The sequence below is a fragment of the Mauremys mutica genome, chromosome 1 (genome assembly GCF_020497125.1).
Source record: "Mauremys mutica isolate MM-2020 ecotype Southern chromosome 1, ASM2049712v1, whole genome shotgun sequence".
Lineage (NCBI taxonomy): Eukaryota > Metazoa > Chordata > Testudines > Geoemydidae > Mauremys > Mauremys mutica.
The window spans coordinates 83,982,215-84,097,762 of NC_059072.1; the positions used below are offsets into that span (position 1 = coordinate 83,982,215).

General features: G+C 45.0%; 1 protein-coding gene across 2 annotated transcripts; it reads right to left on the reverse strand.

Moving 5' to 3' along the window:
* Nucleotides 1-226: 226 nt before the first annotated feature.
* On the reverse strand, nucleotides 227-95,593 carry NTN4 (netrin 4). Of its 2 annotated transcripts, XM_045019669.1 has the most exons (11): nucleotides 95,105-95,593; nucleotides 89,159-89,688; nucleotides 54,529-54,807; nucleotides 31,562-31,688; nucleotides 25,538-25,726; nucleotides 16,399-16,612; nucleotides 13,873-13,985; nucleotides 11,009-11,077; nucleotides 8,088-8,258; nucleotides 2,130-2,280; nucleotides 227-1,138 (listed from the first exon to the last, which is right to left on the reverse strand). In XM_045019669.1, exons 1-10 carry the CDS (start codon nucleotides 95,226-95,228, stop codon nucleotides 2,144-2,146), a joined length of 1,953 nt encoding a protein of 650 aa, XP_044875604.1. In that variant the 5' UTR covers nucleotides 95,229-95,593; the 3' UTR covers nucleotides 227-1,138; nucleotides 2,130-2,143. The 2 variants fall into 2 exon arrangements, with proteins under 2 accessions (XP_044875604.1, XP_044875557.1); XM_045019622.1 differs by having other exon boundaries at nucleotides 227-2,280.
* Nucleotides 95,594-115,548: the final 19,955 nt, after the last annotated feature.

Genomic DNA, 115,548 nt, shown 5'->3' on the forward strand with positions numbered 1-115,548 from the left:
GTGCAGAGGGCCTACCTTTGAGACCCCTCAAAATAGGACAAAAACGTGAGTTACCTAGTACTTAGGCCTTGTGCTGATTCTTTGCACAAGGGCTGAATTTCATCAAAGAGAATAAAATTCTGCTGTACAATGGCTTTCTTTTTTCCTTGCATTGTGGGTGTCAGAACAATATTACTAGAGATGTAAATGGGAGTGAGCAAAGAGGCTGCTGAAATCATATCATATTTATTACATACATGAGATATAAAAACAAATTACCAAAATAGTATAATTTTTGTGAGCCAACACGACCCTGAAAGAGAAATACATTTGTGAAGCAGATTGGCAGACTTGTGATTTTTATGGCATTGCAGTGCCTCCTATTTTTCCCCCTCATGCTCATGAACAGAATACACTCTATGTACTGAAGTTTAAAGATGGGTTACAGAAAAGGTATAATCTAGTGTTGGGAATGGCAATAACAGATATGTCCCATAAATTGGTGGCAAACTGGAAAATGGCCATATATACTGTAAATAAAAACACAGGGGAAAACAAATTTAATGTTCAGTTTTAAATACTAACATCAAAAATAAAATAAGCTCTAGGTCCGCCATGAATTACGGGGATGTGATATGTGAAACAGAGTCCTTTTCACTTAACAAGTCCATCTCTTTGTCCGCAGGCAGAGTTCTTAGCCTCTGGCAATTGCATTCTTGCTTCTTAGTCTCTTGTTCTCTATGTTGTTTGTGAAGTCTCATTATAGTCAATACCCATCGGGTTCAAAATCCGGTCTGAAATTGGGACTTCAGTGCAAGTACATTATCTTTCAGATTGCATCCTTGGATTCTCTGAGAGGTCAGTGCCAAGACCAAAGAGGACTATTCCCTTTATATCATTAATGTCCACATTTAGGGGTCTTCTGGAGTGCTTCTGTTTCAATAGGTTGTTTGTAGGCCAATTTCACCCCCTTTTCTCTCCAACAAAATTAAACTTGCCACACCATGAAGCAGCAGGTAGTAAAGTGCTTTATACAATGAAATATTTACATTTGGATAGGATCAGTTTTAACACTTTGTGGACAAAACTTCACATACGCTGCACCTCTTTAGTAAAACAACATTGCTGATAAAGGGCTGGATTTGGCTCTTAGTTATGCCTGTGTAAAAACAGAGTCATTCCATTGACTTCAACAGGTTCACACTGGTGTAAGTGAAAAGACAATTTGGCCCTAACTTAAATCCTTTAAAAGCATGCAGTGCACAACTGTTTTTGATGATGGCACATCCTAATCAGACCTTGTGCTATTACAGAGTAATTGCAAATGACGTGTTGCCAACAGAGCTCTCTCACTGATACAAACAGTATTGCCAGTTCTATAGAAAACTGTTATAAGTAGTGGGCCAAAGTCTGATTTTAGGGTCTGGCTATACTGCAATCATGGGATGTGACCGCAGTTTGAGCTGATGTACCCAAGCTGGCTTTAATCTCGCTAGCTCAGGTACTGGAGCAGTGACACCACAGCAGTGCAGGCTTTAGTGTCGTTAGCCCTACAAATCCAGGGTTGCAGACAGGTTTGTACAGCCTGTGCTGAAGCATGAGCTGCTGCAGCTTCACTGCTCCAGGATCCAAGCTATGGGGATTAAAGCTAGTTTTGTACTTTGGCCTGAGCCCCAATCACTCCTAATCACTGCAGTCAAGACATACACTCAGCCATTGTACAGCAGTGTAAATACAGGGAACTCCCTCAACTTCACTGAAGTTAGTCAGGATTTACACTGGCGTAACTGGAAGCAATTTTTTTGTCCATCCTCTTTAGTTTATGGGCATGATTTTCCTCTCATTTATGCCAATTTTATAGTAGTGTAACTTCACTGACTTCTGTGGAGTTACTTCAGAATTACACTTAGGTATGTGAGATGAGAATCAGACCCTACATTTTTTTAATGTAACATTGGCTCATATGAGCACCCTTCCAAAGAAGATCCAGGAGAGTACATGAACATTGACCAGGAAGGGTTAAACTAGACAGAGTCTATGAATTGGAACACCACGCTACACATTGGGAACTATTTTCTTACATTCCAGTTTTCATTTCAGAGGTCTTCTGTCTGTGAAGTTTGCATTTTGTGCATAAAGAAATGTCCTACCTGTTCGTGCACTTCTAGTTGCAGTCTCTTTTTAAAATCTCCAAGACTTTTCTTCCAAGAGCTGATTTCCACTGGTGGACAAAACTTTTCATATTGACTATCAGTCTCCCAGTCCGTACTTCCTCATGCCCTGCTACAAGGTATTCCAAGCCTGTAAATCATCAAAGCAGTCAGGGTTTGTATGGCAGAATGCTTTAAAAGGTATCTACACTGAAAGTTAATATAAGTAGATATTCTGAAGAAAAAAACCCTACATTTGTGTAGGAATACTGTCTATATAGAGAGATGCATCAAAGTCAGCCCTGTGGCCCAACTGACAGTGAGATCTGCATGAGATGTTGTTGTCAAGCTCTGAATCTGGTGGTGACTCACACTATATAGACAAGTAGCATGTGGGAAGAGCAGTGGAGATAGAGGAGGAGAGGGTGCTGGGTAAAAGGTGCTCATTTTCATACCCTCTGTTTACAGACTTAACAGAAGTTGCTGGGTTAAATTTACTCCTGCGCAGCCAGCATAAGGTTTATGCATCACTCAAACCCCACTTAAATCCTCAGATTAGGGCACATGTGGGACATAAATGATCCACAGGCCTCACAGACTCATAGACTTTAAGGTCAGAAGGGACTATTATGATCATCTAGTCTGACCTCCTGCACAATGCAGGTTGACCTTCTTCTGCACAGGGGCAGATTTCATTCCTGTTGAGCCCCAGTTGTCCATGCAAAGTTGGCACGGCGTGTGTATAACTTGTCTATGTGTGTGTGTGTGTGTGTGTGTGTGTGTGTATACATGTCATAAGGGTGGCACTAAAGGGGAAGATCATGTAAATATTTCCACAACATTATTTTTAGCTCTAGGGTTAAAAGTGAATTAAGGCTCATAATGTAAACAGATTAGAATAATGTAACCTAGCAAAGCAGTTGTTCTCACCGATACTGAATTTATCTAATGAGTTTTAGCTATTTAAAAATACAGGATCTGCTGCAGATCAGTAAGGCAATTTTCATATATATTCCTATCCTGTCATGGAAATCTACAGCTGCAGGTTAAATGCCTGTAGGAACACAATTAGCTATGAGACACTCCAATGAGGCAATGGGGCTATTAGAAGAACTGGAATGAGCACCTGGAGGGTGCCTGAGGGCTTGCATTCAAACCAAAACGTGCTTCATTAAATTCTGCCTCACCCAGGCATTTCAGAGATATGTTAGCAGCGTCCTTCAAAAATCTTGCCTGAATTCTAGATGCTTCCACAATCCAGTGAAAAGCATCTAGTGAAAAGCAGTGACACAGTGAAAAGCAGTGACACAGAATCCTGGTACATGGCTCCATCACATGATTTTGATGCCACAGGCCTGATTCTCAACTCACCGGATTTTACACAGGTGTAACTCTGTTCACTGCAGTGGAATTGCTTAATTTATACCAGATTACTGGCACTGGCACTGATTCAAGAAGGTGCTTGAGCACGTGCCTGACTTTAAACACGGGAGCAGTCCCATCGAAGTCAGTGCGATGACTCACATGCTTCAAGTTAGGCACATGCTTTCTGAGTACCTTGTTGAGTCAGGGCCAGTGGGGGGCAGAATGAGGCCCTAGATGTTTCATATAAGGCTGCAAGTTATGTGAAGAAACACTGGGCCAGATCCTGAGGGCACACAGGAATCTGAAAGCTGTCCTAGATGGGCAGCTGAGGATCCCCCTGGAGTCAGGGGATGGTGATGATTATTATTATTTATATTATGATAGCACCCTCAGGCCCCAGCCAAGCTCAGGACCTCATTGTGCTAGCGGCTGTACAAACACAGAGTAATGGACAGCCACAGCTACTGTAAATATGGCATAGTGGCCTCTGCACTAGACTCTTCTGGCTCCCCGAGCATGGTAGGGTGTGGGTGCTCTAACTTGTCCCAGCCAGCCTCATGATCTGGACAAGAGAAAGCTGGCTTAGAGCCATCTTTGCCACCTATAACTCCCTACGCACAGCTGAGGATTTAGCCCAATGTAGGCAGTATTTTGTTTAACAGGGGAAGGCTATTTTAAAAGTATCAACTCCACAAGTAAAGGGGATACAGATATTTATATAATTTGATACAATTTACTATCTGTTACATCTGAGTTTTTGGGCACACACAGTCCTCTTTCTGTAAGGGAAACACAGGATACATATTACAGTTTGGCTATTTGCAGAGCACTCACTATGGCTCTATCAACATTTCTGTTCAAAACATCAGTTTTCAAAGGATCATAAAATCTCCCTACAGGAGGCAGCTTGGCATGAATGAAGCTCTGAGTATGGGAGCAAGTTTTTTTTTAATTAACAGTTGATGTTGTAGACTTGCTTTTTTAAAAAAGCTGCTGAGCTGTCTTTATGGAAGTGCAAAAATAAAACGAAAAAGCTTCCTTAGATGTCTCATTCTGTTCTTCAAGGTTGTGAATTTCATCTCAAATACCTTGCTTTCAGTTGTGAGGAACTCTCTGTTCTTTTCCTATGTTTGGCAGAGCTGCGATTAGGAAGTGGAGTCTGTTTCCTTGAAGGTGATTGAGACACTTAAATCTTTTGTGTTTACTGTCTTCTTAGTTCACTTTTGTGTGTGTGTTGGCAATATTCCTTGTAGGAACTCAGCGAGCTTATCATCTGAGCAACAGGGTGGTGCGATTTGATGAGTGTTTTTAGATTTTCTGGCTGAAAACTCTAAGATCCAAGCTGTTGCTCTGTATTGCTGGGACAGAATGAAAACATGATATTTTTACACTATTTTGTTCTTTGATCTCTTTCATGTTTTAGGAGATGTTGTTATCTGAGAAGTTATGTGTGAGGAAATAATTTCATGTCGGCTTTGACTTTTTGTCCCACTGTTCATGGTTTTTATTGATCTGAAGGTTATAGTTCCTATGCTAAGAGAAGAGTAAATGGGTCATTTAACTTACAAATACATTACTGCCAACTGGCCAAAAAATAATTAATTAAATCGGGTTTCTTTTTTACTTGCCTTCTAGTTTTTGGGTGTGAACAGTGCACTTGGTTCATGTTTTCAAGCTTTTCTTTATGACCATGAGGGCTAGAAACTTACTATTTTTAAATGAAAGCTGAGATTCTTTTGCAATCACAGGACTCCAGGAGCTGGGGCATTAAGAAAAACATCAGCTATCACAAGACTACAAATAAAAGCTATCACTTGATCCAGTGATGAGCTCCATGGAAGAAGATCCTGGTGCCTGCAGCAGAGCTCTGTGTTGGTACAGGGTCTTCTCATGCTATCTCATTGAAGAATCAGGGCCTTAGACCCTTTTTCTGCTCAGGGAATATTTGTGAGTATATCATTATTTCCTTAAATTTATTTATTACTTGAACTCATTCAATTAATTTTAAAAAGTATTTTTACGGTATGGATGGATTGCAAACAATTCGTCTAATATTGGATGGTCTGTCATTGTTTTACTCCAGATTTACACTTGCATAAAACTGGAGTAGGACAGTGGTGGATCAGGGCCACAAAACTGAAAGCTATGTTGCTTGTGATTGCCCACATAAGTCATAGAATTGGCTCTGTTCCCTGATTGGAAGTACATACAAATACGTGTGCGTGCAAAATTAAAGCGCAGTTTCCATTTTGCTTTTCACAAACATTTCTGATAGGAAAATTCTCAAATGCTCCCATAAAGTTGAACACAAAAGGGGCACAAGCATAGCTGAAGTGAATGTGCTATCAGAGGTGACAGAGGTATATTTCTAACGGTTCTCCCTGACAGACCACATCCCCAGCGTGAGCAGATGTTTCTCAGCATGCAGAAATTTCTCTTCTTTCAGCATGCAGAAATTTAACTGCTATTAAGCTTCATCTACTGAAAACTAACACAGGTAAGAGCAATTTGTACATTTACATAAATTTACAATTGATGTGTACCGAATGTATGTTTTTGAATATTTGCCCCAAAAACCGCATCTCCGACTCTTCTTAGCTGTCTGACTTATATTAATTCACTCTGTGGTTGGCCTTTAACTTGGTGAAATACGGAGCTAGAGCTTCTGCTGGTGTGAATTAGTAGAGTTTCACTGAAGTCAATACATTTTCACTGTTACACACCAGCTGAGTATCTGAACTATAATATTCTTTGTTCTTCAACCTTAATGGAGTTTCTTCAGCTTTATGTCAGTACAGCTGAGATCAGAATCTGGCCTTTCCTGTTTGCCTTTGCTTTGCATATGGAAACATTAAGAACCTGTATCTATCACATTAAAATGTTTATGGATTTTTGCGATGATCCAAGGTCTTATGTGCTTAAATAATAAACTTAAGCATAGGGATGCTGATTCACCTTAACCCCCTGTATCACGGGAAGTATATTAGAAAGAATTCCTAAGTACATCTGTCTTACCTTCTGTATGTTAGATTCAAAGCCAAACACTGAGCAATATTTCTAACGACGACAAAAGATTGCAAAAATCTCCACAATGTCCCATTACAGACAGTTGACAAGAAGGTGTGAGTAATAGTAGGGACTGGACAGTCTCTACGCAAAAGAATAAATGAACACAAATCTTACACCAGGAATCATAACATTCAAAAACCAGTAGGAGAACACTTCAGTCTCTCTGGTCACTCAATAACAGATCTAAAAGTCGCAATTCTTCAAGAAAAAAACTTCAAAAACAGACTCCAACGTGAAGCTGCAGAACTGGAATTAATTTGCAAACTGGATACCATCAGATTAGGCCTGAATAAAGACTGGGAGTGGTTGGGTCATTACAAAACCTAAACTTAATTTTCCCATTACTAATTTCTCCCTACTGTTACTCACACCTTCTTGTCAGCTGTCTGTAATGGGCCACTCTCTTACCACTTCAAAAGTTATTTTTCCTCCCTTGGTATCCTGCTGTTAATTGATTTATCTCGTTAGACTGACCTAACACTTGGTAAAGCAACCCCCATCCTTTCATGTATTTATACCTGCTCCTGTATTTTTCACTTCATGCATCTGAGGAAGTGGGCTCTAGCCCATGAAAGCTTATGCCCAAATAAATCTGTTAGTCTCTAAGGTGCCATAAGGACTCCTCGTTGTTTTTGCTGATACAGACTAACACGGGCCCCACTCTAAATAGAAAATTTTCCCCTTAAATTAATTATTATCTGATCGCTTGTCTTGAATAGTAAAAAAGATTGTTTAGGTGGATTTTAGTTTCTCTCTACTGAAAAATTCTGCCTCTGAATTTCTTGGTTCCTGCAATGATCACAGAGGCAGCATGCATTGTTTTATCAGCATTGATTACACTTCATTTGAAACCTAAACACTTGTTCACTGAAAGAAGATGAGCAAAGATGATGAATCTAAAGCTTCCCACCCACACCCAAAGAAAGAGCTTCTTCTGTGTCATTTTAGTCTAAATTAATTGGTCCTGCTTTGAGCAGGGGGTTGGACTAGATGACCTTCTGAGGTCCCTTCCAACCCTGATAGTCTATGATTCTATGAATTCAACACTACTTTTGAAGACGGCATTCTAAGTGTGTGCTCCTTTGAGAGAAGGTTATAACTGCAGAACAGTAGTTTGACCAGATCTAGAACTGAAAACTTGAACATGTTATTATGGATCTAAAGCTAAATTAGATTTGAAAAGAACTCTATCTTGTAGAAACCTGGCTCTACATGCAGTTGCTTTCAGCAGTGAGAGCAGTGAGTGACTGGTGGATTAGCTATGTAAAGCTGTACTACTGTAATTCTGCTTTACAAATGGCAGTTTCACTATTCACAACACGTGAAGCGAATAAGGATTTTCTATACCAAATAAAAGTATTCCACTGAGACTCCTCTTGGAGTTTAAATGATGGAGTAAAATCCAGTGTCTTAGTGCAGGACTATAAATTAAATGCGCTGGCAGATGGGGTGGAGGAACGAGGAAGAAATCAGTATATACTTGATGGGAGCGTACTTTTCACAGAGTCCAAGCCAAATACCTACCAGGATTAAGAATTGGACAAGTGCAGCCTCTGTTAGTCCAGGATTCCGGGTAGAGAGTTCGCTTTCCTCGCAGAATCTTAAACTTTGTTGATTTCAACACTTTCTTGATCTTCACGTTTACTTCTGCATGGGAGCCTTTGTCGTGAGCTGATAAAATCTTTGCTTTCACCACTGGGAAGGCACAATTTCAAAAGCAGCAATAGATAAAATGGTCACACCTATCCTTCTTTCTAATGCAGCGTTGAGTAACACAGTTAAGGTGAATATACATTGCAGAATTAGCCTGAGAGTTTCCATTTTTAGGCTGAGCCAGTATGGGTACATCTACACTGCAGTCGCAGGGTGTGATTGCAGCTCAGACCTAAACTAGCTTTAATCTAGCTAGTGAAGCTGCAGCAGCATGGGTGTCAGCTGGGGCTGTACAAGCCCACTCAGATCCCTCTGCAGTTCTCGCACGGCTAGCTCTCATCAAAGCGAGTGTTGCCTTAATTTCCCTGCTCCGGGACTTGAGCTTGCTAGATTAAAGCTAGCTCGGGTATGTGCACTTGAGCGGCAATCACACCCTGCGACTGTAGCATAGACATATCCTGCGAGTCTTGCTGTCAGACTAGTGACATGCAGAAATCAATACTTCGCAGTTGCTGGAGAGAACGCTGAGTTAGTTTTATTTGAACAGTAACTGTGCCAGATGCTCACCCATCCAAAGACCACGGGGTAAGGAGATGCTGAGTGGCCTGACTTTCAAAATGCTAAGCACCCCCCCTGCTTCCATGGAGGTCAGTGGGAACTGCTGCTTTTTCAGCTTCAATATACTTTTAGGAACCAAACTGTAGGCTCCTGCTATTACAAACCTTGGTCAAGGCACACGAAATAGAATGACAAGCACCTGAAGAGCACCATCCACCCCTCCCTGCCCCAATCCTGCTCATCTCTAGCTGCTGATACTCCTGCACATGCCCAAGTAACTAAACTAAAACATGAGGGCCACTGCCCATCGGCGTTTGGGCTTGCTGATGCCCAGAGTCGCCCCCACATTCTTCTCACAGCAGATCTTTTCTCAGCGTTCATTGGGATGGGTGTGTGCCAGCTGTATGATGCAGAGCAGTGTTTCCATACCTGTGGACCGGTTTCGCTTTCTTCACTTGGTGTTGTGAACAAAACCTGCTCTCTGCTGGCTCTGGAGGCGTCATTCCCAGCATGGGTAGACATACCCACACTACCTCTGATTGAGCTAGCGCACTAAAAATAGCAGTGTAGCCATGGTAGTGTAGGTGGTGGGTTGGGCTGGCTGCCTGAGTACATACCTAGGGTCTCAGTCGGGATGGCACTTGGGCAGCTCACCCATCCTGTGCCCATGCGGCCATGGCTACACCTACATTGCTATTTTCAATTAACTAGATTGATCAAAGCCAGCTCATCTACATCTACCCAGGCTGAAAATTACCCCTACAGCTGCAGTGTGGACATAGAGTCCTGCTGCCATGCTACGCAGGCTGCTGCAGAAATGACCTCTAGGAGAGCCGTGATGGTATTTAACAGCTTCTTCTGATGTTGCTTTATTTAGAGTCCATATTAAAAAGTATAAGAAGACTCCTCTTCTACACTGCAGCCCCTCACTTCACGCACATGATGAACCCTACAATTCAGCTGTGGTCTCTGTAATTTAGCTGACACCCTGCAACACTGAGTAATGAAAGGGTGGGAGGCCTGAGTGCACTTCAGATAAGATTTATGAAGTTGTTTTTTTGCTTTTATTTCTTATCTTTTGCTAGATTAAACACTGTCACTATCGCAGTCAGGAAGCAAAGCAAAGCAGAGACGGATTTTTTTCTAATACCGCTAAGCCAGGGCCATATTTCAATGACATGCGGCCCCTTGAACTTCTCTTTGTGGGTCACTGCGCAGTCTGTAATGGCATGGATTATCTCTCAATGCATTTTAAACTCTAGCACGAGACAGAGCAGGTGCAAAAAAGTTTGAAAGCTCACGAAACGAAGAGGGTGTTATACAAAGAATTCCTTCCCCTGCACAGTATAAAGGAGACAGTTCACTGGCATACAGCTGCACGGCTCACCATAGGCAAAGTTTTCCCCCTACTCCTTTAAGTCTCAATATGCAAAGTCTCTAACATCACCCCATTCCAGCTGGTGAGCTCTTGTTGACAGGGTGCCAGTCCTTAGGAGTGAACTCTTTAGGGCTGGCAGAAGAGTCTTCTCAGTGAATGGTCTGTGCCCAGGGAAATCACTCGCTCTTGTGAGTTATCAGAGCTCAGTGCTGGTGGCCTCTAGGCAATGGTGCAGGGTGGACCTCTTGGACAAGGTCTTCCTTTTAGTATTGGTCCTCCAGCCAAGGGGATTTTCTAGTGGTTAGTGGGTGGAGAATAGAGCAGGACACTTGATTATGCTTGGCCATTATGCGTAGTGTATATATAGGGGTGTGTGTGTTCATAATTATATATTTTGCACATTGCCTAAATACTGTGACAACTTGCATCAAATAAAGGGCCTGTCCTGCATTTCTTGTGCACCCTGTCCTCCCACTGAAAATCAAGGGTGTCTTGGGGATGAAAGACATGCAGGGTAGAGTTCCAAATTTGTAAATAAATAAGTAATTTTCTTTATAATTGCTCCTTGAAAATTATCTTGGGTATAATCAGAACACAGGCAAACTGGGTGTCTGCCAAGTGATGTGCTAGTGAGTGTTCATGGGAATCCACCTCTGATACTTGGCGTTTCCTGTAAGTTGCAATAAGAGATGTAAACTGTATTACCTCCTTTCTTCAGCTTTTGCTGTTTTAATCCATTTTTATGGGGTAAGCACCAGCTCTGCTGTTCTTACACTCTTACACAGACTCCTCAAACTGCCCTTTATGTGCTAACAATAACCCAACCCAACAAGAATGTGTCCATCTTGTAACTCACCATATGTGTATTTCATTCCACAGAAGACCTTGGGATTCCCTAAAACTTGTTCTTTGCATTCACATTTACCTGTGGAAACAAACCAAACCAAAAGTGTCTCATGGATGGTACTCAAAAGATTGAAACGTGCAACAAAGGGTGGGGATGGACTGGATCAGGGGGTAACTAATGGGATATAGAGCCTTTCACTCCAGTACTGCTCGTTTAGATCAGCCCGAGTGGGTAGAGACAGGGTCTGGGGTGAAATCCTTGCCCCACTGAAGTTAGGGAGAGTTCTGCTATTAACTTTGCTGTGGCCTGGATTTCATTCCTTGTCCTTCTCTCACACTAGCCTTACATAGTGTAACTCCACTGACCTCCCTTGAATAACTTTGTTTCACAGTTGAATAAGTGAGAGGAGAATCAGGCCAGCAAAGTCATTACCCAATGACTGCCTATTCAGTGATTTGTGTGAGAGGATTTTGAGGGCTCCATCACTTCCCAGCAGACATGAGGCACATCTTAAAAGAACAACTCCCTACCACCATTTGTAACCTTGCACAGGGAACGAGAACGCAGGGGGCTGCAAGCATTGGTAACCAAGAGCCAGACCCAGGCAGACTGTATGGGCAAACGGTTACTTGTATTTTCATTAGCACAACTCTGCCCATAACGAGGTTTGAAAACACCACAGGACACCAGGTGAGACATAACTGAGCATCTGTTTCCCTAGTGCAGGGATCGCAACCTTTGGCACGCGGCATATCAGGGAAATCCACTGGCAGGCCGGGACGGTTTGTTACCTGCAGCGTCCGCAGGTTCGGCCGATCGCAGCTCCCACTGGCTGTGATTCGCCGTTCCAGGCCAACAGGGGCTGTGGGAAGTGGCGGCCAGCACATCCCTTGACTCGCGCCGCTTCCCGCAGCCCCCATTGACCTGGAACGGCAAACCGCGGCGAGTGGGAGCCACGATTGGCCAAACCCGTGGACACTGCAGGTAAACAAACTGTCCTGGCCCACCAGTGGATTTCCCTGACGGGCCGTGTGCCAAAGGTTGCTGATCCCTGCCCTAGTGCATGCCCATCTCTCCAGTTTTGAAAAGCACTCATGTAACTGAAGCACAAGCTCGTCTTTCAGAACATACAAGCTGCCTTTAATTAGATGTCAAGTTTATTTATTTTAAAATTGGAATCTTCCAACTTTTAGCTTTTAATAATATAAACTCTCCAACCTCCCACTGGCCCTGACTCTGTGCCACACAAGGATTCCCCTATGCCAAAGGAATGCTCAGTTGGGGAGATCCACCAGCTGTCCACCCCAGTCGTGCCGTAGGAGTGGTGCAAAGGGGCCTGAGCCTAAGGACTTCCCAATACAGCTCGCGATGTTCTGTAGTATGCCCCTCTGCACTACAGTCTTATAGAGCAGCCATTTGTTTGCCAGGGTTTTCATTTTAAGCCCCTGAGCCAGCAATGCACTTAAGCAGGAGCTTAATTTTATGCCTGTGTGTAGTTCCAACTACACTTAGATCACATGCCCAAAGTCAAGCACAGTGCTTAATTATTTTGCTTGGTCAAGGCCCAATCCCCTATCTTCAAAAGGTCAGCTGAAAATTGGATTTCAGGAGGTCAGCTAGAAAATTGGGCTCCAGGTTCACAAGATCTTAGCCCAAGAGGAAGTAGTTTTTGCACAAAATCTGATGGGAGAGGGGAACAAAAAACCCCTTTCTATTTTGAATTACAGTACTAAAATAAGAAATGAGTCTTTTCTGATTCTGTCTTTGCATTTGTACCAGTCAAAATTTGCTTAAAAGGAAATGTTGCAGATGGTTATTCTGTATTTTGCCGATTAATTGCTATTGTGCTCTTGAAATAAAAAAAAATATTTAAAAGTCTCATGGAAGGACACTAGGGTTTTTTCTCCCCACTTAATGTGTAGTCAGAATTTTTATCATGCAATTTAGTGCACATGCAGAAAGTGGCACTTGCACTGACTTGATCAGATGGAATGACTTTAGGAAGCAGGTGTACTGTCAATCTGCAAAACACAAAGGCCCTAGTTGTGGAAACCTTCTGCTGGTGAATGCTCACTCACACGAGTAGTTGCACTGAAGTCATTAAGACTAGTTGTGAGTACACGCTCACCAACAGATGCAATCAGGCCACACTGCCTACTAATAATCATATGGTCTAGCAAAGTTACACAATACCTTTTAGGAGGACAAGTGGAAAATAACTTCTCCAGTTGAAATCATAGCTGGACTATGAGATAGTCTATAACCATGTCATCAACCACAACAGCTTCCAAACTTGATATGATAGTCTGAGAAAATTATGGTGTCATCACTCTTGTTTTAGAAACTCCCTAATTACATATCTAATTCATCTGGGCAACACCACACTCTTTAAATAACATTATCATCAATTTACCCAACAGAATATAACAGCTCTGGGCAAATATCACATAAAGGAGCTTATTAAAAACAAAGTAAAAGAAAAGAGCATTTAAAAGTATTCTGATGTAAATGCGCAAAAGCTCAAGAATACAGAGCTCAGGATGAAAACCCAGGCAGATACTCAAGCTATCAACCCCTACACACTGGGATCAGATTTTAAGATGGGACTGTCTGCCTAGACTTTAGATATCCTTGTGTATGTGGCTCGAAGTCAGTCTTTCAATGTTGCTTAGGCTCTTTTTTTTTTGGTAGCTGAAAGTACTGAACGTTGGACATTACATTCCTCGCTACCACCATTGCTAAGGCATTAATCCAAAGCAACGCTCTGCTGCATTTTCACAAATCACTTTAAAAGACCCTTTTCTTGTTCATTAGGAACAATCTCTTAGTAACAGAAGGGGAGATGAGAAATATGTTTGAATCAGCTATCTCACCTGAATGCCGGAGAGCAGAGAATCCTTGTTCATCCTCCCATCCCCAAGCTGGCTCACTCTTGTTAAACACAGAGCGGAAATCAGGAATTTCGTGATGCCAGACTATGTCCCCACTGTTGTAATAAAGGAAAACTGTGAGATGTTTCTTATGGAATCAGTAGAAAATACCACAAATTCAAGAAAATTATCACACTTACAATCAATAGTCCATTTTTCAGAAATTTACCATGAAGTTTCTCCAGATTTACTGGTATTGTAAAACACATAAAACTGAATAGTTTTAGACAGTGAACAGCTTGATCATTGTAAACTCCCAGATTTGTGTTATGGATCCATGTTTGGTATAAAATATATTTGGGGAATTTGTATGTGATATACAATCTCAAAGAATATACAATGTCCATAGAAGGATCTGTTTGTGCAGCTCAGAGACTCACAGACTTTAAGGTAAGAAGGAACCATCATGATCATCCAGTCTGACCTCCTGCACATCGCAGGCCACAGAACTTCAGCCACCCACTCTTGTATCCCATAAAATTTGGCTGAGTTACTGAAGTCCTCAAATCATGATTTAAAGACTTCAAGTATCAGAGACTCCACCGTTTACACTACTTTAAAGATGCAAGTGACCTGTGCACAGGAAGGTAAAAAAACCCAGAGTCTCTGCCAATCTGACCCATGGGAAAATTCCTTCTTGACCCCAAATATGGTGATTATTTAGACTCTGAGCATGTGGGCAAGACCCACCAGGAAGACACCAGCCAGCCTGGCCTAGAGATGGTAATTGGTAACCTAGGCCTCCTGAGATGGTTAGATTTAAAATATGTTCTTCTCTAGCATCCAATAAGTTAGGGCTTGACGTTGGTCCATTTAAGTCAATGAGACATTTGTGATTAACTTCAATGGTAACAGAACTGAGCCCTTCAATCTTTCTTCAAATGTATGGAAACCCCCACTTCCCCCAAAATTGTAAGAACTTGAAAATACCAGCACAAATACCCAGATGTCAGGACGGGGAGGCTATATGTCATGACTAAGGCTACAATTTAGTCACGGAGGTCGTGGAAGTCACAGAATCTGTGACTTCCAGCAACCTCTGTGACTTCAGTGCTGGGGAGCCACAGGGTTACCCGCTGGCCACTGGCAGTGGGTGTCAGGGTACCCCGCAGCTCCAGGCCACCGCAGGTAGTGGGGGGACCCTGCAGCCCCCAGCTGCTGTGGGTGGTGGGGAAACCCCAAGCTCCCAGCCGTTGTGGGCCAAGAAACCCCTGGGGATGGCAGGGGAACCCATGAGCTTCTGGGTGGCAGGGGCGGCTGGGGAACCCTTGAGCTCTCCAGCGGCGGTGGCTGGGGAACCGCCGAGCTCCCAGCAGCGTGGGTTGTGAGGGAACCCCCAAGCTCCCGGCTGCTGCAGCCCCTGGAGCTGTGGGTGGTGGGGGTACCCCACAGTCCCCAGCTGCTGCAGGTGGCTCCTAGCCTCTGTGCAGATGCCTCCCCTTCAGGGAGGTATGGGGATCCAGAGATCCCCATTTTGTCATGGATATTTTTAGTAAAAGTCAGGGACAGGTCACAGCTTCCATGAATTTTTCTTTTTTGCCTGTGACCCGTCCCTGACTTTTACTAAAAATATCTGTGAAAAAATCTTAGCCTTAGTCATGACCCATGATACTATAATAAAATGGGCCATTCTCCTGGCATATTATTATTAATAACTTAAACGTGTTACTAACTCACGATCCTGCTTCCGTATCATATCAAAGTGTGACTGGCTGAACTCTGAGGCCCTACAATATAATAAAGATAAATATGGTAGGGCCAGTACATCCCCTGTGCATATGCACATCAGGGTGGACGGATTTCCTCCTGGGCTCCAAGGACACTCACTTTGATGGCCAGCCATGGGCTCTGTGCTCCACATGGGCACAGGAAGAGCGGACACTGGAGGGACACCAGTGAGTCGAGGATTGGCTGAGTTTTACAGCACCACCCATGTTCAGACCTGCTCTACTAACTCTCTCTGGCTCCCCTCTGGGACTGCTACCCAGACAATGGCAGCACAGCTCCAGCTACTGCCCTGCTGTCACAAGGAGATAGTTGGGCCAGCAGAGAAACACAGCGGGGCAGCATCCATACAGATAGCTCCTGCTTCCATGTATCTAGATGGCTCCTTCCCTGTGGATCCTCTAGATCTGAAGGCTTGGAAGGTACTGTCCCCTGCTAACCCTGCAGACAGCAAAAGCCCTCCCATCAAAAGCCATGAAATCTTTGGCAGGAAACTGTTCCAGGTAATCACATGGAGCTTTTAGTCTTCTCTGACTCTCTCCAATAGGTTTCTCCATAGGAGGAAGGCAATCTGGCCCAGTATCCATTTATAAACTGTGTGTATCATCAGGTTTTTGTTAGTACCAATCCAAACAATAAGGTCTATCTAAAATAATCAACACTTATTGAACATATCTGGGATATGAAGGTCCATGATCTAATTGCATTTGTGAGTCTAGAGAAATAGCATGTTTGTCCACTCACCTGCTGATGCAGTCACCAGTGAGTGGGTCACAGCTTCCGGCACAGTCACACGGTCTGCAGCCATACTCTCCGAAGCCCCAGTATCCCACCATACACTGGTCACACTGAGGACCTGCCACTCCAGGTTTGCAGGGGCAGTCACCGTTGCTGGGGTCACAGAAGGTATTAGTGCTGAAAGGAAGCATGGCTGATCCAACTGGGTGGCAGGAACATACTGCAGTACAAAGCAGGTACATCATGTAAGTGTATTGCTGATGGAAAACTAGCAATACTAGATATGAATGCAGAGCAAACAGATTGGTTCACCCAACGCATGGCTGAACTGGATGTGCTTATTATTTTACACTACTGGGGAGTGAGCAGTAGTAGGTTGACATAGTTACCAGAGGAAATATGTTTGCTACATTACTGAAAGTTTACCCAGAGTTGCTGGACTGGCACAGCACAGACAATTTCCAGTCATTACATGAAATGTGACCCGACAATAAAGTAAAACTTTTGCTTGACATACTGTGAGACACATGCCAAACCTCTAGCGGTTCTAATAATAATGATGTTGTTTCTGGACTTTATTCTCCTTACTTGTATGAACTTGACCTGAGGAATTCCCTCTAAAAATGACAAGACTAACTTTTGTTGTATTATAATTAGTTAAGCTAGCTTTGTTTCGTGTCATGTTTTGCCAAAAGTGAAAAGTACTACGTCAGTCAGCTTATAACTCCAGAGCTCCAGTTCAGCCAGGCACTTAAGCACATGCCTAACTTTAAAGTTTGCACCAAAGTACTTTGTTGAATCAGGACTTGGATCATTATTGTATATTCTACAAAAAAGAATACTAACACAACTGCTTTCTGAAGTAACAATTCATGATTCTCTTGCTCCAAGAAGGTTTGAAAAAGTCATTTTAATTTAAATGAGTGATGGGTAAATTTTAGTTCTTTTCTGGCATTTAAAACTATTTTGAAATGCTGAATAAAAAATGAGGGCACTGATAATGAAGGATCGGGTTGTATACAAATGCCATCCGGCTCTTGTACAGACCCTTAAACATGGATTTTTCTGAGTTTGTGTAAGGTTTGGGGCCCGAAAACTGAAAAGACTCATTATTATTGAACACAGAAGGGGTCCTCTTCACTCTTCTTACATTTTCCTCTTCCCTGCTTAACACATTGTAGCAGCTCTCCATTTGCGTGGTGTGGCTCTTTCTGAAGACCATCAGAGTAGATCAATATGGCAGCCACAGGCATTATTAGAGAGCAAGGTGACGTTGTTTTTCTTCTTGGGGAAAGAGAGGGGGCAGGTGGGACAAGGGGAGAGAGAGACAAATCCCACTTTCCAAAATGAAAAAAATTGGAGGAAACTCTACATGGGAAGGGTTTGGAATTTTTCTCCCCTTTAACATGTTTTTCCACCTGTAATCTAGGCCTCATTTTGCTGTCTATGCCATCCAACATACAGAGGGTTGAAAAAGTTTTAAATAGGGTTGGTTTTTTTTGGTGCACATTCAAATACCAAAAAATTTAGAGTGAAAAACCAAAATAATTTGATCTGGAAACACCTGGCTTGAGTGCCTCAAGGGTTAGGGTTAGGGTTAGGGTTAGGGTTAGGGTTATTGTTATGCATGTATCTTTGATTCTGACCTGATGACGTTTTTGTGGTTTCCAGAAATTCCAGGGTTTGACGTACCCGAACTGCAGTTTTAACATATTAAGTCAGCCTTTAATATTGGCAGTCAATTTATAGTACTGACTGTGGTTCCAGAATCTTTGCAAAAAACTCTCCCAAAAACCCAACAACGCCAAAACAAATAAAATAACCCCCCTCCGCCCCTTTTCCCCCAAACAAATATAATTATAGAAAATAAGAAGATTAAAAATCCTGTCCACAAACTGCATAACTAGCTGCAGGCAATAGACTCCAGTACCTTTAATAGCATAGTTTTCAGCAGTGCTCACTGAGGCTCACATACCTTTCTGCTGAAGGCTGTCAGGTATTTTATACTTGACACATGCATCCGAACATGCTATTTTCTTACTCGATGCAGTGGATATTTATGGAATTTCTCAACCCCCTGAGGGGGAAATAAAGTACCCTACACTTTTCTAGTCTCATGCACTCAGTGGGCTAAATTTACCAGTGACATACATGGATTCAACTCTGCTGAAGTCAATGGAATTGTACAGCCTTAGGCCGGGGATGAATCTGGTCCAGTATGTTACATTTTAGCCAACATTTCCTCCATTTTTTCCTAAGAGCTGCAGTTTGGAGTCTCAGTTCCCACAGCTTAATAGGTTCTGCAATACCATGGCCAGTAGCTAAAATTACTCCTATGAAAGCTGTTAGCAAAGATCCAGTCTGAGCGTAAGAGGGAACTGGACTGAATCAGAGAGGTGCATTTAGTTGATTTTATTTTTAACTTCCATATTACAGTCAGTAAGTGTCAAATTTTCAAAGACCCCTCATCCTCACATTTGTTCATCTACATTTTTGTGCATTTATATTTTGAGATTTGGAAATAGCTCCTGGCAATTTGCCCCTAAAATCAGCATTCACAAGTATCCTTGACACGGCAGCTCAGAAGTATAGCTGGACTACAGAATCATTTTTCCATCTGAGGGAGGGTTCTCTTAAAAGTCTCTTTTGGACATGTCAGAGTTGCCTTTGGACGTTAGGAAACTGCCAAGCAAATTATAAAAGAGGCCTTGCAAACTCTCAACCTCCCCTGCCCCCCAAAGGAAATATTTTCATTTCCTAGAGGCTAAGGGCCAGCAAGATTATTCCAGCAAATTCACACTATTCTTTGCTAATCTTAACTAGGATGATCAGATCAGTGCTACTATAACCACAGAATAAAAGGTACACCTCTACCCCGATATAACGCGACCCGATATAACATGAATTCGGATATAACGCGGTAAAGCAGCACTCCATGGGGGCAGGGCTGTGCACTTGGGCGGATCAAAGCAAGTTCAATATAACGTGGTAAGATTTTTTGGCTCCTGAGGACAGCGTTATATCGGGATAGAGGTGTAGTTACATACTTATGGGACTAAATTTAGAGCTGGATGTAACTCCCACAGAACCCTTAGGGTCAAATTTAGTGGAGAAAGCAAACTGTTGTGCAAAAACTACACATTGGATGTAATATGGTCAGAAAATGACGTAAGCAGAAAACAGTGTAAAGTCCACTGATCTGTACCAGTGCAAAACAGCTACAAGACCTATCTGAAAGGCCCCCTGAGAATTCCCCATGCATAGGGAATTCACTGGTGACGTAAGCAATCCCCTTGCTAGTGCCCCCAGCATAAAGGGCACGGCTGGAGTATCAGTACACCTTGGTGATTCCCAACTGGAAAGGCTGTTCTCTGTTATGCTTGGCACCCATCTCAGGGTCCTACAATCTTTCCTCCTGAGTTGCACCAGATGCACAAAAACTGGGCCCCAGGATCTGGCCCAGTAGTTGCACAAAATGAGTGTAAGTTACAGGACCAAGAAGAAGAAGTTGAGTTATCAGGAAAAGCAACAGGAAGGTGTGTGATAAAATGGACATGGCTACTTACTTGCTTTCTTCCTTACCTTCCAAGATACACCAACTTCTGACTCCTCAGCATGTCTGTAATATTTGTTTCACACCTGCTGGATCTGACCTGTGGTCCTGCTATGGCCCCCTTCTGCCACTTTGGTAGTGGAAAGGAGCTATAACATTGGCTTAGCCTGGGGATTCGCTACACCATCTCCTGTCCTGGGGCCCAGCCTACAGGGTGTGACTGCGGGAAAGAGGACGTGGCTTTACTGTCCCATCATTCTGATGCTCCCCTGACTGCTTGTCGGCATACCAATGTCAGTTAGGGGCAGTGATTTTTATGGTATTTTTATACTGGCAAAATCCATAATGTACATGTATTTATATGGCAAAACGGTGCTTTTACTGGCACAGCTTATGTTTGGGAAACTGGTACAAGTTACTCTAGCTAAAGCCGCCCTTTGCCGGAAAAGGGTGTGTTTACACTATGAGGGTTTCCCAGGACAGCTAGACTGGCCAACTTTTCTAGTGTAGGCTGAGTCCCAGAATGTTCTCTTGGACCGGAGCAGATGGTGCAATTTAGAGTAGCTTTGAGGCTGTTCTATGTAGCACCAAGAGTCTAATCAGCTTCCAGCTGGTTTCAATACTGGGGGGAGCATAAAGGCTGATGCTGAGTTAATGTGGATAGTTTTGAAAATATGGTAACTGTGTGTAATGTATATGTGACTGGAGCCTAAGGGCAGGTCTACACTAAGGGCGGGGGTCGAATTAGGGTACGCAAATTCAGCTACGTGAATAGCGTAGCTGAATTCGAAGTACCTTAATTCGAACAACTCACCCGTCCAGACGCGGCGGGGTCGAACTCCGCGGCTCCCCTGTCGACTCCGCCAACTCCTTTTGCCAAGGTGGAGTACCGGAGTCGACCGCGGCGCTTCCGGAGTTCGAACTATCGCGTCCAGATCAGACGCGATAGTTCGAACTCCGAAAAGTCGAACTCTCCGCGTCGAACCGGCAGGTAAGTGTAGACGTACCCTAAGAAAGGCACATACTGTGAAACGCCATAAGAAATAAAGTGCACCCCACAACAATACAGAGCCAAACAAACAGCTAAATACCCAGACAAAACAAGGACATCATGAAAAGTGGAAGGTAAATGTCCAAACATGTGTAGGATCAGGGCACAGCAGGAAATTAATTCTGAAGCATTGATGACTTGGAGCTTGGCAGCTACAGCTATTACTGTCTGCGGCCTGATGATCTACTCCTCTCAGAGCTGCTTTTGGACTCTGTTTTCTCCAACCAACTATCCTATCCCTAAATACAGGGTCTGTTGGAGAAGCCCCCTGAAGAAGCTGGGGAAAACAATAAAGCAGCAGAGGCCACTGGAGCAGTGAAAATCTGTGGACATAGGTAGATTGGATGCTGCTTCTTGGAGAATATATTTATAAACTTAGAGAGACATGTTCAAGGGAATTCCTATCACATGGGTAAAATGTGGCTTTCACATTGGGGACACTTTCCCATGCACAATGCAAAGGACCATAGAATCATGGAAGTAAGAGAGGGAAAAAGGCTGTTAGATCATCTATCCCTCCCCCATCAACAAGACTGTCAGTCTGTGCTCCAAGGCTAGCTATGACTAAACACACCAGGAGACAGAGCATTCTCTTCCTTGTATTCAAACGTAGTGGCATTGAGATAGCAACACACAGTGTAATACATAAGAATACTTCAAGGTCAGCATCTACAAAGTGCAAATATTAACCAGCTGCCTGTCTTTGCTTGGGAATTGCTGGATGGGAATACGATTGTGTGGGAAAACATGTAGGCTGAAATCCTGCCCCTGTTGAAGTCAATGGGAGTTTTGCCATTGACTTCAATGAGGATCAGGAGTTCCTCCCTAGCTCTGTGTTATCAATGAAGGTTTTGGTTTTTGGAGCTGCCAGTGACCTTTGGAAACACCAAATGTCTACCCTAAAAACCCTGTAGTGTAAAAGCAAAGAGAAACTCCGCAATTATGAAACTTGATTTCTTGTCCCTGGTTACACTGTAGCTGGGACTTAAAAATCCATGAGGGATATAAAATAAAACTGAAGGTATGGGAGGGGAAGGGAGTTACCTTCAGCCAGATTGCTATGTTAAATGGTAGAATGCCCTGTTTTATCTGGTACACACCTTCTCCTGAGCAAATATTATATATTACTAGCCTAAAAGTATCTTGAAAGATTATGGCCTAACAACTCCTCTATTTACTTTGACCTTGGAGCCGCTTTAATTTTCATTGCTATTCTGTGGTTGAGCAATAATGTTGACTTGAGCTAAGTACAGCATTCTACAGTCTTCTCTATAAGAATAAAAGGTTATCAGACATGTCCCTTCTTACTACAAACCATGTACAACTTAAGACTTTGAAACGTTTCATGCACAGACTGTAATCAGAATTATGTAGGTTCATCTAACAGTGTTCATTCATTTGCTGTTCAACTGGAGCTATACAAAATACCACTAACCCTGTATGAGGAAGACTCTTGAAAACTTTTGGGGCTCTGAAATATTCCATACAGGAAATACCAGTCTCACCTGAAACATAACACTCTCTGTGACCCCCATTCCTCAATACTGCACTGTGAGCTCCCCGCAGATGAAGATGGCTGCTTGTAAGGCTGGGATGGGTGTCTGGACAGGAATGGAGGAATGAAGGTCTCCCACCAACGTAGTGCTGTCTACACTGGCATTTAGGTTGGTGTAATTTATGCCGCTGAAGGGGGTGGCTTATTCACACCTTTGAACGACATAAATTATACTCACATAAATGGTAATGTAGACATAGCTTTAAAGTGTGAATTTGAAGTGGATTAGTTAACTGCATTATATCCCGGAGTGAACACAGTCATTCAGAAGTAAAGTGACCTTAATTCAGTTTATCTTAATTCACATCCAAAGTGAGTAAACTAAACTGCATTCAGGACACACAGGGATTTACTGTGGTTTAACTAATCCACTTCAAATTCATACCTTTAGTTAATTTGGATTAATTTTCCTGAATCTCCCCATGTAGACAAGTCCTAATATGTTCTTAAATAATAACAGTAGCAAAAGTAGACACTATTAATGCAAAAGGTAAATTATTAAGACTTTGTCTTATTGTAATAATTGCTGTTTTATGGGTCATTTTAAACATACATTATCTTAGCAATTTAAATATCACAGAGTTCTTAAATATAGAGAGTTCCTTAAATGGATTTTCTAGTTACATTTTTTAAGGAGACAAAATCCAAGCCTTTATGTCAGGCATATAACATTTTGCACTTTTAATAAATGAAATGAAAAGTAGAATGTTATGGGTCAGTGATTTAGAAGTGAATGAAGGAAACTGACGTGACTGTGCAGCAGGGTTTATGTCCACCACTGTGTCAGTAAAAATATCCATTAATCATATCATCTGCACAAGTCTGCCTCCTGCCAAGATTGCTAAGCCTTTTAGCCAGGATCTTAGCAGTCTCTTAGGATTTAGTGTCAGTGGTGATACTTTCAGATAATTAATTCTGTGACATGATGGTTGATCGTTAGTTTGATTTTTTCTATACACATTGGTATTTTTCCATTTGAATCGTTATCTCCATTTTGGAGTGGAACTTTCCAATAATTATACTGATACTTAGTTTTGCAAGCAGGTTTTCTCTGTGCTAGACCCCAGTCAGTAATGGCCCTTCCCAACCTAGGCAAGGTTTGCATTGGAACTATTAGACCTGGGAGGACTGAATGATACCCTCTTTGTAAAACATTTCAGTTCAGTTCCTAGATTTGTCAAGCAAAGGCCAATACCAGTGTACTGATACAACTCACTTCTTCCATCTCCAAGGTGGAATGTGCTGCTTATCAGGTGCTCCCAAGGCCACATTCAAGTTCAACTCCCATTGAAGTCAATGTAAAAACTTAGATTGGCTTCAATGGCCTTGTCTTCACTAGGAAAAAAGGTGCGGTAACAAACATGAGGTAAAATCCTAGTGAAGACATGGCAGTTGTACCGCTAACACATGATATCAGGCCAACATAAACCCTAGGTTCCCCCATGGTGTTTAGTGTGATCTGCTGACATGTGAAAATTGCCTTTTTTCCTCTCATGGATTTTACCTCATGATAGTTGCCATGTGTCAGTTAATAGGAGGTAAGGATGCACCTTTTTTCGTAGTGAAGATGGGAGTTGGAAAAGACCCCTAGAAAGTGAGGGACTGAGTCCAGGGCTCTAACCTGTTTTTTTCTGAATGGGATGGGAGTACAAAACAAAAACACTCTTGTATATGACCTGGCAATAATTACTGAAGAAAAATATCTGATATCACAGATGAGGAGACTAGAGACTGCAAAGTAGGTAATGGAAGTAGGCAAAGGGACACTAGGAAAATATGTGAAGTAAAATTATTTAAGAAATGTGTTGTCTACATATTATAACATCAAAATATTATTTATTTCTGTAATGAAGGATTAAGGTCACATACATTTTCATAAACTGTATTCTAAGAGGAATCAGGTTGGTAAACTACACACAGTGTATTATCTGGGATAGACACACATCTAGTCAGTTATTGAAATCAAACATCCAGAGGAGAACAGATTCCTCTGCCAGCTGGCTAGGGCAGCAGAAAGCCACAGTGGAATAAGTAAATGCTCAATGAGATGACAAGATTAGTTGCCACACAACTCCAAGTGAAGCCAATGGGAGCCACATGCCATATTCAACCACAATGCAACTCTACAGTTTCAAAGGATACTGACAAGTTCTCTCCTCTGAGAAGGGATTCTTGTAGTTCTTTCTGAAGAAGATGGATACAATTTTTCCTTAAACAACACTAGCAGTACAGGAGCCAGATTCTGTCTGACACATATGAAGAGATGGCACCGGATTATGCTCTCTTATCTCAGTGTAAATCTCGTGAAATCAGTGGGGTTTATAATTGTGTAGCTGAGAGCATTACTTGTCTCACTACATTTCTCTCTCATTGTAATCCATTCAATGTGGTTTGTGGATCTGAAGTTCTCTACAAGTCTCAAATCCCTCAGAATGTTCCTGGGCGATTTTTGCATTTGGATCTCCCTATGGACTATATAACTCAGAAGTCTCACCAGAGTCAAACTTGCTGGAATAATGTTAACTCACACTGAAATTTCTCCCTTCAGATCCACCTGCTTCTGAGAGTCAGATGAATTAGGGTTGTCGGTTTGTGCTAATTCCATCCACTTTTGGCCACACCATCCATTTCAGGGCTTCTGCCAACACTAATGCAGAAGATGTGCCAATACGGAGATCTGTTCTCCAGAAATAGCTCAGGAATCCCTCATTTAAGTGAAGAGGCAGCTGTCAGACCCTCCAGTGTATAAATAATACTAAATTACGGAGAGCCAGAGTGCTGACCCTTAGTCTGGCAAGTCTGGCAAACTCTACTGTTTTTTGTAAACAGCCTTAAACAAACCCAAAGATGAAGAAGTAAATGTACTGTTGAGAGCTTACAGCCCCCTGTTAAAGCAGCACGAATGAAAGATGGGAGGATCTTGTCTTCTAGTATTTAACCCTCAAGTTTCAGTAGGTATTTTATTAGTTAATTGACAGTGACTTACATTTGCAGGCATCTGGGACAGAGAAAGGCCTTCTGAGATCTCGGTAGAAGCCTGGCTTGCAACGCTGGCAATGCTGCCCTTCAGTGTTGTGTTGACAGTTATCACAGACTCCACCACTGCGATTCCCCGAGGCCAGCCATGCATCCATGTCAAAATGACACATGTCAGCATGCCCATTACATTTACATGCTGCGATCAAGCCAAAGGGAACAAAAAGACTCATTAAAAAAGGAAAGATTATGGTGTGTATAAAAGGTTAATGCAAATGCTGAAAAATGAACATACAGCAGTAGCTGAAACAGCAAAGAAAATCAAATGTACATACAGGCCAGCAGATGTCTTTTAAAAAAGTACCCAGTTATAAATTTCCTGTGTAACTAACTGTTCAAGGAATCTTGTAAATGAGACCCGTGCCCTGTTGGGGGGCCATGGGCGAGTTACAGTGGTTTGAGTCTAATGAATTAAGGATTCATGTTTTAATGTAATGTAAGTCCTCCAACATCTTGTCAATATTGTTTATTTTCTTCATTTTCTTAGGTACAGTTCTTTAAATTTACAGAATTAACACATATTCTAATTTAACCAGATTATGTTCGGGCTCAGTAGATATGGTTTTGAGTAACATGCAGAATGATCATGGAAGAAAATAATATGGATTCTGATGTCTGCTGAAGGTCCTTGCAAATGAAAAATAAAGCACTCAAAACCAAATGTTTGCACAATGGGCCTCATTTATAAAAACTTTATAAATTCAAATGTATAAAGAATTTACACATTATCACAAAACATGCCAAACCAACCTAATTCCCTCCTTTGATAGAGTTACTGGCCTAGTGGATGGGGGGATCCCCCTAGTGGATGGGGGGAAACAGTAGGTGTGATATATCTCAATTTTAGTAAGGCTTTTGACATAGTCCCACATGACATTCTCATAAGCAAACTAGGGAAATGAAGTCTAGATCAGGGGTGGGCAAACTATGGCCCACGGGCCGCATCCGACCCCTCAGACCTTTTAATTCAGCCCCCCGGGAGCAGGGTCGGGAGCTTGCCCTGCTCCGGGGCACCTGCCGGGGAGTGGGGTTGGGAGCTTGCCCTGCTCTGGCACTCCCGCTGGGGAGTGGGGTCAGGGGCTTTCCCCGCTCTGCCTGTCCAACGCTCCCACGTGTTCAGGTGGGACCTATGTGAGGGCACACATGTTACTGCAGCTGCACAACCCAAACGCGCCATCAGAGCCTGGAACGTGCAAGCCCACGTGCCTGCTACGTGTTGGCTTAGGTGACTCTGCTGTTTTAGTAGTGTTAATTTTCTATTGTTGAGGATAAAACAAAGAGTAGTTGGCCAGGGAGTGCCAGCTGCATTGTTCAAATTAATCAAAGAGGGCATGGAAAGGAGGTAAGTTTGGTTTAATTATTATAATACTTTATGATGGTATTTATAATAGTAAGTAAGGTTTAATGTTTATTTCCACTAAAATGTATCTTTATGAAATAAAGTTTATTTGAATATCTCCGATTTGTTAATTTTGTGAGCATTCATGGCCCACCAGATGTGGCCCTCAGGCCAAAAAGTTTGCCCACCCTGGTCTAGATGAAATTACTATCAGGTCAGTGCACAACTGTTTGAAAGACTGTACTCAAAGAGTAGTTATCAATGTTTTGATGTCAAACTGGGAGGGTGTATCTAGTTGGATCCCACAGATGGCTGGTATGGGCTGGTAGTACTGGTAAGAAGTGGCTGCCGGTACCAGCCCATATGCAGCCAACTTTAAAGCACTTTAATGTCACTGCCCTCCCCTCTCCCCATCGGCGGCCCTGCTGATAGGGACCCGGGGGGTAAAAGGGGTCGCCCCAGGGCCTGGCGATTTAAAAGGGCCCGCGGCTCCCGGCCACCGCTGCTACCATGCAGTGGCTGGAGCCCTGGGCCCTTTTAAATTGCCAATGGAGTCCCAGGTGGCGTGGGCCGGGCAGTGCGGATGGGCTGGCTGGGGAAGTCTGACCCCACAGCTCCGCCCCTTCTGCTCAAGGTCTCGCCCTTTTCGGGGGCCCAGAGCTGGGCCCCTGTACTGGTAAGTCCTCTGTGCTATATTCACCGCTGCTTGGATGATGGAGTGGAGAGAATGCTTATAAAATTTGCACATGACACCAAGATGGGAGGGGTTGCAAGCACTTTGGAAGACAGGACTAGAATTCAAAACAAGCTAGACAAACTGGAGAACTGGTCAAGATTAAATTCAAGAAAGACAAGTGCAAAGTACTATACATAGGAAGGAAAAATCAAATACACAACTACAAAATGAGGAATAGCTGGCTAGGTGGTAATACTGCTGAAAAGAGTATGAAGATTATAGTGGATCACAACTTGAATGAGAGTCAACAATGTGATGCAGTTACATAAAAGGCCAATACCATTCTGGGGTGTATTAACAGGAACGTTCTATGTAAAACACAGGAGTCTTGCTGTACTAGGCACTGGCGAGGCCTCAACTGGAGTATTGTGTCCAATTCTGCGTGCCACACTTTGGGAAAGACGTGGACAAATTGGAGAGAATCAGGGAGAGCAACAAAAATGATAAAAGGTTTAGAAAGCCTGACCTATGAAAAAAGATTTAAAAAACTGGGTGACAGTCTTGAGAAAAAAAGATGGATGGGGGGACCTGATAACAATCTTCAAATCTATTAAGGGCTGTTATAAAGAGAATGGTGATCAATTGTTCTCTGTGTGCACTGAAGGTAGGACAAGAAGTAATGGGCTTAATTTTCAGCAAGGGAGATTTAGGTTAGATATAAGGAAAAACTTTCTAATTATACAGGTAGTTAAGTTCTGGAATTGGCTTCCAAGGGAGCTTGTGGAATCCTCATCACTGTAGGATTTTAGGAACATGTCTGTCTCATCTCAGTCCCTGGAAAAATCATGGAGCAGGTCCTCAAGGAATCAATTTTGAAGCACTTTGAGGAGAGGAAAGTGAGCAGGAACAGTCAGCATGGATTCACCAAGGGCAAGTCATGCCTGACTAACCTAATTGCCTTCTATGATGAGATAAGTGCTCTGTGGATGAGGGGAACGCAGTAGACGTGATATTCCTTGACTTTAGCAAAGCTTTTGATACGGTCTCCCAAAGTATTCTTACCAGCAAGTTAAAGAAGTATGGGCTAGATGAATAGACTATAAGGTGGATAGAAAGCTGGCTAGATCATCGGGCTCAACAGGTAGTGATCAATGGCTCCATGTCTACTTGGCAGCCGTTATCAAGCGGAGTGCTCCAAGGGTCGATCCTGGGGCTGGTTTTGTTAAATATCTTCATTAATGATCTGGAGGATGGCATGGATTGCACCCTCAGCAAGTTTGCAGATTACACTAAACTAGGAGGAGTGGTAGATACGCTGGAGAGTAGGGATAGGATACAGAGGGACCTAGACAAATTAGAGGATTGGGCCAAAAGAAATCTGATGAAGGTCAACAAGGACAAGTGCAGAGTCCTGCACTTAGGACGGAAGAATCCCATGCACTGCTACAGACTAGGGACCGAATGGCTGGGCAGCAGTTCTGCAGAAAAGGACCTAGGGGTTACGGTGGACAAAAAGCTGAATATGAGTCAACAGTGTGCCCTTGTTGCCAAGAAGGCTAATGGCATTTTGGGCTGTATAAGTAGGGGCATTGCCAGCAGATCGGGGGATGTGATCATTCCCCTCTATTCGACATTGGTGAGGCTTCATCTGGAGTACTGTGTCCAGTTTTGGGCCCCACACTACAAGAAGGATGTGGAAAAATTGGAAAGAGTCCAGCGGAGGGCAACAAAAATGATTAGGGGGCTGGAGCACATGACTTATGAGGAGAGGCTGAGGGAACTGGGATTGTTTAGTCTGCAGAACAGAAGAATGAGGGGGGATTTGATAGCTGCTTTCAACTACCTGAAAGGGGGTTCCAAAGAGGATGGATCTAGACTGTTCTCAGTGGTACCTGATGACAGAACAAGGAGTAATGGTCTCAAGTTGCAGTGTGGGAGGTTTAGGTTGGATATTCGGAAAAACTTTTTCACTAGAAGGGTGGTCAAGCACTGGAATGGGTTGCCTAGGGAGATGGTGGAATCTCCTTCCTTAGAGGTTTTTAAGGCCTGGCTTGACAAAGCCCTGGCTGGGATGATTTAGTTGGGGATTGGTCCTGCTTTGAGCAGGGGGTTGAACTAGATGACCTCCTGAGGTCCCTTCCAACCCTGATATTCTATGATTCGATGATTCTGTGATGATTCTATGTTGGACAAACACCTGTCAGGGATGGTCTTGGTATACTTGGTCCTGCCTCAGCACAGGGGTTGGGCTTGACTTCTGGAGGTCCCTTCCAGACCTACATTTCTATGGTTCTATGATGAAGTGGTTTTAGCCCTTGAAAGCTTATACCCCAATAAATTTGTTAGTCTTTAAGGTGACACAAGTACTCCTCATTGTTTTTGCTGATACAGACTAACAGGGCTACACCTCTGAAACCATTCACAAATTTGTTACTTCTAGAGAATGACACTTTCATCAAATTCTTTAATTATTATTTTATTTTTTCTTTCAATTTAGAACACTACAAGAGTGCCCAAATGCAAGTATATACTATATAAAGCAACATCTTATATTTAAGTCCAAAGAAAAAGAGAGTAGCATTGGGAAGGTGAATGGATATGTCCAAAATATCTGTGTCTTTGTACACATGCAGAGAGCAGAGCCAGGGACTCAGCTAGAAATGTCCAGAGAAGTATGTGGCAGCTACAGTAGATTTCTTAAATCTTCATAGAAAGTCATCATTATGGTCAGGCAGGTCTTACATAATCTCTGTCTGAGATATGAGCCAACCAGACCTCAGCAGAAAATGTTATAAATACAAGGGAAACTGAGAGACTGAGAGGGAGGGAGAAAGAAGAACATGATTCACGGGCAGAAGGTTTGGCTTTGAACCGTTGGACTGAAAAATAAACTACTGCAGTACAAAGCACAATGGTTACACATACACAGGCTCTGAGAATTCTGCCAATCATTGAATATTCCAAAATGAAACATAAATTGCAGTCAGCTCACCCTTCTATCCAGGAGCAGCTCTAAATACAAATAATACCACATCAACGCACTGGCCAGTATTTCAGTCTACCCTAACTCCTTCAAAAGCCAGGCAAAACATGAAAGATGGCAAATCTGAGCTATTTCAGACCAGGGGCAGGAGGGCATTCTGAAGCCCTGATGCCTTTCTGAGAACACCCTGTGTATAGTAGCAATGACCAGAGTTGTGAATTTATTGAGTGGCACCACGTAAGACACTTCGGAGCTGATTCTTCTAGAGCTGCTGAGAGCCTACAGCTCTTGTTCACTTCATTTAGAATAATAAGTGCTTAGAAACTCTGAAATCCAGCCTTAAAAGTGACAAGTTAGGCACCCAGAACTTCATGCACACTAAATTAGTGGACACTTTAAAAAATGTTGGCCTTAATCTTTAACATTGGATATTAAATGCCAACATTTAAAATCTCCTGGCAATATTTAAAATGGCAAAAAAATAAAAAAAATAAAATAACCCCACCACCAAAAAAAGTACATCTTCATTAATTTATAGTGTATCATACAAACAGTTATTAGTTATGGCTGATTCTACTTTATACTGAAAAGCCAGAAAATGAAAGCTGTGCCAACTCTTTATCTGTAGTTCTGTCTCTCACCCGGTGTCCTATACATTCTGTTTAACTGCACTGTGCCTGCAATAGGAGCCCAACATCTCGAGTAGTTGTGCTTTGATTCTACAAGAAAGCCAAGCAAATACCTAACATGTTCTTGGTAGAATTTACATGCTAGCAGCTTTGCAAACAGAGAAGTTACCAATGTTTAAACACGAGGTGGATGCTGACGTCAGTTCTCTACTCAGTAAGTTACTTCACAAACAACTGTCTGTTGTCTGGCTATTGGCTACCTTTTTGAAATATCAGAGAAAGGGGTGTGATAAGGAATTTCATTTATGCTGACAGTCTTGAGGCACTTTCATGAATCGGTTACTTACATCGACATTCTTTTGGGGCTCCAGTTTTGCCATTTGCAGCCTGCCAGGGCTGGTCATTGTAGAGTGGAGCACAGTGCTGACAGTGGTGGCCTGCTGTATTGTGCTTACACATGCACCTTCCATGGACCTAGTGAAGGAAAACAGAACCAGGATCATTCACAGCATAGACTGCAAGGTCTCTGGGAGCAGTGACTGTGTCTTTACATGTGTTTGTTCAGCACCTAGTAGTCCAATGGAGTCCTGACCCTGGTTCTCGGCACAATTGCAATAGTTAAATAATAACAGATAAAACTGAAAAGGGCCTGCACAGTGTCTGCCTCACTAGTCTGAAGCTAGTCATTGGGTAAATAGTCTGCACTTACGCTTTCAACCATATATACAAATATATAACATCCCAAACTCTTCTTGTGATTTTCAAAGCACTACTTGTTGAAGGGCTCTGGCTATGGAATGAACTTCCAGAGGAGCTTAGGTGAAGCCAGATTCTGACTGGCTTTTGAAAACACTCCAGAACCTTCCTCTTTGAAAAAAATCTTTCCACCATACAGAGAGAGAGAGGCAGAGTTTTTATCCTGCAAGGGAGAAGAGCCAGAGATGCTGTGAAATCCACTCAGGATGCTCTTGCTATTGATTTAATGTTGAAGGTGCACAGATACCATGGTGATGGGTGACAATATAAAACCTTAAAACAGATATATTATTAATATAGAGCATAGTTTTAGTAGCATACTCTCTGAGTTCCCATAGTTTATCATGTACCATTATATAAAAGCCATAAGTATGGGTACACACTTAGGGCCAGATTTGCAGCCCTTCAGGCTGCTTTGCACTGCTCCAGTGGTGCATAACAGCTGGAAAGCCTAGCGCAAGGGGAACCCTCAGGTGATGGAAAGCCAGTGCTCTACTAACCCCTCTTCTAGCCGCTAGCATAGGGAACACGTTAGAAGTGTCACCAAGGGAAAGTGGGTGTGGCCAGAGTACCACTGTGGTGTGACTATTCTCAGATACCAGCATGGCCTATTGAAGGCTATTGCAGTCAGATACATGTTGGATGAGCTTTGAGCCTTGTGAATACCTGCACACTGAAAATGTGTTGTGGTGCTCAGTTGTAACCAGGCCATGAATCAAAGGTGATCTGCAAGATGTTGCAGATGTGCCAGGCACATCTCTTAATATGGGAAGCAACTTCATCAATCATCCATGTTATCAAAAAACATTAATGAGGACTTTGCTATTGTAACCAACGCATACTTAGAATAACGGAAATGTAGGGCTGGAAGAGACCTCGAGAGATCATCAAATTCAGCCCCTGTGCTGAGGTAGGACCAAATAAAACTAGACCAGCCCTGACAGGTGTTTGTCTAACATGTTCTTAAAAATTTCCAATGATGGGGATTCCACAACCTCCCTTGGAAGCCTGTTAGCGTGCTTATGGTCAGAAAGATTCCCTAATATCTAAACTAAATCTCCCTTGATACAGATTAAACCCAGTATTTCTTGTCCTACCTTCAGTGGACATGGAGAACAATTGATCATCATCCTCTTTGTAACAGCCCTTAACAGATTTGAAGACTATTATCAGGTTCCTCCTCAGTCTTCATTTCTCAAGACTAAAGATGCCAAGTTTTTAACATCTTTTTTCATAGGTCAGGTTTTCTAAACCTTTTATCATTTTTGTTGCTCTCCCTGGACTCTCTCCAATTTGTACGTCTTTCCCAAAGTGTGGCACGCAGAATTGGACACAATACTCCAGTTGAGGCCTCGCCAGTGCCTAGTACAGCAAGACTCCTGTGTTTTACATAGAACACTCCTGTTAATACACTCCAGAATGGTATTGGCCTTTTGTGTAACTGCATCACATTGTTGACTCATATTCAAGTTGTGATCCACTATAATCCTCAGATTCTTTTCAGCAGTATTACCACCTAGCCACCTATTCCTCATTTTGTAGTTGTGTATTTGATTTTTCCTTCCTATGTATAGTACTTTGCACTTCTCTTTACTGAATTTAATCTTGTTGATTTCAGACCAGTTCTCCAGTTTATTGATTTCAGACCAGTTCTCTTGTCTAGCTTGTTTTGAATTCTAGTCCTGTCTTCCAAAGTGCTTGCAACCCCTTTCTAACTTCCACATGATGAAATTTGTAAAGGCCTCCTAGTATCTTAATTGAGTTGATCAAACAGAGGTGTTTTATTTTTAAATAAAAATTTACCAAGAACAGTAACAGAAAAATAAATGTAAAACAGTATTCAGGGCATTTCAAATGAGAGTCTTTCTTCAGATGTCTGACTGATATCCAAGCTCAAAAGATCTTTCAATGTTTCATTTTTGCTCTAAATGAGAGTTGACCACCACCTAATTACTTGGCTTTTCCCCTTCTTCAGCTACACTTAAAATTATATAGAACAGAAGCTAATAAATCAAACAAGCTTGCTCAGATTACTTCCTATTAAGATAATGAGCTAGATTCACTGGTCCACTCTGGCTGATTTGTGCTGTTCCAACATTGCACAACAGCTGCAAAGCCAGCTTGACCAGCTAGTTACGCCAGATTTATGGCTGCTTTAGGTTGCAGGAGCAACTGAAAGCAGTCAGAGTGTGCTGATGAAACTGACTTAATATCTGGATATGTTTTTAATTACTGCTGTAAAATGGTACCTTACACTCTTTTGTTTGTGCTTTTATAACCACATAGTTCTCAGTGCACTGTTTGCCACTGGGCCTCACAATAAAAAAAAAGATTCTGGAGAAAAATGTGTATGTAAACATGGGACTATTATGTACTCCTGAAAGAAACTAAACAGAAAGGGGCCTTGAACATACTGTAAACAACCCCTGCTTGGCACACACCCGGAATGGGCAAGCAGGTATTATGTAAACACTGTTTGTCTCAGAAATGTCCAGCTGCACAGTGGGAGAAGTGTATTATACCTACCTGGATCTGGTGGCTGTGTTTTTTTGTTTGAGTATGTAACACTTTGATGATATTTCTATTGCTGAGTGTTATGTAAGACTTTGGCTGTTTGACAATTAGACTGTAACTAACCTCTTAGACCATGTTTGTGTCGAAGAAATCCTTGAGCCTGTTTAGTGGAGTTCCCCATGTGACTTGTACAACTATCAGGGAAGAGGGAGCCACAAGGTCTGTGGATGCAAGTGTTTGTTGGGGGAGAGAAATAAGGGAAACCACTAAGGGAAACTGCTGTTCTGTGGCTGTGGTAAAAGAACAGTGTCTTCTGAATCAGGATTAGGCTCTTTGCATGATGAGTCCGTAGGACTTTTGCAGCCACGATGCCACATTTTGGCTGGCTAGCACTGTTGAGCTAGCGTACAGACCTTTACAAACACACACTGTATGAGGATGACTTATTTAGGGCTAGACTGTGATTTGGACTTCACATCTGCACAGGAGACTAAGGTGTAAAAACCGCCCTTACTCTCCTACCTGGGCAGTCTGAGCATTCACCGCCCTGGATCTAGCAGTCAGGGAGTGGGTGGGGATTGAGTGCAGTCTTGGCTACACACCTCCTCCTCGCCAGCCAGCCCAGCTGAACTGTTGTAGGGGAGTGTCACGGTTTGCTGCTGGTATTTGTCTCTGAGACATTATGCCTCCTTGCTACTCCTGGGGCACATACTCCTGAGGTACCACACCTTGCCCAGGGCTGTGCCTAAAGCCACAATCTAGCCTAAGTGTTCAGCAATTCTTCCCATGCCCATTGGCCATGAAAAAAAGAAAGTGGCATCTCAAAACAATCAGCCAGCAGTTCACAACAACAGAGCAAAACAGCAGTTACAAATAATGACAAGGATCAAGCACCCTTGAACTTCAACAAAGAGATATCATGGACACCGCCCCCAAGGACACGTGGCCCCAAAGTATAGCGCCCCCTTTCTGTAATCAATTGTATATGTCAGTGTCTTATAGTACGTTACATGATACGGCCAGAACATGAGGGAAGAAGGGGCAGAGATAAACAGCATGGGTTGTGTGTCCCAATGCTTGTCCATTAATATGGTATATATAGCAAGAATGCCAACCACTGAATAACTTGGCACTGGACCTCTGGAGAAAACGGCTCTAATCAAGAAAGTGTGAGCAGTCATAAAACCCAGGTATAACAAAGAGAGACAGTTGTGATCAGAGTGATAAACAGGTCACGTTTAGAAGAGCTCTCTGAATGACTTCACTAGATACGTTCTTTGAACTCATTGTGCTTACAGTGGTTCTAAATGAGCTTTCAACCTATTAGTTTAAGGAGTAAAAATATCAGGGCTACAAGAAAGTGCGAGGGCCTTTCTACTGCATCGATAAGAACTGTTTTGTGATCTTTCAGGTGCTATGGTGAAGAGTACCCCATAAGAGCCAGCTCCTGAGGTGGTCTAATTGGCACAACTCCTGTTCAGATAGAGACAAAGTGGCAGAGTAGATGCACGACTCCCATGTGGCTGACTTTCTTTTAAAGACATAGTTCTCTTGTGTGGTAAACTGAACAATTCCAAACAGAAAGGTGGTGGGGGGTGTAGTGGTAGTACCACACGAAGTAGAATTAGTAGCCTATGACAGCCCAGAACTGCAATAACAGAGGTAAGGCTGAATTGTTGATCAGAGCTGAGGTGCATTGGCAGTGCTTTTTTTGTCTGATTAACCAGAGATGGAAGCTTTCTCTTCTATTGCAAGACTCCTACTGCTGCCTGATTTGTTCGGTGACATCACAGGCCAGTACGTGTGTTTATTGGAAGCTTGTTGCAGTTTAACTAGCCCCACTAGCACAAATGATGCATGGTCCTGTGTAGTGACAGCCCAGCATTGGCCTATACTGCAGCAGCACCAAGACATTACAGCAGCTCAGGGAGCAAGGAGTCAGAGGTCACGATGCTGGTCAGCTGTTTGCAGCCAGACAGAAGTGACACTTGCTCAGAAACAGAACAGCTGCGAGACTGCAAAGACAAAATGTTCGATGCCCTGCTCTGCACGGACAAGAGGAGGAGCCCTTTTTCAGGGTAGTAGGTTGAGGGAGGGGGAAAAGGAGTCAGAAAGTGGGATGGAGAAAAGGGAGAAAGGAAAAGAAAGAATGGGGAATGGAACTGCCGTGCCTGTGTCTCAGAACTAAACATGAAACACCAGGCCCCGCTGACCTCACTTGTTATCTTAGATCATAGAAATATAGGACCACACACTGCCCCGACTCACCTGTGCCACTCCCACTGCCATTTGCAGACGCTATCAGCTCCTGCTATATGGCAAGGTGAACTAGATCTCACACCAAGTCTTATCTGATAGCCATTGAAGTCTCCCCACTTCTAAGTCTCAAATTGTGCTCCTGGGTCCTGACTTTGTCCCGTATTGTAAATCCATTATTTCCTCCCAGTGAGTCCTTTTTGGGGAACTTCCTTTAGGCATCAGGGGCATATTGTCATGCAATCCCCTTTTTTAAGGTTTATCATGCTGTGCTGAATGAGCATCTTCAAAAGACTTTCCCACCACTCCCACATTATCCCTTTTCCAAAATGAGAATATCCGTTCTTCAAATCCAGCTCAGGGCAGTGGAGACTGGAAGCTGCTACCACCTGATGGCTGTTTGGGGGCCAGAGTGAAATGAGTTTGCTGGGCTCTGTCTAGTTTGGCAGGGACTGGGATCTACTTTACCGAAAACATCAACACAATTGGCACTACTTAGCCCCCACTGGCAGTTTCCGTTGAAAGGCCAAGGGCTGAATGGGCTTAAGGGCTCTTATCACCCTTAGGGATCATCCCTCAGATCAGGGACGGCAGTGCAGAGAAGCTTGTCCTTCCTGTGCGGTACAGTTCTGTGCATAAACTGAGGCCTCCAGCCTCATCTATCTGCTCTAATAGCAGTGGAATTACTAGCAACCTCCCTTACACCTGTGCTAACCTAAAAACATGTATCCAACTTTCAGCTCAGTAAACAAAGCCATATACATTATTCCTGGTGTGTCTGAAGATTCTCGTGCAGTGGAAACGGGTAGAGAACTAAGCATCAGCAAATCAGCTTGTTTTAGCAGCACACAACACAGACGTATTTTTCTCATAAAGAAATATTGTAAGGCATGCCAATGAAAGAGGGGAAAGGACAAGTGAAGGGGAAGTAGAGGGAAAGGGGAATGACAAGAGGAACAAGAACACCTAAAGCCAAGCCTACACTAGTGCCAACATGATGCTTGCAGGAACTATACAATATGACAGACAGGGCCTACAGTCACCAATAATGCTAGTCAATGGGAAAGCAACTGTGGAATTAGGAGTGGTTAGAGAGGTAAAGTTGGTAATGAGTAGCTGGTAATCTGATATGGTCGGATTCTGCAGTTGATTTCTCTAGAGGCCCCATGTTCACCTGAATGCAGAGCTTAGCCCACACTCATTGTCGATGGAAGGAGCACATTTTTCTTCATTTCCTTCAACTTACATTTGCAACTATAAGGCTTTTCCATCTGGGATCACTATGGAGCATTGCTAAATACACAAATACAATTCTCAATTCCTCTCACTGCTTTAAGCATTCACACAGTCATCGGTTCATTTAACCAGAAATTCCTTTTCCCATTATTTTTCTTTCTGTCCTGGGGTCTTTATGTCCTAGTTCACTTTCACACTATTTCCCTTCTTAGCTTGACAGCTCTGTTGTAATGTCACTCATTATGCTATACAATGCAAACAGTGTTACAAAAGTTGACTTGTGTAAGATAAACGAGTGACTGATTTTTATGCACAAAACCAGTTGCTAGGGCATGTTTCCTTCCATTACCTTTTGTTGCTGAATTAATACCTTCCAGTGCTTATTTTCAGATTGCAAATATGCTTGTGTTTTGGTAAATCTTTATAAAATACTTTCTCTGTGATTTATTACGTTCCAGAATTCACTGTAGTGAGCAAGAAGAAAGTGCTGTCTACAAGTAATGTATGTGTCAGGTCACTTGCTATTTATTAATTTGTATTTCTGGGTGTATTTACACTGCAAAAAAAAAAAGAGACTTTGGCAACAAGTCTCAGAGCCCAGGTTAACTGACCTGGACTCATGGGGCTTAGGAACATCTAACTGCTATTTTTAGCCTGAAGCGAGAGCCCTATAGTGTGAGCCTGTGTCAGCTGACCAAAGCACTCTGACTTGCTGCCAAGGGTCCTTTTTTTGCAGTGTAGACGTACCTACAGTAGTGTCTAGGTGCGCCGCCGAGATCAGAGCCCCAACTGTACGTTGCCTAACACAAACACTTGGTAAGAGAAAATCCTAGCCCCGAAGATCTTACAATCAAAATAGATAAGATAGACAATGGATGGGAGGGAAAACAGACTTTAATAGACTGTTTCTTTTATTTAATTTTTAAATGTATTTTTTTTTTGCAGGAAGAGGGCAAGATGCAAGTGCAGAGGAAAAGAGCTTAACACATGGTTATTCTCCAACATAGCTTTTATTTTTGTACATTTTACACTAATTAATGTGCCACTCAGTTTACTGAAATTATTCTCTGGCCTCTATCCAAGTCTAGTCTATCTAGATATTTACAATTAGCTCATCACCATGGCACCTGATTTGAGACCCAATTTCGGGTTTGTATATATCTTCTGTATTTAGCAAGATACCTATATTGTTGATATCTAAACTCCATGGCCCAGATTCTCAAAGATATTTAAGCTTCTAACTTCCATTGAAAGCAGTGGAAGTTAGGAGCCTAAATACCTTGGCGGACCTGGGCCCATGCAACTAAACTTATTATTGAGAGTGCCCTAATTCTCACAGCCTCCCTTGTTCTTGCTAGGAAATGAAGAGCCTTTTGCAGAGGGACAGCCATGTTTTCAGCGGTTTAGGAGCAGATCCTCAGCTGATATGAAGTTTTATAGCTCCACTGACTTCAATGGAAATAAGCCAGCTCACACCAGCTGAGGGTCTACCCTTAATGTCTCACTATTAGGATATGCTGGATGGTGCTAGCTTGATGCTCCTTGTTGTATGTTACATGTAGGTTTACTGACACCTGTCAAGTCAGGCAGTTTTCAAGCTGTGCTCACTGACAGACCAAAAGACGCTGTCAGTTTCTCTGCTCAACTTTGAAAATGAAACACATCTTGAAAAAGTCCTTGGGGTAGATTGACATAGTGCCTGGGAATATTAAGCAGAGCTATGAGGTCAACACCTTGATTATAGCTTTGAAAACGTACATTATTCATCCTCCCATTCATTTTTAACTGCTGTACCGCCAGACTCTGTTCTGATCATGTGTGTGTGTTCATCTCTCATTTCTTTTATTAAGCGTAAATATAAAAATACTATATCACATTATTAGAGATGCCTCTTCAAGCAATAAGAGAACAAATCTGTACACCCTGCTTGTTTGCTCTCCCACTGCAATGCAGGGGAAGATGGGGATGATGGGCAGCACTTACAGGAAGGGATGAACATGGTGGATAATACTGGCTTCCAGGAAAAAGGGTATCTGATTATGTGTGGGGAGGAACACTGGAAACAGTATTGTGATGCCAGTTCTTACCTGCAGACATCAGCTGAGCACTTCTTCGTATGGCTGATGTAGATGTAAAGCAACAACTATAATTTTATATTTAGATGGTTAAGTCAGAGAATTGTGTCTGGAGTAGCAGAGTGTATCACTGTGATGCCTCCTTCGTATCTGTGAATCGGGCATGGAGTCATTACATGTTCCATGGTCTGTTCTGGGTGACCACAATCGCACACTGGAGAGTTGTTAATTTTCCATTTGTGCAGCAAGTATCTGCATCTGCCATGGTTTGTGCAGATGCGGTTTAGGGTTGCTCATGAGCTTTGTGTGGGGAGATCAAAGCCAGGGATCTTCTGCGTTGGGTCTTTCACAAGGGGTTTATTTGTGACTTCATGTGAACTCCATTTGGCTTTGGAAGCTCCAGCAGGGTTGAAGGTGCATTGTTGAAGTTTAAATGTGTGGGTCCAAAAGGGCTTACGCGACTTCAAGCGGTGGTGAGGGAAGTTGTTAAGGCCCTGGTGGATGGGAAGACTTCATTTTCCATGGTCCTCTGGAATTCCCAAAGGGTTGTGGCATCATGCTGAATGGATGGTGAGCGATGTGCAACAGCAGTGGCAGCCAAGGTGTTGGAGTCGACTTGAGGGTTCCATTGATGCACTGCATTGTGGTGTTCAGTTGGATATCAACAAGTCAGGAATGGCTACTTCTGGTCCATACCGGTGCACAGTACTAGGCTACGGAGTACACAAGGGCCATCGCTGATGTCCGTAACACTGATGCTCTCCAGCTTGTGCTTGCCAGTTTCTGGACCAGATTGACCCTTGTCTTCGTCTTGGCAGCTACCTTCTTCAGATGGTCCTGGAAGGTTAGAGTGCGATCCAGCTTCACGCTGAGATAGGTTGGAGAGGGGTCACGTTGCACAGTGTTGTCACAGAAGGTTGATTTCAGGGTGTGATCAGTGTTCCTGTTATCAAGATGAAATGCTGTGACTGCTGTTTCGTGAGGATTTGGCTTGAGCCTCCATTTCCTGAAATATTCCTCTATGGTGTTTAGATCCCCGTTCAAGGTGGACTCAATGTCGCTGAAGGTGGCTGCTTGTGTTACCAGGGCAAGAGCATCAGCATATGCCAATTTGCGTGATTTCATTGGAGGCATGTCACTCATATAAACACTGAGAAGTGTCAGTGCAAGTACTGAGCCTTGTGGCAGTCCATTGTTGAGGAACTGGGGAGAACTGACTTTGTTTCCCAAGTGGACACGTAGCTGCCTCTTGCTCAGCATCGTCCATAGCAGGCATAGTGTTTTGCGCAGGGAATGATCCTTGCAAGCTTCAGCATCAGGCCTTTAATTCAGACCATATTGTAGGCTGATGATGGGTCTACAAAGGCTGCGCTGGTCTTAAATTTCCTCTGTAATCCAGCCTTGATGTGCGTTACAAGGGCCAAAACTCAGCTGCAACAACTGCGTTTAGGCTTGAATCCTGCTTGTTCTTTGGGGATCACTGACTTGACGAAAGGACTGATTTTTGGTCCTTGTAATTCACACCAAAGACAGATTCCAGCTGAACACTAACAAATTCATAGCTGGAAACCAGCTCATCTGTATGATAGTATTGTTCAAGATAGGCATTAGAGTTGTAAAGATGTATTTAGTGTTTAGACTACATAAAATGCTTGTAAGTTGCCTCATGCATTAATCTTACTTGTAATGTCTGTCCCCATGCTATAAGGTAATATGTAAGTTTTGTTTTATAACTGTAAAAATGCTTGCTCTGGCTCCCCGCCCACCAAGGACTATGAAAACTAAGTGGGCCATTGTTGAACATCGTGATAAAAAGACAAGGTTAATAGCCCTCTCGTACCCATTAAAGTGCTATGTGCAAGAAAGCCCCTCCCATCAGCCTGAATGCTGGAAGAAGGGGATAAAACATGGACACACACAAATTTTCTCTCTCTCTTTGCTGTTTGGACTCTCACAAGGGCCAGAGCTAAAAACAAAAGCAGAGATCCCCAGGCCAACCTGGGTTAGCCCTAAAAGACATTCAGTGCTGACAGATTACTACACCTCTGACACCCTTTGTAACCATAGACTGTAACTCATTTGTGTATATATGTTGCCTGCTTTAACTTGTAAATAACTCTCATTTCTTTTTCCTAGTTAATAAATCCTTAGTTAGTTTCCTACAGGATTGGCTACAAGCATTGTGTTTGGTGAGATTTGAGGAACAAAATGACCTGGGGTAAGTGACTGGTTTTGTGGGATTGGAAGCAACCTGAATATTTTGTGATCTTTGGTGCATGGCAACCAACTATCTCTAGTCCAGCTTGCCTGGGTGGCAAGCTAGACTGTAATGCCCAAGGGGACAGTCTGTGACTCTGTGGTAAGATTGTAATAGTGCTTCAGGAGTTCACATTTGTTACTGGGTTGGTGAAATCTAATTATAGAACATACCATCAGTTTGGGGTGTCTGCCTTGTTTTTTGACGTCTGCCCTGAGATTGGCACTCACGGTCATGACCCACTCCAGACAGCGTGACAACTACATGTCAAAAACCCAACCTCTGGAGGCTGATAGCTTGGGCTAACCCTGAAGGCCACTCAGAAGTTGCAACTGCTGGAAAATAAGACAGTCCCTGAGACAGTTGGGCTCCTGTTCATTTGGGACCCAGGAGTGGATAGATAACCAATGCAGAGCACAAAGCACCGGTGAGAGATGTTCTTCACTGCTTATTATCTGCCAAGTTGAGGCCCAGTTTCTGGTTCTCACAGCAGATCCAACTGGCAGGGACCCTTTGGTTGGTGGAGCCCTGGGTATACTTTATAATGGCTGAGTCCAGCTTGATCTCGATGGTGGGCTTGCGGCTGTAGAACTTTCTGCTACTAGAGCCTGGGCTGAGCTCATTTCCTTTGTGCAGTGCTTTGAAGCTGTGGTTGAAAACCACTCTATAAGAGCCAGGTATTATTATATTATTTTAAACTAGACTGTGCCAAGCACTTAAATGTGCTGTCAGAAACTATCTTCCATTGGCCAGGCATGACCTAGATAACCTAACAAGTCTCTTGTGTCTCTAACTTCCATGATTATTTGGTAAAGCCTGAGTGAGCCTTTATGGTTTTTCTCCCCTGCTGATAATAGCTTCTCTTAATTAATTAGCCTCTTACAGTTGGTATGGGTACTTCCACCTTTTCATGTTCTCTGTATGTATAAATATCTTCTTACTGTATGTTCCACTCTATGCATCCGATGAAGTGGGCTGTAGCCCACGAAAGCTTATGCTCAAATAAATTTGTTAGTCTCTAAGGTGCCACAAGTACTCCTGTTCTTTTTATGGCACATGTAATTCCAGAGGCTTTTTAAAAACAGACCAGGTGCAGTAACAAATGTACACACTGGATATGAACAACTTTCCTTTAAGAATGTGTATATCATTGAAGATAATTCATAAAATCAATAGGTCAGCTTGAACAATTAAGAATTATCAGCACAAAAAAACTGCCACTTGAGACATATAATCATTAGTCAATCTGCAGTAATAATGTAAACAGATTTGACATTAGGTCTAATTTATTAATGGTAAATAATTAAGTAATCAATTGCCACTCCTTCATTCCTATGACCAAAATCATGATACTGATCTGCATGTCTCAAAGCCATAGCAGTCCTGGATGCTAAGAATAAAATAAAGCTGTTTCTAAATCCCAAACAAACCTGGTAGTTTCATATCCAACTTTATTTCTTATTTACTTTGTACATCTACCATAAGCCTTTCACCTTAGCCCTTCTACCTAAGTTTACCATCCCCTGTTCTGAAATGGAAGTCACTTTAAGAGGCCTAGATTTTCCTACGGGGTTGCCCTACATGAGCAAGCAGAAGCAGATGAATGCAGAATAATACCAACCAGCTGATTCAAGTTGCAGTCAGAGAAATTAGCTATTGGGTAAGGTAAATTTAAGTAATTATTGAAACTCATGGCTATCACAATACCCACAAAGTGAAAGTTAATGGAGTGTTCATTGGGGAACATACAGACCTCTGCATATAGACAAAAATGAATACCTGTGAATACAGCCTCTTGTTTTATATCATTCTTGACCACTGTTTTATATATTAGAAGCTAACTTGAATGTATTTTTCTTAGAGCAGCTTATCAGATGTCCATATTAGCCATCTTAGTAGTCAATTGTCCTGGCTGATGTAGAAAAGTGACCCAGAGTCTAGTCTGCTCCAGATTCAGACGTGGTGTAAGCAGTGTAGCTCCTCTAACTTCACTGGAATTACATCTGTTTCAACCAAGAGTGAAATGAACTATGTATGTCCGTGACCCAGGTACTGTACAATATCTGTTCCTATCCCCAGGCCCTGAGCCAGGCTTCCAGCCATCCTTCTACCCCAAAAAGGCAACACCTACACAGAAGATTTTTTTTTTTAAGTTGGGCTCCCAACTCATGAGGCCACAAAAAAGGGTTTTCAGGGAATAGGGAAGAGCTGTGTAGCCACATTGGAATATTAACAATCTGAATTTTAGTCCTCATGCCCCATATCAAATCCCAGACCAATACAAATATTAGTTCACCTACACCCTTAGCACTCGTCCACCGGTTTCCCACGTATCTGACATTCAGCTTTTTAGTATCATCTCTTCCAGATTGCTGAGTGTGACATGACTGAAATACTTCAACTTGCTTTGCTAGATCTATCTGAGACCTGTCAGATACACCCTGAGCTACCAAAACACACATTTGTTATTCTTCTGTTCATTCCCCTGACCTGCAGAACAGAGACTGCCAACACCACATCCTGCTCTTTCACTGTCCAGCTTTGAAAGCCATAATTAGCTAGGAGCTGAAACAAAGCCTAGATGTTTGTAAAGTTGGAAAGTGTTTCTTTCCCGTTTTCATCAATATAATCTATATGGGATTGATTTAATGGTGATGGGATTAAACCACTGACAATTTCCTAACAGCAGACACAATTACAGGGTGAACCACTCTGATGCATGTCATGTCATAAACATATAAGTAAGTAGTATGTTGTGCATTTACAGACATATACATTCACATGCATATATAAACACTACACTACATATATTATACATAATATAAAATCGGGCAAAATGTAAGTAACAAACTTACTAGAATGTGTTTACTGCACAGTCACAAAAAGCAGTTTAGAAATAATTAAAATTTTGTTATTTAAAAAACAAAAATTCAGACTTGAAAAACAACTGTTTCCCATTGAGGACAAGCTCCATGTGAAATCTGAAGTTTTAAAATTTTGCCATTTTTTAAAGTTATATGTGTAATCAAGTCAACTATATATTTTAAAGCAAGAGTATAATTTCCCCCCACGTCTATGGTTGAATAGATTCTACATGAACCTTCCTATAAAACTTCACCTTAGAGTCTAAGCATGTAAAGTTTTATCTTAAGAAGAAACTTTTTAGAAATATGGATGAAGGTCCCTAACTCCAGGCACCCACTTTTGAGCATTCTGGCTGTGATAAGTAGCTTTTGTGTCAAATTCTGCAGTACTTATTGGAAAACTAAAGCCTCTATATTTCCACTTTTGGTAATTGCTTTTACCATGCAGATGTTAGTGACAAATTGGAGGCTAAAGTTGTGTTAAGATTTGCACTGAAAGCAGGACTGACAGCCTTCTGTTTCAAACTTTAGTGATTGAATTTCATCTTCTAATTTGGCACAATAACTCTTCAGAGCACACGTAAACTTTCTGTGTACATTTCTAAGTAAAATGCTTCCTCTACATGAATTTATTTTCCTGATATTTCGTTGGGTTCTTCTAACTAAAGAGCTAAAGTCCCCACAAACCTCCCCTCTCCCGCACCCACCCGAGGTTTTCTCTCAGACACCAGGCCCTTTTGAAATATTAAAATTAAACACACAAGGCCAGATCCTCAGCTAGTGTAAACTGATGTAACTCCACTAAAGTCCTCAGAACTCAGCTGATTTTCCACAGATAAGGATCTAGCCCATGAGGCTCAATTCTCAACTGATCTGGTCTTATTGGTGGGAAATGCCTGGGTGGTTCTAAACCATCTTTTCAACTCTCCTGTCCTAGGCTGACCAGATGCTGAAACAGTACCTGATGCAAGCCTTGTGGCTGCTCCTATGCTGGCTGGAATGGACTAACAAAGTAGGCCCTAAGAGTTAACTTTGCTGTAGAAACTTTATATTTCAATTTCCTGACATTTGTGCATTTAAATTATCAACATAGGGCTTATCTTCACTACGGGGGTAAGTTGACCAAAGTTACGCTACTCCAGGTATGTGAATAACATAGCTGGAGACGACGTAGCTTAAGTTGATTTACTGTGGTATCTTCATTGCACTGTGTCGACGGGAGACGGTTTCCTGTTGACTTACCTTAATCTTCTCGGAGAGCTGGAATACCGGTCAACCAGAGAGTGCTCTGCCGTCGATTTAGCAGGTTGTCACTAGACCCACTAAATCGATCCCTGTTGCATCGATTGCAGCAGTATCGAACTCCCCGTAGTGAAGACCAGCCCTTAATGTCCCATTCAATTGTGGGGAGGTGTTCTTCTGTTTTGGCCTTTGATTTCTTTCCTTATTTCACACTGTTACCTGTGCACTATTATTTCTACAGAATATATTCATATATGTGTAACCCTTGTGCCAGGTTAAACCAGCAGCAACAAGGGCTGGGTTCGTATCTAAGAACATAACATAAGAACATAGGGGGTTCCTTTTCAACAATACAACACAAAACCAGCTCGAACCCCCACCCAGTGACCTGGGACAATTACACACGACCCCCTGGGCACCTCTAAGGCCTGGTCTACACTAGGACTTTAAATCGAATTTAGCAGCGTTAATTCGAATTAACCGCTCAACCGTCCACACTAGGAAGCCGTTTAATTCGACCTAGAGGGCTCTTTAGTTCGAATTCGGTACTCCACCCCGACGAGGGGAGTAGCGCTAAATTTGACATGGCTATCTCGAATTAGGCTAGGTGTGGATGCAAATCGAACTTACTAGCTCCGGGAGCTATCCCACACTGCACCACTCTGTTGACGCTCTGGACAGCAGTCCAAGCTTGGATTCTCTGACCAGCCACACAGGAAACGACCCGGGAAAATTTGAATTCCTTTTCCTGTCTGGGCACTTTGAATCTCATGTCCTGGTTGGACATCGGGGCGAGCTCAGCAGCACCTGCAACGATGCAGAGCTCTCCAGCAGAGGAGTCCATGCAATCCGAGAATAGAAAGAGGTCCCCAGCATGGACAGACCGTGAAGTCCTGGATCTGATCGCTGTGTGGGGCGAGGAGTCTGTGCTTTCGGAGCTGCGCTCCAACAAACGGAATGCAAAGACCTACGAGAAGGTCTCCAAAGCCATGAGAGACAGAGGATACAGCCGGGATACAACGCAGTGCCGCGTGAAAATCAAGGACCTGAGACAAGGCTACCAAAAAGTCAGAGCGGCAAACGGACGCTCCGGAGCACAGCCCCAGACATGCCGCTTCTACGAGGCACTGCATGCCATTCTAGGTGGGTCTGCCACCACTGCCCCACCAGTGACCGTGGACTCTGAGTATGGGATAGTGTCGAGGGGCAGTTCCTCGGCGATGTTCGCCGATGGGGAAGATGAGGAAGGGTTTGTGGAGGACGACGCAGGCGACAGCGCTTACAATACCGCTTTCCTCGACAGCCAGGATCTCTTCATCACCCTCACAGAGATCCCCTACCAACCCTCCCCGGCCGTTAACCCGGACTCAGAATCAGGGGAAGGATCAGTCGGTAAGTGCTATAAACATGGAAACATTTATTTTTTAAAAAACAGGAATAAAAAATATGTAAAAACTATATAAAAACTTTTCCTTAACAAACTATATAAAGAGAAGGTCCACACATATAGGGATGGAACAGAAATCCTCCTGGGACAGTTCCACGAAGCTCTCGGAGAGCAGCTCGAAAAGTCTCCGCAGGAGGTTCCTGGGGAGAGGTGCCTTATTTGGTGCTCCGTGGAAGCACACTCTTCCGCGCCAGGCCATCCTAATGTACAGCGGAATCATTGCCTCCACCAGCATTGCAGCGTACGGTCCTGGTCTGTGCAGGGATTCGAGCAGCATCCTCTCTCTCTCTCTCCGAGTGACCCGCCTCAGGGTAATCTCGTTCGGCGACTGCTGCATCTAATTAGGGCAATTAGTGTACTGTTACTATTGTGAATGCTTGACTTTTACTTTGCATAGCAATGACCTTCGTTTAACAGCCACGTGTTGGAGGCCACAGAGGAAAAGCATACAGTGATCTTTCCTGTGCACAGCCGCGAGGGGCTGGAACAGGGTCAGACTTTATGCTTTACAGATTGCCTTCAGCGGGAGGGCACAGCTATCCATTAACTGTTAAGCAGCCTATAGTGTAGTGCTTACCAGGCCTAGCTGCTACACGGATTCAGCTGTACCGCCCCGCTTGTCCGATCTCCTGTGCAAGACCGCAGCCAATGAAAGCGTATTCCGAAATCTCGAACTTGTACTGAGAGCTCGTGAGACTAGGTGCCCTGTATGGTCTTGTTCACAGAAACTGAGTAGACTGTGTTCAGTGTTCGCAAACATGTATCTTTGCAAGGAAATCACTTCCTTTTTCCCATCACACAGCTGCAGGTCTTTCACGAATTGCCCCGGCATCCCCCTCACAGAGGCTGGCGCAGATTAGGCGGCGAAAGAAAAAGACTAGGGACGACATGTTCTCTGAACTGATGGCTTGCTCCAGAGCTGAGGCGGCCGAGCAGAGACAGTGGAGGGAGACCCTATGTCAGCACCAGCGCTCACACAGCGAACGGGAGGACAGGTGGCGGCAGGAAGACCAGCAGGCGACTCAAACGCTGCTTGGGCTAATGAGGGAGCAAACGGACACGCTCCGGCGCCTTGTAGATGTTCTGCAGGACCGCAGACAGGAGCAGAGAGCCCCCCTGAACTGTATCTGCAACCGCCTTCCCCCGCCACAAAGTCCTGTCCCCCCCTCACCAAAAATCACAAGAAGGAGGGGCGCTAGGGGCCGTGAAAACTGTCACTCCACCCCAGCAGAGCGCTCATGTACCAAACAGCTCTCATTCCCTAAAGTATGAGAAGTGCTTCCCTTCCTGGATCACCCAGTCCCAAATCCAAGTTTCATCCCCCCACTGTGTAGTTGAGTATTAAAAGTAGTTTGTTGTTATTCACTGTTTCCGTCACGTTTTCCTTGTCAGAAGACTTTGTGTGAAGGGGGGGGAGGGGTTTTTTAATCGCATAGGACAGCCTCCATTACCAGGGTACAGACTTGGGGGCAGGATCAACAGCAGGACACACACAGACTGCAGTCACTAGGCACTAGGGTCATTCTGGGAGGTGAATGCTGCCCCGGGTCAGTCTGTGAGGTGTATGCTGCCCCAGGGTCCTAGCGCCTGCCATCCACAAATGGCAAGGCAGGCTGCCCTTACCATGCCCTTCCCCCCTAGCCACGAGCCTCTCCGATGCCCTGAGCCCCAGCAAGAGCCCTCATCCATGGACACATACTCACCCTTCCCACACACCCCTCACCCCTTCCTACGCCCCAACCCCCAGTCCAGAGCCTGCATCCAAACTCCGTCCCAAAGACGGCACCCCTCACCCCTTCCTGCAAACCCACCCCTTCCTGCACACCCACCTGCAACCGTCCTCCCCCCAGAGACCGCTGTAGGAGCAGGAGCCTGTCATTCCTCTAGTGTAGAAGCGGTCTGGACATCAGTGCACACCGTACCCACCACAGTCCGCGTCCATGTTTCAACCCTTGAACAGGAATTCATAATTAAAGAAAACTTTATTAATAATCAGTGTTCCATTAAATTTATTTTAAAACGTGTGTTGGAAGGGGGGAAACCTGGAGAACGGGGTATGTAACCGCAGATCGAAGTCAACAGTCACTGAAACAGGCTCAGGTTCAGCTTCTCTGTAAATCAACTGGAGAGTCATAGGTTACCCTGCTCTCCGAGGAGCCTATCTTTCAAAGCCTCCTGGATGCACAGCGCTTCCCGCTGGGATCTTCTATCGGCACGGCTGTCTGGCTGAGCGTAATCAGCAGCCAGGCGATTGGCCTCAACCTCCCATCCAGCCATAAAGGTCTCCCCCTTGCTCTCACAGAGATTGTGGAGCACACAGCAAGCAGCAATAACAACGGGGATATTTTTTTCGCTGATGTCCGAGCGAGTCAGTAAGCTCCGCCATCTCCCCTTGAGACGTCCGAAAGCACACTCCACCACCATTCTGCACTTGCTCAGCCGGTAGTTGAAGAGCTCCTTCTCACTGTCCAAGGCGCCTGTATAGGGCTTCATGAGCCAGGGCATTAGTGGGTAGAATGGGTCCCCGAGGATCACTGTAGGCATCTGCACATCCCCAACCGTTACTTTGTGGTCCGGGAAGAAAGTTCCTGCCTGGAGGCGTTTAAACAGACCAGAGTTCCTGAACACACGCGCGTCATGAACCTTGCCCGGCCACCCGACGTAGATGTTGGTAAAATGTCCCCTATGGTCCACCAGTGCTTGCAGCACTTTCGGTTAATGTACTCGCTGGCCTGGTGGGCCGGTCCCAGGATAGGGATGTGAGTCCCATCTATAGCCCCACCGCAGTTTGGGAATCCCATCGCGGCGAAGCCATCTATGATGACCTGGACGTTTCCCAGGGTCACTACCTTTGAGAACAGTTGCTCAACGATTGCGTGGGCTACTTGAATCACAGCAAGCCCTACGGTAGATTTGCCCACGCCAAAGTGGTTCGCTACTGACCGGTAGCTGTCTGGCGTTGCAAGTTTCCAGAGGGCTATGGCCACTCGCTTCTGCACAGTCAGGGCTGCTCGCATCCGGGTGTCCTGGCGCTTCAGGGCAGGGGACAGCAAGTCACAGAGTTCAAGGAAAGTGCCCTTACGCATCCTGAAGTTCCGCAGCCACTGTGATTCATCCCAGACCTGCAGCACTATGCGGTCCCACCAGTCCGTGCTTGTTTCCCGTGCCCAGAATCGCCGTTCCACACCATGAACTTGACCCATTGCCACCATGATCTCCACTGCGCGGCGTACCCTGCTTTGTGACAGGTCTGCGCCACTCTGTGACTTCCTGTCCTCACCGTGCTGCCGGAGCCTCCTCGCCCGATTTCTCAGCAGCTGACTGTGGAAGAGGTGGACGATAAGGTGCGAGGAGTTGACAACGGCCATAAGTGCAGCGATGATCGCAGCGGGCTCCATGCTCGCAGTGCTGTGGCGTCTGAGCTGTAAACGACCAGAGAAGGGCGCGAACAGATTTCCCGCCGGCGCTTTCAAGGAGAGAGGGCGGGAGTGACGGTTCAATGATGACAGTTACCCAAAACCACCCTCGACACATTTTTTCACCCAGCAGGCATTGGGGGCTCTACCCAGCATTCCAATGGGCAGCGGGGACTGCGGAAACTGTGGGATAGCTTCCCACAGTGCAACGCTTCCAAAGTCGACGCTGGCCCCGTTACTGTGGACTCAGACAGTCGAATTAGTGTATTTAGTGTGGATACACAACTTCGACTTCATAAGGTCGATTCCACAAATTCGAATTAAGTAGATTCGAAATAGTCTTGTAGTGTAGACGTACCCTAAGAGGATTTACTTCCCCTCTCACAAGGACAGAGTCTGAATGTAGCAAAAACTTTTAATAGGAGGAAATTAACTCAGCATTAATTTGGGAAAAACTGCAACTAAGGCCCATAAACACAAACCATGAGCAAAAGACCCACCCCCAAGTAAGTTGGGAGTGTCCTTTTCCCCTCAGGGTCTTAAGTCCAGCAACCCAAAAGTCCCTTTAACGTACCCATCCCTTCTCTGCACCCCACTCACAGATGCTGTCCTTGGCCAGTGCAGCCCAGAGTTCAGAGGTTCATCTGCAGAGTTCACCTTCCACCCTGTGTGGAAGGTGAGGGGTGGTGGTAAGGAGGTACCTTACATGCTGCACTGCTCGGGCACTTGCTTGTTGCTCCAACGGCCGATTTCCATGCCTCTGCAGGGCTCTGCTCTGGCCCTCTCCACCAGCTTCTCTGCTGGCCAGTTGCCACACCTCTCCACCAGCCACCCTGGTAGCTGCTGGCCACACCTCTCCACCAGCTGCCTGCTCACCAAGATGTCTTCAGCCCCCCCGCACACACACTTAACACAGCTCTCAGTGATTTCAGCTGTTAGTGGGGGAGCCTCACTGCTGGTGCACACTGGGCAGTCTCTTGCAATAGAGATACTGTCTCAAAGTAGGTCTAATACTTAGTCCTAGGTATCAGTGATTTCAGTTCTCTAGCATGTAACAAGACTCTCAATTGAGTCTAAATTAGCTCTTTTATTATACCATGGAGAGAGGAAGGGTCAAATGATATCTAGGACCCTTAAACAGGACCCACACCACCAAGTGCAAGTACCTGTCCCCACCCTCTCTCAACTCATTGGGCTTTGGAACACATGTCCCCTGCCTACTGAGTGCTGTTCAATTGAGGGTAAGTCCCTCCATTGGGGTATGCCAGGTACAGTTCTGCTGCCCTCGGTTCACACAACAAGGATAGCAACCCTTTATAACTCCTGCCCCAATAACAAGGAGACTGGGGATACAACATTTGGGCAAGCAGTCCCATCATGCTGAGCACCTAGACAGGATGGTTGTGTCCATGCAAACAAGATCAGCTTCTGAAGTCTTTTTTCCACAGCTCACCACCAGATGTCAGAGGAGAGCTCATCCAGACTCTGCTTACATATGAAGTGTGTATGGCTACAACTTCTATTATAACTCTCAGCTATGCTTTTGGGCATGCTCCCACACAACTGTAGCATAATAAAATAATCCCAAGGAAACAGCTCCTTTCAAAGAATTTCACTCTAAAAACAGCTGTGAAAACCAGGGTTTTGCTACTTGAAACAGACTTACCAAACTGTGGCATGCTTTCAGATTTGTGGATCTTCAGATGATAAGACTAGCTCTGTTATGGGGAAACATGCCATCTTCTTCATGTTTGAGGCTATAATTTAACTCAAATGTGAGTGTTCTGTTCTTTCCCAAGGAGCTCGCCAGATGTCAGATTTCCTCACCTATAGCATTTGGTTAACCTGCCTTTCCCCATTTTTTTTACGCCAGAGTGCCTAATACTTCCTGAGATGGTTGTGCTGTTGATAGTAAGCAGAGGACATCCTCAGCAAAAGGCATGATCCAAAGTCCATTCAAGTCAATGGAAAGATTCCCTTTGACTTCCATGGCCTTTGGATCAGACCTCTAGTGACTAATGCACTGTTTTCAAATTAAATTTGGTGACAAGATAGTTAAAATGCTGGTGATCAACATCTTATTTACTTTAATCTTCAGTTAACATTCAAAGAGTCCAGTTAGACTTGCAGATCCAGGCGTCACCTGTTTTGAGTGTGTCCATGTTCTACTCCACTATAGGTAAGGCAGATACATGCTTTTATATGATAACCACACATTTAAAAATCTTAAATCCATATAAATCAGTTATAAATCGGTTTGTAACACAGCAAAGGATCCCAAAGCCTTTCACAAACTACACACATGCAGCCATCTCTGGGATGGAGGATGGCAGCCAACTGGTGCACAGCCTTCTGCAGAATGATGTGAAAAGTCTGAGTCTTACAACAAATACTGTAGGAACTTTAACGTCTATACAGAGCCAGCATCTAGCTTATCTATCTGTTTTAGGGCTTTATATTGTCACCCATCACGGTAGTATCTGAGTGCCTTCCATGTAATAGCAAAGCAAAATCCCTAGCAGACTTCATGGAGTCCCTGTCTCTTCTGCCTTCTGGGGGGTCTAAACTCTGCTTAGGGTAGGTTTTATTTGGTTGGATTGTATTAATTTCCTCTTTTTTTAGTAAGGGTTTAGGTGGAAGGTAGGGGTGGGAGAGAGTGACTTTAGTTTTTAAGGTTTCATCTGAAAGAGGCACAATAATGTACTGCAGATAGGTCATTTATCTTCTTTGGAAGGATGAGGATCTGAATTGACCCTGCCCGGCTTTCAGCTACGGCACCAGGAAGTTAAAGTAGTTCAAACCTGATGCTTAGATCACTAAGCCACCCGCTATTAGAACACTGCTTTGGTTCAGTTTGTTTTGATTTTGGGGGATACCATTTGACTAGGGTTATACACATAAATTATATTGGAAGTTGAAGCTAGACAAATTCAGACTGGAAACAAGGTGTACATTTTTGACAGTGAGGGTAATTACCCACTGATGGAACAATTTACCACAGGTCAGGGTGGATTCTCCATCACTGACAATTTTAAAATCAAGATTGGATGTTCTTCTAAAAGATCTGCTGTAGGAATTATTTTGGGGACTTTCTATGGCCTGTGTTATAGAGGAGGTCAGACAAGATGATTACAATGGTCCCTTTAGGGCTTGGAATCTATGAATATTATGTACAAAAACAAGCAAACAAAAAACAACTCTACTGTATTTCTTGTCTATCTTAGGGTAAAGCTTATGCAGGTCATACATACCACATGGAAGACTCCTGCTGCCTTGACAGGTATAAATCCAGCAACAGGTACACAGTGATCAGCATGGCCATTACAAAAGCAGCTTCCCTTTACAATAAAATCATAGATTGCATAGTGTATGAACTGCTGAGGCTTTGCATTCAGGTCATTGCCCTGACAGGGACAGGCCTGTCGCTTAAGCAGCTGCACTCGAAGATTGGTGATCTTCAGTTGTGCCTGAGCTTCAGCGCTGTACGGATCCTCAGCCGAATAAGGTGGTGACAGAGCTCGGTATATAACCTGAACAAAGAAAAGCAGAGACAAATAAATAAAGAAGAACTGGGGATGTGAACTGGAGTCTTCCGAAAGGCTTGCAGTGTGTCGTCTGCAAACTCTGCACTCTCTGAACAGTTTGCCTCTGGTTTGATTGACTGGACTGTCTGTGACATCTGGAATTGATATGACAGTAAGATGTGATGAGGTTTTTAGAGCTTGATCACATCAGCGGAAGGGTTGCCCTCTGTTATGTTAGGGAACAGCTGTCCCCCATGGTGCATGAAGGAAAGTAATGAGTTGAGTAATGAGATTCCCAGTGTGCTCTGTCCTATCTACAAGGTAGTGGAGTAGCAAAGTGTTTTATCCAGAGGAGACGCATTCTTGCTCATCTTTTTAAAAAGACCCTGATCCTGGAAACACTTAGGGTATGTCTACACCGCAATTAAAAATCCACAGCTGGCCTGTACCAGCTGACTTGCGTTCGCAGGGCTCAGGCTAAGGGGCTATTTAACTGAGTTGTAGATATTCAGACTTGGGCTGCAGCCTAGGCTTTGGGACCCCACAAGGAGGGAGGGTCCCAGAACTTGAGCTCCAGCCTGACCCCAAACATCCACATTGCAATTAAACAACCCCATGGATCCAAGCCTCGCGAGCCTGAATCACCTAACACTCGCCAGCTGCCAGTGTTTAACTGCAGTGTAGACAAACCCTTAGGTGAAATCCTGGCCTCATTGAAGTCAATGGGAATTTTTCCATTGGCTTCAGTGGGGCCAGGATTTCACCCTTACTACTTGGCATAGTACTTTACCATAAATAGTACTGAAGTCAATGGGCTTACTCACAACAGTAAGCACTACTTAAAGTAGCGAGCATTGGATGTAAAATGGATGTAAAAAGCTTTTGTCCATTTGCTTATTAACCCCCACTCCCAAAACTGGGTGTATTTTTTGGCAAATAAAGCAGATTTCCAAATATTTGGCTCATGTCTGACCCATGGTGCTTCCTAGTGTGAAAGTGATTAGGTGTGGTAAGTGATGACAGCAAGAAGATAACCCAGAGGACTGAGATAAGAAAGAAAAATTAGGGGCCTTTTAGGTTTAAGGAAATACCATTTAGTCTTCATTTTAACTTCAGTAGGACTGAACAGGCAAAAATTGGTTTAACTGGAGAGCACTAGATAAAAATAACTAGTTTTTTAAAGAGGTTTATTTGGAACTTGTTAATGTAGTTGTCTATACAGTGTGATACCAGAAACAGCAAGCATGCAATGTATTTAATCTATTCGTTGATTATTATTAGGATGACGTCACACTTTATATTAAGGGTACATTTCTAAATCACTTATAAAGAGATAATGAATAATACTTTTTTAATTATTTGAATGAATAGTTTATCAATTGTTTACAAACATCTAAAAACCTTTTATTGATGTGCTTATAACAATCCATAACACATATTACCCCATATGTATCATGCTTATAAGATATTAGTCATTTATGAAATGTACACATGTACCCTTAATATGAAGTGTGATCATGAACACTGTCATTAGTATAGTGTTGACTATATGCTCAGCACTTGACAAGATGCAATGTGAGATAGACCCTGACCCAGGGACCTAACAATCACAAATCTTGATCCTGCGATTGATAGCCGTACGTGGACTAATCTGCTTGGATGGACCTACTGAAATCAATGGAGCTTCATGTGGGTGTAGCAATCAGCCTTCATACCACCAGCTGCAGGCCTAACCTAGACAGACACAGAAGTCACATACGGGGAAACCCAGAGGAGGGAGAAGCTTGTTGTTCTTTAATATTATTATTAGTTTTCAATGCACAGTATGATCTTGATTCTCTGAAGGTCTCAGGTAAGGAGGCCTTACAGTTAAACCACAGAGCTGGGCACCAAGAAAGTTGGGTTCAATTCCCAACCATGCCACAAATTCCCTGTGTGACTTTTGGGAAATAAGCACAGTGGTCTAACCCTCAGCTTCCCCAGCTGTAAAATGGGCTTCATAAAACATACTCCGCCTACCTCACTGGTGGTGTTTAAATTCATGAATGTTTATTAAGCGATTTTAGATTCCTGTGTGGAGTGGGCTGTAAACACGAAGTATGTTATTACCCAGCAGTGGGGGAGTTTGGGGGGAGGACGCTGGAGAAGAGGCAGAATACAAGATGCATGAGGGGAGCTGAAGCACTTTAGGTGTGCCAGATGCTAAATTGTTCTCCCTACAGTCCTTGGCACTTTGCCTCTTACTTGGTCCCCTGTCTCTTTTTCCTGGGCTCCACCCTTGGCGGATAATGGGGGAACCAGCTAACAAGCTATATAGATAATCCAGGCCTTTTTAAAAAAACAACCCTACTGTTATTGAAGGACATTGTTGTTTCAGCTAACCAGTAACTAACCAGCTAAACTGTAACTTTAAAAGAATGACTCTATGCAGGAAATAATAATACTGGCTCCTGGTGCTGCCAACTCACCAGCCGGCTGGCTTTGCCTCTCCTGGCTCTCTCACCCCCAGAGCTCTGCCTGGGCTCCCTTTCTGGCCATGACCTGGCATTCTTCCAGAACTGCCAAATTCCAGCCAGAGGAAGCCTTGTCAGGGGATGGAAGGAGATTTAGAGCTCTTTACAATTCTGAGCTGAATGGCGGCAGTATGCTTTGTGTGCCTTGTCAGCGTGCCAAATGTGGCAGCAATCAGTGTGCTAGTGACAGCAGCGATTTGGACATCCCGGTGCCTGACACTGCACGTTAGAAAGCGCATAATACCACAGCTCCGGGCTTTGACAAGTGCAAAGTGAACAATGGTGCATGTGCTGCTTCTGCATCCAGAGCACATTTGTGCCAAGTTGCACCCATCGTCCAACTGGCAGCTTTAAAGGTAGTCAAGCACCTAATTCTCTTTACCTAACAGACCATAAGAAAGGGACTAGTTTAGGGTGGAAGAGGCAGTGGGAGGACAGGCTGGAGAGTTGTGTTCACCATGAGTAAAAGTGTTGAGCCTGGGATGAGGGATATAAATAATTAGTTATGTGCTTTCAAAGGCCTTTGTCTCTCTTTCAGTAACACCCCACCTCTTTTATACTCCTCCAGAAGAAAAAACTAAATCAGGCAGGTATGAACACAAACCCAAACATATCCCAATGTCAGGACCTGCACACATCCCCAGGGTTTATTATTTACCCACATTTAAAAGAGTATAATTTTGACCACAATAGCATTGTAGGGGCTTCATGAACATGAGATGCCTTCAAATATGGAAAGAAAATTGGCTGGAAAACACCCAGGTTCTAGACATTCATTTCCTTTTAGCTGAGGTGATGGAAAAAGCAGGCTGAAATTTTTCAGTAAAAACTAACACTTTGGGTTCCTCATGATTAAAGATCAACACAAATAGCTTCTGAAAGTCTTTTCTGGTTCAGATCAGAGTAGTGAGGGAAATATGAAACAGGGAATAATTCATCCTAGACATAGCTACAGGCATGGTTCTTTATTCCCATCATTTTCAATTATTCTTGCCTGTAAAGCCCATTGGAAACCAAGCATGTGGTCAATATTTACAACTGTAGTACTGACAATTAAAAGGAAAAAAACCTCTCACTATCTTGACTCAACTGAAGTCAATAAGAGTTTTATTATTGACTTCAGTATTTCATCCTGGTTCTTAAAAGGTAACAATTATTTCTTTTTATGATTGCTTGAATACAGTGATGCTAAACATGATCTCCTATCTCTAATTCCCAGTTTAAGGACCAGATTCATCAGTATACTCTGGCTGCTTTTTGCTGCTTCAGTGATGCAAAACAACCATAAACTCAGCTTAACTGGCCAGCTACACCAGGTTTATTGCTGCTTTTCATCACTGGAGCAGTGCAGAACAGTTGGTGCATACTAGTGAATCTGGCCTTAAAATCATTAACTTAATAAACCCCCCCCCCCACACTACTTGGTTCATTGTAATAAAATGCAAGTTCTCGCTAACACAAAATAAAACCCAAATTGCCATATAAACAGTAATCCTCTTCTCTGTGCTAGCCAATCGAGCTGGAACCTCCAGATGCAGTATATTAAGAACAAGAATGCATTTCCTGGCTGGATTTTTCTGTTCAATTGTCAAGCTCATTGACTTATTCCATCACCTCTCAGCAATAACTCTAGTGTATCCCTTGGTTCACTCCATCCTGTCTCATTAATAACTAATTGTCACACTTTCAGGGCTAGCTGCTCCAGTGTCTCCTTCCTGATCTTTCTGTGTGTACCACCTCAGGTCTTAGGCCTCGGACCTTTGCCACTTCTGGGGTGGAATCATATGATTCTCCAACTCACAAAATGGACCCTGGGCTTCAGTATTCGGAGGACTGACTGTGCTTACCCTGCAGGTCTGATTGGGTTCTGGCACCTGAGGTTCTTCCCTTCAAGAGTTTGTGACCAAAGGTGAGTACAGGGACCACATAGCCTTCTTAAACCAAAGTCTTGTTTAATTTCAACAGTACAAACAAAGCATTTAGATAAAAGGATTTTAAAATAATCTATATGCAGGTCTATCTTACCTATATTGCTTCCCATCCCTCATGATAGCCTTGGTAGACCTAACTTCTTCAGATGCCCCAGCAATGCCCATATAGACAGACTTACAGCTCCTCAACAACAACTGTAGAGAGGCAGTCCCTTTAAAATCCACCAGGGATCTTGTTCTTGTGAGTTTCTGGGCTTTTATCCTTCTTGTCTGAACCAGTTTGGTAGGCTACACAAGAGGTCAAGCCAGACTCCTCAAAGCCAATGGTTCTGCCATGATCTTGTACCAACCCTCAAGTGTTTACTGTGGGTGGCTTACTATGAGCCATTGTTTCCCCATTTTGCTTGTTTTCCCAACATCCCTGTTGAGTTAACCCAATATAGTAATACAGTACCCCAATCACCAGGTCATTATACAGTATTAATAAAGTATAACAGTGCAACTCCACACCCATCATGCTATTCTTAGCTGATTTACTCAGGAGAATTTCAGCATTTGACTGGTGCCTGACCCAGGATTTTTGAACAGCTGGGGCTGGCAATACTGCATTCACCATGTCTTTAAGTCTGTCTACCTGGGCCTCCAAACAAGAACTGTGACAATTAAAACTGAATTCACTGGGTAACCCTCAACCATAAACCCAGGGGGCATGGATTCACCAGGATCATGAGTACAGGCATGCACAGTCTTTCCTGCCTGCATGTCAGTCCTGTTGTGGGGCCTGATTTTGAACTCCCTCCAGTGTAAATCTGGAGCATTTCCATGGAAATCAATGAATCTTGTGCATCTGTCAGTTTAACATCTGTGTTTTCTTTATATGAGAGATACATTCCTCCCACATCACATGAAATTCTTCTGTTGGATCATTAGTCTTATAAATGAGATATAAAGCAATGTCGATACAGCAGTCTTTTAAAATTGAGACGAGAGATTTTCCATCTTCTTGAGAGCAACCTCTACATACAGTCAAAACTGGTTTTTAAAAAGACCTCATGGTAGTGTTGGTCAGAAAATACCCTCCTCCCCATGGGAGTATTTTAATGAAAGTGAAAAAATATTCAAGTTTCAGCAAAAAATTAATATCCAAAATATTTCATCCACAATCTGAAATATTTCAATTTGGAAATGTTGCTGAAGTGCCTCATGGGAAGTGTAGTTCCGGTGCCGGATGCTCCCATTCTCCTCTATAGGCCAGACTCCCAGGTTGGATTACATCTCCTAGGATGCACTCTCTTAGTGAGGGGAGGCTGTGCACCATAGTATGTGAAGTCCAGCTGGGGAGCCAAGCTCACAGAGGAAACTGGGAGCACCAGGAACATGAACTTCAACTCCCATAATGCATTGGAACAGCATTTCAGACTCCAAATATTTTGTTTTTCAGCCAAATGGTTTGGTTTTCAAACATGCTTTTTTTTTTTGTAACATTGGAAAAAAAGTTTCAATGGAAATTCTTCAACCAGCTCTGTTTTGTAGTCCAATGCACTTGCAAAAAAAAATAAAAAAAATAAAAAGGGAGCAAATATCATACAGATTTAGGCTCACTGTCCCTTTAAGAAAAAACCCTACTGTGCATGTGCATGTTTCTTCTGTCTCCTATGTGTAAGGGGACAGTTGGCCTGTTACTAAAACTTAGTGGGGGGTTTTGGTTGGCTAGCTCCCAGTACCAAAAGAAAGGGGAAGGGTCGGTGGGAAATCAGGACCCTGAGACTGACAGTTCCCAGGGGCAATGGGGAGAGGCCAACACTTCAAGTCAGTCTGATTGACAGGGCAGGCAGGTTAATGAAGGAGTCAGGAGGCCAGGGGGGTCCCATTCTCCGTGTGAGCTGGAACTGTCTGGGCCAGAGTGGGGCTGAGCCAAGGAGAAAGCAGTGTTGTCTATAGGCACCTACTTCCCTTCTTTCCCGTGGGTGCTCGACCCCACTCTGCCCCTGTCCCTGCCCCCACTCCACCCCTTCCATGAGGCCCCACTCCTTCCCTGCCCCATTCTAACCCCTTCACCAAAGTCCCTGCCCCAACTCCGCCCCCTCCCTGCCAATATTCCAACTCCTTCCCCAAATCCCCACCCTACCCCCGCTTCTTCCCTGCCTCCTCCCCTGAGCGCGCCACGTTCCCGCCCGCTCCCCCCCACACCTGAAGTGTGCTAACGCTGCCAAACAGAAGGCAGGCGGAGGAGCGGGGACGTGGCGTGCTCAGGGGAGGAGGAGGAGGAAGTGGGGCGTGGGAGCTTGGTTGCCAGTGAGTGCTGGGCACCCACCAATTTTTCCCCATGGGTGCTCCAGCCCTGGAGCACCCACGGAGTTGGTGCCTATGGTGTTGCCAACTCCACATAGCAGGAAGTCACCAGAGAAACCCTGAAAAGTTGCTAGATGTAGGTATTTAAGCACTCAAAAGGAGTCAAAAATGTCTCTAAACAAAATTTCCAGAGAATTATAGCTCTGTGTATGCACCCAGGCAAGTATAGTCACAAAATCATTCACAAGCAGCTCAATAGTGTTAATAAAATCCATTCCATGCTCTTCTTACTACATTCTTTTGCACACCAACTCAATGTCATTGTGTCTCAACTGAGCATGTCTTCAGAAGGAATCGCATTCCAGGGCTTCTTGGGCTGAGATCACCATAATCTGCAGGCGAGGAAGAGAAGTTTGTGGAGGCTAATTAGATATTTTGCTAAAGCTAGGCACACTTTGGAGAGAGCAGCACATTAGCCAGGGCTTGTTTTTACCCAAATATGTTCTTTCTCGCTGCTCCGTAGTAGGTAGCGCACCCTGTGATGCAGGGGAAGGTGGCTAATGAAGGGGGCAGGGCGGGTTGGGGGGAGGTTAGCTGGCAAGGAGAGCGGCACGGATGAAAGGTGGGGTGGCATGGGATGAGACAGGGCCATGTGCCCAATGGAGCGGGGGGCACCGTGCCTCCAGGGATAAAGCCCTTACTACAGGATCAAAGGTATGGAGCTAGCTTGATTGCAGCTTTCCTTTACTCCTTCCCCGGGCTTGGCCTGGGGTTAGCTGCCCAGGTGTTTTCAGAAATCAAACCCTGGAAGCGGGGGGATTGGGAAGGGGTCCGGCTAGCGGATTTTTGTTTTTAAATCTACTTTCTTGGCTCCCTGTAACGCCAAGCTCAGGTCAGGCGAATGCTCTCTTCCCCCTGGCTCTGGCTCTCCCTTTCACTAATGTGTTGGCTCAAATCCAGACTGGCAAGAAAGGGAGGCTTGGCTGAAATTAACCAACCCCAGCTGTATTGGGCTGCAGTTTACAGAGAGTGAGGGGGACCCTGGGCACAGAGCCCAGCACAGGGAGATGCCCCAGCCAAGAGGTCTTGCAGGCCAGACTTGGCGGAGGTGGGTGCAGGGGAATATCATAACCCCAATGGGGGTTAGGGGAGTGACGCTGGGAAGAAGGGTCCTGCCACGTAGAGCCTGAAGGCATCTGGCCACCACCAGAGCAAGTGACTGATCCATGGCATCCCTGCAGCACAGCCAGGGCCTGGGAAGGAGACCTGGGACGTGTGAGGAACAGGCTGTGAACTGCCCTTACATTCCAGAGACAGCTGTTTGTGATGTCCCCGTGCCACACAGCTGCGTTATGTGTTTTCCTTTAACCTATCCGATTTTTCCCCTTATTTTTAAAAACTGATTGCTATTTAATAAATTATATTTGTTTGAACCATATGCAAGTTATATGGGCCCATGGTGCCCAGGCTCCAGCAATATTCAGGGCCCAGGAGCCTGGCTCTACCAATGTTTGAGGCAGGGTCTCTCTCCCAGCCCCACCTGCCGCCCGCGCGCACCTCCCCCGAGTGTCCCCTGGCCCCCACTTGCTGCCCCCGCGCGCCTCCCCTGGGCCCCTGAGCATCCCTGCCTCTTCCCTGCAGCTCCACGTTCCACTCTGCTGGCTCCCGGCAGGGTCCTAGTGCCCCCCATCCACTAGTGCAAAGGCAGGCTGACCCTGACCCTGCCCTTCCACCTCAGACCCTTCCCTTTTCCAGCGGGACCCCCGCCAGCATAGCCCCCCGCCCCACCATCACCGCTCCTGCCCCACGCTGGGCAAGGGGCAGCCCCACCCCCAGTGAGGCTACAGTGAGGAACAGCAGCAGGGGAGGAGGTGCACATGTGATGGCAGGCCCTCCACCTGGCACCCACCACACAGGAGGCAAGGGGGCTTCCTGGCTTCTCTGGCCCCAGTCCCAGGGCAGCTTGCCTGCATCCCAACTCCTCATTCCCAGCACCACCCCACCCCAGAGCCTGCACCCCCAGCCAGAGCTCTCACCCTAACCCTCTGCCCTAGACCTGAGCCCTTCCCACACCCCAAACCCCTAATCCCCAGCCCCAGCCAGAGCCCTCATCCCCCTGCACCCTAACCCTCTGCCCTGAGCGCCTCCCACACCCCAAACCCCTCATCACCAGCCCCACCCCAGAGCCCTCACATTTTTACACTATTTTAAAATGTATATATTAGCTTACAAGGCACGTATTTGGGGGCGGGACTTGGACCTGTTCTGGGCACCACCAAAAATTATACAAACCTGCCGCCCCGGCAATCATCAGTGGGTTACGGAAGTGTCCAAAGCAGAGAGAGCACCCCAGAGTAGGGACACCCTGGCCCATGTCCTAAGTGACCACAAGATTGGGGGTTGAGCCCACCAGGAATCCTGGGCCCAGCCTTGTTGGGGTTACGAGGACTCTGTGACACAGGAGAGTCGTGGGGAAGTCCTTGAGGTCAGGCAGGCCTCTGGGTAAAGGGAGTGAGAGTGAGCACTCGGATCCTTTCACTACTCAATTCCACCGGGGTAGTGGATAAGCCAGGAAAGTTCCCCACAACAGCGGGACCAATCCCCCGCTTACATATGCAGGAGAGCAGCCCTTTCTCTCACACACTTGAATGGGTGATACTTGAGCTAATTATTATTTCATCTTTTTCATGGACAAAGAGCCTTATCTGCTTGCAGTTCCACAAATGTGACAACACAGCCCAACATGTAAATAAAACAATGTCTGAGAATGTGCTGCACTCAAGTAACCAGCCTGTACCATAAGAATCTCCATTTATAAGTACATAAAAATCTTTTTGCAAGTACCCAAGTATGTTTACACTTGTGAAGCAATAAAAAGGCAGCTTTTTATAGATCTACAGTGGGAAAGAAAATGGCACGGAGAACACAACATATGGGCTCTGAAATCAAAGTCGCTTGAGGAAATCAACAAAAACAGCAAAAGATTTGCTGGAATGCCGGGTGGATGGAGCAGGGCAAGCCCCGCAGGAGTGGCGGGTGGGCAGGCGGAACAGGGCGAGCCAGACAACCTTGTAACAGAACATTGTGTGACTTTAAACGAGTATGTTCTCTAATAGATCAGCAACCTAATAACGAAAAAATGTTAACCGGGATGACTTTAAGTGAGGAGTTACTTGTACAGATAGCGAGATTTTCCAGATGACTCATAGGTGTGTTTAGGTGTTCCATTAACCCGACCTCCTGGGGCCTGATTCTTTCCCAGCAGGATACCAGGGACTGCCATCGAAACTAACATGAGGAATTCATACTACAGTGGGAAAATGGGGGCCCTGAGTTTTTGGATGCACATGCTCTAACTCGGGATTCATCACTTTAAGAGACCTGTGCATGCTCCCTCAGGACGCTTCCTCTTCTCAACTAGTTCTGTACATGTACACTCAGTGGAGAGAGACTGCACACACACATATCAGTGTATTTCATATAAATGGGAAGGAGCATGCTGCAGCATCCAAAAGGATGCAGGCCGGTGCCAGCATTGTGTAATCTCACCTGTACCAAATGGTAAACAAAGATCATGCTGAAAATTTAAATATAAACCATTTTGTTCTACTAAAGATCTTCCCAATCAGATCCTTGGCATTTGGTACGGTTGAATGTTGATCCCATTTAGTTTTCATTCTCTTTTTATTACCTTTTATGTATCTTATATGAACACAGGAAAAAACTGCAATAGGAAAAGTATGTAAGATTTTCTATTTTCTCAGAAGGGAGAGTGAAGCCTATGGGCTTGGCTACACTTGAAAGTTGCAGCGCTGGGAGTTACAGCGCTGGTCGTGCAGCTGTGCAGGAACAGCACTGGTGTGTGGCCACACTCACAGCTACCAGCGCTGGTGTGTGGCCACATTTGCAGCATTTGCAGTGCTGTTGGGAGTGATGCATTATGGGCAGCTATCCCAGCGTTCAAGTGGCAACAATGTGCTTTTCAAAAGAGGGGGGTGGAGTGGGGTCTAGTGTGACAGGGAGCGGGGGGGAGAGAGAGAGAGTGGATTTTTGGAGCCAACACTGTGTGTTTAGCTTCCTGCCTTGAAAAAATCAGAAAATGTTTCCAACCCCTTAGTCTTAACTCTTAATTGCAAACAGCCTGCCTCCAACACGACTCCCCGCTGTTTCACTCACTCCCTGCCTGCCTCTCATTTGATTGTTTACAGCCAGGTACAGATTGATCAAAGCAAACAGGAGCTCTGTTTGTTTTTTTAGATAAGCAGCACCGGCAACGGAGCTCCGCGCGGAGCTCGTTCACAACAAAACAAAGAGAGGCTGCATAACAAAACAAAGAGAGTAATTTAGTTAAAAGCATTCTGGGATATCTCCTAATACCCTGGAGGCCAATTAAAGCGCTGGTGTGTGGCCACACTTGACGAGCAGCGCTGGATCACCAGCGCTGCAATGCTTATTCCCCAAGCAGACCAGGTGTTCAGCCAGCGCTGCAGCCAGGGAGTTGCAGCGCTGGATGTGCCTTGCAGGTGTGGACAGTTACTAATTGCAGCGCTGGAAAGCCTCCACCAGCGCTGCAACTTGCAAGTGTAGCCAAGCCCTATGTCTACACAACAGAGCCTATGACAGCATAACCTTCCAGGGTAGATGCAGCATATGCAGGAAGAAGTTTTTCTTCCAGTGTACAAACACCACCTCCCCAAATGACATTATCTATGCAGAGAGACGCACTCTTTTGCCAGCACAGTTGCATTTACACTCGGGGATTGTTGGCATAGCTGAGTCACTAGGAGGTGTAATTTTTTCACACCCCTACCCAACTTTGCTATGCCAGTATAAATTTTAAGTGTAGACCAGGCCTGAGAGAAGAAACAAGAAACATACACAGATAAATAAGAGGGAATAAAATGTACTATAAATTATTTAACAAAAATTGTCAAGTTTACATTAGAGGAATCTATCATTTTTGTTGGTACCCTGGCATTAGGGATAAATATACCTAACCTGACCATGTTTTTGGGTTGCATTTAATCACTGTGTTGTTGTGACATCTCTAGTTTAGTTAAAGTCTGTTTAACGCTTGAACATGTAAAGCATTAACGGCCGAGGGGAAGATTTTCAAAAGAAAGGGCATTAGGTACCCAACTCCCACTGACTTTCAGTAGGTACTTGACACATCACTCCCTTTCAGACCTTGAAAAATCTCCCCCTAAATCCCTGAGCCCGGCACATAGCCCCAGTAAGTAACTAGGTCAGCCATGTGCTAAAAGGAATTCTGCAGGGGACAGGGGAAGAAGGAATCCTTACTCCCAGGCCACAGGATCTGTAGCTGTGTGAACAGCACCAGCCTATACCTGTGCATTGCCATAAGCTTGACTTTGTGAATGCACAAACCTGTAAAGATAAGGCTAAATTTGACAGTCTATGTCTGTGCAGACCCCTGCATGCACCCATGCACTACAGAGCAATGCTGGGGCAGGCCCCAGCATGCACCCCACATGCTCCTACTCCCTGCTTAGTAGTACTGGTGCAGCTCGGCTGCAATCCAAGTCCCCCATACAGAGGGGCAGGCTTTGCCCTATGTAAGATTATTATTTCTATTCAAGACTTTTTTTGTAGTTTAGATGATTCCAGCAGCATCGCTCAATAAAAATACAGGTTGACAACATGGTCTGGTTGACGCTAGGATTTTTTGCCATACTTTTCCCACTGCTGCTGCTGCTGCCCGCAGTTGCTAGGATGAGACCATACACACGGCACCCGCAGCCACCAGCATGTTAACTACCATGGAGGATATGCCTACTCTGAGCGAAGTCAGATAAAATGGGGCTTACAGTGTCAGTGCCACCCTGGAGCCCTTTCTACACTAGTGTTCCAACCAGTGGCACTAATGATGGGAAATTTATAGCAAAAATGCCTATACACCAGCATAGAAGACATCCCAGTGTGCACCAGCAAGCGAGTTGAGTATTTCCACGTAATTCACAGTAATCTATGGTAATTCATAGTTCTCTTCCTGAAACCCATTTTCTCCTGTGCACTCCTCCTCTGGCTTTGTCCTGATGCTAATCCCATAAACACCTGACCCTAGTCTCCTTGGGCTCCACAAGTGTACCAAAATGCACCGGCCAAGGACTTCATCTGAAGCTGTGGGTGTTCAGCTCCTCTGAAAATCAGGTTCCCAGTGCTCTGCACCCTACAGACTACCCCCTCTGCTGCTGCCCCACAGATACCACCCTCCCCTCACCCCAGAGCTCCTCTTACAATAATGCAAGTTTTCCCATAGAAATAGCCCAGAGTGGCAACTGCTTTTAATCTTATTTTTTCTTATTTGAAAAAGCTTAAACAGGAGATTTTATTAGTCCAATTAAGCTCTCTTTATAAAATGAGATGTAAAAGTTAAAAGCAATCACCTCCCTGGGTGAGCGTGATGGAAAATCGCACAGCTGGTAATTAAGGTGATTTGTAGAAATGGTAATTGTTTTGGTGCAATGTGTGTGCCCATTGGGACTTTCCATAATGTGAGCCTGAAGCAGTGGCTGCTTTCAACTTTCATCCAAGAAATTGTATTGCGAGGGGAAAAAAAGACTGATCAAGCTTTATAAATAGAACGTAAAATGAAAGCTTAGCCACCAGGGTGAGCGAACGCTGTGGAAACCCATCCCAGCCAGGCAGTCCCACTTCAAAGGGGTTCCTGGCCCCTCTACTGCACCCCTCCCCAAACTAAAATGCAAGTTTGGCCTCACGTCTGGGCAACTTGTTTAGTTCTTGTATAGATGCAAAATAGCCTCACAGGTGAGACTGTTTCCAGGCTCCTCTCTCTGCACCTGCCCATTAGCGGTAATTACGACCATAGACCTACCAACACATTAAAGAAAGACAAAAGTGAAACTATACAGTTGTAAGTAAGGGTGGGAAATCTCTGGGTAATCAAGAATTGAGACTTAGAATCACAGAGATTAAGGCCAGAAGTTGACCATCAGATTATCTAGTCTGACCTCCTGTAACTCACAGGTCACCAGCATCACCCAGCACTCACACACTAAACCCAACAATTGAAATTAGACCAAAGTATTACAGCCCACAGGTGACTAGACTATTATGGGCTGCAGGCCGCACCAATGCCTCAGGCCCCTGCAATGGCAGCAAAATGATTAAGTGAGATATACACAGATAATCCTGGCAAGTGACCCGCACCCAGGCACTGCACAGGAAGGCAAAATCTCCCCCCGCCGTCACTGCCAATGTGACCCAGGGGAAAATTCCCTCCCACTGCACATACGGCAATCAGTTAGACCTTGAATATGTGAGCAAGAACCAGCCAATCAAACACCTGAGCAAGAGAATGCCACCTCAGAACCTTGGCCCACGCGCCCATTGTCCCATAGCTATGTGTGGCCATCCCTGTTGTTCCAGAGGAAGAAGATTGAAAAAAACCTTCCCAGAATACATGGGAGGGACAAAGGATGGGGTGGGGGGAAGGAGAAATCCCTTCCTGACCCCTGCACGTGGTTGCCTGAAATCCTGAAGCATGAACTTGTCGGAACATAAGACATAAACCAGAAGTAAGCTGGGGCTGTTGAGCCCTGCCTGCTACCATCACACGCAATCCAGTCATATAAGTGGACTCACAAATTTGTTCATCTCGCTCTTAAAACTAATTAAGTTGTTTGCCCCCACAACTCCTATTGAGAGGCTGTTCCAGAACCTCACCCCACTGATGATTAGAAACTTTCTTCTAAATTTCCAGCCTGAATTTGTTCATGGCCAACTTACATACATTAGTTCTTACCTTCCTTGGTATTTATCCACTAATATAGAGAGCAATCCTATCCCCTCTCAGCCATCCTTTTGCTAGACTAAACAAGCCAACCTCTTTCCCCTCCATTCTCCTGATCATAATAGTAGCTCTTCTCTTTGCCTGTTCCAGTTTAAATTAATCTTTCTTGAACATGGGTGATGAGAATTGCAGACTTCTCTGCCCTGGCACAATCAGGGACTGACATATCTCCACAGTCACAAAATATATACTTTCGTCACTATGTAGCTGGGGTAAAGTATGTGCCTAGGAACAAGCCTATGATAGTCTCAGCTGGGATTGTTAAAGGAAGTGGACATCCTGACATCTTCTGTAAAAAGTGCAATTTCCAAGTTCTGCTGCATCACCCCGTCCCCAGGAGCCAGAGGTTCCACTGTAGTAATAATACATAGTAATGGGTACATACGTGGAGCACCTTTCATCCAAGTATCACATAACGCTTGACAAGTATTAACTTGTTATGCTTCACCGCACACCTGTGAATTACAGAGGATCACTCCCTTTTTCACAGATGGGTACACTGAGACACAGAAGTTTAGTGACTTGCCCAAAGCCACACAGCACTGGCAGTAGCAGAGCAAGGAACAGAATCCAGGCATCCTGACTGTCAGTCTCCTGTTCTGACCATAGACCAAAATGGCTCTCAAACAGCAGCCAAATGATTTCCTCCAACACAGTTCTATTCTATTTAACACAGGTTTTTATATTGCCCTCAGCACCCCAGTATCAGAGGTGAAGTGTTTTGTTGTGGGAGGGTTTGGGTATTTTTTTAAAGGTACATACTGGCTAACTGTTTACATTAGAGAAGGCAGGTTGAAGGAGTGCACCTTGCCCTGGGAGCGGATCATGGTGAGATTTGTGATGGTCCTTACTTCCTGGGAGAGTTTGTTCCACAGTTTCAGACCGACCCCTGAGAATGCTCTGTTTCCTGCACAGACAAGCTTCACCCTTATGGCTGAAAGCTCCACTGGGCCTAACCATGGTTGTCATCTTAGAACATTAGCCAAACTTTTAGATATGCTGGGCCCAGGTCACCGAGTGCTTTGAAGATAAAGGCCAAGATCTTGAACTTGACTCAACAGCATCTCTCAACAGTTTTATTTTACATTGTTTTAGTTCTTTCCTATCAAACCATTTTTGTCTTTGCAAAAATCTAAGTTAATGAATTTCTGCTCTCATTAATAATGCTGATAATAATAAAATACTTATAACATTTCCCACTCAGCAATTAACTTTTTTTTGTAAGTACCAAAGGTTTATCTGACTAACTTGGCATATCCACCTGAACTTTAAATGCAATTAAAAGAGAAACTTATGCAATGTACATCATGCCTTGGGTAAAAAAAAATGTTGGCAGAAGCTGTAAATGATTAACAAGATGTAGGAAGTTTAGAGAGCTTAAAGTGGGCAGGTATAGCTCATAGAGTCCTCCTCTCATATAGGATTTATTTGCCTGCCTGTCAGATAAAGTGGACTATACAGGAGAGATGCTTCTCTTTTTCCAGTGAAAAGTATTAACATTACCTGTGTTTGCACACTCACAATGTGCACTTCAGCATTATTAATGTGAGATCGGACACCACGGGGAAAAAAATCAGAAGACTGATTAATCATACAGATTGCACTTTTTGAGAAATCACTAAGCTCACTATGGACCATAAATGTTGCCTTATGTGTCATGGAAAGCACTAGATCTCTGCAGGCAACCCCTATTTATGGCACAGCAGAATTCCTATTGCATGACCAAAGGCAGTTCATTGAAATCTATCAATGAGAGATCATAGAGATGACACATTTTGTGGTCTTTATGATAGGTGGCTGCTTAATCCAGTGACGAAGACGACCATTCAGACAACTCCCACCAATCCCTTCTGTAACCTTTATAACACAGAGATAAAAATAGGCAAACAAACCATAATTCCTACCTCACAATTTAAATGTTAAACAATTTTAACAAAAATCAGATGCAAATTCCATAAATTTGAAATAAGTGATCTTTCTGGTGGCTTTAAAAGATTGATCACAATATTCTATTTATTTACTTCGTGTGTTTGAATTTGTTTGTTTTCATAGTTTCAAGGAACTAACATATCTCAACTTTATAAATAAATATCTAGGGTAATAAAACATTTGCAGAGCTGTGGAGGGCTGTGGAGCTGTCACAACAGGGTGAGTTAATATGCAGAAAAAAATATATGCAACTCATACCAAGGACCACCCCATATGCGGTTTATGAGTGCTTCCAGACTCAAAGACTATAAAATGTATGGGTCAGATCTTGAAAATCCTTACACACACACAAACCAACAGGTGTTTGCCTGAGGGATGCATGAGTAAAAGCTACACAAAATCCTCCAGGGTTCCCTAGAAACCTCTATAACCTGGTAATAATTAGGTGATATCTTCTTCTTCAAGATCTCACTGGTTAGTTGGTACAATCTCAGTACAGCACAGTGCTAGATCATGCTAGTCTTCATTCAAATGTTACACATATAAATGAGAGACAAGGTGGGTGAGGTAATATCTTTTATTGGACCAACTTCTGCTGGTAAGAGAGACAAGCTTTCAAAGGTACGTAGAGCTTTTCTTCAGGTCTGACCTTCTTCAGGACTCAGTCCCGAAGAAGAGCTCTGTATGCTCGAAAGCGTCTCTCTCTCTCAGCAACACCTTGTCTCTCTAATAGCCTAGGACTGACACAGCTACAACAACACTGCACATATAAATAACATTCACACCACAGAAATATCAATTCAGTACAGATAGCTCAAAACTGTTGGATTTCGTCACCTCAGATTAACCTGTGTTGCTCCTTGAACAAATGAACCTGTGTTGCTCCTTGAACAAAGAGTTTGTTCCCACAATGGCTTAGTTTGCTTAATCAAGAATTTCCTACAAGACGCTATTACAACAAATAAATAAATAAATAAAAATGCTTGACCTTTTTATTGTAACTGTTGTGAGACTACATCAGACACATATAGATACACTTAGGTTTAGTTTCCTGGCTTGCAAATCCCTTTAGATTTATAGCATCATCAGATATGCACCATTAAAGGCAAAGTTTTCATTTCAATTAGTCTTTTAATCCTGATTCTTCTTTTCAAAAGTTACAATTTGCAAGGCTGCACTGTATGGCCTAGGAAAAAGAACAGATGCCGAAGAACCCCTTTGGTCTGCTGGCAAGAAAAATTATATTTAAATATTCTTCCCTCCGGCAGCTTTCTCTTCCCTCCCTGCCCTCCCCCAGTAAGATTTATGTTCTCAAGTTTGGCCTGCCTGCGGTACCTGTTTAGTGTATGTGAGATCAACTAAGCTTGGAGCTTCATCCCAAGAATGAGACAGAAAGAGAGCTGCACTTGCTTGTTCAGAGGCAGTGCCATTAAAAAAAACTGGCTCGCTCCCCAGAACCACAGAATAACCTCCGAGCACGACACACAACTTCACAAGCCTGCGAGATAGGGTGTTCAGTTAGAGAGTTTCAGTGAGAACACCTGCAAGGGGACCAGGGGATCAAGGGAATTCCTTTGCAACCCAAGAGTAATACATTTTCCCAAAATATTTTTAATACTCTAGTCCGTATAATATGCAGTGTTGGTGTAGCCATGTTGGTCCCAGGATATTAGAGAAACAAGGTGGGTGAGGGAATATCTTTTACTGGTGAGAGAGACAAGCTTTCGAGCTTACCCAGAGCTCTTCTTCAGGTCTGGGAAACGTCATATAGAATGTCAATGCATATAATTGGAAGTTTTGTGTCTATAATTTGCAGAATTAAAGCGAGTCTGAGAATCATCCAGTTGATGGTGTGTGACATCTAATATAGGAAAGGAAAAATGTTAAATGCAAATGAAAGAATAAAAATGAAAATGTATTAAAGAAGTGGGAAGCCACCATCTTCCTACTTGTGACATAGGTGGTGACATGGGATATGGAACCCTGGGAGTTTTGCACATAGTTTGGTGTCAGGATATGGTCCTACGTCAGCCCACTGGGGGCCTTGTTGGGAAGCAGCAGTAAAATCTGGGTTATCATCTCACTAGATCTTACAAAGTGGGAGCCCTCCATGTTAAACTAGTATGCTGCCAAAATCTGAATAAGCGAATCAGTCTTCCCTAGGTGTTAATACTGGACCATTGGCGCACAATGTTGCAAGAGATGCAAGCTATGAGATGTAAAACCAAGGGCCTGACTTCTTGTGGTCATTAAAAAATTCCAAGGCCCTTGTCAGTGGTAGCCCCAGGATCAGGGCTTGTTTCAGATGGATACGATGTTCTTCGCTTCCTGTTCTACGCTGGGTAGTGTTGCCAAGCACGGTTACACATTTGCCATGTTCCATCCCAGAGGTGGCTGCATTTCAATAGCTGGGGCAGCAAAAATGGTAGAGCCAGCCCTGCGGCGTGGCAGGGGGTGTGTGCTCAAAATTTTTTTACTGATAGGGGTGCGCGATCAAAAAAGTTTGGAGACCACTGCTTTAGACGTTGCAGCTTGCTCTCCACAAGTGTGGCATAGTCCAGCCTCTCCCCCTGGGCACCCCTAGAGGCATAACAAAGGAGAATTGGTTCAAAGATCGCTGAGGGGAGTAAAGGCCCTGTCACCTCCTGGCGCAAAGTGCTTGTCTGTCAATAGCATCCGAGGCGCTTCACACAGAGAAAACAAATACACCATTAAACAGGCTCAAAGTCTTCCTCCCCTTCATCGCTTTCCTAGAAAATCATTATGTCAGTCTCTGTCTTTTCTAAATGAATTAAGTACCTGCCCCCTCTGTTGGTCTCTGGTATAATGTAACGCTGTTGTGCTGTGCCTAGCTCCCAGCTACTTTTTACCTAGTCAGGACTACCCTCTAAAGAGACCTGTTCCAGCACCACGTGGAATTTTGTCATTGACTCAAGTGGGTGCTGTGTCCAGTCCCGTAATGCCACCTCTGTGTAGCGCATGAAGTGCCTTTGTTCCAAAGATGGAAGATCAGGAAGAGTGAGTTTAAATTCTTCTATGAAATGCCAGCATACACCAGGGACATTTGAAAACACGTTGCCTTTCATGCATGTTACCATTCGCTGTGGTCTTCTGGGTTTGTCCAGCTGCCAAGAGCAACTAAAGCAAATGGGGCCAACAGAAATGTTAGTAGCGATGAGCAAACCTCTCACGGTTTGAAGGCCACATCTCTTTCAAGGCCACATCCACTTCTCCTTTGCAAAGCTCATTTTAGGGGTCCTGAGTCCTGAAAGTTACTGAATCCAAATTCCCCATGCTCTAGGGGCCTGTGTGTCCCAGAGCACACGAGATTTGGATTTAATTGAGAAGGGATATGGTGGGTTCTTAGGCAAACTTTCCAAAGCCTAAAAGAAGGTATGAGTTTGGGTTAAGAGATGGGAAAAGATTTTTGCGGTAAGAGTGGGGTGTTTACATAATCCAAACATGTGATCCCATTGAGCATTCTGGACTCCCATTGGTGCCAATGGGAGTTAAAAGTGACCAGTACCTTAAAGGGTCAAGCCCTTGGGTAAGTGGACACCATTCATCTGTAGGAGCTGGTATATAAATCCATGAGGAATAAAGACAGGCTGGATGCAATAATGCTACAAGGGAGATCATCTGAAGGCTAATCTGCCACAGCAGATATATAATATTAATCAACCATTCAAAGAGCCAAACATACACCAGTAAAATGTGCATATGTGATGCTTCAAAAGATGGTAGTGTGTCAATATTTGTTGCCGAAGAGACTCTCTAACAGCAAAGAGTGACAATGAGTAAAATCCTCAAAGTGATTTATTAGCACCCCCATGAATTCATGAACAGTTAAATACAAGTATCAGAGGGGTAGCCGTGTTAGTCTGGATCTGTAAAAGCAGCAAAGAGTCCTGTGGCACCTTATAGACTAACAGACGTTTTGCAGCATGAGCTTTCGTGGGTGAATACCCACTCCGTCGGATGCAAGGATTCATCGCTTGCATCCGACGAAGTGGGTATTCACCCACGAAAGCTCATGCTGCAAAACGCCTGTAAGTCTATAAGGTGCCACAGGATTCTTTGCTGCAGTTAAATACAAGTTATTAATGTATTAAAATACTGTAGTGGGCACTCAGCTACATTGAGGCCTTTTATCTTAATGATGAGCTCTGGACTAGGATAAGTTTAAGATGAGAACCATAACTCAAGTTTAAGATGAGAACAAGGAGTAATGGTCTCAAGTTGCAGAGGGGGAGGTTTAGGTTGGATATTAGGAAAAACTTTTTCACTAGTAGAGTGGTGAAGAACTGGAATAGGTTACCTAGGGAGGTGGTGGAATCTCCTTCCTTAGAGGTTTTTAAGGTCAGGCTTGACAAAGCCCTGGCTGGGATGATTTAGTTGGGTTTGGTCCTGCTTTGAGCAGGGGGTTGGACTAGATGACCTCCTGAGGTCCCTTCCAACCCTGAGATTCTATGATTCTATGATAACTAAGAAGTATTAATATGACCCTGTATGTGGTGGGGGGAAGTGGATGGGAGGGGGAGAGAAAGACTTCCATGTGCACTAGAGATGGTTTTTCAATCTGAGCATGCAACTGAAAGATTTTATGTCTGAGTCTTTGGGGAAATACATTTTAATTTGCATCTGACTATCTCTGACTGTAGCATCCAATTCCAATCTCCATCAATGTAACTGAGCAGTAGCTTGACTGAAGGCAGTGAAGTTATTCTGGTTTTGCAACACACGAGCATGATTTAGATCCGAACCTGGCTCCTTATACTAATCTTATTACAATTATAACGTGTGGTGAAACTTGAACACTTTACCAAGGCCACATTCCCCACTCCCATGAAAAAAGACCATTAGATTGGAGGTCAGCAACTCTGCAGAGATTTCCCTCTACACACAGAGTTTAACCAAATTGTTTCAGGCTGGGGACAGAGAGTGTCCTCTGCACTCACCATGGAATTTGGCCAGAGGTTTGATCCATCAAACTGGCAGATCTCTGGGATCTGATGGAAGCTCAAATCAGTTGTGCAGGGCTCCTCCTCTCTTCTTGCTCCCTGGTAGCACAGGTCTAACGGAACAATGGTTGTAGTGCCCAAAAAATTCCCCTTACAGAGGAGGAGAATCTGGCCTTCAGTTGTTACTCAGACAAAACTTTCAGAAGAGTACAAGGGCTGCAACTGAGACAAGTTCCTGCATAGGGTACACAAGAAGAGAGAGGATCTGTGGACTCTGTGCAGGAGCTGGCCACCACTTACCTTTTTGTATTTCCATTCTTTTCTCCTTAAGAAGGGGTTAAAACACTTCCTTGGCTCACTGGTGCACACTCTGTTTTATCTTGCCCTTGAAATACTTCCTCTTTATTTGAGACCAGACTGAAGTGGGAAAATAGAAACACATGCTACCAAATTCAAGGCCAGATTCTGCTCTCACTTAGAATCCAGTTTGGCAAAGGACTTAAGTGCATGCTTAAGTCCATCCCTATTCAGCAAAGTACTTAAATGTGCACTTAAAGTTAAGCATGTGTTCATGTGCATTGCTGAATCAGGACCTTACATTACAGTGATTCCACAATCACCCTATTGACTTCATTGGTGTTATGATGATTTAAAGTGATAAAAGTAAGATCAGAATATGCCCTCTGCTCTCACTAGATTATTATTCATTATAATTTTACAGATCAATACAAAGTCTTATTTATTTCAGCAATCATATTTAACATGAAGAGCTAATCAGTGACAGTCTCCATAATTATCATGCTTTCACAGTTGCATGCTACTGCTTTTCTCCCTGGCACCACCCTCCCCAGCTAGTGAAATCAGTGAGTTCCAAATCAGTGGAATTATACCAGCTTGGTTCAAAAACTCCATTTGCTATCATTTTTGTGAGACTTTATTCTAAGAGATTTTGAATATTTATACTGAAAAGCCTATATTCCATACACAAGAAAAAGGTCTCATTTACTGCAGGATGGAACCAAAATGAAGAAAATGCAATACTTGCTTAATTTCATGCCTAACCAACAGGTCCCTTTAAATTATTAATATATGTTTCTTGCATGAAAAGGTTAGTCAGTAGCCAGGAGAAAGGGGACAGTTTTTTCACGTCAACACTCAATAAAAGGCGGCTGTATGGTAAGTTATATTGAAGAATAATGGATCAGTCCACATGGGATTTGCATTCCTTTGTACTACATGTTCTTTGGGGTCTGTGATTAAGTATAAACAACTCTTCAGAATCAGCAGATAGTTTTTCAAGCTGAAGCAAAATAGAGTGATCGGACATTATGCAAAGCCCATGCAAATATGTTGCAAGCAAGCAATTAAACCGTAAAATGCAAGCTGCATCATGACAACAATGAAGTGCCTGATAATGACTCTCCATAAGAAATTGAATTTACTGTCAGTTTAATTCCAGCTCTTGAGATGCAATATACTTCTATGAAGATTCAGTCAAAATTTATTCAAATGTTGATGTTCCTAAATTTAATATTTTAAGAATGGTTAACTTTTAATTGTGCAGTCCCATTTATAATGCATCAATGCATCCTTTGTGTATATTGTGGAGTATTCTGTTGTATAAACTGTGATAGCTAGACATACATTAATTAATAGACAGAAAGATGTTAACATTATTCAGGCTGCTGTCCATTGTTATGGAAATCTGTTTCATCATTACCACATTAACATAATCTACATTGTATTAAGCTCCAAAAGTTCTTCTCTTAGTAGACTGTACTTCTAAAGCCTTATTCTCCTCCCTCTTACAGTGGTGCATATCAGGAGCCAATGAAGTTACCGCAGGGTAAAGCAAGAAGAGAAGTGAGAGAGAGAGGACTGTCTGAGTTTCCGGGCAGCTGCACCTGTATTTGTCCTTTGTGATCCAATGGCACCAAATTTAGGCTTCTGGCTCCCAGCTGTCACCACTCTTGGGTGGAGACCCACATCTCTCTCCCTCCTGACCAGGGGTTCTAAGGCTGCACAGCTCCCTGCCTTACTCTGTGATATCCCCAGCAAGCCAGATGCCTGTGCTTTGCTTTCTCTGTGAGGGCTATGATGAGTGTATTGCAGCAGATGTGAGGTACCACACAGCTCCTTCTAAGCAAGCACATTTATTTGTATGGTAAAAGTATTCCACAGAAAACATTGAAACAATAAAAGAACATACACACATGCTAAAAGGCTTATCAGAGGTCACCGTACTCCAGCCTAAGGCTCTGGAAGGTTTTACAAAAACAACAAGGTGCCACCGGATTCCTTGTTGTTTTTGTGGATACAGACTAACATGGCTACCCCTGATACTTGGAAGGTTTTAGTCCTTCAGACTCACAACTGGGTTTTCCCTATGACTACAAGTTCATCCATCTTAGATCCAGAACCCAAACCCAGAGTAGGCAGATCAGCCATTTCTTATGTAGCTCTGGCCTTGATCTTGGGCTTCTGTGTCAGATAATCAGCTGACAATGATCCTCCTCTCATGGCATAGTTTCAAAAGGCTGCTTTCTGCATAACCAGAGTTGGGTAATTTCCATTAACCTCTCACTAGGTATTACCCAGGAAATCCACTTATTATCCCAAAAGTCCATACTTGTCAGGCACATTTTCAATATAATCTTTTGAACCCCCAGGTCTTACATCTGTCACATCTCCCCTCTAGAATGGTTACATACAATCCTGTCACATAGTATTACATAAATGTAATACAGCAAGATCTTCAGGGCTGTCCTTACCCATATGCAAACTATGCAGCTGCATAGGGCACCAGGAAATTTGGGGCACCAAATTGCCCCAAATTTCCTGGTGCCCTACGCAGCTGTGGGCCGCTCCAGTGGCCAGCCCGATCCCCCAGCCGGCTGAGCCGGCCAGGAAAGCTGCCCCCACTCCCACCCCACCCCTTCCCCAAAGCCCCCGCCCCTGCTCTGCCCTCACCCTGCCTCTTCCCATCCCTGCTCCACCCCAGCCGTGCCCCACTCCACCCCTTCCCCAAAGCTCCCGCCCCTGCTCCGCCAGCTCCAGCTGGGCCGCCGGTGAGTGTGGGGGGGTGGTTCCCTCCTGCCCCCCAAATCCCAAGGCTGGGAGCCAGGGGAGCAGAGCGAAGCAGACTGAGGCCGGGTCACTCCACTTCCCGCCACGCCATGAGTGCGAGGTCGGGCCCACCTTGCAATCACTGGGCAGCAGGAAGTGGAGTGACCCAGCCCCAACCTGCTCCGCTCTGCCAGCTCATGCTGGGGGGCGGCTTCTCCCCTGCCCCCCAAGCCTGCTCCTGCCCCCCATAGACCTTGGGAGCAGCCCCCCCCAGAGGCCTGGGGATGCCCACCCCGCAGAGGCCTGGGGCCAGCCCCCTCCCCCCCCCGCACCCCTGTGGGGGAGCTGTGTAGGGCACCACAATGTCTGGAGGTGGCCCTGAAGGTCTTTCAAGAACATTTCAGGAAATTACCATATTTGTCAATCAGGCTTATAGTATGCGCTCCTCATTCCCACACCCACTCCTCAACTCATGTTAAGCAAATTTACATGCTGGCGCTTGACTGTGAGTCGGGTCTTTGGTGCTAATTTCTCCAGCGGACGTAATTTCAGAAATTGACTGGGAACCATTTTACAAGCAGTAACTCAATACAATGAATGAGTCAAATTCTGGACAGTTATGTAACTGGCTACAAAATGGATGCACATTAATGCTGTGAAAGCAGTATTTGCAGACTCCTTAGCTTAGAATCATAGAACTGGAAGGGACCTCAAGAGGTCATCTAATTCAGTCCCCTGCACTCAAGGCCGGACTAAGTATTATCTAGACCATCCCTGACAGGTGTTTGTCCAACCTGCTCTTAAAAATCCCCAATGATGGAGATTCCACAACCTCCCTAGGCAATTTATTCCAGTGCTTAACCACTCTGATAGTTAAGAAGTTTTTCCTTATGTCCAACCCTAACCGCCCTTGCTGCAATTTAAGCCCAGTTTCTTGTCCTATTATCAGAGGTTAACAAGAACAATTTTTCTCACTCCTCCTTATAACAACCTTTTATGTACTTCAAAACTGTTATCATGTCCCCTCTCAGTCTTCTCTTCTCCAGACTAAACAAACCCAGTTTTTTCAGTCTTCCCTCATCGGCAATGTTTTCTAGACCTTTCATCATTTTTGTTGCTCTTCTCTGGACTTTCTCCAATTTGTCCACACCTTTCCTGTGGCGCCCAGAACTGGACACAATACTCCAGCTGAGGCCTAATCAGCGTGGAGCAGAGCAGAAGAATTACTTCTCGTGTCTGGCTTACAACACTCCTGCTAAGACATCCCAGAAGGATGTTTGCTTTTTTTGCAACAGCATTACACTGTTGACTCATATTTAGCTTGTGATCCACTATGACACCCAGCTCCCTTTCCGCAGTTCTCCTTCCTCAGCAGTCATTTCCCATTTTGTATGTGTGCAACTGATTATTCCTTCCTAAGTGGAGTACTTTGCGTTTGTCCTTATTGAATTTCATCCTATTTACTTCAGATCATTTTTCCAGTTTGTCCAGATCATTTTGAATTTAATCCTAGCCTCCAAAGCACTCCCAGCTTGGTATCATCTGCAAACTTTATAAGTGTACTCTCTATGCCATTATCTAAGTTATTGATGAAGATATTGAACAGAACCAGACCCAGAATTGATCCCTGAGGGACCCCGCACATTATACCCTTCCAGCATGACTGTGAACCACTGATAACTCCTCTCTGAGAACGATGTTCCAACCAGTTATGCACCCACCTTATAATAGCTCTATCTAGGTTGTATTTCCCCAGTTTGTTTATGAGAAGGTCATGCAACACAGTCTCAAAACCCTCACTAAAGTCAATATATACCACATTTACCGCTTTCCCCCTATCCACAAGGCTTGTTCCCCTGTCAAAGAAAGCTATCAGGTTGGTTTCACACGATTTGTTCTTGACAAATCCATGCTGACTGTTATTTATCACCTTATTATCTTCTAGGTGTTTGCAAATTGATTGCTTAATTATTTGCTCCATTATCTTTCTGGGTACAGAAGTTAAGCTGACTGATCTGTAATTCCCCAGCTCCTTATTTCCCTTTTTATAGATAGGCACTATATTTGGGGACTTCCTCTTTGATTTGTCACCAGGCACATCTATAATGGTATAGAAATAATAATAATATTTTGTGCTTCTATTTTCACCAACAGTGTTCCCTTTGCAGTCCCTCTCCTCCAGAATATTTCTGGCAAAATGTCTGGACTACGCTTTCTGACCCTAGACCTCACCCTGTGACAACTTTCCATGGCTCATCTCTGCACTGGCTGGAATTAGAATTAGGGTCGAGATCTTCTGCCCCTTGCTCTTCTTCAGCTCAGGGTTTTTCAGGTGTGAGTTTGTATGTCCACAAGAGGCAAAATGCCAAGTCCGCGAAATGGTTGTCTGCTGTGTCGGAGAATAACTCAGTTCTCACTTTTTGTTTGGGTGCAGCAGAGTCAGATACTTAATTTTGTTTAGCAGCTACAACAGGGAGAGAGTGCACTAGGACATAGTGTCTCCCTTTCCTAGACAGGTCTCTCAACAGGTAAACAATTACAGCAGCATTTATACTTTTGTTACAGACAATAATAAGCAACAGCTGCATTTTGTTTATACATAGGTTATTCTGATATGTTGTTTTTCCACAGCTGCTTTCATGGAGGGAGGGGTGAGGCTGTACCCAGAACCACCCGCGACAATGTTTTTTGCCCCATCAGGCACTGGGATCTCAACCCAGAATTCCAAGGGCGGGAGAGACTGCGGGAACTATGGGATAGGTATGGGATAGCTACCCACAGTGCAATGCTCCGGAAATCGACACCAGCCTCGGTACATGGACGCACACCGCTGAATTAATGTGCTTAGTGTGGCCGCGTGCACTCGACTTTATACAATCTGTTTTAAAAAAGCGGTTTCTGTAAAATCGGTATAATCCTGTAGTGTGAGCAAGGAGTTTCCCCATTTATGACCCCAAATAGGGACAGAGCACAAATGAAGGCTGTTTTTGGTTATATGAGTGCAAGTACTGCACAAGACTAGTGTTAGCTACCCGAACTGGGATGAGGAGGAGACAGAGCCTATGCCCCATCACTTTCCACACTGGCCACATGCTGTACTTTCTTAAAGGGTGAAGCAGTGGCTGTTGGAACTTCAGGAGTCAATGCACACACTTCTTTGAGTTGCACTGGACTGATTCTTCATTCCTTGCACCTTGTTTTGCCAGTTACACCCACTCTGGGGAGAAAAGGAATGGGAGACTGGTACCTGGACAGAGCAGGGAGCAAACTGGAGAGGAAGAGCTGAGGCTGGAGAGGGAGAATCTATGGAGAATCTCCAAGGGTAGGGATCTTACTCTCTGCTGTCTTGCACCTTGGGGAGTCATTGGCACCTGTGCAAAGGGAATCAAAATGGGTGTGAAATGCTCCCACCAGTGTGAGCGGAGAATTCTGATTTGGTGGTGTTTCATATATATTGTGCACCAGGTGTAAATGGCAGTGAATATAAAACACTCCCAAACTAGAATTCTCCACTCACACCAGCAGTAACATTTTACCTTACAGCTAGATACAAATATACCAGTTATTTTCATAGGAAATTAAGAAATTTGTTTCCCCATTTCCTCTGAAATTTCCTGCAGAAGTTTTTTGGTTTCTTAATAAAAAAAATTAAATCTAAACCTGATAAATATTTGGTTTTCAAAAAACATTTATGTTATAATTTTCCATCTTTTGTTTAAAATATTTGGTTTAAAAAAATCCAAAAGATTTTAATCACAAATTTCAGTTTTTCATAAAAAACTAACAAAAAAATTATCAAAAATGAAAATTCTATGACAGTTTTCACTTTTGATTAAAAGCCGTTTACCTTTGCTTCTCAATGAAAAAATGTTCACCAGCTTTATTTTACCTCCACTTTGCCCTCTCCTTCTCCCATCTCATCTCTCATTCTCCAGCTTGTTCCCTAGTGTCCCACCTTTGTCTCTCCAGAGTGGATGAAAAAAAATTGACAAGATGCAAAGTACTGGAGAATCAGATCCAGTGATTTGCAATTGCCAGAATAGAAAGTGAGCAAGTGAAGGAGAGACACATAGGACGAGCACTATCATGAGGCTTAGAATGAGATCAGCAGAGGATGCAATTGTGGAAATGAAATGAGCAAGCTGCAAGATCAGGGAGATCAGGGACTGGTGGCAAGGCTGATAGGCTGTGGTAGTTGGGGTGTATTACAGTACAGGACTGGAAGTGTTTGTGTTCCGCTCTGGAAGACAAGTAGACACATCAGAGGATCCCAAGACTTACCCAGAGAAGAGACTGGGAGCAGGGTTGGAACAAGAATGAAGCTTCATACATTACCTAGCCTTCTTTTCTTAGTAGAGCCCTGTTACTTTTTCAACATCCCTGTGCTCAGCTCCCAGTCACAGTGCCAGAAAGGGAAACACAAAGCTGCTCTATTAAAGAAAAAGATGAAAAGTAGCTCCCAGGGCCAATTCCATAGCTATTATTTCTCCATAAATGTTGAGCTTTGTGCCTTAAAAATGAACCTATGGACTTGGCATTTTGCCTCTTGTGGTGTCATAAATCTCTGAAAATCAGCATCAAGGTAAAGATGCAAATAAGGGAGATTTTCTGACATAAGAATCAGGATAGGCCTGTTACTAGCCCAATTTTTATTCATAAAGCCTTGTCTTTAAAAATATCTGTATTTTGGCCCTAATTAATTGCTTGAGTCGCCTTTAAAAGGTACATTCAATGAGTGTGCAAATGTTTGAGTTGCTAAAGCCACTGCTGGCTTATACTTGGACATTGGCTTGGAATAGGCTTTCATTTGTATAAAAAGTATAGCGTAAAAACACAATCCTTTATTTACATAGCATGGAAGTGCACAGAATCTTCAGTTAAACTGTAAGATCCTCATGGCAGGACCCATCTGCTAATCCATTTGGGCCAGGCCCGGTCCTGATTTTCCTCTCTATCTAGCCTCTCACTGACCCCTCCCCTGTACTGCTTATTTGGTTCTATTTTCTAAATCTAGGGCGGAAAAGTTTGTTGATTATACCACCTTCAGGCAAGCTCTTCTTACACAGTATCTCAAATCGCTGTTTCTTTTAGGTATTAAAGGCTAGATCCACAAAGAGATCTTAGGCTTGGTATTGGCATGACCAATTTTAGGCACCCTGCTGCCCATTGGAATCTTCAGCCCTAAATTAGGTGTGTAGGCTCCTTATCCAATGCATGGGGACTGGAGAGTTAGGCATCTAAGAATGGGAGTCACAAAAGCCAGCTCATAGAGCAGGGAGCCACCTTAGCTACCCAGTAGGAAATGGCAAGGAGTGGGGGGTGGCTTAAGTTTCACCTGTCAAAGGGAGTTAGGTTGGGAGTTACCTACCTGTGGACTCCACTTGAGATTCACAGCCAAGAACCCTCTCCTGGAGTTAGACACCTAAGCCTTTCTCATTGAAAATGAGATGATGGTACAGCCCCCTCTTATTCAATAGCCCACAGGTTAGAGCCCTGATCTCAGATGTGTAGGGCAGCAACTTGAACACCTGAAGTAGGGCAGCAACTTGAACACAGGTCTTGCACCTCCTACAGAAGTGCCCTAACCACTTGTTTAGCCTCAGGTGGAGCACCTGAGGTGGAGCACCCAAGCTCTCCCACGGAAGCTGTTCCATTTTAGTTGTTGAGCCAGTGAGAGCATGCAAATGCTTATGGCCTAGTTGTTACACACTCATCTGGAAGACCCAAGTTCCAATCTCTGCTCTACACCAGGTCTCAGGATATGAGGTTCCACACTCAGAATCAAAGACCACTTTTAACCATTTGGCCCCAAGTAACTTGTCCAAAGTCACATCTGTCAGTGATAAAGTCACAAACAGAACCCAGGTACGTTGATTTCCATTCCCTTTCTTTTTACCTTTAGACCACACTGCCTTTATACAGGCACACACAGCCTGTGTTTTTGTACCTCGACTTTTATATATGATACTGAAACTTTTTCAAGTGGTGCTCCAAGGGGCTTGTGCGCAGTTGGCTGTCATGCTATACAGTAGTTGCTTTATATTAAAGAGACCTGTGAGCAGTACAGAGTTTACATTGATGTTTTAAAGAATACTGGGCCAACTTAGCTGCAATTAAATAATACCCTTTCAAGCAAGATATTTTAAGATGGCTGCATATTTGAAACTACCGTTTCAACTGAAACTGTTTCCATATGTCTGAAATTAGGTGCTACGATTAGTGGGAGTCGGCAGTGCATAATTCAAAACAGCACACAAAACTCTGGTATTGCTTTAGGTGAGATACACATTGCTATTGGCAGTTAGAAGTAATTGCTGGAATGTAGCACGCTGTAATAAATTAAATGTGATATATGCTAAGCATGCATGCTTGCCATCTGGTTGCCAGAGAGTTGCTGTTATTACTTTGCATGTAAATACAAGTGATGTTTAAATGCAGGGAACTGAAGTGTGCCATATGCATAAACTCCCAAATGATTTAGGGGTCCAGTCCCCTCGACTCAACATTTGTTTTAAAATATGATATAATGAGACAATTTGGAATTGGAGGTCTCCTTGCTTTGCAATTATCACAAACTACAATAAAATGAAGCCAACATATTAGACACTGCAACAATAAGGCCATTCTGTGAATGGATTGCTTTGTAGCATGCTACCTGGAATACACTGAATAATACTGAATTCCTCCCCTTACCTAAGGTATTTGCTGATTTCTACTTGTAGGAGTCTCAATCCTTAGAGCCCTGCAAATTTGCGGATATCTACTTTATATCTGTAGATGTCTGTGGACCATATTTGCGGATGGGTGCAGATTCAAATTTTATATTCAGAGCCCAGCAAACCTGCGGATATCTGCGGAACACGTTTGCGGATTGTGGATCGGATGCAGATACAAATTTTGTGTCCACACGGGGCTATCAATCCCTTAGCTGCTGCACATGTAGAAATTCCGCTGACTCACATGCAGACTGACTCGGCCTGTATTTGCACACCTCTATGTGGACACACTTTACTGGGATGACTTCAGTGGGATCTGTATACACACATAGTAGCTACAGAATCAAGCTCGAATGAGCCAAATCCTGCCCTGGTTTATACTCTTTGCAAACCCAAGTCAGGGCTGAATTTCTTCTCTCTGAGCATCACTTGTAGAAAGGTTACCAAGGAATCGTGTGAATGAGAACACACAAATCACACTCTTCTGTGATCAAACTAGAGAGGTCACCAATCCTGGTGTAGCTATCGTCATAGGGCTCAACATTACATGGTAATGTATTATGTGGCATTACATAACCTTATGGAGATGGCACACAACTGGTGGAGATGCTGAGAGCCTCAGAAACTCCTCAGTCTGGCACCTCCTGCTACTTCTACTGCAGATTCCCTTGTTTAGTGAGTCCCAACCCCAGCATGAGGGGAAGTTCTTTCTCTGCTTTTACCAAAGGAGGGGGAGCAAGAAGCAGTTTTCCCTTGTAATCCCCTTATTTTAACCCTTAATTGGATTAATAAAGTAACTGCTAAGGACACCGGCCTCTTCAGTGAGCCTAGAGGCTTTCATTCCTTCAATGAAAAGAATGCACTTAAAAGTTTCTCTCCAGACCAGAACAGCTGCTGCCCTCCCATGACGTTTTACATAGAAGGGTGCATTTTAGTGACTAGACTTATGTATTCCTTTGGACAGGTACTCCTTACTCGCTTCTTAATCAAACCGGTGCCCAATCCTGGAGAAAGCTAACTGAATAACTGCAGTGATGGCTGATATTGTTTGAGTTCACATGTATTGTTAATTTTTAAACAGTGACAATCCTTATGACCCTTTAGCAAAGCAATTGCTTTCAGACTGTGGGTTGGATGCTCAGTTGGGGTAAACGGAATACTGATGTGTGCCAGCTGAGGTTCTGGCCCTTTAAATTCAAATACTATCAAAGCCCTGCCATTGAGCTAACATATTCTTCTGTGAAGAAAACAAACAAAAAGTGAAAAATTGTACAAAGAATCCTCCCCTTTGGATGCAAAATTTGAGGGAAATTAAATCCGAACTTAATTTATTCATATCTGACCCTTTCATTTAAAGGTCAGGTTTTACACTGAGATATCTGTATGTGATTTTCACTGAATTCAGTGAGAACCACATATGGCTATCTCAGGGCAAAATTCTCACTGAATTCAGTGTGAATTCCATGAACATATCCAAATTTGGCCCTAAATGTCTATGAACTGAATCATGAAACTGCTGGGATGAGGATGGGAAACTGTGTCCATATAAATTTGTTAGTCTCTAAGGTGCCACAAGGAATCCTCTTTGTTTTTGTGAGGATTCTGTATATCAACAGATGATTTACTAAGGCTTAGTCTACACCACAAAGTTTTGCCAAGATACGTAAGTTGGCTAGAAGTGTCGGAGGAAAAATCATATCGCCAGCTGACATAGCTATGTTGGCAAAAACCCCAGTGTAGATGCAACTATGCCAACATGAGTGCTTCTGTTGGCATAACTAGTGTCATCAGGGAAGTGGTGTTACTATACCGGTGGAAAAACTCTTTCTATTGTATACACTGTGTTTACACTAGAGGGCTCTGCTGGCATAGCTTTACCAACAAAGACCTTGTAGTGTAGACAAGCCCCATTTACTTGGAGATGTATATTGATCCCCAGCACGATGCCACCATGGGGAGCCTTACTTCAAAGAAAATAATCAACACAGTCTAACGGAATAAAACTGATCTTTCTTTTTGTTAATAACTCACCCCATTCTCTATTTTATTCCAAAGGAAAATCAAAAGTTTGATTTAACAAACAAAACACATCTGAAAAGCACTGTAAACTGATCATCTACCTCTTGAAAGACCACTAGAGGGAGCAGATTTTACCAACAGTCCACTGAGGATACCTCACCACTAATGAAAGTGTAAACCCAGATATAGCACCACAACAGATCTTAATTTCTGTATTAGGGTTTCATTAGAGGGAATCTCTCAGAAAACTAGCTGAATTATCAGTGTAAGCAAAAAAGCAAAACAGTGCATTCTGTAGCAGATCTATATGTTCTTTATTTGCTGTTGTTTGTAATGTATAAAATAATCTCTTTTCAATATTGTCATTTTTCTTTTAGCAAATATGATTTTTCCCTTCTACTTTTCTTTTGTTTACCTCTTTTATAAATATTAGTGTCCATGCACATAGCATGTATGAGAGAATGGGGTTTCTTAATTAACTAGTATGTCCTTCTTCCACAGAATTACAGGAAAATTATAGAGTCAATTTAAGCAGTGGCTCTTTTTGGTTTATTTTACTTTAATTTGTTGGTAACAGTGGTAGTTATTTAACAGGGACATGGACACCATCCGTTGAAAAATAACCCCATTTCTGTCAAATTTTGACCTATTGTTACAAGTAACATTTAAAATTACTAGAACTGAAAGAGAATGGAGAAAAATATTTTTCCCTTTTTCTCCTTCCATCACATTTGTTTACTTTCTGAAATTAACAATATCTTTGTGTGTATGCCAGTTTCAACATTTTTCCAGTATAGTCAATTCACCTGTTGCTTGTGTGGGTCTTTCACAAAGCAATACCGGAGAGAGAAACATTTTTAAAAGTAGGAAAATGTGATTGTAAAACCACACAGAGTGGCAGAGGGGATCGGGGACATGTGTAGTACTTGCAACTACTTTTAACTCATTTCTTGAAATTAACTAGATTTCAAGTTGACAATGGCACTTTAAGATGAGAAATATAAATTCTGGAGCAAAGGTTGTAAAGATTATGAAGAGACTGAATTCAGGTCCAACATTATTTGACAGTATCCCTTTAACATGCCAATGAACTTACCTCTCCCCCAGTGCAAGGAAAGGGACTTGAATATCTTGAAGTGCAAATTGCTCCTTTCTTTGTCACATCGTCCTCTAGGCCAAAAGTTGCTGAACAGTTAGTGGAAAAATACTTGTAAGGCTTCCATGTTTTCCCGAAATCCTGGGATCGCTCCAGAACCATGGCTGCTGGCCTTGGTGACTTAAACACCATGATTATGTGAGTAAAGTAAAACTCAGCTTCCAAATCCAGCTGGATCCTCTCCTTGTGCACATCCTCAGCTGACTGCCACCATGTGCGAGGCAATCGGAAGGAAGAGTCGGCCATTGCAGAGGGCGGGTGAGCCAGATGGGTGTGAGCAGCATTACATTTGTCACACTTGGGCCGCTTGCATGTCAGGTCTGCATTCTCACTATATGAACAGTAAAACTCGGTGGAGTTGCGCCCACATGTGGTATCTGTCCACAATCTTCGTCCATGGGCGAGGTTTCCCATTCGAGGGTTGCATGCTTTTTCGCAATGGGACCCAACTCCGACAACACTGCTCAGTCCTAGGTGAAGAAAAGTACGTGTTAATCTAAAGCAATTGATCTTTAACGGCATCGCTCTCAGAAGACTGCATGGTTACCATTCAGGTTACCATGTGAAACAGCTCCCTGTGTAACCTTCACACACATGTAGCTAAATCCTGCACTGGCCAACACAGAGATCAAGAAGAGAAGCCCAGAATCAGGGGCTGAAGGGAGCTGCTGCAGACTAGGGCAGCCCTCAAGACTGCAACTGTTTCAGTGGCCCCTACAAGCCAGAGAACATCTGGAGCACAGGCCTGCCCCAGCCATACATCCTCCTGGTCCCAAAATGCTCCATTGAGGGGCGCTTACAACAGCCCTACATCCCCTTTGCCTCAGCCTAGCTCCCTCTCCCTCTACAGTGGATGCTACATTAAGCCCAGGGGCAGTAGATGCCCCCTAAGGCTTAGTGTGGTAGACAAGGAAGGCTCAAGGGTTCCCTGGAAACCACATGCAGGAAAAAGTCCTATTGGGTAGTTTCTAGGGAACCTTGAGGGTTTTTTAGCTACCACAATAAGCATTATGGAGCACTCTCTGGTATGGCAGCCACATCAGTGGGGAAAGGGAATATTCCCTTCTCTTGCTACCCTGTGTTAGGGGAAACCAAGCTGCTTCCTGAGCTATCCCAGAAAACACTGAGGATTTGAAGTGGGGCAGTGACCCTCTCTGAATACCCACAAAGATACATATCTCAGGGTATGGCCATACAACCCCTCTCCTCAAGACCCCAGAAAGAGACCCATCCTGTCACAGGACAGGGAGGAGGCCATGAAGAAAGCAGTAAGTAGCGTGGAAGTTGGGTGGTGCTAGGGCTTACTGAGCAGATGAGGTAGCTGAGTTTTGGGTAGGAGACAGGGAGGCGAGTTGTGGAGGGATATTCAAGCAAGGTGCTTCAGTATTCCTTCTGAGCCTGGAGGTTGTTTGCATAGTAGGAAAACTGAAGCATCCCCTCCCCAGGTGCTGCAGAGGTCAGGATTTAGCCGGTACACTGGTTCATATTTTGGAAGTTTGTCACTAATGGTGTGTAAAGAAAAAATTCCACTGTTGAAATGGTGCTGGCAAGTTGCCCTGTAATTACGTGGTTTTTGTTCAGGTTTGCCTAGAAGTCTTGTTGATTTAAAACTCATGCAATTACAGTGTCTACACAGAAAATAAAATCACCACAGGGGTTCAGTATGAAATCTTTAGCAAAGTTACAGTCATGGTTTAGTAATTTTTATTATAAACTTTCCACCTATTAATGAAGCTGACAGTCAGTCAGGAACTAGATGGTATTTTATGACCCATAGCCATTTAACTTAAAAAAAAATAAACAAAACAGCTCTGATGACTTGAAAATGGGCATGCCAAAATATCTGAGGTGCATAATGTGTTCTTTATCACTGGGCCAAACATACACAATAAGCTTTATGCACTAACGATTATGGTTTCTTCTTGGTCTTTTTGCTAAGTTCAAGTGTCATTTTGGTTTAATATCCAATACATCCTTTATCTGGGGGCTATTATTGTTATTCAGCTTTGGTATATAGCAGTTGCACTGGAGTTCTATCCTGCATTAGCAGCGGGGTAGATTTAATGATCTGATAGATTTTCCCTCCCCCCATTTCTAATACCAAGGATCTATGCAGGTTTTTTATACAGATTACTCAGAAAAGCTGTGGAACATTGTTTATAAAGCACTTACAAATGGGCATTGGCTACAAATATCTTGGAAAGATTTTAATGATCAAAATACTCTGTGAAATAATGAATCCCCTACAGGGATAAGAAATTACGTGCATTAAAAAGGACAGTTGCAGGCAAGAACTAAAATAAGACAGTCTCAGCTTAAATTTACAAAATACACTTATGCCCATAACAGTGAATAAATACAACTGTAAAATTTACAGAACAACACTTATCCCTGTTCAAAGAACTGACCGAACATAAACTAATCGACACAGCTCTCCTGAGAGATAGGGAAGTAAGTATTTTACCATGTGCGTTAGCAGGGTCAGCTCCAGCTTTTTTGCCGTCCCAAGCAGTGAAGAAAAAAAATAACGATAAAGCCGCGATCGGCAGCACTTCGGTGGCAGCTCTACCAGGCCACTTTATGCTTCAGTGGCAATTCGGCAGCCAGTCTTTCCCTCCGAGTGGGACCGCGGGACCTGCCATCAAATTGCTACCAAAGACCCGGACATGCCGCCCCTTTCCATTGGCCGCCCCAAGCACCTGCTTTCTGCGCTGGTGCCTGGAGCCAGCCCTGTCAGTTAGGCCTACCATGGGCTGACTTCATGTGTTGGCTGCTTTCTTGGATTCTTTAGCTACATTATTGTAGTGAAGTTACCTGTTAATCAGGTGAACGTTTACTGTAGCACCCTCCACCATTACATTTCAAATTACTGCCTCTAATAGAAAGCACTCTTGTGAAGAAATAAAGATATCCAATATGATTTTTAATGAGTATCCATATTGATCAAGTGCTATCTTTGTGCTCAATATTGTATAGTATATAGAGGAAAACGTGGACTAAAATCATTGCCCTGCTAAAGTCAATGGGAATTTCAATGGAGCCAGGATTTCACCTATAAGTTCTGCCCCAAGGATCTTACAGTAACTGTTCAGATGCAAATGCATTATATTTAAATTAACAAATGGATTAATGTAAATAAAACACTTTCTGTAGTCCTTTGGTAGGCCTGTCTCTTTGGGGCTCTGTCCTGCAGAGGTCTGAGCTTGTCCATGATGTTCTGAGCACACAACTCCATTAAAGTCCATGGTAGTTGAGAATATTCAGAAGTGGTTAGCACCTGCTAGCATCAAAGCCTTATTTCTATACTCCCAGGGGCTTTGAATCAGGCCCATAGTTTTCATTCCTCATTTGGGAGTGGATCCTGCTCCCACTGGAGTCAATGAGGACAGATTCAGGCTGTTGGAATTCACAAGCCATTGCTTCTTATATTGGGGGAAAAAACAAAACCTTTGAATAATAGGAGGGTTTTTTTCAAATGAAAAAAAAAATGAGAATGATGGATGCAGAGTGCTGCAATTTGTGAGATGTGACAGTTTTCTGGCTTAGTGCTGTTTACCACAAGAATGCCGCAAAATTGACAGACTGGAGCATAAAGATTTTCGCACTGTCAGCCACAAACTCATGTCAGCTCTTCCACTACCAGAAAGGTGCATCTCCATACCCCTTAATGGTTATGCTTAACCATATGCTATTTCATACCCTATATACTGTACATATCACTGAACAGCAATCTTTAGTAATGGACAAGCGCACACAAGGTACACCATGACTCACCTGTAAAATATCCAGGCCTAACATATGCGACCTGTTTAAGCATTTTTTCAGTTGACACACATGCCTAGTAACATTTCAGGTACACCCTTGCAATTGATTATATGAGTTTTCTATAACAAGCTGATAATGAAGTTTGTTCAAAAAGAAAATCAGCCCTCGGCTTGAAAAAGCGCCAAGAAAACATTATATAAACAGTTTATATAACACAATATTAAAGCCTAATTGTGACGTGTTTTGAGATCCTTGTAAGTGCAAAGTGTTTATTATATTAAATACATTTGGCAAGGGTGGGACAGGGGTTTAAAGCTTTGGTTTCTCTGTGTGCTAGTTTTGCCATCAGTACTTTAAAGATAATTATAAGCATGACTAAAAACTTTATTTACTACATTGTGAATTCTGCTTTCCTCACTCCCCTCTAATACTGAAGTAATGGTGCCCACACCAGAAGGATAGTAACCGACACCCCGATTGTTAGAGCTACATTATCTTGTAGATCTTAGCTGGTAAGACTCAGAACAAGCAGTAAGGAACAATCTTAGTGGTACACGGTTGTACTATATGCCAACCGGATACCAAGGAGCTTCTAAATAAATAAGTCAGCCAAAGGGAGTGAATGAAAGCTATCTTATCTTTACTTCAGGTAAAGGTGCTATGAGCAACATGAGCATAGGCACTGTGGGGTGTCAGTGCTAAGGGTCAGTAAAGTCCAGGCATGTTTATCTTATATGAGATCTTTAGATTGCTTTGCTTGTGCATAAACTTGAAGTAGTAGTTACTTCAGAAAGAATGCACGTGTCTGACTTTTCCCTCTGAGTCAGATATGATAAAGGGATAGTGCATAGGAATTACAGCTGGAAAACACTTATCAGGACACCCACTCCATTGCCTACCAGGGCAGCTACAGTGCACTGTTTGGTGCTTTGCCCAATCTAATTCTGGCTGTCTCACATGGTGGAGTTTCCTAAACTTTCAGTATCAGGAAGCTTTCCTTGGTGTTCTGTTTAAATATTCCTTTTTTCACTTTCATTCTCATTACCTCCAAACTATTCCAGACAATAACCATGTCCCCGCTAAGATGTTGCTTAGCCAGTCTGTACCTACAGTATTTAGCCGTTGAAAACTCCCCTTACTGCTGAGGCTGAGGAGATGGACACAAGACTGCTGGTGTGCATCTGCAGCATTGGATGGGAAGCATGTGACAAGCTGCCCCATATGGAATTTAATTTGCATTCCTGAAAATCAATTCTGGCAAAACGAGAACTGACTTGGGAAATATGCCCATAGTATGTCCAGGAACTAGTGTGAAAGGAAAGTGAAAAGGGAAAGAAAGGTGACTTGAACCTAGAACATTTTACTGTTTGAGGACCCCTTTCGGAGGAATCAATAAAAACCCAAACAAAACAAAAGAACCTGAGATGTGAATGCACACTTCTCTGAAACACTGACTGTTTTTGACCATGGAAGAGGCACTTTTAACCCTTTAGAGGCCATTCCAGCTATAGCTAAAATAATCCAAGCTCCTTATTCTCTTTCCTGCTAAGGAAGCTCCTGTTCCCTGTATCCATAGGCAGAAAAAGGGTTGAGTTTAAAAAAACAAAAACAGCTTAATGGCATTAACCAGTATGCTACATTGTCATCTTTCCCTCTTGGACGAACTGCGCCTTCCTGATGTCTTCCCTGGCTCTCCCATTCCACCTGACTTTTCACACTCTCTTAGGAACTTGTTAAAGAGCCGGTCACATTTTTAAAAAGCGAATGTTACATCTTTTCCTTGAGCGGCTGCTAAGGAACATTGAGATCCGAAACCTGTACAGGAAAAGTCTAAGGGTGTCTGTTCATATACACAGTAGTGTACATTGCAAGTAAAACTCTTCTTTGTTCGCTCTGAAAATGATAATCGGGCTAGAAAGATACACTTTGATCGTTCAGTTTAAATACTGCCCTTAACCAGCGGTTTACATATATTTACTGCTGTGGAAGGAGGAAGATAGGGAATATGAAGCGATTTCGCAGTCTGAAACTGTGTTCCACAGCAGCTTCAGGCTTTATTCCTTCCTGAGGTTAATGGTTGGGGAGAGGGTTTAGAAGGAATGAAAATACATCAAGACCCACCTGCAGCTACAGCAGAGCAGCGCAGAAGTACAATGAGCCAGACCCAGCTCTCCATGGCCAAACTCCTGGTCAAAGTGCATGAATCAAGGAGGAGGACCAGGAGCCTGGAATCTCTTCTGCACATGAAGAAGGTTCTCCAGAGCAAATCCTCCCCGGCAGGTCCTTCATTCGCCACTCAATGGAGTGCTAAGGGCAGGAGGGAGGCTCCAGCCCCCGAGTCTCCCCCGGGGAGTGACATCGCGGGACAGCTGCTGGCTCCTCCAGCCCCCGGGGAGCCGCGTGCCTGGCTGAGAGCATTTCACTGCCCCGCGGGGACCCGCCGGGCTGCTGCTGCTCCCGTGCAGAGCATGGCAAGCTGAACTCTCCGGCCCTTTCACTTCCCGGCCGCCGCCGCCTCCTGCGGCTGCTTCCTCCCAAGGGGCACTTGCAGGAGGTGCATTTTATTGCATTGGTCCCGATCTCTGTGCCTGCGGCTCCCGGGCCCCCTCCCTCGCTGGCTTTCCCCTGCGTTGACAGCCCCTGGCTCCGCGGGCTGCAGCCTCGCCGTACTGCAGCGGGAGCACGGAGCCAGCCAGCGCGAAGGGACTGGCTGCCGCTCCAGGGGGCTGGGGGTTGACACCGCCCCCAGCCACATCTCCTCCAGCGCAGCTACCGGCGCCCGCCACGCACCCCGCCTCCCTGTGCCCCCCGGAGCAGCCTCCCTCAGGCCAGGGGAGCAGCCAGCTCCGACTGCCAGCTGCTGGCGGGAGCGGCCCGGGGCGCCCGGGCTCGCCCGCCTCAGACCCGAGCGTGCTCAGGGGCCTCCTCAGTCAGATGGACCCGAGGGGGGGGAACGCTCGGCCAGCCCCAGCCTCCCCGTCCTGCTCCGACCAGCGCTTCTTCCAGCCACTCCGCCCCGCCCAGCTAGCCCTGTTCTCCCCCCCAGCCTAGCCCAGCTAGCCCTCCTCCCCTACCCCCCAGCCCAGCTAGCCCTGTTCTCCCCCCCAGCCTAGCCCAGCTAGCCCTCCTCCCCTACCCCCCAGCCCAGCTAGCCCTGTTCTCCCCCTCCAGCCCAGCCCAGCTAGCCCTCCTCCCCTACCCCCTCCAGCCCAGCTAGCCCCCTGCTCCCCTCCCCCCTCCAGCCCAGCTAGCCCCCTGCTCCCCGCCCAGCTAGCCCTGTTCTCCCCCTCCAGCCCAGCCCAGCTAGCCCTCCTCCCCTACCCCCTCCAGCCCAGCTAGCCCCCTGCTCCCCTCCCCCCTCCAGCCCAGCTAGCCCCCTGCTCCCCGCCCAGCTAGCCCTGTTCTCCCCCTCCAGCCCAGCCCAGCTAGCCCTCCTCCCCTACCCCCTCCAGCCCAGCTAGCCCCCTGCTCCCCTTCCTGCTCCAGCCCAGCTAGCCCCCTGCTCCCCGCCCAGCTAGCCCTGTTCTCCCCCTCCAGCCTAGCCCAGCTAGCCCTTCTCCCCTCCCCCCCAGCCCAGCTAGCCCTGTTCTCCCCCTCCAGCCCAGCCCAGCTAGCCCTCCTCCCCCCCCCCCTCCAGCCCAGCTAGCCCCCTGCTCCCCTCCCCCCTCCTGCCCAGCTAGCCCCCTGCTCCCCGCCCAGCTAGCCCTGTTCTCCCCCTCCAGCCCAGCCCAGCTAGCCCTCCTCCCCTACCCCCTCCAGCCCAGCTAGCCCCCTGCTCCCCTTCCTGCTCCAGCCCAGCTAGCCCCCTGCTCCCCGCCCAGCTAGCCCTGTTCTCCCCCTCCAGCCCAGCCCAGCTAGCCCTCCTCCCCCACCCCCGCCAGCCCAGCTAGCCCCCTGCTCCCCTTCCTGCTCCAGCCCAGCTAGCCCTGCTCCGCTTCCCCCTCCAGCCCAGCTAACCCCTGCTCCCTGCCCAGCTAGCCCTGTTCTCCCCCTCCAGCCCAGCTAGCCCTGCTCCCCTTCCCCCTGCAGCCCAGCTAGCCCTCTTCCCCCGCCTAGCTAGTCCTGTTCTCCCCCTCCAGCCCAGCTAGCCCTCCTCCCCTTCCCCCTCCAGCCCAGCTAGCCCCCTGCTCCCCTTCCTGCTCCAGCCCAGCTAGCCCTTCTCCCCTCCCCCCAGCCCAGCTAGCCCTTCTCTCCTTCCCCCTCCTGTCCCAGCTAGCCCCCGCTCCCCACCCAGCTAGTCCTGTTCTCCCCCTTCAGCCCAGCTAGTCCTGTTCTCCCCCTCCAGCCCAGCTAGCCCTCCTGCCCTTCCCCCTTCCAGCCATCCTCTCTGCCACCAATTATTCTCCTTCCCTCTAGGCCAATAGCTCTCCCAACCATCTGTCTCCAGCTCAGTTATCCTTCCTTCAGCCATCGCTACCTCCAGCCATTTTGCCCCATCAGTTTCCTTCTCCTATCCAGATTAGCCACTCCATTGCCACAGCCACCCGCCTTCCCAATCACCCCCTCCTGCTTCCCAGCCCGTATCCCCCCAGCCCCACAGCTCAGCCATCTTTTAGTCCTACATCCCTTGTGTCAAATGGCCCATGAAGCAAAGACAACTCACTTCCAGGCTCCCAGCTGAACACTGCTGGGGCCTATTTGACATAAGGAGGGAGGAGGGCTGGATTGGAGACTGCGCTGCCCTGAAAGCCATTTGCTTGCTTGTTCTTTAAACACACACATATTTGTGACTATCCCTACACCAAAGTGACAACATAAAACAATGCTCATCATAATACACCTGTACGTAATTCCCTTCATCCCATCCCCACATTTCACCTCCCTTTCTGCTAAGTGTGAACTAGAAATCATTAGGACCTTCTGTCTCCTCAGCAGCCACCAGTTGGATGAGACACAGAAGTCTGGATCCAGTCCTCTCAGAGAGGTGACAGTCAGTCTGCAGCACAGCACTGCGACTATCAAGTGGTAAACACACAGGAGATTAGCCTGGTGGGTATGGGACAGTGAATTCCTGTCTAGACACACACATGCATACTGCACAAGTCTATCTGAGGATTAAAGAAAATGACATCAGCTGTGGAAATGAGAAGCCTACTCTTGTGTTATGTAAATCTGCACTGAAAATTAGATATTCAAAAGCTATCAGCCTAGTTATGTTACCGAATTAGAGATAATTGAATACTTGAAGGCAAATGGTACAGTTCTACAACCATAATGGATTATAACAGGACTAGATACCTCTCAGAGGGCATTTTGATAGCCCATACACATGAGAGAATTATAAAACCTATGATCAATGGAGTGATATTTATAAAGCATTTTTTAATCTGGGAGCGGAAAAGCTGAAAGGTGATCTAAATATGAGAGCAGTTGTTTTAAAATAAAGTTATCCAAGTTCAAAGTGCAAAGAATAAAGGCTGAAAAATTTCATAACAGTTGCAACATGCTCACCTGCCAGGCTAGATTCAGATAAATAAAAAAAGTGATTGTTCAGAAGCTTTCCACGCTGGTTCTTCTAACCCTCCTGTGCTGAGAATGAACATCAGAAATTGCAACTCAAAAAGGTAATTATTTAAGAAAAATACATATTTTGTGAAAATCCATGGCTGGTGGGCTACAAGAATATTCCCCCATCCTCCACCATAAATGATGGGCCCAGAAAGCATCTCTATAGTCTGCAGCTCTCAACATAGCACACCACAACTGTCCTCTTCCACTACACCACCCCAAATGTCCAGGCAAATGATATCCTACTTGTGTATTTTCCTCTTCAAAGATCTATTCCATTCTACTAATGCTGGAAAACTTGAAAGGGTTCAGAAAAGAGCTACAAGCGTGATTCAAGGTCTGGAAAACATGCCTTACAGTGAGAGATTTAAGAACCTCAATCTACTTAGTTTATCCAAGAGAAGGTTAAGAAATAGCTTGTTCATGAATGAGCTATAAGTAGCTACATGGTGAAGAGATTTCTGATAGTAGATGGCTCTTTAGCAGAAAAAGGCATAACAAGATTAAATGGTTGGAAGCTGAAGATAAAAATTTGCATCTAAATTTGTCTAACAGCGAGGGTGATTAACCATTGGAACCACTTTCCTAAGCACATGGTGGATTTTCCATCACTTTAAGTCTTGAAATCAAGACCGGAGAGCTCTCTACGTGTTATGCTCTAGTTTAAACAGAAGTTATATGCTTGATTCAGGAATTACCAGGTGAGGCTCTATGACCTGTGGCATACAGGAGGTCAGACTACATGATCATAATGGTTCCTTCTGGTCTTAGGATCTATTAATTATATCATGGCAGATTAGTTCTAAGAAGGAAGGAAAAACCTTTGAAATTTACATAGGTCTACTGCATAATCTGTCAGAGTAACTAGAAACCAATTAAATGAGAAACATTTCCAGTGTTTCAATTACAGTTTCTCTCTTAATTTGGTCACTGGCTAATTTGATCCTCCTTTTTTGATCTAAATGTCAGGAATAAAAAAAAAATCACCTCTGAATTTAAAAGTATAACCTCCACCCTTTTTTGGGTGCTAATGAGTAATGCAACTACTAGCTATGGAAAGTTGCTATTTGGGGGCCTGATCCTACATGACTGAAGTTAATGAGAGTGTTGCCATTAATGTACATGGTAGGCCCTTAATGCATAAAGAAGGTCAGAATCCTAAATTAGAAGTGTTTTCCCTGTGTTTTTTCTTCTCTGTGACATTAAGAGGACCACATCTAATGATTTTGTCATTGATTCACACATGATAATGGACATTATTGGTGGTATTATATGCTAGACAAACTGTGATATGCACTCTGCTGGCCACGTTGGTAACAGGAGTGACTGCTTGTTTCAGTTGAAGTGACAGAGACAGACTTGAAATAAAAAAAGAGGAAGACTTTTTAATTATACAGAATCAAGAATAGTGGTTTGTTTGTTTTTTTAACGTCAGGCTGTATTTTCAATACTCATTTCTTTAACTGTGTATTTGATCCACATTGATTTTAAAAGATACCATTCCCTGTATAGGCCTGAGACACTCAGTCCTGTACAGGGAGTGGCATCTTTTGAAATCAATGTCCAGGCAAAAGTCATATAAAGAGGAAATATCAGAGGGATATGTAGTCAATGTTGGGTCTGGACTCAATTAATTCCAAGAGTGCTAGGCGGCAGCAGAGGACATCCAGAAGGGGAAAAGGCCAGCCCAAGAGCAGCCTCTCCTGGAATCTCTCTGTAATAATATATTTACTTGAAGTGTATTATTAAACACTTGATGTCTCTATGTACTGTTTAGATTTCCAGAAAGGTTCCTGGTAAACAAAGGAGACAAAACTGGATTTCAAGTTGTGTGGATGTCTGTTTGTTTGAGTCTGTATGCGGTTGTTGTGTTTAATAAATGCCTCCTGTTTATGACAGACTGATTCCATTTATTACGACACTCCACCCACGTCAACGTAAGTGGATCATAGAGATCAAGCTTAAATAGTCCCCAAACTTGGGAAAAGCAGCAAAGAACTAAAGTGGATGGTTTGGACCACAAACACTCTCTATTTTTAAAATACTTAAGGAATCAACTTCAGTAAGTTACTATCCTTGAAATGATTTAAAAAAATCTACCACTAGAACCTGCCAAATTAAAAAAAAAAACTGAAAAATATGTGAAAAGTCACAGTGACATATTTGACTGAGGATGAGGGTACAGCAGGGCTGCCCAGAGGGGGGGGCAAGAGGGGCAATTTGCCCCAGGCCCCGAGCCCCACAGGGGCCCCCACCAGAGTTTTTCGGGGCCCCCGGAGCGGGGTCCTTCACTCCCTCCAGGGGGCCCGGAAAACTCTTGCGGGGCAGGGGCCCTCGGAGCTTCTTCGCTCCCGGTCTTTGCCGGCGGCGGGTCCTTCCGCTCCGGGGCGGAAGGACCCCCCGCTGGCGAATTATCGCCGAAGACGGAGCGGGACCCGCCGCTGAGTTCAGCCCGGTCTTCGGCGGTAATTCGGCGGCGGGGGGCCCTTCCGCTCTGGGACCCGCCGCCGAAATGCCCCGAAGACCTGCGGCGGGGGCCCCCCTCCGCCGAATTACCGCCGAACACCGGGCTACGCTTCGGCGGCAGGTCCCGCTTCGGCGGTAATTCGGCGGCGGGGGGCCCCCCGCCACGGGTCTTCGGGGCACTTCGGCGGCGGGTCCCGGAACGGAAGGGCCCCCCGCCGCCAAAGACCCCGGGCCCCCAGAATCCTCTGGGCGGCCCTGGGGTACAGGGGTGCTGGAACAATTTATATAGTTGGGATGCAGCGAACCATTGAACGCCTTGTATATGATGGAAACCACTTCAAGACAGGGGGGGTTCAGCAGCCACTCCCAGCAACCTTAGTTCCAACACCTATGTACTGATATAATTTAAGGACTGGAATTTTCATCAGCCAGTCAGATTTCATTTAAATTATTGTTAATAGGTTTGCACAAATGTAACTGGATGGCACTTAGTAAACAATTCTATTGATGATGCATAAGAAGGATTAATATTTTTATTTTGTTATAGCGCAATATTCCTCAAATATGCTAGACACTGTACATGCTCATAGGAAGACTTAGCCCCAGTTCCCAGTCTTTCAATTTAATAGAATCCAGCTCACCGGCTCTCAGTTGTGTTGGTCTGCAGGGTTAGCAAAAGTAAAATAAACCAAAACCAATCCAAAAAGAATAAAGTCTTATTTTGGCCAGCAAATAAGACTGAGTAAGCACAGAGAACTTATCCCGTCAGTTAGGATGGTACCATATTCCATAGTCACTTTTTGGATTACAACCACTCTTAAAGGATGCTCCATTAAATGCTCAAAAGTCAGGAAATATCTGCTTTAATTTAGGCATGGAGCAGCATGCACCATCCTGGCACCAGGGAATACGGCAGCACAGAGGTCAGAAGACAGCACCATATGCGAATTACAGTTCTGGAGCTCTGTGTGGCTCAAAAGCTTGTCTCTCTCACCAACAGAAGTTGGTCCAATAAAATATATTATTTCACCCACCTTATCTCTCTAATACCCTGGAACCAACAGGGCTACAACTACACTGCATAGTTCTGAAGGGTAGCAGCCAGCAAGTAAATTATAGAAAGAGAGAGAAGTGGGCACGAGAGGAGGAGGGGGCCAAGAAAGAGGAGCAAACTAACTGCAGCATAATCTACCATGACAGCACCAGGAGTAGGGGTGCATTGTAGTACTGGTAATGTCACTGTTGGAACACCATTGTACAGCATTGCACAGAAACAGTGGAGGGAATAAAAGGAAAGATTGCATAACACACTGGGAAGTAGACTCCATAGAAGCCACCAAACAGAGAATGAGTGGGCTAATGCAATGCCTTTACCTTAATAAATGCATAAGCCTGTCACGTGCTATTGCCAAGTGCCATTGGCAGGTGTGCCCTCTGTATCCACAAGCCAAATATCTGTGTTGTCCCCTTCTCTTTTGCACAGCATTCTACAGCAACCACACCACCTGATACAGGCCATTTGCCCTCCCTGACTCAAGGGTGAAAGTAACTTAAAGGACTTACCGGTAGGCCATAGTCCTGAGCAGGGGGCATGGCCTCAACCGGAAGAGGCGGAGCCTTTAAATACCCAGGCCCTTTAAATCAAGATTTAAAGGCCCAGGGGCTCTGGCTGTGGCTGGGAGTCCCGGGGCCTTTAAATTACTCCCGGAGCTCCCAGTTGCAGAGGTGGCTGGGAGCCCTGGGGCTCAGGGGCAATTTAAAGGGCTCGGGACTCTGGCCACTGCTACCCCAGCATAGTCCCTGGCCCTTATATCACCACCGGAGCCCTGCCGTCACTACCCCGGGACTGTGAACTTGGGGACGTTCTGATGTTTTTGTATAGGCAAATGGCATAGCCAATGACCGCCTAGGCGAATGGTTACTCATGGAAGATACTAGAAGGCTAACTTTTGATGCCTTGGCTGCTAAGGATGAGATAAGCAGTCAGCTGCTCCGTCTCCTTCTCCTTCCAGCACCCAGAGTCATATGAAACTCCATGGCCTAACCAGCGAAAATTGCCAGCTCTGCACTGTTTCCACTGTGGCAGTACAGATCAATTTTCCTACTTGCCCAGCTAGAACTGTTAAGTGCCAGGCTGTGGAAAGGAAGGACACTAAATAAGTGTGCTGCAGTACACTGGTTCACAATGAGGGGAGGCCTGAAGTGCATACTGTGAACGTGGAGCTGCATGAGACCACCTTTACCAGGGCTCTTGATGTAGCCTTTAATACAATCTTCTTCTGTGGCCAGGCGCTGGAGCTGGTATCCTGTATTGTAGAAATGAATAGCACACCACTGCATGGTGGCTACAAGTACCGAAGTTAACCTTCTCCCCTGTGGGTTAGTTCCTAATCTGGACATTTGCCTGGACAGTGGTTATAAAAGCTTGGAATTTGTGAGCTTTGCAGATAGTGGGTGAAGCTTTATGCTCTGTGCTCTACAAAAGGTATAGCCTTGACTGCAAAGTTTTACATTGTTAAAAGGTGCGGCTGCACATGCAGTTCCATTATTGTCCTATGATCTGTGCTTACATCTTGGTATTATGCATGAATTTGCACAGGACATGTCAGGTGTGGTTATGTTGGCTAGATTAGAAGGGGATAGCCAACATATCATTCAGAGACACCATGATTTGTTTAATGGTGATGGTGTTCTGCCCACAGGATACACATAAGAACATAAGAAAGGCCGTACTGGGTCAGACCAAAGGTCCATCTAGCCCAGTATCTGTCTACCGTCAGTGGCCAATGTCAGGTGTCCCAGAGAGAGTGAACCTAACAGGCAATGATCAAGTGATCTCTCTCCTGCCATCCATCTCCATCCTCTGACGAACAGAGGCTAGGGACACCATTCTTACCCATCCTGGCTAATAGCCATTTATGGACTTAGCCACCATGAATTTATCCAGTCCCCTTTTAAACATTGTTATAGTCCTAGCCTTCACAACCTCCTCAGGTAAGGAGTTCCACAAGTTGACTGTGCGCTGCGTGAAGAAGAACTTCCTTTTATTTGTTTATTTACACGTATTCTCCTTAGTTGGATTAGAACACCAAGCCCTTTGCACCACTTGCATATCATGTACCACTTGTGGACAAGATCCGAGCAGAACTGCAGTGCATGAAAGATAATGGTATCCTTTGGAAGGTGGAAGAGCCTACAGATTGGACCTCACCCAGGATGATTGTATGTAAGAAGAATGGTGACATTCAACTGTGCACAGATTTTAGGGCACTAAATAAATGTGAAACATAAGCAGGCTTCGAAGATGTGACATGTTGGTAAGTGAATCTCTGATTTTTTTCTATTGCACTACCAATCCAGTTATTGAGACACAGTTGTTAACTTTCAGCCACAGGTATTACTGACTTTCAGCACACAATTTGGGAGGTACTGCTATCAACAACTCCTTTTGGTTTAGTCTCTGCTCCTGAGGTATTTCAGAAGGTGGTCGGTCAGATCATGGAAAATATCCAGGTGCATGTAGCTATTTGGATGACATGCTCATCTTTGCTAAAACCCTTCATAAGCATAATATTATTCTGGCCCAGGTGCTAACCCAACTCCAACAAGCTGGCATAAAGTTGAATGTGGCCAAGTGCAGTTTTGCAAAAGATGCTGTAGAGTTTCTAGGGTATTCTCTGTCGGCTGATGGTGTGAAACTGGACACCTGAATGGCTAAAACTGTTGCTTCGCTACTGGTCCTCACTGATCATATTGATTTACATTTATTCTTTGACCTAGCTCAATACATAGATGGCCATGCTCTGCCCCATTTGGGTATTTTTGCCAAGCCACTGTGGGATTTAAACTAGAGCCAGGGACAGTTGGCTTGGACTAAAAAGGCAAACCAGGCTTTTCCAATCTTGCATCAAGCGCTCCATTGGATCCAATCCCATGCTTATTCTGATCTATGGAAGCCCATAGTGATTCAAACTGATGTATGCAATTGAGGTTCTGCTCCCAGAGGAACAGCTGGTTATATTTGCGTCCTGTACTCTCACCCTGATAGAAGCAAAATATTCCCAGATTGTGCTAGAGTTCTTGGCAATAGTTTTTGTTATTGTATGCTTCAAAGTCTACTTAGGGGATGACATTTTACCTTAGAGACTGACCATTTGCCTAATCTGGGTATCTATCATAAAGCCATTGATCTTTTGAGTGTGAGGCTGCAGCGGTGGATTATTCAGCTGCAGCAGTATGACTAATTTGGCGCATATCAAAAGAAGACGTAATTTATTTCTTGATGTTCTTTTAAGAAGTTCTGCTAGGTTGGAGCCCTCATATGCAGAACCGCAGATCACACCATATACTTTTTTACTGTAAGATGGGTTGAATGATTTAGGGTGGACCATTGTCGCCACTCTTCAAGATGCTCAACTGTGCAAGATGATACGTGATAGCTGTGCAGGCAGGTTGGATGGACCCAGTCCTTAAATTAACTTGCCTATATTCTACAAAATTTATTCTGAGTTCACGGTGAAGAACTGTGCTGCTCACAGTATCTTATGCAGAGGAGCCTGGTTGATTGTCCCAGCAGTGTTGCGACAAGAAGTCCTTGCTGTGGTTCATGAAGGATATTTGGGAGTTATGAAGATGAAGGAACTTCTGTGTAGTTATGCTTGGTGGCCAGGGCTGAACTCAGACTTTTAGTATCATGTGAAGGCATGATCAGCCTGCACAATGCATAGTAATGCTGCTCCTCTGGCCCCTTAGGAGCCGGTAATTATAGCAGTGGCATTGGAACAATTTTTATAATGGGGATGCTGAAAGCCATTGAACAAAACTGTAAACCCTGTATATGATGGAAACCACTTCAAGCCAGAGGGTGCTTCTGCATCCCAGTGTCCCAAGTTCCATCATCCTTAGACAGATCATAGCAGAGAACTGCAGTGGATATTACTGCCCCCTCAATTGCACTGCATGGCTGCACACCGTTGACTGTTACAGACTATTAATCACATTACCCCTTTGCATTCATGATTTCACAAGGCACCTCAAAGGAGGCCATTTCTTGTCTAACCACTGTATTTGCACTGTGTGGCCTACCAGAGAGTCTTGTTTCCAATAACGGGACCTCTTCTGTATCAAGAGAGTTTAAAGACTGACAAGTATTGGTACAGTACATTATAAATCTGCTGTGTACCATCCCACAAGGAACTGCATGGGACCCTGAAGAAGCATGTGGCTAGCATACTGGAGGAATATCGGGATGCACCCTTCCCTATTGCATTGAGTCACGATCTATGATATTCAGCATACACCTCATGAAAGTACTGGAGAAACCCCACTCTATCAGCAATTCAGCTGACTTATGAGGAACAAGTTGTCTATGCTGATGAAAAAGGTTCATTCCATCCTGCCACCATTGGGAATGGAACCCAATTCATTTGATCCTCGGAGGCCCAGTCCACTTTTGAGCAACTGAAAAAGGCGTTCACTTCAGCAGCCATCCTTGTCCGAGACCCCACCCAGCCCTTTACTGTAGAAGCCAATGCATCAAACTTTGCCATTGGGACTGTGTTATTGCAACAAATAGAACCCCATAATCAGATCTGTTTTGTCTTTGGCAATGGGCTCACATGAATACTGGGTAACCCCGTTATTGGATGGCAAACGTATACGCATGGAACTGGACACCGGTGCAGCCGTCTCACTGATCTCCGAGACTGTGTATAAAGAAAAGCTATAGCATCTTCCGCTTAAGGCAACAAAAACTGTTCTGAAGACGTATACGGGAGAAGCTGTGCCTATGCTGGGCACTATTGATGTTAAGGTGGAGCTCAATGGACAGGTGGCTAAATTGCCACTGTTTGTGGTGAGAGGTAACTACCCAGCCTTAATGGGTAGGTCTTGGCTTGGGAAGATTCAACTGAACTGGGCAGAAGTGCACCGGTTGACTAAGGAAGAAACCAGTCTAACCCCTATACTAAGGAAACATGCTGCTGTTTTTGGAGATGATTTGGGAAGTATGAAGGGAATCACTGTGACATTGAACATTAAACCTGGCAGTCCACCAAAATATCTGAAAGCCCGAACTGTGCCATATGCCATCAGGCCAAAAGTTGAAGCAGACCTGGAGCGCCTGGTCACCAATGGAGTCCTAATACCAGTTACCCATAGCTCATGGGCCACTCCTATCGTTCCAATCGTGAAGAAAGATGGCTCTCTGATTTGCGGTGATTTTAAAGTCACTGTCAACCCAGTGTTGTGTGCAGAGCAATACCCGCTTCCCCGCATCGATGACCTCTTCGCGGGCCTGGCTGGGGGACAAAAGTTCAGTAAGATTGATCTGAGTCAAGCATATTTACAGATGCACGTCGATGAAAAGTCCCAAGAGCTGTTGACTATTGTGACTCATAAGGGGCTTTATCGATACTGTCGTCTACCCTTCGGAATAACATCTGCTCCCGCCCTGTTCCAGAGGGCTATGGACCAGATCTTGTGTGGGTTGTCAGGAGTTCAGTGCTATCTGGATGATATCCTGGTCACTGGAAGAAATGAAGAGGATCACTTAAAGAATTTAGAGGCTACCCTACAAAGACTGGAAGAGTATGGCCTACGAGTTCGCAAAGACAAGTGTGAATTCTTCAAGCCCTCTGTTGAATATTTGGGTCACATCATTGATTCTGCAGGTCTTCATAAGGCCCCTGCAAAAGTTAAAGCTATTGTGGAGGCTCCCCCACCTCGAAATGTAAGCCAGCTGCGCTCGTTTCTAGGACTCCTGAACTATTATGGAAAGTTCATCTCACAGTTAGCCACACTGCTAAAACCACTTTATGAGCTCCTTGGGCAGAACAAGGCCTGGAAGTGGACTGAAGCCTGTGATGTTGCGTTTAACAAAGCTAAGGACGCATTGCTAAATTCTGAAGTTCTAACGCACTTTGATCCATCCTTACCACTGCAATTGGCCTGCGATGCCTCCCCTTATGGAGTGGGAGCAGTCGTGTCACATATTATGCCTTCAGGAGAAGAGAGACCTATTGCTTTTGCTTCACGCACTCTAAGCAAAGCAGAAACTAACTACGCCCAAATCGAACGTGAGGCATTAGGAATTGTTTTTGGAATTCGGAAGTTTCATCAGTACCTGTTTGGGCGAAAATTTACTCTTCTCACAGACCATCGACCTCTGACATCAATTTTTGGACCTTACACAGGCATTCCCCCATTAGCTGCTAGTCGTATGCAACGTTGGGCATTGTTACTTTCAGCACACACATATGAAATCAAATATCGGAAATCCACTCTACACGGCAATGCAGATGGCCTCTCAAGGTTGCCTTTGCCGGTCAAACACCAAGATAGTGCCCACAAGGAAATCTTCTACTTTGAACAGGTAGAGAATACACCCATCACTGCTACTCAGATAAAGAAGGCAACTCGCGTTGACCCAGTATTGTCCCACGTTATGGACCTGGTGATGCATGGAACATCTCGACAAACCTCTCCGGTCTCATCCGACCTTGTTCCCTACATGTCCAAGCGGACGGAGTTATCGGTCCAATCTGGTTGATTGTTGTGGGGGAGACGTGTCATTATTCCACCACCACTGAGATCACAGATGTTAGAACAGCTACATTCCGGTCACTGTGGAATAGTGCGCATGAAGGAAATTGCACGAAGCTATTTTTGGTGGCCTGGACTGGACAGCGCTATTGAAGAGAAGGCCAAAGCTTGTATGTCATGTCAGGGTGTGAGGAATGCACCCCAGTGGGCACCCCTACACCCATGGGACTGGCCTGAAAACCCGTGGCAACGTATTCACGTTGACTTTGCTGGCCCCCTTGAAGGAAGCATGTTCTTGGTGGCAATAGATGCCCATTCTAAATGGCCAGAAGTCTCTGTAATGCAGTCCACTTCTGCAGAGAGTACTATCCAAAAACTACGAGGACTCTTTAGTCGTTTTGGTCTGCCAGAACAACTTGTGAGCGACAACGGACCGCAGTTCGTTTCTCAGGAGTTTCAAAATTTTATGAAAGCAAATGGGATACACCACATCACGTCAGCACCATATCATCCGTCTACCAATGGATTAGCTGAAAGATTTGTGCAGACAATGAAAAACGCTTTGAAATCAGCAAGGGGACAACACTCCATTCAAAAGCGTCTGGATACCTTTTTACTTTCCTACAGAAACACACCTCATGCTACGACCCACGCATCTTCGGCCTTTCTAATGATGGGACGACAGCTGCGCACTTGCTTTGATCTGCTGAAACCTTCTGAACCCCGACAAATTGTGCAACATCAGCAGCAATATCAAGTCATCAGACGGGCACCCAGAGCAAAAGACTGAACCTTTAGCCCGGGACAGCCAGTTTTGGCTCGGAATTATACTTCCAGAGCTAAATGGGTTCCGGCCACAGTCATCACTCAAACAGGACCTGTTTCCTACACAGTCCGGACTGCCGAGAATCTTACCTGGCGGCGACATGTAGATCAGCTGTTGCCAGGTCATGCCAGTCCTCAGGACCCATCTGCAGTTGAGGGGTCTGACTTCACCTCTTCTGGTGAGGGATCGAATCACGAGTCACCTGTTTCTGACTGTTCTCCTCCATTACCGCCGGCAGCTGAGATACCCCTTTGCCCAGCACGAGCTGATACCACCTCCTCACCTGTTCGTGCTGCGGACCCTGAGCCCCTAGTGCTTTCGGGTGCAATAACACCAGTAGTTCGCCGTAATCCACCTAGAGACAGAAGGCCTCCTCATCGGCTGGATCTTTAGCTAGGGCGAACCCACGGTTATGGGGCAAAATAATCCCCAGGGTTTAGCCGGGAATGGAGGCAGTCTACCCTTCTTCTCTAGTCTAGTGTGTGTTTTATTTAGGGGATGTTCTTATTAGGGGGGGAGGAATATGTTGTGTATTTGGTTGTCATGGTTTTGTTGCTATGGCAACTGAGTTAGATTATTATGGGTTAGCTCAACCGGTTTCAACCGGCTGAGAAGCTCTCTGTAGATATGTAAATAAAATGGAGGTTTTGGTTAGCTGCCTGCTCTCTGGCCTCAAGTGATTGCTTCCTACACGGGCTGCCCCAAGGATATAACAAGATCCACCCATGTGATTTTCTTTCTGCAGGGGTTAGTTTACAGGAATAAAATGACAACGTTAGGGATACAGAAGTGTTACCAATCAAGGCAGCATACATACAGTGGCATCATCTCCTTGAAGGGGCCTGGTTCAGGTCCTTATACACCACAAGAACCTGGAGTGTTTCCATACAACCAAACACTCAAGCAGCACCAGATCCATTGGTCCCTCCTTTTTTTGCCCAATTCAACTTCATAGTGTCCTACTGTCCTAAGGCTAGGAACAGAAGGGTGGATGTGCTGTCCCACAAAGAATGAATAGGTAGGTTGAGCCTGGCACAGAACCTTTTCTACAGTGCTCAGATCATCCAACTTTGTAAATAGAACAGTGGTCAGTAGCCTGACATCCTCCATTCTGTCTCTATTGCCTCATGATCTATTCGCCACTCACATCCATTAGACCTTGGGTAGTGTGGACACCCAGGCTGATTCAGAGTTCCAGCTGCCACACGGAACAAATTTATGCCCCAGAAGGTCAGCCTACATTCCAGATTTTAAAACTGTACCATGACATGCTGCTCACCAGGCACTTTGGCCAGTCTAAATTGTAGGCCTTGATTTCGCAGATTTTCTGGTGGCCAGGTCTGAGCTGTTATGTCAAGAGCTATGTAAAATCCTGTGACCTTTGTGCTTGGACCAAGAACCCGTGCTTGAAGCTACCCTGTCTACTCCAACCATTGCCCCAGCCTTGATCCCCGATGTGGAGCTGTGCTACTTTCATGGGTGCATGGTGATGCTGTTCATGGTTGACCTCCTGACCAAGATGGCACACTTTCTTGCTGCACAATCCCTACTGGCCAGGAAACAGTGTCTCTCTTTTGGGAAGAAAATTCTTCCGGTTCCACAGCTTGTCATCTGTTATCATGTCACACCAAGGTCCACAGTTCATCTCCCACTTTTGGTGTGAATTTTTTAAGCTCCTTAGTGCAGAGCCATTTATCTCATCAGCGTATCAACCTCAGACTAATGGGCAGATGGAACGGATCAATCAGATCTGGAGCAATATCTCTGGTGCTTCCTGAATTACCATCAAGATGACCGGGTCTCTGCTACCCTACACAGAGTTTGCATACAATAATTCAACCTGCACCTCCATACAAGTGCCCATTCTACGCCAATTATGACTTCCATCAACACTTTCACCCAGCTGTGTGTTCAGTGAGTCTCCCAGTACCTGCAGTGGCAGCTCTGCTTAGCTGCCTGCACCAAGTGCAACAAGACCTCAGGGAACATTTACAGACTGCTAAAGAAGCAAAATAAGAATAATGCCAACCAGAGCCACCATGCCATCCTCAACCTTGCCATAGGGGACAAGGTCTGGCTATCAACCCAGAACCTCAGATAATCCCACCCATCAGCCACATTGGAGCACCAATACATGGGCCAATTGTCAATCCTGGATCAAATCAGCCTGGTAACATTTAAGCTGCAACTACCCAAGTCACTGACGATTCATCCAGTATTCCATATCTCCCTCCTCAAGACATATACAGAGAATGTGTTCTGAGCATGTTCCAACCTACCACCTCCCTACAATCCCCCTGGCAAGAGAAATACTGATCTGGAAAATCCTTGACTCCCAGCAAGTTCAAGGTAAGCTCCTGTATCTAGTGAACTGAGAAGGGCATGGGCCAGATGACCTAACCTGTGGAGAATATCCATGCACCGGACTTGCTACAGGACTTCCACCATATTCACTTTGAGCAGACAGGCCCAAGGGCCTCTAGAAAGCATAGGGTTGCCAACTTTCTATTAGCACAAAACTGAACACCTTTGCCCCACCTCCTGCTCTGTCCCTTCCCTGAGGCCCCACCTCCTCCTCTTCCCCTTCCCTGAGGCCCCACCCCCATTCACTCCATCCCTCCTCTCTGGTGCTCTCTCCCACCCTCATTCACTTGCTCATTTCACCGGGCTGGGGCAAGGGGTTGGAGAGCGAGAGGGGGTGCGGGCTCCGGCTGGGGGTGCGGGCTTTGGGGTGGGACCAGAAGTGAGGGGCTCAGGGTGCGGGAAGGGGCTCTGGGCTGGTGCAGGGGGTTGGGGTGGGGGTGCAGGCTCTGGCTGGGGGTGCGGGCTCTGGGGTGGTGCTGGGATGAGAGATTTGAGGTGTAGGGGGGGGCTCCGGGCTGGGGGGTGGGGCCAAAGGATGCAGAGTGTGAAAGGGGGCTCCGGGCTGAGGCAGGGGTTTGGGGTGTGGGAGGGGGTGTGGGCTCTGGGCTGGCAGTGTGGGCTCTGGGGTGGGGCAATAAATGAGGGGTTCGGGGTGCAGGAAGAGGTTCCAGGCTGGCGCAGGGGGTTGGGGTGCGGGAGGGAGTGAGGGCTCCAGCTGGTGGGTGGGGCTGGAGATGAGGGGTTTGGGGTGCATGAGGGGGCTCTGGGCTGGGGATGAGGGGCTTAGAGTGCAGGAGGGGGTGCGGGCTCTGGGAGGGAGTTTGGGTGCAGGAGGGGGTTCAGGACTAAGGCAGGGGTTTGGGGTGTGAGAGTGGTGCGGGCTCCGGGAGTTTGGGTGCGGGAGGGGGCTCAGGGCTGAGGCAGAGGTTTGGGGTGCAGGAGTGGTGCGGGTTCCGGGAGTGAGTTTGGGTGCATGGGAGGGGGTGCAAGCTCCGGGCAGCGCTTTCCTTGGGCAGCTCCCAAAAGTGGCTACATGTCCCTCTGGCTCCTAGGTGGATGGGCCAGGGGGCTCTACGCTGCCTCCATCTGCAGGCGCCGCCCCAACTCCCATTGGCCATGGCTCCCAGCCAATGGGAACTGTGGAGTTGGTGCTTGGGGCGACGGCAGTGCCTGGAGCCCCCCTGGCCACCCCTGTGCCTAGGAGTCAGAGTGGGGACATGCCGGCCCCTTCCGGCACACCTGGGAACCCTAAGAAGACACCACTGAGGTGGGGGTACTGTCAGGAATAAGGGCCTGCAGCTGAGTCTGGGACTAATTAGCTCAACCTCCAGGCAGATTAATCAACAGCTGAGCTACAGCAGAACTGCCCGATTGATGTAGGGGAGCCAGCTGGCCTGCTTTGAAGCTTAGCAGCAGTAGCAGGTGACTGGCTGCTCCAAGCTTACATCTGCAGCTGCAGTTGCTCCTGTGTCTGCCTGGGTGCCCCAAACTTGCTCCTTTCCTGCTCTGGTCTGCTCCAGTCAGGGCTGGCTCCAGGTTTTCTGCCGCCCCAAGCAAAAAAAAAAAAAAAAGCCGCAGCAGCGCAATTGCGCTGCTCCTTTCTTCAGCGGCAATTCGGCGGCAGGTCCTTCCCTCCAACAGGGACTCGCCCCCAAATTGCTGCCAAAGACCCGGATGTGCTGCCCCAGTAGCGGCCAGAGTGCCGCCCCTTGATATCGGCCACCCCAAGCACCTGCTTCCTTAGCTGGTGCCTGGAGCCGGCCCTGGCTCCAGTCCTACTCCTTGCCTGGTTCCTGACTCCAGCTCCGACCACGAGGCCTGATTGCTCATGCCCCAGCTCTGGATACTCAGGACCCTCATTTGTAAACCTTGATGGTCTGTCACGACCCAGTAAATAACTTTACTGCAAAGTACATCTGGCTCACTAAATATTTCTTATCCACAATATATAATATACAAATTAACATAAGAAATACTAAATAAGTACATCCCATATACCATAGCAGGGTAGACAACTTTCTAATCGCACAAAACTGAACACCCTTGCCCCACCCCTTCCCCGAGACCCCGCCCTGCCCCACCCTTTCTTGGAGACCCCACTTTCCACTCACTCCATCCCCTCTCCCTCTATTGCTCGCTCTCCCCAATGCTCACTCACTTTCATTGTTCTGGGGTAGAGGGTTAGGGTGTGGGAGAGGGTGAGGGCTCTGGCAGGGGGTGTGGGCTCCAGAGTGGGGTCATAAATAAGGGGTTCAGGGTGCAGAAGGGGGCTCTGGGCTGGGGCAGGGGATTGGGGTGTGGGAAGGGGTGAGGGCTCTGTCTGGGGGTGTGGGCTCAGGGCTGGGGCCAAGGGGTTCAGAGTGCAGGAGTGGGCTCAGGGCTGGAGCATGGGGTTGGGGTGTAGACTCTAGGGGGAGTTAGGGTGTGGGAGGGGGTTCAGAGTGCGGGCTCCAGTGGATCAGCACTTACATCAGGTGGTTCCTGGGTGGCAGTGCAGCGGGGCTAAGGCAGGCTTCCTGCCTGCCCTGGCTTTGCATCGCTCCTGGAAGTGGCTGCCATGTCCAGCTCCTAGGCGCAGGGGTGGCTAGGTGGCTCTGCGCGGTGTGCACTGCCTGCACCCGCAGGTACTGCTCCCATTGGCTGCAGTTCCCAGCTGCAGAGCTGGCACTTGGGGCAGGGGCAGCACACGGAGCCTCCCTGGCCACCGCTGCGCCTACGAGCTGGACATGGCTGCTGCTTCTGGGAGCCACACAAAGCCAGGTTAGGCAGAGAACCTGCCTTAGCCCCTCTGCAATGCTGACCGGACTTTTAATGGCTTGGTCAGCTATGCTGACTGGAGCCACCAGGGTCCCTTTTTGACTGGGCATTAAAGTAAAAAACTGGATGCTTGGCAACCCTACAGCTGGGGCTCCTGCAGCTCCTGTCCCACAGGACTGGCTGGCTGGGCTTGACTCCACTCCCTGGTCCAGGTGTTGCAACCTCCACGGTCACAGCACTGGTTGGCTTTGGCTCAGGCCTCCCTCCCGCCAACAGGGGGCTGGCCGTGCATGTGTGAATGGTATTGTGACCTGGCACATGGGGTCACAACATTCCTCACTTAAGTTTGGCCCAGCCAGATCCCCAACATCATGATGGAGGGGCAGCTGGACCAAAGTGAGTGATGCTGAGACTCCATGCACTGCTCACAATACCTGGTGTGGGGAGCTGAGCCCAACCAGTCCCATGGGATTAGACCAGCAGGAGCCAGTGTGGCAGGATGAGTGCAAGTTGGGCTCTTCAAACCTCCCCCCATGAACCCCTCACCCCCATGGGGGCAGAACATGCCACCCTTTTTGCCTCACCTCCTCACAGATCTCCCATGCAACTCTGACCCATTCTGGCAACCCAAATCTGGATTGAGAAACCCTGATCTATAGCATCTCTCTCTCCCCAATGGTCTTGCATTTCACACAATCAGTTTTTATGCTCCATTACTTTTAGTGAGTACAATGGTTGTTTCAAATCATTCAGATTTGTACCTTCCTGTTTCATGATTTCAAACAGACAGACTAACAGAAAAATCTGTTGACCCCCTAGCTGTGTCCAGTACTTCAGAACATAAGAATGGCCATACTGGGTCAGACCAATGGTCCATCTAGCCCAGCATCCTGTTTTCATAGAATCATAGAATCATAGAATTCAAGATCAGAAGGGACCATTACGATCATCTAGTCTGACCTCCTGCAAGATGCAGGCCACATAAGCCGATCTACCCACTCCTTTAGCAAGCGACCCCTGCCCCATGCTTCGGAGGAAGGCGAAAAACCTCCAGGGCCACGGCCAATCTGCCCTGGAGGAAAATTCCTTCCCGACCCCAAAT

What these genes read in the sequence shown, in the direction of transcription:
- NTN4 (XM_045019669.1), bottom strand. Translation starts at nt 95,228, where the DNA reads ATGTGCAGAAGAGATTCCAGGCTCCTGGTCCTCCTCCTTGATTCATGC. An exon ending in AGCCCCAAAAGAATGTCGAT is followed by an intron (nt 25,727 to 31,561) that starts GTAAGTAACCGA and finishes GCTTGATCGCAG; the next exon opens with CATGTAAATGTAATGGGCAT. An exon ending in ACTGGTGACTGCATCAGCAG is followed by an intron (nt 13,986 to 16,398) that starts GTGAGTGGACAA and finishes TTATTACAACAG; the next exon opens with TGGGGACATAGTCTGGCATC.